Source organism: Somniosus microcephalus, chromosome 5, assembly GCF_052327205.1.
Source record: "Somniosus microcephalus isolate GS21.2 chromosome 5, FLI_Smic_1.0, whole genome shotgun sequence".
In the NCBI taxonomy this organism is placed as follows: domain Eukaryota; kingdom Metazoa; phylum Chordata; class Chondrichthyes; order Squaliformes; family Somniosidae; genus Somniosus; species Somniosus microcephalus.
Window position 1 is genome coordinate 314,268,405 of NC_140991.1, and position 144,179 is coordinate 314,412,583.

At 47.5% G+C, this 144,179-nt stretch overlaps 1 protein-coding gene across 1 annotated transcript; it reads left to right on the top strand.

The window, feature by feature from the left end:
- The first annotated feature begins 3,091 nt into the window (after nt 1-3,091).
- On the top strand, nt 3,092-119,690 carry LOC147117878 (glutamate decarboxylase 1-like). Its single transcript, XM_085989397.1, has 14 exons — nt 3,092-3,215; nt 11,493-11,735; nt 15,368-15,458; nt 19,971-20,083; nt 28,047-28,162; nt 35,768-35,847; nt 44,994-45,048; nt 90,652-90,768; nt 95,013-95,077; nt 95,194-95,272; nt 101,497-101,646; nt 110,626-110,733; nt 114,001-114,090; nt 119,255-119,690. The coding sequence occupies exons 1-14, from the start codon at nt 3,092-3,094 to the stop codon at nt 119,426-119,428; spliced, it is 1,605 nt and encodes a 534-aa protein (XP_085845523.1). The 3' UTR covers nt 119,429-119,690.
- The last annotated feature ends 24,489 nt before the right edge of the window (nt 119,691-144,179 follow it).

Below are 144,179 nucleotides of genomic sequence, written 5' to 3' on the forward strand. Positions count from 1 at the left end.
AGCTTAGGGCCCAGGCAACAGAAGGTACAGCCACCAAAGGTTGAGCGAATATAATCAGGGATTCTCAAGAGGCCAGAATTAGAGGAACGCAGATATCTCGGGGAGTTGTGGGGCTGGAGGAGATTACAGAAATAGGGAGGGGCGAGGCCATGGAGGGATTTGAAAACAAAGATGAGAATTTTGAAATTGGTGGAGAGGCATTGGAGAAGGATGAAGTGGTCAACCATGTCAAAGGCTGCAGACATGTCAAGAAGAACGAGGAGTGATAGTTTACCTTTGTCACAGTCACAAAGGATGTCATTTGTGACTTTAATGAGAACCGTTTCAGTCCTGTGGCAGGGACGGAAACCTGATTGGAGGGATTCAAACATGGAATTGTGGGAAAGATGGGCACGGATTTGGGAGGCGACAACATATTCAAGGACTTTGGAGAGCAAAGGGAGGTTGGAGGGGGGGCGGTAGTTTGCAAGGACGGAGGGATCAAGGGTTGTTTTTTTGAGGAGAGGGGTGATGATGGCAGATTTGAGGGAGAGGGGGACAGTACCTGAGAGAGAGAACCGTTAACAATGTCAGCTAACATGGGAGCCAGAAAAGGATGTTGGGTGGTCAGCAGTTTGGTGGGAATAGGGTCGAGGGAGCTGGAAGTGGGTCTCATGGACAAGATAAACGTGGAGAGGTCATGAGGGGGGATTGGAGAGAAACTGGAGAAAGCTGCGAGTTCAGGGCTAGGGCAGGGGGCAACCTTAGAGCAAGATTCGCCTGGTGGGTAGGGGAAGGAAGGGAAGTGGCAGAGGCAGCTGAACGGATGACCTCAATCTTAGAGACAAAGATGTCCATGAGCTCCTCACACTTGTTGTCAGATTTGAGGGTGGAGAAGACAGGGGAGAGGGGTTTAAGAAGACAGTTGTCAGTAGAGAATATAAGCCGGGGTTTATCTTTTCATTCCAGAATGATTCTGGAGTAATGAACAATTTTGGCAGACGAGAGCAGGACCTGATAATGCTTTATGTGGTCCAGCCAGATCTGACGGTGAATGGCTAAACCGGTTGTCTGCCATATCCATTCAAGTCTGCGTCCCTTGAACTTAAGGGAGTGAAGGTGAGGGCCATACCAGGGGGAATGGCCATGGTGAGAGAGAGTAATTGTTTTAATAGGGACTAGTGCATCAAAAGTGGTGGTGAGGGTATGGTTGAGCAGATCGGTTGCTGCAGAAATGTCATGGTGAATGGAGGGCCAAAAGCTGGACAGTTGGGATTTCGTAAGTGTAGTTGTAAGAGAGTTGGGAGAGAGTTTTTTCCAGGGATGGACACAGAAGGAAAGAAGGAAGTAGGATTGATTGTGGGGGGCGGGGTGCGTTGGAAGAGGGATGTGGGTGGAGACCAATACGAGGAAGTGGTCAGAGATGGCCTTGTCTGCGATTGACACAATGGGAGTTTCGAGGTCATGAGAGATGGCAAGGTCGAGGGGGTGGCCGTGACTATGGGTTGGGGAGTTTACATGGAGGGAGATGTTAAGGGAGGACAGGAGGCTAGTGAACTCAGAGGAGAGCGAGCATGATCAATTGAGATGGAGGTTAAAATCACCGAGGATGAGAAGTCGCTCGCTGCAGAAGCTGAGGGAGGAAAGCAGTGAAGATATCTGAGTAATCAAATTTTTATGGCGCTTGGGTGGGCGGTAGGGAACGAGAATTTTAAATGAGAGGTGAGAGGGGTGGAATAAGGTGAGATGCCCAAAGGAAGAGAAACTGACGGAGGTATAGGGGGTCAGACCAAGGTGTGATTTGATGATGAGAGCCACACCACCCACCACGGCGTCTGAGCGGGGCAAGTGGTGGAAGGTATAGCCAGGCGGGGAGGCTTCATTTAAGGGTAAGGTGTTATCACCCCTCAACCAAGTTTCCGCCAGGGCCTTGATGTCGATGCAATCATCCACGATAAACTCACGGATGGCAAGGGCATTCTGGGGGGAGATGCGGAGAGGGTCGGTGATGGCTGGCCCACTGCCAGCATCCACAGGGTCAGCGCTGGGGCGGATGAGTTGGACGGGGAGGAGATTGGCGAGATTAGCCACCAGAGGGTGTGCTGGGTGGGAAGGTCGGCGAGAGAGTAGGATGGGAGAGTTGGGGTTGCTGCTTGTGAGGAGGTAGTGATGAGTGCCTCGATGGGCCCTTCGTAGGGTGCCAAGAGAGGCACAGAGAGAAGCTGTGGGCTTAGATAAGAAGGAGTCAAGCCTGGAACAGCGGCAGGAGAGTAGGAAGGTCGAAAAGTAATGAAGGATTGGGGTAGGGATTTGGGAGGACAGAGTATCCAAGATAGGAGAGATGAAAGGAGGCATGATGACAGAAGAGAGCAGTCGGGGAGGGATAGAGAGAAAAGGGGAAGACAAAAGCAGAAATAGAAGGGAATGGCTGCTGTGGCTCAGTGGGCAGCACCCTCGCCTCTGAGTCAGAAGGTTGGTGGGTTCAAGTCTCACTCCAGAGACTTGAGCACAAAAATCTAGGCTGACACTCCAGTGCAATGCTGAGGGAGCGCCGCACTGTCGGTAGGTGCCGTCTTTCGGATGAGGCAATAAACCGAGGCCCCGTCTGCCCATTTGGGTATGGACGTAAAAGATCCCGTGGCACTACTTCGACGAAGAACAAGGGAGTTCTACCCCGGTGTCCCCTCAACCGACATCGCTTAAAAAACATTATCTGGTCATTATCTCATTGCTGTTTGTGGGAGCTTGCTGTGTGCAAATTGGCTGCCGTGTTTCCCACATTACAACAGTGACCACACTTCAAAAAGTACTTCATTGGCTGGAAAGTGCTTTGGGATGTCCTGAGGTTGTGAAAAGTGCTATAGAAATGAGAGTCTTTCTTTCTGCCAATACTGCTTGACGTAACATCCTTGTTCTTACAAAAGCCTCCAACTCACAACAGCAAATATGTTGATGTGCACGCTCGCTTACGGGTAATCGACAAACATTAATGGCTGCATTGACGGTAATTGCAACGCTGATTTTAAATCTGAAAGTGAAGTGCCGAGCTCCAATCACAATTTGTAATGTTGCAGGTCCCCTGGACAGAACAGCCGCAGGTGGAGGTGACAGCATGAATCCAAGCTGTCTGAAGATGTGCCCGTCCCCCAGTGACCACAGTGTGGGCCAGAATAGGGGCGACAGAGACCCCGTCACAAAACGGGATGCGGAAGATTTTTCCACCATTTTCGCGCAAGGTACAATTTTTTATATGTTTTACTGTGACAAGTTTCTGGCATAATAGCAGAAAATGTTGGAAACAAAGCAATGTGGAAGATTGAGGGGTGAACTAAAGGTCATAAGAACATAAAAAATAGGAGCAGGAATAGGCCACTCGGCCCCCTCGAGCCTGCTCCGCCATTCAATAAGATCATGGCTGATCTTGGGCTCAAAGCCACTTCCCTACTCGCTCCCCATAGCCCTTCACTCCCTTATCTTGCAAAAATCTGTCTATCTCCACCTTAAATGTATTTAATGACCCAGCCTCCACGGCTCTCTGGGGCAGAGAATTCCACAGATTTACGACCCTCTGAGAGAAGAAATTCCTCCTCATCTCAGTTCTAAAAGGGCGACCCTTTATTCTGAAACTATGCCCCCTAGTTCTAGATTTCCCCACGAGGGGAAACATCCTCTCAGCATCTGCCTTGTCGAGCCCCCTCAGTATCTTATATGTTTCAATAAGATCACCTCTCATTCTCCTAAATTCCAATGAGCATAGGCCCAACCTGCTCAACCTTTCCTCATAAGTCAACCCCCCCATCTCTGGAACTAACCTAGTGAATCGTCTCTGAACTGCCTCCAATGCAAGTATATCCTTCCTTAAATAAGGAGACCAAAACTGTACGCAGTACTCAAGGTGTGGTCTCACCAATACCCTGTACAGTTGTAGCAGGACTTCCCTGCTTTTATACTCGAACCCCCTTGCAATAAAGGCCAATAAAGGGTGATTTGATCGAAGGTTTCAAGAAATTAAGGGGAACTGATAGGGTAGATAGAGAGAAACTATTTCTGCTGGTTGGGGATTCTAGGATTAGGGGACATAGCCTAATTGAGTAGATTGGGCCTATGCTCCAACAAGCGAGAGTCTAACCAGCGCCCCTTGACATTCAACGGCATTACCATTGCTGAACTGCCAAAATTGCTCACTTTTCCAGAATCATTCTGGAATGCAAAGATAAATCCTGGCTCCTATTCTCTACTGCTAACTGTCTTCTTAAACCCCTCTCCCCTGTCTCCTCCACCCTCACCTCCGATAACAAGTGTGAGGAGCTCATGGACTTTTGTCTCTAAGATTGAGGCCATCCGTTCAGCTGCCTCTGCCACTTCCCTTCTTTCCCCTAGCCCACCGGGCCAAACTTCCTCTAAGGTTCCCCCCTGTCCTAGCCCTGAATTCACATCTGTGTCCAGTTTCTCTCCGATCTCCCCTAATGACCTCTCTGCGCTCATCTTGTCCATGAGACCCACTTCCTGCTCCCTCGACCCTATTCCCACAAAACTGCTGACCACCCAACTTCCTTTTCTGGCTCCCAAGCTAGCTGATATTGTTAACAGTTCTCTCTCCTCAGGTACTGTCCCCCTCTCCCTCAAATCTGCCATCATCACCCCTCTCCTCAAAAAACCAACCCTTGACCCCTCCGTCCTTGCAAACTACTGCCCTGTCTCCAACCTCCCTTTCCTCTCCAAAGTCCTTGAACGTGTTGTCACCTCCCAAATCCGTGCCCATCTTTCCCGCAATTCCATGTTTGAATCCCTCCAATCAGGTTTCTGGCCTTGCCACAGTACCAAAACGGCTCTCATCAAAGTCACAAATGATACCCTTTGTGACAGTGACAAAGGTAAACTATCCCTCCTTGTCCTTCTTGACTTGTCTGCAGCCTGTGACACGGTTGACCACTCCATCCTTCTCCAACGCCTCTCCACCGTCGTCCAGCTGGGTGGGACTGCACTCGCCTGGTTCCATTCTTATCTATCTAATCGTAACCAGAGAATCACCTGCAATGGCTTCTCTTCCTGCTCCCGCATCGTTATCTCTAAATGTACACTCTCGGGAGCCGCAAGCCTACATTTCGTTGTACTGCACTTGTGCACTAACAATGACAATAAAAGTTGATTTGATTTGATTTGATTTGATTTGATTTGATTTTGATTTTGAAGGATCTATCCTTGGCCCCCTCCTATATCTCATCTACATGTTGCCCCTTGGCGACATCATCTGAAAACACAGCGTCAGTTTCCACATGTACGCTGATGACACCCAGCTCTACCTCACCACCACTTCTCTCGACCCCTCCACGGTCTCTAAATTGTCAGACTGCTTGTCCGACATCCAGTTCTGGATGAGCAGAAATTTTCTTGCCGTTGTCTCCATCCCTCTCCCTAACATCTGTCTGAGGCTGCACCGCACTGTTGGCAACCTTAGTGTCATATTTGACCCTGAAATGAGCTTCCGACCACATGTCCGCAGCATAACAAAGACCGCCTAATTTCACCTCCGTAATATCGCCCATCTCCACCCCGCCTCAGCTCATCTGCTGCTGAAACCCTCATCCATGCCTTTGTTACCTCTAGACTTGACTATTCCAACGCACTCCTGGCCGGCCTCCCACATTCCATCCTACGTAAACTTGAGGTCATCCAAAACTCGGCTGCCCGTGTCCTAACTCGCACCGAGTCCCGTTCGACCATCTCCCCTGTGCTCCTTCATTGGCTCCCGGTTAAGCAATGTCTCGATTTCAAAATTCTCATCCTTTTTTTCAAATCCCTCCATGGCCTCGCCCCTCCCTATCTCTGTAATCTCCTCCAGCCCCACAACCCCCTGAGATATCTGCGCTCCTCTAATTCTGCCCTCTTGAGCATCTCCGATTATAATCACTCAACCATTGGTGGCCGTGCCTTCTGTTGCCTGGGCCCTAAGCTCTGGAATTCCCTCCCTAAACCTCTCCGCCTCTCTACCTCTCTTTCCTCCTTTAAGACTCTCCTTAAAACCTACCTCTTTGACCAAGCTTTTGGTCACCTGCCCTAATATCTCCTTATATGGCTCAGTGTCAAAAATGTTTTGTCTTAAAATACTCCCGTGCAGCGCCTTGAGACGTTTTACTACATTAAAGGCGCTATATAAATACAAGTTGTTGTTGATGGTGGTGGATTCAACAACAACAACAACATCCTGGAGGTCACCATTGACCAGAAACTTAACTGGACCAGCCACATAAATACTGTGGCCACAAGTGCAGGTCAGAGGCTGAGTATTCTGCAGCGAGTGTCTCACCTCCTGACTCCCCAAAGTGTGTACCATCTACAAGATGCACTGCAGCAACTCGCCAAGGCTTCTTCGGCAGCACCTCCCAAACCCGCGACCTCTACCACCGAGAAGGACAAGGGCAGCAGGCGCATGGGAACACCATCACCTCCAAGTTCCTCTCCAAGCCACACACCATCCTAACTTGGAAATATATCTCAGTTCCTTCATCGTCGCTGGGTTAAAATCCTGGAACTCCCTCCCTAACAGCGCTTGTGGGAGCACCTTCACCACACGGACTGCAGCGGTTCAACAAGGCGGCTCACCACCACCTCCTCGAGGGCAATTAGGGAATGGGCAATAAATACTGGCCTTGCTAGCAACGCCCACATCCCAGGAACAAATTTTTAAAAACTCCCTGGCATTTAGAAGAATGAGAGGTGATCTCATTGAAAGAGATTCTGAGGGGGATTGACAGGGTAGATGCTGAGAGGCTGTTTCCCTATGGCCGGAGAGTCTAGAACTAGGGGGTGTAGCTTTAGAATAAGGGGTCGGCCATTTAAGGCTGAGATGAGGAGGAATTTCTTCACTCAGAGGGTGGTGAATCTTTGGAATTCTCTGCCCCAGAGGGCTGTGGATGCTCAGTCGTTGAGTATATTCAAGGCTGTGATCGATGGATTTTTGGACTCTAGGGTAATCAAGGGATATGGGGATCGGGCGGGAAAGTGGAGCTGAGGTCGAAGATCAGCCGTGATCTTATTGAATGGCGGAGCAGGCTCGAGGGGCTGAATGGCCGACTCCTGCTCCTAATTCTTATGTTCTTAAAAATTAGGGCCAGACCTTTCAGGAGTGAATTCAGGAAACACTTCTACATGCAAAGGGTGGTAAAAGTTTGGAATTCTCTTCTGCAAACGGCAATTGAAGCTGGATCAATTGTTAATTTTCAATCTGAGATTAATAGATTTTTGTTAACCAAAGTTATTAAGGGATATGGGGCAAAGGCGGGTATATGGAGTTAGGTCGCAGATCAGCCATGATCTCATTGAATGACGGAACAGGCTTGAGGGATGTGGGTGTCATGCTTCCTACCCCTAATTTGAGTTCAAATGGTTGAGTTCACTCCTCTCTAACTTAGTAGAGCAGTGGTTGGCACTTTACCAGAAGGAGCAATGGGAGTGGGAAACGGTGATTGAATTGATAGGCAAAAAATCATCAAAGACAGAGGTGTATAGAATAATAGAATAGTACAGCACAGAGGGAGGCCATTCGGCCCATCGAGTCTGCACTGGCTCTTTCGAAGAGCAATCCAGTCAGTCTTGCTCCCCCGCTCTTTCCCCATATCCCTACAATTTTTTCTCCTTCAAGTATTTATCCAATTCCCTTTTGAAGGCTGCTATCGAATCTGTATCCACCGCCCTATCAGGCAGCGCATTCCAAATCTTAACCACTTGTTGCATAGATACAGTTAAGCAAATCGGCAGCAGCAGAGATATCAAGTCAGGTGGAGGGCCAAAGGCAGGGGAGTCGGGAGGTAGCGAGTGCACTTGTGAGGTTGCTGGGGGATATGTGAGATTAATGGGACAGTAGGAGGATGTAAGTGGAAGGGGAAGACAAGACAATGGTCAACAATAGCTTTATTGTGATCGCGACCTCGGATATAGAGCAGTTATGGGAGCTGGTGAGGTCAGGGGAATGGCAAGGAGTATAGGTGGAAGAATTTATTTGATGGGGAAACAGGAACAGGAGAACAGAAGAAATTCCTCCTCATCTCTGTTTTAAATGGGCGACCCCTTATTCTGAAGCTATGCCCCCTAGTTCTAGGTTCCCCCACGAGAGTAAACATCCTCTCAGCATCTACCCTGTCCAGCCCCCTCAGAGTCTTGTATGTTTCAATTAGATCACCTCTCATTCTTCTAAACTCCAATTAGTATAGGCCCAACCTGCTCAACCTTTCCTCATAAGACAACCCCTTCAACTCAGGGATCAACCTCGTGAACCTGTGAAGGAATAAGCCATATTCAGAAAAATACACCATTCTATGAAATAATTCTAGCCTTATTAAGACATGACAAACTGGGTTCGGGAATCTGGAAGCCTCAACAATCTAAAGCTGTAAACAGCATACAGGATATTGGGATAAGAGAAGTTGTTGACACTGAATCAATAACCTTATTGAAACAGGAGGTTGGAGGCTCCTGAAGTCTGAAGCTTTGGAAAGAACACAATGGTACACCCTGTTAAGGTGTTCTAAATTACACTTCAGAAAGAAACACATAAAATTAAGAAACATATGCCTTCATAAAAATGACATCAAATGAAACACAAGAGACATGATTCTGTGTTGCAACCAGCTGAGGTAACTAAGAATTGCATAGATCACCCTGGCTGAGGTGTTTCAATTTACACATCATAAAAAGACACAAACAGAAGACCTTGGTAAGAATACATCAAACAGATGCACCTGCTGTTACAACCATTTTTTATGATAAGCTTCAAACACCTAGGTTAGAGACACGATTCTTAATGCTACCAGTTGATCTGACTGTAAGAATTGCAGAAGTCAGCAGAAAAATGACTAGAGATAATTAGCTTACATCAGCAGAAAACTTCAAAGGAAATACCACTGAGAAAGGATATAAATATTGAACTTTCAAATGGGATCATAGACTCGCTTGAAGGGGCAAAACGATTCTTGGCTTCAGAACTAGTTCTGTAAGTCTCCAACTCTTTGTATCTCAGGGATCAAGGTACTGTATTTGATTTTGGTGGATATCCTGAATACACTTTAAGAACTGTAAAACTGTAGAGAAGTTAAGATTGGAGAATAAGGATCTCTGATAATAAGATTGTAAAAGCTTTCTCTTTTTGGAACTGTTAATGTTGCGATTGAAACACCTACTGTAATTATATGTCGGTTCTTTAATAAATCTATATATTTTTAGAATTGTCTCACATAATACATCTATATCAAACTCGCGAACTTAATCTCTGTACGCTCTTTGATGAGGAGTTGCAGAATTCTGGGGGAGTTTTCCGGACCCTCATGATATCCGGAACATTACAGTCTAGCTAAACTTATTAAAAGTGCTATCTGGAGGACGGTAACATCTTCAGGTTGTTCCTTTCCTTTAGAGAGAGATAGTCTGGACCTTTAGACCCAATTAAGCATCTTTAGGATTCGGTTACCTCAAACTTTAGTTGAAAGTGAACTTCTGGGGAATATGCTTGATCCGGGGTAGCCCTAAAGGGGCTAGGACCAGTAATTATCCCTTCAAACCTTCTCTGAACTGCCTCCAATGCAAGTATATACCTCCTTAAATAAGGAGACCAAAACTGTACGCAGTACTCCAGGTGTGGCCTCACCAACGCCCTGTACAGTTGTAGCAGGACTTCCCTCCTTTTATACTCCATCCCCCTTGCAATAAAGGCCCACATTCCATTTGCCTTCCTCATTCATTGCTGTACCTGCATGCTAATTTTCTGTGTCTCATGTGCGAGGGCACCCAGATCCCTCTGTGCCGCAGCATTCTGTAGTCTCTCTCCATTTAAATAATATGGAAGGCATGGGGGCTGGCAAAGGATGAGGTGTTGGGAGAAGCTGCGAGAAGATGATGTGAAGTGGCCCAGGTGCGACTTGCCGAGATTGTCAGCAGACTATAACCGATGTAATTCCAGCTCATTAAAATGGCAGCCATCAGAACATGATCATGTGCATCATCTAAGAGGGTCTTGTTCTAGTCGGGAGACTCAAAGTAGAAGGTCATCGCGGGACAACCACTGAGTCACTCTTTCCCCACCCGCCGCTCGCAAATGTTGGCGGGGGAATGGGGCCCGGGTCCTGAGAGGATTTCCCTTCTATCTGCTACACCTGTCCCCCGCTTCCCGGGACTCACCATGGAGAAAGTGGCAGTCGGACACGGGCTGTAGCAGTAACGGTCTTGCGGTCTCCCCAAGGTGGGATAGGACCTTGCAAGCTGCCTTTCTCCAGTTTGTCCCCAGACTCTTACCTGCAGAAGATCCCTAGTATTTTGCCCGAAGTCTTCAGTAGGACTGCAATTCTGATTTTCGAGGCAATCCTGTTCCTTTCTGAGGTCCGTCCGCCAGCTCTTCTGGTGCTGCCGTGGTGTCCCCGCTGCACCATCATTGCAACTCCCCTCTTCAGGCTCCCTTTCAATGGCAGGACTCCCACCAGGTGTCCACTGTACCTAAAGGATAAACCACAACCTAGTGAAATGGGACGGGTTGTGGGAATTAGCGGGAAAGGGGAAGAAGTCCCACCCCAAAGAGGAGAATCCCAGTCATCGCCAAATCGATAATTTGTGCTAAGTATTTTTTTAATTCGTTTTTATGGGATGTGGGCATCGCTGGCAAGGCCAGCATTTATCGCCCATCCCTAGTTGCCCTCGAGAAGGTGGTGGTGAGCCACCTTCTTGAACCGCTGCAGTCCGTGTGGGGAAGGTGCTCCCACAGTGCTGTTAGGGAGGGTGTTCCAGGATTTTGACCCAGCGACGATGAAGGAACGGTAGATATATTTCCAAGTCAGGATGGTGTGTGACTTGGAGGGGAACTTGGAGGTGGTGATGTTCCCATGCGCCTGCTGCCCTTGTCCTTCTAGGTGGAAGAGGTTGCGGGTTTGGGAGGTGCTGCCAAAGAAGCCTTGGCCATTGTAGATGGTACACACTGCAGCCACGGTACGCCGGCGGTGGAGGGAGTGAATGTTGAAGGTGGTGGATAGGGTGCCAATCACGCGGGCTGCTTTGTCCTGGATGGTGTTGAGCTCCTTGAGTGTTGTTGGAGCTGCACTCATCCAGGCAAGTGGAGAGTATTCCGTCACACTCCTTACTTGTGCCTTGTGGATGGTAGAAAGGCTTTGGGGAGTCAGGGGGTGAGACACTTGCTGCAGAATACCCAGCCTCTGACCTGCTCTTGTTGCCACAGTATTTATGTGGCTGGTCCAGTTAAGTTTCTGGTCAATGGTGACCCCCAGGATGTTGATGGTGGGGGATTCGGCGATGGTAATGCCGTGGAATGTCAAGGGGCGGTGCCGTTCCTCCCAGCTAATCTCTCCAGAGATGACATTTTTCATTTTCAACTTGAGGAAGTTAAATAAAAAATAACTAAATTACATTTTCTTGTAATGAGGGAAAGCAAATTCTACAGTTACCAGCCTCATGGAATTCTTTATCGCCTGTTGTGTTAAAAAATAAATCATTATTTCTGTGATATTTGCTGATAGATTTGCTACCAGCTAAGAATGGTGAAGACCACACCATGCAGTTTTTGATGGACGTTGTTGAAGTTCTGCTGAATTACGTCAGAAAAACTTTCGACAGGACGTCTAAGGTTCTGGATTTCAACCACCGCCACCAGTTTCTCGAAGGAGTGGAGGGCTTCAACCTGGAATTATCTGAGCAGCCAGAATCTCTTGAACAGCTTCTGGTTGACTGCAGGGATACATTGAAATATGGAGTTAAAACAGGTAAACGTAACTTATACGATAGCAAAATACTGCGGATGCTGGAAATCTGAAACAACACCAGAAAACGCTGGAAACACTCAGCAGGTCAGGCAACATCCGTGGAGCGAGAAACAGAGTTAATGGCCCACTAATTCCTCTCCCAACGCGTGAGTACGGACGGGGTACTCACGAGTGTGCCCGGAGGAATTGCTGGTTTTCAGCATGCACAGCGCATGCGGGGAAAACCGGCATTTCCTCTCCTCTGACCCAAGGGGTTAAGAGGCTGAACGCGTGCGACTACACAGGCAGTGCGTGCGACTTGGGATTTCCTTTATTTTTGGAGTGTTGCGCGTGTGTAAAGGCCTCCGTTTTTTACGCATTGAAAAACCACACGTAAGTACTTAGTTTTACAGGTAAGTGGTCTATTAATACAATTTATTTAAAAAATTTCCACAGGTTTATTATTTTAAAGAATTTACAGTAAGGTAAGTTTAGTTTTAGCCCCGATTTTTTATATAATAATTTTTTTCAAATTTTAAAAATATTGTTTAAAATAGTTTTTTACAGTTATTTATGGTTCATTTAAGTAGTGCAATGTTTTTTTGAATTTTCTTTCAAGTTTAAGTAGTGTTTTGGGGCCAGGAGTTTTCATGAGTTTGACAGCTCTCACTATCAAACTCATGAATGAACTTTTGCAACCTCCCATTGGTTGCCCTGTGCTCACGTGATCCCAGCCGGCTCATCGCACTAAGTACGCCGCTGGGTCACGCACGCACAGCGCGGCGGGACCTCAAGCGGGCCAGTGAGAGGAAATGCAATGCGGGCCAGGATTGAAATGTCAGCGCGCCGGGTAAATGCACATCGGGGGCTTGCATGCGCGGCAAGCTCCCGATCCTAATTTCAGGGCCATTGTTTCAGGTCGATGACCCTTTGTCAGAACGAAGGGTCTTCGACCTGAAACGTTAACTCTGTTTCTCTCTCCACGGATGCTGCCTGGCCAGCTGAGTTTTTCCAGCGTTTTCTGTTGTTGTGAACATAACTTATGTTCCTGGTGTTAGCCTTCAACTAGTCTGAGAAAGGTTTCTGCTGGACATCAACGAATCCTGTTTGCAATGACAACCATAGTGGCAAAAAATGATTTTCTAATTTAAAAACGAAGTCCATCATAATGGCTTTATTGAGTTAGCACTGATGCTGTGGCCTTTCACAGCTTTTACACAGCATTTACAACACAGAAACAACAACAGGAAACGCTGGAAAAACTCAGCAGGCCAGGCAGCATCCGTGGAGAGAGAAACAGAGTTAACGTTTCAGGTCTGGGACCCTTCGTCAGAACTGGAAAAAAAGCAGGAAACGGGATAGATTTTAAAGCAACTGGGGGCTGGGGAAAGGGGGTGAGGGGGGGCCATGGCCTCTGGCGCAGAAAGACCAAGTCACAACTTACACAAGCCAACATAAAGACCAGAGTAAGTTACTATCCATCAGTCAGGAGGCCGTGTGCACACGTTTTTTAAAATTTAATGCAAATTGTGGCACTATAGAAACATAGAAACATAGAAAATAGGAGCAGGAGTAGGCCATTTGGCCCCAAGGGGCCTCGCACAACAAGATTGCTAATTATTCCTTTCTCATTACATATTACCCAGTCTAAGATGGCCTGATCTCTAGTTTATTACCGGTAGGCTACTCGACGTGGCATAATGTGCACCATGATGACTGAGGTCGATGCAATGTTTAAATTCAGTTCACTCACAGGGCCAATGTCATATGTGCCACGTTAATACTACCCACAACACCTGACGTAAGAAAACTCACTAAACACTTGGTTGAGTATAAAACAAGGCTTTAATCAACTGTTTCACAACCATGAGTTTCTAATTACATCACTAGCTCCTGGTTACAGAAAGGTCCTGAGCAAGCTGGGCCCACGCCCGAGTATTTATACTTTCCTTGGACGGCGCCACCAGCTGGCCGCCTAGTGTTATCACATGAGTCAGAATGGTAAGATTCATGATAACCCCACTTTAACCAGGTGGCAGAAACATGCTGCGTCCCCACAACTGAGCAGGCAGATTATAAATTCAACAACTGCTTCTACGTTATGAAATAAGGCACGGATGCTTCGTACTTACAATAAAGCCCAGATCAGCGCCTTTTAAACACTTAACCGCATTGTATAAGTTGCCCTTTTTCAACTGAGCACCAAGGAGGTGAAGCTGGGTGGGGACAATGAACAAGGATACAAGATAGCTTAGTCTTGACAAAGGGTTCACCCGAAACGTTGACTTTATTTTCTCTCCACGGATGTTGCCTGGCCTGCTGAGTTTTTCCAGCATTTTCAGTTGTTATTTCGGATTTCCAGCATCTGCAGTATTTTGCTATCGTACAAGATAGCAACAATGGCAGTGTTAAGAAAGAAAGACTTGCATTTCTATAGCGCCTCCACCAGACGTCCCAAAGTACTTTACAGCCAATGAAGTACTTTTTTGAAGTGTGGTCACTGTTGTAATGTAGGAAACGCGGCAGCCAATTTGCACACAGCAAGCTCCCACAAACAGCAATGTGATATTGACCAGATAACCTGCTTTTTGCGATATAGATTGAGGGATAAATATTGGCCCCGACACCAGGGAGAACTCCCCTGCTCTTCTTCGATATAGCACCACGGGACCTTTTACGTCCACCCGAGAGAGCAGACGGGGTCTCGGTTTAACGTTTCATCTGAAAGGCGGCCCCTCCGACAGGGCAGCGCTCCCTCAGTACAGCACTGGGAGTGTCAGCCCAAATTTCAGTGCTCAAGTCTCTGGAGTGAGATTTGAACCCACAACCTTCTGACTCAGAGGCGAGGGTGCCGCCCACTGAGCCACGGCTGTCATAGTGGCCCTGAACTTGCGGTCGTAGGTGTACCTCCGGAGTACGCCTCTGACACGCAAAACATTTCCGAACTTACCTCCAGGCTGCCAGGCTGGGGAGAGTTCGGGTCCTGGGCCTCCAGGCATTCACTTGCGTCAAGGCCCGGCAGATCCCAGGGGCGCAGGCGGTTCGGAAGCATCCCTGGGATCACATGGGCCCCGGTCCTCCAATCAAAAAGGAAGATTCCATTTCAGAACGGAATCCCCTAATGACATGCAATGAAATCCCCAAATAATTAAACAATTTACACAATTCCAATAAACATAAATGTTCTGATTTTCAAATTTAAAGTCCCGTCATTACACCAAATACAATTTAAAAAAATAAGTTTTTTGAAAAATATCCTTAAACATTTTAATCTAGGCCAATATTTGCATAAACTACTTTTAAGTGTTTGCGCATCAATTTTTATGTAAGATTTATAATATCCCTTACGCTGATGAAAGCGGGCCCCGTGCCTGCTTTTACCAGCCGTAATAGTTTTGCGGGCAATTGCTGGTCAGTTGTCGGGTAAATAGCCGAACTCCGCGCCAGCGATACTGATTTTACTTTCGGTTCGGTAGATCTGTCAAGGCAAACCTTGACCGATCGCAAGTTCCGGGTTTTCGCGCATGAGGAGGGCATGCGGGGTCACGGAAGTTGCGGGACCTTTCAGAAGGGTTAGGACGGTTGAAGACACTGCAATTTCTGCCCCAATATTACAGTAAGGTTCATGACTTATCCATACTTCCCTTCTACAGGTCACCCCCGCTTTTTCAATCAGCTCTCCAGCGGTCTGGACGTTATTGGGTTAGCGGGCGAATGGCTGACTGCCACTGCCAACACCAACATGTAAGTGCTGCTTTATGCAAAATCACGTTGGGAAAAAAAAGGCGAGAAAAAAACCTTGTTAATAAAAACAGAAAACGCTGGAAACACTCGGCAGGTCAGGCAGCGTCTGTGGAGAGAGAGTTAACGTTTCAGGTCGCGGGTTTGGGAGGTGCTGCCGAAGAAGCCTTGGCGAGTTGCTGCAGTGCATCTTGTAGATGGTACACACTGCAGCCACGGTGCGCTGGTGGTGGAGGGAGTGAGGCCTAGAAATTCACTATGGCCCCGCCAGCTGGCTAGCGCCCAGAAGTTAGCGCTGGGCGGGAAGCCTATAGCGATCGTCAGATATTCATTGTTAGCGCCCCAATTCGGAACCGGGCGCTATACCAGGGTGTGCCCGCCTCCGCTTGGGGCGCTGACACTGAATATCAGCGCTCTTGGCGCCGCTGCGCCACACGCTGCGGAGCGGCAGGCTGCGGTACTGCAGGCCTTCCTCCCTCTCTTAAGGGGGAGGTGCCTGCAATGGCTGGAGCCCCGATCGCGAGTGCCGGCAAAAGAGCCCGGCACAACGGAGAAGTGCCGGGCTCCCGCAAACCAGCCGGCAATGCCGCGGGGGGGGGGATGGAGGAGGCCGGGGAAGGAGGTGCGGGCAGGTGGCCGCCGAAAAAGCAGCCGGCCGCACCTTCCCCTTTAAAGCGCCCCACTAAGGATTCAGCACGGCCCCGTTTTCTGGTCGCTGTTTGCGGCCGCTTCGGAGGAGGCGGCCGCAACTAAATATGGGGATTGGGCCGGTTTCGGGGCGGAACCGGGGCACTGCGCACACCGATGACGTCATTGGTGCCGGCGCAGCGCTAACGGCTACCGCCGCCAATACCGCTGCGCTGAATATCTGCGCAAACTCATTTTTGGTGCAAAATCACTCTTTAGGCGTTAACTGGGCGCAAAGCTGGCAGCGCCTTAATGAATTTCTAGGCCTGAATGTTTAAGGTGGCGGATGGGGTGCCATCTTAACTTAACATAAACTTGCATTTATGTAGCATCTTTAACATAGTAAAACGTCCCAAGGCGCTTCACAGGAGCGATTATCAAGCAAAATTTGACACCGAAGAACATATTCGGAAAGGTGACTCGAAGCTTGATTAGAGATAGGATTTATGGAGCGTCTGCAAGGAAGACAGGTGTCCACATGTGCCCAATAAGGTGAGCTAATGCATTATCCCTCTTCCCTATCCCAACTACCATGGTTTCTAATCTGTTCCACTGTTGCAGTCTTACTCTGTCCTGTCTTCAGGAGACAGTTCAAATAAAATGCATTAAAAAAAAAATTCTGTCTAATATTGTGATGTGCACGTGTGCTCAGGGTGCCGTATCTTTGTCTCTGGTGAAATGTGCAAGATCACACACACAGAATCACCACAGTGCAGATAGAGGCCATTTCGGCCCATCGAGCCTGCACCGACACATATCCCACCCTATCCCCGTAACCCCACGTATTTAATCCCCTAACACTAAGGGTCAATTTATCATAGCCAAATCAACCTAACCCGCACATCTTTGGACTGTGGGAGGAAACCGGAGCACCCGGAGGAAACCCACGCAGACACAGGGAGAATGTGCAAACTCCACACAGACAGTCGCCCGAGGCCAGATTTGAACCCGGGTCCCTGGCGCTGTGAGGCAACAGTGCTAACCACTATGCCACCGTGCCACTGTGCAACAGTGCTAACCACTATGCCACCGTGCAATAAATGGCGATTCAGGAGCTGCACCTCAAGGAGGTTACCGGTGTCACCTCACCGCATTCAAATCTGAACACTGGGTGTTGGTTCCATTCCAATTACAATGTGGAAGGAAAACCAGGGCCAAAAAAGATTCCAGGAGAGACATTCTGTGACAGGCATTGAACAGCTTACCCCACAGTCAGGCGCTCCCAGGGAGTGCTGGCCAGGAAACTTTGGGCCTGCAGTCCTTGCTTTTCCGTCCATTCAAACTAATGGATGCAAAATCAGTCACTGTGAGCCGATTGCTTCCTGGCCGGCCCTGCCTTTGAGTGTTGCTCCACACCTGGAATGCCCAGCCACAGAGCTGTGGAGCACGAGCAGCTTGGTTATCCCTTACTGTGCAAAAAGCTACACATTTTGTACTCCGCCCTGTCCTGAAATAGCTCTTTCAACTTTCCTACTGTGTATGATCTCCTCCACTCATCCTCCATCGTAGTTTGTGATTTTCATCTGAGTTTTTTTCACACTCCAATGGCCCAATAACAGTTTCATAGAATCATAGACATTTACGGCACAGAAGGAGGCCATTTGGCCCATCGTGTCTGTGCCGGATGAAAAAGAGCTCTCCAGCCTAATCCCACTTTCCAGCACTTGGTCCCCAGCCCTGTAGGTTACGGCACTTCCAAGTGCATATCCAAGTACTTTTTAAATGCGATGAGGGTTTCTGCCTCTACCACCCTTTCAGGCAGTGAGTTCCAGACCCCCACCACCCTCTGGGTGCAAAAGCTCTCCTCTAATCCTTCTACCAATTACTTTAAATCCATGTCCCCCTAGTTATTGACCTCGCTGCTAAGGGAAATAGACAGACTAGATGCAAGAAGGATGTTCCCAATGGCGGGGGAGTCCAGAACCAGGGGTCACAGTCTCAGGATAAGGGGTAAGCCATTTAGGACTGAGATGAGGTGGAATTTCTTCACCCAGAGAGTGGTGAACCTGTGGAATTCTCTACCACAGAAGGCAGTTGAGGCCAATTCATTAAATATATTCAAGAAGGAGTTGGATATATTTCTTAAGGCTAAAGGGATCAAGGGATATGGGGAGAAAGCAGGGACCAGGTACTGAATTTGGATGATCAGCCATGATCTCATTGAATGGCAGAGCAGGCTCGAGGGGCTGAATGGCCTACTCCTGCTCCTACCTTCTATGTTTCTATGTATGTTTCTATCCACTCTATCCTGGCCCCTCATAATTTTGTATGCCTCAATTAAATCTCCCCTCAGCCTCCTCTGTTCCAAAGAAAACAAGCCCAGCCGACCCAATCTTTCCTCATAGCTAAAATTCTCCAGTCCTGGCAACATCCTGGTAAATCTCCTCTGCACCCTCTCCAGTGCGATCACATCTTTCCTGTAATGTGGAAATCATGCCCTCAGAATTGAAGTTTCTGTAAGCCGTGATGATCCAGTAGGGGCCAGATGAACTGAGCTTGTGGGCCGCTTTGCCCAGTGGACCATGTGTTGGACACTCCCACACTAAACCAGTTTCACACAAACCAAAACTAATCAAAGTTGTTTACACCTAAATGGCTTGAAGCAGCAAATGCGATGCGGAGCAATTAATACTTTACAAAACATTAATGGAGAATTTTGGCATGACGTTAGTGTAAACCCTTTTACAGTACTACTTTTTTCTAAGATTGCATCACAATCTTGGGTACTTTAGAATACTAATAAGAAGGTAAACACACAGCCTCTAGAATCTTAACTGCTTTAGTATTTCAGTGCCTGACTGTGACAAATGTTGACAAACTCCTGCCGGGTCCCCGATAAACTAAAATGAACAACACATTCAAATCCACATCAACAGATTACAGTGAGCAGCTATCTTCGATTAATAGAGAGAAGGGTCCGCCTTGTATCCACATTAACACAGCTTTTTAGCATATTTACAAACCTAACCAACAACAACAACTTGTATTTATACAGCGCCTTTAACTTAGTTAAATGTCCCAAGGCGCTTCACAGGAGCGTTATCCTGGATGGTGTCGAGCTTCTTGAGTGTTGTTGGAGCTGCACTCATCCAAGCAAGTGGAGATTATTCCATCACACTCCTTACTTGTGCCTTGTAAATGGTGGAAAGGCTTTGGGGAGTCAGAAGGTGAGACACTCGCTGCAAAATAACCAGCTTCTGACCTGCTCTTGTTGCCAGTATTTATGTGGCTGGTCCAGTTAAGTTTCTGGTCAATGGTGACCCCCAGGATATTGATGGTGGGGGATTCGGCGATGGTAATGCCGTTGGATGTCAAGGGGCGGTGGTTAGACTCTCGCTTATTGGAGATAGTCATTGCCTGGATCTTGTGTGGCGCAAATGTTACTTGCCAGTTATCAACCCAAGCCTGAATGTTGTCGAGGTCTTGCTGCATGCGGGCATGGACTGCTTCATTATCTGAGGAGTTGTGAATGGCACTGGACACTGTGCAGTCATTGGCGAACAACCCCACTTCTGACCTTATGATGGAGGGAAGGTCATTGATGAAGCAGCTGAAGATGGTTGGGCCTAGGACACTGCCCTGAGGAACTCCTGCAGCGATGTCCTGGGGCTGAGATGATTGACCTCCAATAACCACAAACATCTTCCTTTGTGCTAGGTATGACTCCAGCCAGTGGAGAGTTTTGCCCCTGATTCCCATTGACTTCAAGTCCTCTTGGTCATCCGATTAACTTTGCCTGTTGAATACCCTGAGCGTTAATGTAGTTGAGTTTAAAAGCAATTTATTGCCCCGTAGTCTCATTAGTGACTTTCTTTTACTTTGAAATAGGTTCACATATGAAATCGCTCCAGTGTACATCATCATGGAGGAAATCCTTTTGAAGAAAATGTCTACAATGGTTGGATGGTCACATAATGAATCAGATGGCATCTTTTTACCTGGTAGGTTTGCCAAAAGCATGGCAATGCCTACAGTTATTAGGGGGACTTTTCCAGCAGGATTTCACAGTCCCAACAGCCCCACTGCCTGCATTGACTTACAGTCTCTGTCTGAAAACAGAGTGCACCTATCTAGCCGTGGCTCAGTGGGCAGGACCCTCGCCTCTGAATCAAGTAAGGCTGTGGGTTCAAGTCCCACTCCAGGAGACGCAAGCACTAAAATATAGGCTGGCACTCTTGTGTAGTAGAGGCCCTTCAGTCCAACTGGTCTGATAGCAAAATACTGCAGATGTTGGAAATCCGAAATAACAACAGAAAATGCTGGAAAAACTCAGCAGGTCAGGCAACATCCGTGGAGAGAAATTTGAGTTGATGTTTCGGGTCGAACCCTTCTTCAAAACTGGAAAGAAAAGAAAATAGATCGAAGGCAGGGCTGCGATCGGACAAAAGAAGTGAAAGAAACAAAATAGCTAGATGAGATGGTAATAGGCTGAGATTAGGTGTGAAGTGTACTGGCAGGGCAAGAGATAGCTGCCAGGTGTGAGAGAGAAACAAAAGGAAAGGAGGGGGGGGAAGGAGTGGAAAAATTACAAGAAAAAATGTGTAATAGGGGCCGAGGTTATGATCTGAAATTGTTGAACTCGATATTGAGTCCGGAAGGCTGCAGAGTGCCTAATCGGAAGATGAGGTGCTGTTCCTCGAGTTTACGTTGAGCTTCCGTGGAACAATACAAGAGGCCAAGGACGGTGAGGTCCGAGTGGGAATGGAGCGGTGAATTAAAATGACAGGCGACCGGAAGCTCGGGGTCACCCTTACGGACTGAACGGAGGTGTTCCGCAAAGCGGTCACCCAATCTGCGTTTGGTCTCCCCAATGTAGAGGAGACCGCATCGTGAGCAGCGAATACAGTATACTAGATTGCGAGAAGTACAAGTAAATCGCTGTTTCACCTGGAAGGGGTGTTTGGGGCCCTGGACAGTGGGAAGGGGGGAGGTATAGGGGCAGGTGTTACATCTCCTCCGCTTGCACGGGAAGGTGCCAGGCGAAGGGGAAGGGCTGTTTGGGGTGATAGAGGAGTGGACTAGGGTGTCTCGGAGGGAGCGGTCCCTATGGAATGCTGAAAGGGGAGGGGAAGATACGTTTGGTGGTGGGATCACTTTGGAGGTAGCAGAAATGCCGGAGGATGATCCGTTGAATGTGGAGGCTGGTGGGGTGAAAGGTGAGGACAAGGGGAACCCTATCGTGGTTCCAGGAGGGAGGGGCAGGGGTGAGGGCAGAAGTGCGGGAGATGGAACTGACACGGCCGAGGGCAGTGTCAACCACGGTAGAGGGGAATCCTCGGTTGCGGAAAAAGGAAGACATGTCTGAAGCACTGGTGTGGAAGGTGTCATCGTCGGGGCAGATACGGCGGAGACGGAGAAACTGGGAGAATGGAATAGAGTCCTTACAGGAAGCGGGGTGGGAGGAAGTGTAGTCCAGGTAGCTGTGGGAGTCAGTGGGCTTGTAGTGAATATTGGTCGATAACCTATCCCCAGAGATGGAGACGGAGAAGTCGAGGAAGGGAAGGGAAGAGTCAGAGGTGGACCATGTGAAGGTGAGGGAAGGGTGGAAATTGGAGGCAAAGTGAATGAAATTGTCAAGTTCGGGACGAGAGCAGGAAACGGCACCGATACAGTCATCAATGTATCGGAAAAAGAGGTGAGGGAGGGGACCCGAGTAGGACTGGAACAAAGATTGTTCCACATAGCCCACGAAAAGGCAGGCATAGCTAGGACCCATGCGGGTACCCATGGCAACACCTTTGATTTGGAGGAAATGAGTGGAGTTAAAGGAGAAGTAGTTCAATGTGAGAACAAGTTCAGCCAGGCGGAGGAGGGTAGTGGTGGATGGGGACTGGTCGGGCCTCTGTTCAAGGAAGAAGCGGAGCGCCCTCAGGCCATCCTGGTGGGGGATGGAGGTGTAGAGGGATTGTACGTCTATGGTGAAAAGGAAGCGGTTGGGGCCAGGAAACTGGAAACTGTTAAAGTGGCGGAGGGCGTCCGAAGAGTCGCGGATGTAGGTGGGAAGAGACTGGACAAGGGGAGAAAAGATAGAGTCAAGATAGGAAGAGATAAGTCCTGCCCTGGTAGACCCATCGTTTCAGCCTGTCCTTGCCCCACGGAACTTATCTCCATTCTCCCAGTTTCTCCGTCTCCGCCGTATCTGCTCCAACGATGCCACCTTCCACACCAGTGCTTCAGACATGTCTTCCTTTTTCCGCAACCGAGGATTCCCCTCTACCGTGGTTGACACTGCCCTCGACCGTGTCAGTTCCATCTCCCGCACTTCTGCCCTCACCCCTGCCCCTCCCTCCCGGAACTACGATAGGGTTCCCCTTGTCCTCACCTTTCACCCCACCAGCCTCCACATTCAACGGATCATCCTCCGGCATTTCCGCTACCTCCAAAGTGATCCCACCACCAAACGTATCTTCCCCTCCCCTCCCCTTTCAGCATTCCGTAGGGACCGCTCCCTCCGAGACACCCTAGTCCACTCCTCTATCACCCCAAACAGCCCTTCCCCTTCGCCCGGCACCTTCCCGTGCAAGCGGAGGAGATGTAACACCTGCCCCTATACCTCCCCCCTTCCCACTGCCCAGGGCCCCAAACACCCCTTCCAGGTGAAACAGCGATTTACTTGTACTTCTCGCAATCTAGTATACTGTATTCGCTGCTCACGATGCGGTCTCCTCTACATTGGGGAGACCAAACGCAGATTGGGTGACCACTTTGCGGAACACCTCCGTTCAGTCCGTAAGGGTGACCCCGAGCTTCCGGTCGCCTGTCATTTTAATTCACCGCTCCATTCCCACTCGGACCTCACCGTCCTTGGCCTCTTGTATTGTTCCACGGAAGCTCAATGTAAACTCGAGGAACAGCACCTCATCTTCCGATTAGGCACTCTGCAGCCTTCCAGACTCAATATCGAGTTCAACAATTTCAGATCATAACCTCGGCCCCTATTTCATTTTTTCTTGTAATTTTTCCACTCCTTTCCCCCCCCCTTTCCTTTTGTTTCTCTCTCACACCTGGCAGCTATCTCTTGCCCTGCCAATACACTTCACACCTAATCTCAGCCTATTACCATCTCGTCTAGCTCTTTTGTTTCTTTCACTTCTTTTGTTCGATCGTAGCCCTGCCTTCGATCTATTTTCTTGTCTTTCCAGTTTTGAAGAAGGGTTCGACCCGAAACGTCAACTCAAATTTCTCTCCACGGATGTTGCCTGACCTGCTGAGTTTTTCCAGCATTTTCTGTTGTTATTTCAGTCCAACTGGTCTGTGTTTATGCACCACATGAGCCTCCTCCACTTTGTCATCTCACCCTATCAGTGTAACCTTCGAAGGATCCTCAAGTGATCCTCACAATGTTGGCAGGTTAAACTCAGCAGAAACATCTGTATCAACCAAATACCCAGGGTTCAAAAGTAAGTAGAACATTAGGAAGAGAAAAATGAATAAAAAATTCATTTTAAATATTACATCCTTAAAGCCCATTGTAAAGTCACAGTATGAAAGACAGGGGAATCTCGTGCTACGTCCATATGCAATAACGTGTTAAAAGAATAGATATTTCTATCAATTTTGATAAGTGTCAGCTGTGGCTCAGAGGGTAGCACCCTCGCTCAGAGTCAGAAGGCTGTGGGTTCATAGTCCCACTCCAGATGCTCGAGCACAAAAATCTAGGCTGACACTCCAGTACTGAGGGAGTGCTGCACTGTCGGAGGTGCCGTCTTTCGGATGAGACGGTGAACCGAGGTCCCATCTGCTCTCTCGGGTGGACGTAAAAGATCCCGTGGCCACTATTTCAAAGAAGAGCAGGGGAGTTCTCCCCGGTGTTCTAGCCAACCCCATACAAAGTTGGCAGAGTATAGCGAGACTGCATGTGCTGACTCAACCACAACAAGACTAGAGCACATTTAACTACTTTCCAATAACTCTTTGGGCAGATGAAGTGTGAATGGAATTATCTAGTTTGGTATTTTAGAGTCAATCCCATTGCTTGGTGGGCAAGTAGTGTTATATTGTCATAACACATTTAATCAAGAACAGAACCAGACTAAAAACCTCAAATATTCCTTTCCTGGCTCTAACAAATTCAGGGCTATGTTAAAAACCTTCTCAGGTACAGTGGTGTGAGTCGCTTCCTTAAGCAGTTTGAGTGCCTACTTTGTACAGGAGTTGACTTCTCCTGCCCCTATCCACATGTGGAATAGAGAGACCCAGGAGTGTAATAATGAGACCTATATGTAAATGTTTTCCTTCATAGAATCATAACGGCACAGAAGGAGGCCATTCGGCCCATCGAGTCCGTGCCGGCTCTTTGTAGAGCGATCCAGTCAGTCCCATTCCCCCGCTCTATCCCCGTAGCCCTGCAAGTTTATTTCCCTCAAGTGCCTATCCAGTCTCCCCTTGAAAACATTGAGTGTCTCCACTTCCACCACTTCCATCGGCAGCGAGTTCCAGGTCCTCGCCATTCACTGCATAAAAAAGTTTTTCCTCATGTTCCCCCTGTATCTCGTCCTTGTACCATCAACTAGTGGGAACAGCCTTTCCCTGTCTAGCCTATCCAAAAACCTATTCAATTTTTTAAAAATTCATTCACGGGATATGGGCGTCGCTGGCAAGACCAGCATTTATTGCCCATCCCTAATTGCCTTTGAGAAGGTGGTGGTGAGCCTCCTTCTTGAACTGCTGCAGTCCGTGTGGTGAAAGCTTTCCTAGCGGGTTTGATACAACTGAGTGGCTTGCTCGGCCATTTCAGAGGGCAGGTAAGGGTCAACCACATTTTCCAAAGTAATAATATTGGTTTGAGGCAGCATTTGGTTCTAATCGTAAGCTGTTTTATTCCACAGTAGATGAAACACACACACAGAACAATGAGATTGATAAAGGTTTCCTTAACAAAAAACAGAGGACCTTCTGTTCACATACCATTCGAAAAATAAAGAACACTCTGCTAGGTCATCCAGCTCCACTGAAAAGCACAGTCTCACTCTACCCTGTTCAGGACAGACAGACTAGATGCAGGAAGGATGTTCCCGATGGTGGGGGAGTCCAGAACCAGGGGTCACAATCTAAGGATAAGGGGTAAGCCATTTAGGACAGAGATGAGGAGGAATTTCTTCACCCAGAGAGTGGTGAACCTGTGGAATTCTCTACCACAGAAGGCAGTAGAGGCCAATTCATTAAATATATTCAAGAAGGAGTTGGATATATTTCTTAAGGCTAAAGGGATCAAGGGATATGGAGAGAAAGCAGGAACAGGGTACTGAATTTGGATGATCAGCCATGATCTCATTGAATGGCGGAGCATCTCGAGGGGCCGAATGGCCTACTCCTGCTCCTATCGTCTATGTCTCTATGTTTCCATGACAGGGTTTTGATTAACTAGGGCTGTAGAGAGGGCTTTAAACTAAATAGTGGGAGGAAGGATCCAGGTGAGTGGGAATTTAAAAAGTCAAGATAGATGAGTTGACTGCACAAATGGGTATGATCCGATCGCCATTACAGAGGCGTGGTTGCAAGGTGACCAGGGCTGGGAACTGAATATTCCAGGGTATCTGACAATTCGGAAGGACAGACAGAAAGGAAAGGGAGGTGGGGTGGCTTTGTTGGTAAAGGATTGGACCAGTGCCATGGTGAGAATTGATATTGGATCAGAAGATCAAGATGTAGAATCAGTTTGGGTGTAAATAAAAAATAATAAAGGGAAAATGTCTCTGGTGGGCGTAGTCTACAGGCTCCCGAACAATAGCAATACTGTTGGACAGAGTATAAATCAACAAATAATGGAGGCCTGTAAAAAAGGTACAGTAATAATCATGGGTGATTTTAATCTCCATATTGATTGGACAAATCAAATTGGCCATGGTAGTCTTGAAGAGGAGTTCATAGAGTGCATCCGGGATGGTTTCCTAGAACAGTTTGTAATGGAACCAACCAGGGAGCAGGCTATCTTGGATCTGGTACTGTGTAATGAGACAAAATTAATAAATGATCTCATAGTAAAGGATCTTCTCGGTAAGAGTGATCATAACATGGTTGAATTTCAAATTCAGTTGAAAGGTGAGAAAGTTGTATCTCAAACCAGTGTCCTGATCTTAAACAAAGGCAATTACAAAGGCATGAGGGCAGAACTGGCTAAAGTGGACTGGAAAAATAAATGAAAGGGTAAGACGGTTGAAATGCAGTGGCGGACATTTAAGGAGATATTTCATAACTCTCAACAAAAATATATTCCAGTGAGAAAGAAAGACTTTAAGAGAAGGGAGCACCATCCGTGGCTAACTAAGGAAGTAAAGGATGGTATCAAATTGAAAACAAAGGCATACAATGTTGCCAAGATTGGTGGGAGTCCAGAGGATTGGAAAATTTTTAAAAACCTGACTAAAAAGGATGACTAAAAAAATAATAAAGAGAGAGAAGATGAATTATGAGAGAAAACTGGCAAGAAACATTAAAACAGGTAATAAGAGCTTCTACAGGTATATAAAAAGGAAGAGAGTAGCTAAAGTAAACGTTGGTCCCTTAGAGGATGAGACTGGGGAATTAATAATGGGGAACGGCAAAATGGCAGAGACTCTGAACAAATATTTTGTATCTGTCTTCACTGTAGAAGACACTAACAACATCCCAAAAATGGATAATCAAGGGGCCACAGGGAGGGGGGAAGTAAAGACAATGGCCTAGAAATTCGCTATCGCCGCGCCAGGTCTTTAGCGGCTGAAAGTTAGTGCTCGCCCGGATTCCCGTAGCGCCCGCCTGAAATTCAGTTGCAGCACCCCAAGACGGAGGCGGGCACTATTGCAGGGTTTGGCCGCCTCGCTTGGGGCGCTGAAAGTCAATTTCAGGCGTCCAGCTGCCGCTGCGCCACCCGATGCGGTGCGGCAGGCTGGGGAACTGCAGGCCTCCTCCTTCTCTTAAGGAGGAGCTGCCTGCAGCCGTGAGACCGCCGCTGGATTCCCCCGGCAAATGAGCCCGGCACCACGGGGAAGTGCCGGGCTCACGGGGGGTCAGAGACCAATGCCGCGGGGGGGGTGGTGTGGGAGTCCGGGGAGGAAGGAGCGGCCAAGCGGCCGCCGGGAAAGCGGCCGGCCGCACCTCCACCTTTACGCCCCGGCCTCTCGGAGCTGCAAGGCCCCGTTTTACAAACGCTCTTTGCGCCCGCTACGGGTGAGGCGGCGGCAACTGAATTTGGGCGTTGGGCCGGCATCGCGTTGGAACCGGGGCGCTGCGCACACCGATGACATCATCGGTGCCGGCGCAGCGCTACCAGCTAACACCACCATTTGCGCTGCACTGAATTCCAGGCTACCAACAGCGCCGGCGCTAAAGACCTCTTTAGGCGCTAAGTGGGCGCTAACACCACTGAATTTCTAGGCCAATGACTATCACTAGGGAAATAGTACTTGGTAAAATAATGGGAATAAAAGATGACAAGTCCCCATGACCAGATTGCCTGCATCCCAGGGTCTTAAAAGAAGTGGCTGCAGAGATAATGGATGCATTGGTTGCAATATACCAAAATTCCTTGAACTCTGGAGAGATCCCAGCGGATTCGAAAACCGCAAATGTAACACTCCTATTTAAGATAGACTTTTGGACTCGGGGGAATCAAGGGATATGGGGAACAGGCGGGAAAGTGGAGTTGAGGTTGAAGATCAGCCATGATCTTATTGAATGGCGGGGCAGGCTCAAGGGTCCGTATGGCCGACTCCTGCTCCTAATTCTCATATTCTCTGGAGTAAGGAAAGTACCTTTACTTTTGCAAACAGAAAATAGTATGTTCAGAATTTATTTTCATACTGACATGAGAAAGATCGTTGACTTGATCCGCAGAGGAAATCCTGTGTTGTATTCCTGGCAATGATGTCATCAACAACAAAGTAGATGATAGACTGTAAACACGCTTTAGTCTCTGTTTTCTAGGGGGGGCCATGTCGAACTTGTACAGTATTCTGATTGCCCGTTACAAGCGCTTTCCTGATGTGAAGGCTCGAGGTGTAGCCAGCCTTCCCAGACTGGTCCTCTTTACTTCAGAACTCGTAAGTATTTTTGGACTGTAAAATAAAACCTTGAACTGGAATTTTTTATGGAAAGGGGCCTCACTCATACAGGTAAATAGGGGTCAAGTGATGGCACTTGGACCATAATGCACGTTGGTCTCTGCTCACCTGCCGACACTAATTTGTGTATAAAATTATGAGAGGCCTGAATGGAGTGGATAGGAAGGGGATAAAAGGTTATCGGGGGTTAGGCGGGAATGTGGAGTTGAGGTCGAAGGTCAGCCATGATCTTACTGAATGGCGAAGCAGGCTCGAGGGGCCGAGTGGCTGACTCCTGCTCCTAATTCCTATGTTTGTATGTACGTATGACCTATTTCCCTCAGCTGAGGGGTCAATAGCCGGGGGGGCACAGATTTAAAGTAATGGGTAGAAGGATTAGAGGGGAGTTGAGGAGAACTTTTTTCACCCAGAGGATGGTGGAGTCTGGAATTCACTGCCTGAAAGGGTGGTCAAGGCGGAGAAGTTCATTGCATTTAAAAAGTACTTGGATATGCACTTGAAGAGCCGTAAGCTACAGGGCTACGGACCAGGAGCTGGAAAGTGGGATTTGGCTGGAGAGCTCTTTTTCGGCCAGCACGGACACAATGGGCCAAATGGCCTCCTTCTGTGCCGTAAATTTCTACGGCCAGCTCCTGCTCCCACCCACTAACCATGGGTGGTAACGAGTCAGGGTGTGGCCATTTCCAACAATGCTGAAAGGGATCCTCGGCTGCAGTCGGTTAAAGTTGGAGGCAGCTTTTTGGAGACATCTTTTCTGGCAGTCACTTGTGGATTTTGCACCTTAATGGATTGGAACGTCAATGTGCTTGCTGCTCTAAGTTGGGCATTCCTGCTGGCTGCTGCTTCGCAGTAAGGTTGCTTTCAGTTTCTGATGGGAAATGCACCTCCGCTTTAAACTGTTCTGAAGGCCCTTGACAAACAGCTGAACCACCTGCCTGCAAATCCGAGAGTTGCATATTGGGGGTGGGTTTGATAATCGGAACGAGCATTTGGGAATTCTTCGGATGAGCTTCTCAACAATAAAGAATTTCTGCCTGTTAAAGTTTAAACAGACATCATGGGCCAACATTTGTGATCGGAGGCTTCCTGCGGGCGGACGCCTCCGGCCTGCAAAAATGTCTACGAAAGTACCTGGTGGTCCGGGAGGTACGGAGAGTCGCGCTCCTGGGCCTCTCTGGGCCCACGCGGGCAGAGCCCCCACGTATCCCAGGGGCGCAGACGGATCGCAGGCGCCCCCGACATCACGTGGGCTGGCCCAACCAATAAAAGAAGGGAATCCCCCATTCATACTTATTGGAGTTCCGTACGTATGTAACTGTCATAAGTATGAATGGGGATCACTTCAAAAATACACCAGCACATGAAATAATTTTTTTTTAAATTACGTATTTAAAATTCATTAAAATGCCATTTAATTAAATATTTTAAACAAAAATGTAATTTATTAAGGGGGAAAAATTTGGTTGCTTTGCACCTCCTGTTAGTGCTCTAAGAGGGTCACAAAGCAAATAGCGCCCGGGCGCGGCGATGTTTGCGCCGCTCACGAAATTGACCAGACATTTTGCGGCGGCGCTAAACACTACCGCCCCGATTTCCTGCGCCCACAGATCGTGACGTCAGTCAAGTGCGCAACGCCCCGGTAGCGCCCCGGACTGGATTTTGAGTGGTGCCCCATGCCTTACCGCCTGCCGCTAGCAACGGTAAGTTGAGGGGAGCGTTTTGCAGTCAGGAAGGGACTGGGGGGAGCGCTATTTAAAGGCGGCCGCTTCCTGCCTTTTTTTGTCGGCGACATTTTTGCACCACGCATTCTGAGAGAGAGAGAGAGAGAGACTTCTGGAGAGATTCAACGCTGTGTGAAGGAGTTTTGGGTACTGAGCAGCATTTTGCAGGTTCATTTTGATTTGACCTTCCTTGTATCGATTTAGAAGAGACTATGGGGGCTGCACTCTGAGCTCTTTCCCTGGGCCTCTCCATTGTTCTTTCTAGCAGAATTGATCTACAGATCTCTCCAGGTCGAGATTCAAGGCTGCAATGAGCAGGGTGTGGATGGAGGGCAAGATCGACCCTCCCCTTTAAGAACTGGCCGGCGCCAGTGTGTCTGTGTTCCATTGCTGACTGACATCACATGAGCTTCGCCAGCGCTCTGAGGTAGCGCCTCGCTCCTCGACCTTTGCACCTTAAGACAGGTGTGTAGTGCCTGATAGGGGGCCCTCCAGGGGCGATAGAAGCCAAGTTTGCAGTCGGAGGCGATAATTAGCGCCAGGCGCTAAACTTTGCGCACGGCCGATAATTGCGCCCCAAACGGGGCGGTACTGAATTTCTCCCCCCAAATATTTTTACGGGGCTAAAAATAAACCTACCATTTTGAAGAGTATTTTTAATTTATAAATGAGTGATAAAAATTTCATTTTTCTATTTTTTAAAACTCTTATGCTAGAGGAAGCAGGCCTTACTCCTGCTTTTACCAGGCATAAGAATTTCCCGGGCATTCAGCGGGCGGAAGTTGGACAAATAGCACAACTCTCCACCCGCAGAGGCCCGTCTCCTGGGGATGCGGAGGATCTGTCGAGAGAATTCTGGACAGATTGCAAGTTCCAGGTTTCAGTGCATGCGCTTCGCTTGCCTAAACCCGGAACTTACGCGGCCCCTACGGGCGCGTACGCACGTCGTATGCACCCGTGGTGGTTGCAAAATACGGCCCGATATTTATTACAATTTCAACACAAATCCAACACCAATTACCTTGGAAACCCATGTTCTGTATATTAATCTCTCCTGCCTTCCACCCTATCACAGACCTTCCCTTTCGTCCTCTCCCCTCCCCTCCCCCCACTTTCCCTGCCTCTGTATTTGCTTAAAAACCTGTTACATCTCTAACTATTTTTCCAGTTCTGACGAACGGCCATCGACCTGAAACATTTACTTTGTTTCTCTCTCCACAGATGCTGCCTGATCTGCTGAGTGTTTCCTGTACTTTCTGTTTTTATTTCAGATTTCCAGCATCTGCAGTATTTTACTTTTGTATTGTGTATATTATGGAAGGTTTTTCAAAGCCAGGAGATAGAAACGTTCCATTCTGTATCTTCATTCGGCTTTAGTAAGGCCAGAACTCCTATAGCAGGTGCCACATTGAGTAAGTGAGGTATTTTTAAAAATTCGTTCCTGGGATGTGGGCGTCGCTGGCAAGGCCGGCATTTATTGCCCATCCCTAGTTGCCCTTGAGAAGGTGGTGGTGAGCCGCTTTCTTGAACCGCTGCACTCCGTGTGGTGAAGGTGGTCCCACAGTGCTGTTAGGGAGGGAGTTCCAGGATTTTGGCCCAGCGACGATGAAGGAACGGCTGATATATTTCCAAGTCAGGATGGTGTGTGACTTGGAGGGGAACTTGGAGGTGGTGGTGTTCCCATGCGCCTGCTGCCCTTGTCCATCTAGGTGGAAGAGGTCGCAGGTTTGGGAGATGCTGTCGAAGAAGCCTTGGCAAGTTGCTGCAGTGCATCTTGTAGATGGTACACACTGCAGCCATGGTGCGCCGGTGGTGGAGGGAGTGATTGTTTAAGGAGATGGAGGGAGCGAATGTTTAGGGTGGAGGAGGGAGTGAGTGTTTCAGGTGGGGGAGGGAGTGAATGTTTAAGGTGGAGGAGGGAGTGAATGTTTAAGGTGGGGGAGGGAGTGAGTGTTTAAGGGTGGAGGGAGTGAGTGTTTAAGGTGGAGGAGGGAGTGAATGTTTAAGGTGGTGGAGGGGGTGAGTGTTTAAGGTGGTGGAGGGAGTGAGTGTTTAAGGTGGAGGGAGTGAGTGTTTAAGGTGGTGGAGGGAGTGAGTGTTTAAGGTGGTGGAGGGGGTGAGTGTTTAAGGTGACGGAGGGAGTGAGTGTTTAAGGCGGTGGAGGGAGTGAGTGTTTAAGGTGGGGGAGGGAGTGAATGTTTCAGGTGGTGGAGGGAGTGAGTGTTTAAGGTGGTGGAGGGAGTGAGTGTTTAAGGTGGAGGAGGGAGTGAGTGTTTAAGGTGGTGGAGGGAGTGAGTGTTTAAGGTGGAGGAGGGAGTGAGTGTTTAAGGTGGAGGAGGGAGTGAATGTTTAAGGTGGTGGAGGAAGTGAGTGTTTAAGGTGGAGGAGGGAGTGAGTGTTTAAGGTGGTGGAGGGAGTGAGTGTTTAAGGTGGTGGAGGGAGTGAGTGTTTAAGGTGTTGGAGGGAGTGAATGTTTAAGGTGGTGGAGGGAGTGAGTGTTTAAGGTGGTGGAGGGAGTGAGTGTTTAAGGTGGTGGAGGGAGTGAGTGTTTAAGGTGGTGGAGGGAGTGAGTGTTTAAGGTGGTGGAGGGAGTGAATGTTTAAGGTGGTGGAGGGAGTGAGTGTTTAAGGTGGTGGAGGGAGTGAGTGTTTAAGGTGGTGGAGGGAGTGAATGTTTAAGGTGGGGGAGGGAGTGAGTGTTTAAGGTGGTGGAGGGAGTGAATGTTTAAGGTGGTGGAGGGAGTGAGTGTTTAAGGTGGTGGAGGGAGTGAATGTTTAAGGTGGTGGAGGGAGTGAGTGTTTAAGGTGGTGGAGGGAGTGAGTGTTTAAGGTGGTGGAGGGAGTGAATGTTTAAGGTGGGGGAGGGAGTGAGTGTTTAAGGTGGTGGAGGGAGTGAATGTTTAAGGTGGTGGAGGGAGTGAGTGTTTAAGGTGGTAGAGGGAGTGAATGTTTAAGGTGGTGGAGGAAGTGAGTGTTTAAGGTGGAGGAGGGAGTGAGTGTTTAAGGTGGTGGAGGGAGTGAGTGTTTAAGGTGGTGGAGGGAGTGAGTGTTTAAGGTGTTGGAGGGAGTGAATGTTTAAGGTGGTGGAGGGAGTGAGTGTTTAAGGTGGAGGAGGGAGTGAATGTTTAATGTGGAGGAGGGAGTGAGTGTTTAAGGTGGTGGAGGGAGTGAGTGTTTAAGGTGGGGGAGGGAGTGAGTGTTTAAGGTGGGGGAGGGAGTGAGTGTTTAAGGTGGGGGAGGGAGTGAGTGTTTCAGGTGACGGAGGGAGTGAATGTTTAAGGTGGAGGAGGGAGTGAGTGTTTAAGGTGGTGGAGGGAGTGAATGTTTAAGGTGATGGAGGGAGTGAATGTTTAAGGTGGAGGAGGGAGTGAGTGTTTAAGGTGGAGGAGGGAGTGAATGTTTAATGTGGAGGAGGGAGTGAATGTTTAATGTGGAGGAGGGAGTGAATGTTTAATGTGGAGGAGGGAGTGTGTGTTTAAGGTGGTGGAGGGAGTGAGTGTTTAAGATGGGGGAGGGAGTGAGTGTTTAAGGTGGTGGAGGGAGTGAGTGTTTAAGGTGGTGGAGGGAGTGAATGTTTAAGGTGGGGGAGGGAGTGAGTGTTTAAGGTGGTGGAGGGAGTGAGTGTTTAAGGTGGTGGAGGGAGTGAATGTTTAAGGTGGTGGAGGGAGTGAATGTTTAAGGTGGTGGAGGGAGTGAATGTTTAAGGTGGGGGAGGGAGTGAGTGTTTAAGGTGGTGGAGGGAGTGAATGTTTAAGGTGGTGGAGGGAGGGAATGTTTAAGGTGGTGGAGGGAGTGAATGTTTAAGGTGGGGGAGGGAGTGAGTGTTTAAGGTGGTGGAGGGAGTGAGTGTTTAAGGTGGTGGAGGGAGTGAATGTTTAAGGTGGGGGAGGGAGTGAGTGTTTAAGGTGGTGGAGGGAGTGAGTGTTTAAGGTGGTGGAGGGAGTGAATGTTTAAGGTGGTGGAGGGAGTGAGTGTTTAAGGTGGGGGAGGGAGTGAATGTTTAAGGTGGAGGAGGGAGTGAGTGTTTAAGGTGGGGGAGGGAGTGAGTGTTTAAGGTGGTGGAGGGAGTGAATGTTTAAGGTGGTGGAGGGAGTGAGTGTTTAAGGTGGTGGAGGGAGTGAATGTTTAAGGTGGGAGAGGGAGTGAATGTTTAAGGTGGTGGAGGGAGTGAGTGTTTAAGGTGGTGGAGGGAGTGAATGTTTAAGGTGGGGGAGGGAGTGAATGTTTAATTTGGAGGAGGGAGTGAATGTTTAAGGTGGTGGAGGGAGTGAGTGTTTAAGGTGGTGGAGGGAGTGAATGTTTAATTTGGAGGAGGGAGTGAATGTTTAAGGTGGTGGAGGGAGTGAGTGTTTAATGTGGTGGAGGGAGGGAATGTTTAAGGTGGAGGAGGGAGTGAATGTTTAAGGTGGTGGAGGGGGTGAATGTTTAAGGTGGTGGAGGGAGTGAGTGTTTAAGGTGGGGGAGGGAGTGAATGTTTAATTTGGAGCAGGGAGTGAATGTTTAAGGTGGTGGAGGGAGTGAGTGTTTAAGGTGGTGGAGGGAGTGAATGTTTAAGGTGGTGGAGGTAGGGAATGTTTAAGGTGGTGGAGGGAGTGAGTGTTTAATGTGGAGGAGGGAGTGAATGTTTAATGTGGAGGAGGGAGTGAATGTTTAAGGTGGTGGAGGGAGTGAGTGTTTAATGTGGAGGAGGGAGTGAGTGTTTAATGTGGAGGAGGGAGTGAATGTTTAAGGTGGTGGAGGGAGTGAGTGTTTAATGTGGAGGAGGGAGTGAATGTTTAATGTGGAGGAGGGAGTGAATGTTTAAGGTGGTGGAGGGAGTGAATGTTTCAGGTGGTGGAGGGAGTGAGTGTTTAAGGTGGTGGAGGGAGTGAGTGTTTAAGGTGGTGGAGGGAGTGAATGTTTCAGGTGGTGGAGGGAGTGAGTGTTTAAGGTGGTGGAGGGAGTGAGTGTTTAAGGTGGTGGAGGGAGTGAGTGTTTAAGGTGGTGGAGGGAGTGAGTGTTTAAGGTGGTGGAGGGAGTGAGTGTTTAAGGTGGTGGAGGGAGTGAATGTTTAAGGTGGTGGAGGGAGTGAATGTTTAAGGTGGTGGAGGGAGTGAGTGTTTAAGGTGGTGGAGGGGGTGAGTGTTTAAGGTGGTGGAGGGAGTGAGTGTTTAAGGTGGTGGAGGGAGTGAGTGTTTCAGGTGACGGAGGGAGTGAGTGTTTAAGGTGGTGGAGGGAGTGAATGTTTAAGGTGGTGGAGGGAGGGAATGTTTAAGGTGGTGGAGGGAGTGAGTGTTTAAGGTGGTGGAGGGAGTGAATGTTTAAGGTGGTGGAGGGAGTGAGTGTTTAAGGTGGTGGAGGGAGTGAGTGTTTAAGGTGGGGGAGGGAGTGAATGTTTAAGGTGGTGGAGGGAGGGAATGTTTAAGGTGGGGGAGGGAGTGAGTGTTTAAGGTGGTGGAGGGGGTGAGTGTTTAAGGTGGTGGAGGGAGTGAGTGTTTAAGGTGGGGGAGGGGGTGAGTGTTTAAGGTGGTGGAGGGAGTGAATGTTTAAGGTGGTGGAGGGAGTGAGTGTTTAAGGCGGTGGAGGGAGTGAGTGTTTAAGGTGGTGGAGGGGGTGAATGTAGATGCACACCAATGGACAGACTTGCATCAACTACTTCCAGCAGTGTTTCATGAGAACCTGATTCTTTCCCGAGCCTACATTGCAAAGGTCAAAAGAAGATGGTGATGGTTCAAGCAGACATTTTGACTTTTATGACTGAAATGAGACATCCCACTGTTATTTGAAATGTCAAGTTAGTTGAATGTGTTACACTGCTATGGTTAACACTGGTTACGGATGATTGTTTCTCCAAATGAAATAATAATTTTTCTGATTTTCCTTAGAGCCATTATTCAATCACGAAGGCCGCAGGAGTCCTTGGGTTTGGTACAGACAATGTGATTCTGGTAAAATGTAATGAGAGGTAAGAACCATTGGCCAGTAGTACTAACTCGGCCTAAAATTATAAAATATTCGATAAGAAAGACTTGCATTTATATAGCGCCTTTCATGACTGTAATGATCAATAACATGTCATTCTATAGTGGACACTAGGTGGAGCCATAGAGCTGTATATAGCTGTATGTATAAGACTACACTACCCAGCTATATATAGATTAAGACTACATTACCCATTAGGCTAGGCTACCCAGAAGGCAACAGTCAAGATGGCAGCCTGCACACAGGAGCACACATGCTGCATCTCTACAGATAATGTACCTAGAGAACATGTACTGAATAAATGACTAGCTAGAAGCTAGCTGTGTTCATAATAAGAATGTCTATTTATTAATGAACATAACATGGTACCAGGGTGGTGAAGATCTGCTGAAAATTGTGAAAAGCGACATGGAGAATTTGAAGCCACCAGAGCGTTTGAATCTCGAGGGAAATGTCGACTACAATTGGCAGATTTTTAAACAACAATTCGAACTCTACATTGCAGCCATCGGATTCGGTATGAAGCCAGATGCAAGGAAGATAGCATTGCTGCTTACAGTTGCAGGCCCACAGGCGATAGAGGTATTTAATACAATTGTATTTAATCCAGTGGAGAACAGAGAAAAATTAGAAGATGTGCTAAAAAAATTTGATGCACATTGCTCTCCCAAAAAGAATTAGACGTATGAAAGATACATCTTCCATTCTCGGACACAGCAACAAAATGAGACTTTTGATAGCTTTATAACTGATCTGAAACTGAAAGCACAGACATGTAATTTCTCTGAGCTCAAAGCATCCATGATTCGTGACCAGATTGTGTTTGGTATTCATGATAAAAAAAGTCAGGGAACGTCTGTTGAGAGAAACCGAACTAAATTTGGAAAATGTGGTGAAAATATGCCAAGCCAGCGAGCTAGCTCGAAAGCACGCGAAGACTTTCAGTGAAATCAATAATGATGCGATTGTAATGAGTGATAATGCTGCTGTCGGTGCTGTGTCCTACAAGGGGAAGAAACGTGGGCAGAACAGAAATGAAAAGCAATCGGAGGATGACATTTTTAATTGTAAACGCTGTGGTTACAAACACCAGTTAAGACAATGCCCAGCGTTTGGAAAAATGTGCACAAAGTGTAATGGAAAGAATCACTTTGCCAAACAATGCTTTTCAAAAGTACAAACTAAGAAAGGGCAACGAGTTAATGTAATTGAGGACACTGATTTAAGTGAGACATTTTTTGTCGGAATGGTGTCATGTGACGATATCAAAAAAGATACAGAAAATGTGCAGCCCTCAGAAATGGACAATGCTGAACATAAAGTCAATGCAGTAAAAGTGGACAAATGGATGATCCCACTGCAGGTAAATGGAGCATTAGTTACCTTGAAACTAGACACTGGGGCAAAAGCAAACTTAATCAGTATGAGTGACATTAACAATATGAAAGAAAAGCCCAAAATACAGAAAAAGTCAGTACTACTGAAGGACTATAATGGACAGAAAATAGATAGCTTAGGTGTATGCAGACTTAAAGTGACAGTCAAAGACAAAGTGCATCATCTCATGTTTTCTGTTGTGGCTGAAAGACTTGATTCGATACTAGGTGACAAAGCTTGTGAAGACTTAGAACTGGTCAAGAGAGTCTACCGTATAAACTGTGCCATAAGCAGACCAGATGACTCAGGTGATGAAGCAGAGAGCCCATCAAGGATGAAAAGGCCAAAGGGTATCCATGTCTTCAAAAAGCCTAGTTTCTCCAAGAAGAAAGAAAAATACTTTAAGGTCAAAGAGAAGCCAAAGGAAGAAAAGCACAAAGAGAAAAAACACAAGGAGAAAAAGTCCAAAGATATAACCGCAGCAGATGTTGTTAAGCAGTGGAAAGAGAAAAAGAAAAAGAAGAAGCCTGCACCAGAGCAGGAAGCAGTTCCGGTGGATACTCCTTCTTTCCTCGGGCCAATCTTTGGTGTTCCATTAGCCGAGGCTGCTGAGAGGACTATGCTGTATGATGGGATCCAGCTGCCAGCAGTTTTTCGAGAGTGCATTGACTACATTGAGAGTTATGGCATGAAGAGTGAAGGAAACACTGAAACCCTCTCCAAGCAAAGATCGCAAGGAGACCTCGATCTATACAAGAGCAGATTGATGACAATGCCGCAACTGCATCTTGTCATTCACCGCCAGAACAATCTCATGAAGACACATCAGACTTACCCGTGTTGAGAAGATCCACACATGAAGTAAAAAAGCCTGATAGACTTAATCTTTGAGTACAATGTAAAGCTTTGAAAATGTGTTGACTGTTTTGAAAATGTTTATGTTTATAGAGCACTAACAAAAGTGTTACTGATATTATCTTTATTGTTTTCTTGAAAGTTGATGGATATTGATTTTGTTAAACCTCAAAGAAAGGGGGATGTAATGACCAATAACATGTCATTCTATAGTGGACACCAGGTGGAGCCGTAGAGCAGTATATAGCTGTATGTATAAGACTACACTACCCAGCTATATATATATTAAGACTACATTACCCATGAGGCTAGGCTACCCAGAAGGCAACAGTCAAGATGGCAGCCTGCACACAGGAGCACACATGCTGCATCTCTACAGATACTGTACCTAGAGAACGTGTACTGAATAAATGACTAGCTAGAAGCTAGCTGTGTTCATAATAAGAATGTCTATTTATTAATGAACATAACAATGACCAGCGGATGTCCCAAAGTGCTTCGCAATGTAGGAAAAGCGGCAGCCAATCTGTGCACAGCAAGCTCCCACAAACAGAAATGCGATAATGACCAGATAATCTGTTTATTAATGATGTTGATTGAGGGATTAATATTGGCCCCAGGACACTGGGGGTGAACTCCCCCCTGCTCTGCTTCAAAATAGTGCTGTGGGATCTGTAATGATCAATAACATGTCATTCTAGAATAGTACACTAGGTGGAGCTATAGAGCTGTAGAGCTGTATACTGCTGTGTGTTTAGTTGAATGTGTTTAAGACTACACTACCCATGATGCACTAGGCTACCCAGAAAGCAGTAGTCAAGATGGCTGCCTCTACAGCATGCTGTACAAGTCCACATGGCATGAATAAATGTCTAGCTCTAAGCTAGCTGTTCATAATAAGAATGTCTAGTTATTAATGAACATAACATGGTACCAGGATTGGTGAAGATCTGCTGAAAATTGTGAAAAGCGACATGGAGAATTTGAAGCCACTGGAGTTTTTGAATCTCACGGGAAATGTCGACTACAATTGGCGGACTTTCAAACAACAATTCGAACTCTACATTGCTGCCATCGGGTTCGGTACGAAGCCAGACGCAAGGAAAGTAGTGTTGCTGCTCACGGTTGCAGGCCCACAGGCAATAGAGGTATTTAATACATTTGTATTTAATCCAGAGGAGAACAGAAACAAATTAGACGATGTGCTAAAGAAATTTGATACATATTGTTCTCCCAAAAAGAATGAGACCTATGAAAGATATGTGTTCTGTTCAAGGACACAGTGGCAAAATGAGACTTTTGATAGCTTTGTGACCGATCTGAAACTGAAAGCACAGACATGTAATTTCTCTGAACTGAAAGCATCCATGATTCGTGCCCAGATTGTGTTTGGTATTCAGGATAAAAATGTCAGGGAACATCTGTTGAGAGAAACCAAACTGACATTGGAAAATGCTGTGAAAATATGCCAAGCCAGTGAGCTAGCTCGACAGCACGCGAAGACTTTCAGTGAAATCAATAATGATGCAATTGCAGTAAGTGCTGCTGTCGGTGCTGTGTCCTACAAAGGGAAGAAACATGGGCAGAACAGAAATGAAAAGCAATCGGAGGATGAAAATTTTAATTGTAAACGCTGTGGTTACAAACACCAGTTAAGACAATGCCCAGCATTTGGAAAAATGTGCACAAAATGTCATGGAAAGAATCACTTTGCCAAACAATGCTTATCAAAAGTAAAAACAAAGAAAGGGCAACAAGTCCAATTCAATGTGATTGAGGACACTGATTTAAGTGAGACATTTTTTGTCGGAATGGTGTCATGTGCCAATATCAAAAAGGATACAGAAAATGTGCAGCCCTCAGGAGTAAACAATGCTGAACATAAAGTTAATGCGGTAAAAGAGGACAAATGGATGATCCCACTGCAGGTAAATAGAGCATTAGTTACATTGAAACTGGACACTGGGGCAAAAGTAAACTTAATCAGTATGAGTGACATTAACAATATGAAAGAAAAGCCCAAAATACAGAAAAAGTCAGTACTACTGAAGAGCTATAATGGACAGAAAATGGATAGCTTAGGTGTATGCAGACTTAAAGTGACAGTCAAAGACAAAGTGCATCATCTCATGTTTTCTGTTGTGGCTGAAGGACTTGATTCACTACTAGGTGACAAAGCTTGTGAGGACTTAGAACTGGTCAAGAGAGTATACCGTATAAACTGTGCCATAAACAGACCAGATGACTCAGTGGATTCTGCAGTAAATCATTTCCAGGATGTGTTCAAAGGATTTGGAGTTCTACCATTCACTTACAAGATCCAGCTAAAGCAGGATGCTCAGCCAGTGGTACATGCTCCACGAAGAGTTCCAGCACCCCTGCGTGACCGGCTCAAGAATGAACTGGACAGAATGACCACACTAGGAGTCATCAGGAAAGTCGAAGAGCCAACAGACTGGGTTAACTCCATGGTATGTGTAAAGAAAAAGAGCAATGATCTAAGAATATGCATGGATCCAAAGGACTTAAATGTAAACATAAAACGTGAACACTACCAGATTCCCAAGCGAGAAGAAATCACCAGTGAAATGTCAGGTGCCAGATACTTTACAAAACGGTGGCATAGTGGTTAGCACTGTTGCCTCACAGCGCCAGGGACCCGGGTTCGAATCCGGCCTTGGGCGACTGTCTGTGTGGAGTTTGCACATTCTCCCCGTGTTTGCGTGGGTTTCCTCCGGGTGCTCCGGTTTCCTCCCACAGTCCAAAGATGTGCAGGTTAGGTTGATTGGCTATGATAAATTGACCCTTAGTGTTAGGGGGATTAAATATGTGGGGTTACGGGGATAGGGTGGGATATGTGTTGGTGTAGGGGTTAGGGGAATCGGGTGGGATATGTGTCGGTGCAAGCTCGATGGGCCGAAATGGCCTCTATCTGCACTGTGAGGTTTCTGCGATTCTGTGATTTCTGTGAAAGCTTGATGCCTCACAAGGATTTTGGCAACTAAAACTGGATGAAGAGAGCACCAAATACTGTACCTTCAACATACCATTTGACAGGTATTGTTTCCTCAGAATGCCTTTCGGGATAATATCTGCATCTGAAATCTTTCATAGAGCGATGGAACACATAATTGAAGGTCTGGAAGGAGTCCGGGTCTATGTTGATGACATCATCATCTGGGGCTCCACACTGAAAGAACACAATGAGAGACTGGCTAAAGTGCTACAGAGCATACGCCGGAATGGACTGAAGCTCAACAAAGCCAAGTGTCAGTTTGGCGTCCAGGAAGTCACTTTCCTAGGAGATAATCTATCTGGTAAAGGAATAGAGCCAGATATGGAAAAAGTAAACGCCATACTCAAAATGCCCCGACCCACTGACAAAAAAGGAGTACTACGCATCATGGGGATGATAAACTTCATTGGAAAGTTCATTCCTAACTTGTCAGCCAAGACAACCTGTCTGCGAGACCTGCTACATAAAACAAATGAGTTTGTATGGACAGAAAGACATGAACAAGAGTGGATGAACCTCAAAACAGTGCTGACAACCACACCTGTACTCACTTTCTTTGACCCGACAAAGAGAATTAAAGTGTCAACGGATGCATCAAAAGATGGCCTAGGCGCGGTCTTGCTACAAGCAGAGGGTGAAGATTGGAAGCCTGTTGCCTATGCCTCCAGGTCTATGACTGTTTCTGAGTGTCGATACGCCCAGATTGAAAAGGAATGTCTAGGCTTGGTAGTTGGACTAGAAAAGTTTCATGGCTACATATATGGACTTCCCACCTTCACAGTTGAGACAGACCACAGCCCACTGGTTGCCATCATTAAAAAAAATCTGAATGAGATGTCTCCAAGGATTCAACGACTCATGATGAAGCTGCAAAGATATGACTTTGAAATGATCTACACACCAGGCAAACACATAGTGTTAGCAGATGCACTATCCCGAGCACCCACAATGAGTCAAGTGAGCTCTACTGAAGAAGACGTGGATGTTCATGTGAGTATGGTCACTGCTGCGCTGCCCGTGTCAGACACAAAATCAAAGCAAATAGCAGAAGAAACAGTAAAAGATACAGTGTTACAAACAGTAATAGAGAACATTCATCATGGTTGGCCAAAAGGTTCCTGTCCAAAATACTTTCACATAAGGTCAGAATTGAGTGTCGCAAGTGGACTATTACTAAAACAGAACAAAATAGTCATTCTACAGGCTCTACGTCAAGACATGCTCAAAAGGATTCATGAGGGACACCTTGGAATTGAAAAATGCAAAAGGAGAGCAAGAGACACTGTTTATTGGCCTGGCATAAATAAGGACATTGAGAACATGATAGGCAAATGTGAGACATGTCAGAAACACCAAAACAAACAAACAAAGGAACCAATGATAGTAGCTGACATACCAACAGCACCATGGCAAAAGGTTGGTATGGACCTCTTTCATTTGAATGGTAAAGAATATCTAATAGTGATTGACTACTATTCTAACTATCCTGAGATGGCGCTGCTCTCAAGCACCACATCAAGCAGTGTCATAATGCATGTGAAATCCATCTTCGCCAGACATGGAATTCCCAGGATTGCCTTTAGCGACAATGGTCCGTGCTTCAACTGTAAGGAGTGGCAACAGTTTGCAACACATTATGACTTTCAGCACATCACATCCAGTCCTTTGTATGCTCAGTCAAATGGTAAGGCAGAGAAAGGTGTTCAAGTTCTCAAGCAGCTACTGAAGAAAGTGACAGAAAGCAAGTCTGATCCTTATCTCGCCCTGCTGAGCTACCGAACCTCACCTTTAGACTGTGGTTCTTCACCTGCTGAACTACTAATGGGTCACAAGTTGCGCACCACGCTACCCTGCTGTGCAAAAGAACAGCAAAGTAAGGAACTGAGACAGAGACTTCAACTGTTAAAGCTGAAACAGAAATCATACTATGACAAGTCATCCAAAACTCTAAAACCATTGACAAGGGATGATGTTGTCAGGATTGAGGATCCAGATGCATGGAACAGGAAAGCTACAGTTCTTGAGGAAGTATACACTGTTAGAACTGAGGAAGGACAGATTCTCCGGAGGAACCGCCGTTCCCTCCTAAAAACACAAGAAACTATCCAAGAGCAGATTGATGACAATGCCGCAACTGAATCTTGTCATTCACCACTAGAACAATCTCACGAAAACACATCAGACTTACCTGTGTTAAGAAGATCCACACATGAAGTAAAAAAGCCTGATAGGCTTAATCTTTGAGTATAAAGTAAAGCTTTGAAAATGTTTATGTTTATAGAGCACTAACAAAAGTGTTACTGATATCATCTTTATCGTTTTTCTTAAAAGTTGATTGATGTTGATTTTGTTTAACCTCAAAGAAAGGGGGATGTAATGATCAATAACATGTCATTCTAGAATAGTACACTAGGTGGAGCTATAGAGCTGTAGAGCTGTATACTGCTGTGTGTTTAGCTGAATGTGTTTAAGACTACACTACCCACGATGCACTAGGCTACCCAGAAAGCAGTAGTCAAGATGGCTGCCTCTACAGGATGCTGTACAAGTCCACATGGCATGAATAAATGTCTAGCTCTAAGCTAGCTGTTCATAATAAGAATGTCTAGTTATTAATGAACATAACAGGATCCTCAGTACTGCCCTGGGAGTGCCAGCCTAGATTTTTTGTGCTCAAGTCTCTGGAGTGGGGACTGTTGATCCCCCAACCTTCTGACTCAAAGACGAGGGTGTAAACCAACTGAGCAACGGGTGACACTAAGGTATCCAATTCATATATGCTACGCACAGCCTAGATCTGTAATAAACCATTTTCTCATGTCTGAGACTACAACATAAGGCTCAGTCCTAAGGGAGAGTTGGAGTATTAGCATTTGTTTGGCTGCAGTGATTTGCAATCCTAATTATAATCTTATTGGGTTTCCTTCTCGTCGAATAGGCAGACTAAGGACACAAGTGTTGTCTCCAGTTCACCAGTCAACCTTATCCAGATTTCACCCCCCCACCCCCCGACTTCGCTATTCCAAAGTTCTTCACCATGGCTGTCTTCAGGAACCATCTCCAGGAATATCCGAACCCCTTTGGATGAAGAAGAGTTTAGTCTAATATTTTTGCACAGAGATTATTTATTGATTTCCCCTCCCCACCCCCCCCACCAATTTATTTTATTTTGTCAGTCTCCCCTGCTGATCTTTCTCTAGAGGCCTAAAGATAAGTACTCCATGCATTTTTTGTTTGGTAATACCCCTGTGAAGCACCTTGGGCCATTTTACCCATCACCCCCCGTGCTCGCTGACCTACATTGGCTCCTGGTTAAACAGCGCCTCGATTTCAACGGAAAAAAATTCTCCTCTTGTTTTCAGATCCCTTCAAGGCCTCGCCCCTCCCTATCTCTGTAATCTCTTCTAGCCCCACAACCCTCCGAGGTATCTGCATTCCTCTAATTCTGGCCGCTTGAGCGTCCCCGATTTCCATCGCTCCACCATTGGCGGTCGTGACTTCAGCTGCCTGGGCCCTAAGCTCTGGAATTCCCTCCCTAAACCTCTCCACCTCACTACTTCTTGTTCCTCCTTTAAGTCACTCCTTAAAACCTACCTCTTTGACCAAGCTTTTGGTCAACTGCCCTAATGTCTCCTTATGTGGCTCGGTGTCAAATTTTGTTTTGTAACGTTCCTGTGAAGCGCCTTGGGATGTTTTATTATGTTAAAGGCGCTGTATAAATACAAGTTGTTGTTGTTAGTCCTCAGATGAGATCAGGGAATAACTGAATATTCCAGTGTCACCATGCAAGGGAAATCTCGATAATCTTATTGCGCAGTGTAAATACGAACGAGCTTAAGCTTCTCAATTAGATCTTTATATTTCTCTAATTGTGTTCCCAGAGGGAAGATCATTTCAGCTGAGTTAGAAGCAAAAATTATTGAAGCTAAAGAAAAGGTTTGTGACTTTTATGAACGTGAATCAGTATCCAATACTTATTTATGCTGTTAATGTTTCCTTCGCTAATGAAAGTATAAGAAACCGAATTTGGAACCAAGATCGTTTTTATGTTTAGTTAATGCAAATACTATGGGGTGGATCTTCTTTTTTGTGAATGAAGGGTTAATTGGCCTGTTTTTAACGACATTAATGGGCCCAAATCAAAATGGCAGGTGTGTTCAATTTGAGTTTGTGCAATTAGGTAGTGGGAGTAAAAAAACAAACCAAGGCTCCTTATACTTTTCAAATAGACTCTCTGTAATCCAACCATTCCTTGCCTGCAATGGTTCAGATTAAAATATAGAAAACGGCAGTTCACCCGCAAGTCCAAAAGAGATTGGGCTGGATTTTGATACTGGAGGCGTGTAGGAGGGGGGACTACAACTTTCGGGGTTGTAGTCCCGCCTCCATCGAGTTGTGGCCAACCCACGTGATTTTCACTTGATTGACCTTGTTGAGTCCGCCCAGCGGGCTCAGCATGCCAATTAAGGGCCATGCGGCAACAGGTGACATCACAGATTGACATTTCATCTGTCAAGAGCTTTTGACAGATGAAATATCAGCGTTTCACAGCTCTTTGAAACTGTCAAACACTGACAATCTGTACACTAAGTTAATTCCTTCCTCTCAGGTTGATTTAGAGATCTCTCCAGAACAGAAAGCTGAATGCTGCAACTTTTGACAGCTCGCGGCCATTCTGCTTTCTGTGCCGGTGAGATGAGGGACTCCCGAGACCTGAAGGAAGGAAGGCTGTAAAGGTAAGTAAAGGTTAGTAAAACTTCTTTAAACGCTTTACACAGACCAAACACACCTACCTCTGCACTCATGCACACATCACTCACCTGAACACTGGACATCTCAAACCCTCCAAGCCCTTCAGCCCGACGGTCTGCCTTGCTAAATTGGCGTGGTTTGGAGCCGTCGGGAATCCCTCACTTCAGGAATAAAAATAGGGATTAGGCTAAAAACTGCCTGTTAACTACCTGTTAACAGGCAGTTAATTGACACTAATCCCCTTCCTGCCTCGGGGAGGCAGGTTCCAGTGCGGGTCGGGTATCCGCCTCCTTTGAAACTGGCATGGAGGCGGGTTGGGGGCGGGATGGGTTTGTGCCCCCCGATTTCGTGATTTTAACCCCCTTACATGTCTCCAATCCCGCCTCCACGGCCCAATGAAAATCCTGCCCATTGTGTTCTCCCAGTTTAGGGAGATGCTGTTCCCCAGGAAACAGGATACGCTCCATTCCTTAATTACACAGAAAACTAAATGGACTAAATGCCGCACATGACACAAAGTAACTTAATTTTGATAACTGGCAGTAGAAGAGGAAATGGAGCAGCACAGAGAGATGGTCGGTTGATAGACAGAAAAACCAAAATGTTAGCGTAAATAGCTGTCGCTGAATTTGGAGAGGGGTTGGAAGTGGTGCACCCCAGGGGTCAGTGTTGGGTCCACTTTTTATTCTTATTTTTATTAATCATTCACGGGATGTGGGCGTCGCCGGCAAGGCCAGCATTTATTGCCCATCCCTAGTTGCCCTCGAGAAGGTGGTGGTGAGCCGCCTTCTTGACTATAACTGAGTGTCTTGCTAGGCCATTCCAGGGGGCAGTTAAGAGTCAACCACATTGCTATGGGTCTGGAGTCACATATCGGCCAGACCGGGTAAGGGCAGCAGATTTCCTTCCTTAAAAGGATATTAGTGAACCAGATGGGTTTTTACAACAATCCGATAGTTTCATGGTCACCATTACTGACACTAGCTTTTTATTCCAGATTTATTTAATTAACTGAATTTAAATTCCCCAGCTGCCATGGTGGGATTTGAACTCATGGGGGGCGATTTTGCCAGCCTTGGGGAAACGGGTATGGAGGCGGGACTGCCGGGAAAATGGCAGAATCTGGGAGCGGGTACCCATCCTGCCCCCAACCCACCTCCATGCCATCTTCCCAGGAGGCGGGTACCCGACCCACGCTGGGAGCCGCCTCCCCGAGGCAGGAAGGGGATTAGTGCCAATTAACTGCCTGTTAACGTGTAGTGAACAGGCAGTTTTTTGGACAATCCCTATTTTACCACCTAAAGTGTGGGCTTCCCAATGGTCAGCAAGGTGGCCCATGGGTCTGCGGGGATCAGAGGGGCCGAGATGTCCGGTGTGCAGGTGAGTGATGGGTGCATGTGTGCAGAGGTAAGTGTATGAGGTGAGTGTTGAGTGTTTTAAAAGCTTTACTTACCTTTGCTTCTTCCTCCAGGCTTCATCCCTTCAGGTCTCAGGAGTCCCTCAGCTCATCGGCAGAGAAAGCAGAATGGCCGCTGAACTGTCACAAGCTGCAACCTTCTGCTTTCTGCTCAGGAACACTTTCTAATTGAGTCTTGAGTAAAGACTCAACTTAGAAGACAGATTGTCAGCGTTTGACAGCTTCACAGACCCGTCAAACGATGACATTTCATCTGTCAAAAGCTCTTGACAGATGAAACATCACTCTCTGAGGTCACCTGTAACCTTAATTGGCCTGCTACGCCCGTGGGCGGGCTTAACAAGGTCAATCAAGGGAAAATACTGTGGGTTGGCCACAAGTCGATGGAGGCGGGACTAAAACCCGACAAGTGGGAGTCCCACCTCCAAAAGCTTCCCATGGAGAAAATCCAGCCCCATGTCTCTGGATCATTAGTCTAAGCCTCTGGGTTACAAGTCCATCCAGTAACATAACCACTATGACTGACACACTTCGATCTCTTTCCTCAGAGCTGTCAGACCCTTGAGGCCTACTCAGTGCACCCAGCATCTCCACCCATGCTAAAACATCCCAATATCCCTTCGCTAGTACCACCAACAATGACCTGCATTGATACAATCTCTTTGTCATAGAGAAATGCCACAGCTACCACAGGTACCGTACCCCCGCAATGTGTATACAGATGCTTTGCATGGTAGAAGACAATCTGGAAATTTGCTGATAACACTACAGTAGGAGTTTGGTCAGCAGTAAGGAGGACTGTAAAATACTTCAGGAAGACATGAAAGAAAATCAGAAAATGCTGGAAACACTCAGCAGGTCAGGCAGCATCTGCAGAGAGAGAAACAGAGTTAATGTTTCAGGTCGATGACCCTTCGTCAGAACTGGAAAAAGTTAGAGATGGAACAGATTTTTAAGCAAGTGCAGGGGCAAGAACAAAAGGGAAGGTCTGTGATGGGGTGGAAGGCAGGAGAGATTAAAAGACAAAAGGGATGATGGTGCGAGGCAAAAGGAGATGGTAAGGGGACAAGTAAAGAAACAAAAGATGACTTGTTTCCCCATTACCACATCCCAGTAACAAATAAAAAAAAGTCCCTCAGAGTGCAAGTGCAGCAGATAAAGCCATAAAAAGATGAACAGCATTTTATAAATAAAAGTATAGAGTACAGAGCAAGGAAGTAATGTTAAATGTCTACAAAACTTTGCTTAACTAAAGTTAAAGTATTGGGTGTAGTTTTTTGCATCACACTATAGAAAGATCTTAAAGCCATGAAGAGATTCCAATGTAGATCCACTGGACTAATACCAAGGATGATAAACTTTAATTATGAGGACATACTTGAGATACTAGAACTATTTACACTAGGGCAACAGAGATTGCAAGCAAATACAATAGAGATTTTGGAATTATGAAGGCTAAGAAAGGATTTTTTCCTCTGGTTGTGGAGTCAGTGATAAGTTGTCAATGAGAGAACAAAGAGAGAGGTTAGGAGCATTTTCTCACATGGTGGTTGGAGCATGGAATGTTTTGCTACAGGGAATGGTTGCAGTAGAGATTATTACATAATTTTAAGAGCAAATTGAATAAATATTTGAAGCACTCAAAGATACAGGACTATGTACCTGCCCACGACAAGGCCTTGGACAACATGGACCACTTTCCATACCTTGGGAGCCGACTGTCAACAAGGGCAGACGTTGACGACGAAGTCCAACACCGCCTTCAGTGTGCCAGTGCAGCCTTCGGTCGCCTGAGGAAGAGAGTGTTTGAAGACCAGGACCTCAAACCCGGCACTAAGCTCATGGTCTACAGGGCAGCAGTGATACCCGCCCTGCTGTATGCCTCAGAGACACGGACCATGTACAGCAGGCACCTCAAAGCACTGGAGAGGTACCACCAATGCTGCCTCCGCAAGATCCTGCAAGTCCATTGGCAGGATAGGCGCACCAATGTCGGTGTTCTTGCTCAGGCCAACATCCCCAGTATCGAAGCTTTGACCACACTCGATCAGCTCCGATGGACGGGTCACATTGTCCGCATGCCCGATACGAGACTCCCAAAACAAGCGCTCTACTCGGAGCACCAGCACGGCAAGAGAGCCCCAGGTGGGCAGAGGAAACGCTTCAAGGACACCCTCAAAGCCTCATTGAAAAAGTGTAACATCCCCACCGACACCTGGGAATCCCTGGCCCAAGACCGCACAAAGTGGAGGAGAAGCACCTGGGAAGGCGCTGAACACCTTAAGTCTCTTCGCCGGGAGCAAGCGGAAGCCAAGCGCAGGCAGCGCAAGGCGCGCACGTCAACCGAAGCACCCCACCCCCCCGCCCCTTCAACCACCGTCTGCCCCACCTGTGACAGAGACGGTAGGTCACGCATTGGACTCATCAGTCACCTGCGCACTCATTTTTAATGTGGAAGCAAGTCATCCTCGGTTCCGAGGGACTGTCTAAGAAGATGGGGAGAGATCGGGGCAGGTGAATTCATTTCAGATTGTTCCAGCAAACAGTCAGTACAGATACGATGTGACGATTCTCCTCCTTCTCTATGGCAAAATTCTGTGGTGTATGATATTGGGGCCTAGAAATTCAGTATCGCCACGTTTGGGGCGCTACAGCCGGGCGTTCGCCAAATTTAGCGCCCGGCGCAAACTAGCGCCACCTTCGCCAAAATTGAGTTGCATCGCCCCAAGAGGTTGCTGCTGCGCTAAAGCAGGCGGTGCACGCCTATCATAAGATGCTAAGCTGGCGAGCCGAGGCGCTAACACCGAGGGCGGGCGCAGCACAGGTGCGGCGAGTTGTTGATTGAAGGCAGACACGCTGGCGCCAGTCAGCTCTTAAAGGGGGAGGGTGGACTTGTTTGGCTGCGACGCCCTGCACACTGCAGCCCTGAAGCAAGGCCTGACCATTGCTGGATCATCATTTCTACGCCCAGAACCATGCAGAAGGCTAGGGAGCGAGCGGAGCGCTTCAGCGAGGGTGCCCTGAGGCTACTGGTTGGCGCAGTAGAGCGCAGGCGACCTGTCCTCTTCCCTGACAGTGGGAGGAGGCCGCTTCCCAGCGAATACCGAAAAGCCTGGAGGGAGGTGGCAAACAGAGTGACCTCCAACAGCATGGTTGCCAGGACTCCACTTCAATGCAGGAAAAAGTTCAACGACCTCACTCGGGTTGTGAGGGCGAGTACCCTTTCCACTATCCTGTTCATCCCTGCATGTGCACCTCAGTTTCTGGCCAAAGGGACCTGAAAGCCCCAATGCCCAGCCCTCATCCAAGAGCTATGGGGACTCTCATGACAACAACTTGCACATTCACCACTTGACACACTGTCAGGGCTATTCCACCATGGGAGGCAGTGCAGGCAAGATCAGGGCTTGACACTGTCAGGGCTATTCCACCATGGGAGGCAGTGCAGGCAAGATCAGGGCTTGACACTGTCAGGGCTATTCTACCATGGGAGGCAGTGCAGGCAGGATCAGGGCTTGACACTGTCAGGGCTATTCCACCATGGGAGGCACTGCAGGCAAGATGAGTGCTTGACACTGTCAGGGCTATTCCACCATGGGAGGCAGTGCAGGCAAGATCAGGGCTTGACACTGTCAGGGCTATTCCACTATGGGAGGCAGTGCAGGCAAGATGAGGGCTTGACACTGTCAGGGCTATTCCACCATGAGAGGCAGTGCAGGCTTGACACTGTACTTAGAGGCCGTCCTTTCTCTTGCAGGGCAAGCTGGCCCACAATCGCAGGCAGCAGTGATGGACCGGGGGAGGCCTTCCTGACCTCAAAGAGCTCAGCGACCTGGAGCAGCGTGTGGAGCGCATTATGGCAGGCCGGCTGATTGGCCCCATCGCCAGTGGAGATGCCGACCCTGTTCTGGACAGCAATGGTAAGGTCATCACCTTTTTGACCTCTCTCTTTCCACTTGTGCCTCACACCAGCATCCTTTGCCACTATCGAGCCAATGCAGTGCATAGCAGCACTCATGCCTCCCTCGCTGCCGCCCTGTCCTCACTCTAAAGCAACTCTTGTGCCTCCCTGCTTTCAGATGCTGATTCGCCAGGTGAGGAGGTGGGCCCTCAAGCTGCCACTGTCAGTGATTCAGAATTCGAGGAGGAGGAAGAGGAAGCTGGCCCATCAGTGCCACCCTCAGCCGAGGCAGCCCATGGCCATGATGGGGACACATCTTCCCTGGAGGGGAGCAGGGGGGAAGGGTCTGAGGAGAGTGAAGCTCCGGGGCCCAGCGGGCTGCAGCAACGCGGGAGGGGTGGGGAAGCTTGGCGGCTTTCTCCCCGGAGGGCGAGTGCGGCCTCCAGTCCTGCTATGGTGAGCGCAGAGGAGGTGCGGCTCCTTGCTGAAATGGGCGCCCAGGCTGAGCGCAGGCACACTGAGCTCATGGCTGCAGTGGCAAGGATGCCTGACTCCATAGAGTCACTGGCAAGGAGTGTTCAGTAATTCGGGGCAGCACAGGCCAGGAGTCTGCAAGAAGTCAGTGCAGCGCAGGCAAGGAGTCTGCAGGACTTCGCGGCATACACAGGCTAGGAGTCAGCAGGACTTCGCTGCATCACAGGCGGCTTCCAGCCAAGTGCTCAGTCGTGCCGTGCATTCACTGGCTGGTCTGATGCAGACACAGATCAGAGCCACATGGGCACTAACTGCTGCCACCCTCGCGGGATCGGCCAGGCACGCCGGGGCCCTCGCCGCGCCGCAGCAGCCCAGCAGTCTGTGCTTCAGCAGATTGCTGCAAATGCTGCAGTGCTGGCCCATGCGAGTGCCAGTGTATCAGCCAACCAGGGAGTGCCTGTGCTCTGTCAGGTTGGCAGCATTCCTGCAGCCAACACTGTCACTCCTCCACTGCAGCTGCCGCCACTCGTAGGACAGACTGCTGCCACCCAAGCAGAGTTGGAGCAGTCAGCAGCCGAGCCCTCCAGGCCCAGAGCTGGTCCAGGCTGTCCCCCAAGGGCATCTGGCGTCTCACCATCTGACCCTCAGCAGCCTTCCCCTAGCCTTGCTGCAGCCACTGGGGTCCCATTGAGGAGGAGCTGCAGGGTGGGAAGGGGCCATTCGCGGAAGCGAGGCGGATCATCCTCACAGGGTATAGTAATCTGGGATGTAATGCTTAAGTTATCCACCAGATGGAGACAAATAGTAAGGGATCACAATTACCAGTGTTTTAAGGTAATGTCCTGGCACACCACTTATTAAGGTAGTGGCATTGCATTCTGGGTATGACTCAGAGGTTGATTCTCCATCTTGGTGCTCGTGCAATAAGAAATAGAAGTGCTTTGCTTGCAGCCTGTAAGAGATGTTTCTCTCCTAATCCGTGTAATTAAAAAGTTAAGTTTTGGTTCGTGAAGTCTGGCTTATAGCAGTTATTGGACCTTTTATCACATTTGGCGATGAGGCTGAACAGATCTCAACTTGAAGAAGGAGAAATAAAAGAAAAGCACTAAATCAAGAAATCATGGCGGCTATGGTAGGACAGATATCTGCTTTTGATATTCAGACACAGCTATGGAAAGAATACTGTGAGTTGCTGGAGCATTTCTTTGTGGAAAATGATATAGTTGATGTCGGAAAAAGGAGAGCTATTTTGCTCACTTCCGTGGGAAGCCAGACGTATAGTTTAATGAGAAACTTATGCAGCCCTGAAAAGCCTGGAGACGTACCATTTGCTAACTTAGTGGACTTGCTAAAGGAACATTTCAATCCCAGACCGAGTGAGATTGTACAGCGTTTCAAGTTTAATTCACGGAACAGACAACCGGGAGAGACTGTGTTGGATTATGTAGCGGTGTTGAGAAAACTGGCACACGATTGCAATTACGGGAACAGTTTGAAAGACATGCTGAGAGATAGGCTGGTTTGCGGGATAATGGATGCTCAAATACAGCGGAGATTATTGTCCGAGACGGGCTTACGTATGAAAAAGCGTTGAAACTTGCTCAATTAATAGAGACAGCTAACCGTGATGTAAAAGATATACAAGGTTCAGACTGGGCTACTACGAGGCAAGTTGGAGGTCCGCTGGTGCACAAGTTAAATATGAGTCGGAAACCACAACGTGAGCATGTAAAGGCATGTTATAGATGCAATGGAGATCACCTGGCGAGGGAATGCATGTCTGTGGGAAAAGTGCCACAAGTGTGGGAAAAAAGGACATATAAAACGTGCATGCCGAGCAAAAGCTACCCTGGAGGTATACAAACCTATAGGGGGAGGAAAGCAAAACCTAGTAAGAGAAGTGAAAAAACAGGGAGCACATCACATCAGGGGAAAAGCTGAGAAAGAAGATGACGTGGTCATATTGCATAGTATGGTAGAGGACATTCCACAAGAGGATCCTATCACTTTGCAACTGATAGTAAATGACTCTAAGGTGAACTTTGAGGTGGATACCGGATGTGGTGTTACCATAATGAACAGGGAGGAGTACTCAAAATTGTGGAACCGTGCAAAAGTTCCAGAGTTAAAGTCTTGCTCTATGCAGCTTAAAACATATACCGATGAATGAGTGGCGACATTGGGTACAGCTACTGTAACTGTGAAACACAGGGACACCGTGGAACAGCTACCGGTAGTTGTAGTATCGGGTTCTGGACCAAACATGTTAGGTCGGGGCTGAATACGTGAACTTAAATTAGATTGGGGAGCAATAAATCAACTAGAGGGAGGCAAACAATTGTCTTTGCAAGACGTGTTGATTGAACATGAGAACGTGTTCAAGGGAGAACTTGGAACATTTAATGGCCCCCCAGCTAAGATTTATGTCGACAAGGAGGCACTGCCAAGGTTTTTTAAACAACGACCTGTGCCTTATGCCATGAAACCAAAGGTAGAGGCTGAGCTTGACCGTCTTTTGAAAGAGAACATTCTGGAACCTGTAAAATGTTCAGAATGGGCAGCTCCCATTGTACCTGTTTTAAAACCAGACAATTCGGTAAGAATTTGTGGAGATTATAAATTGACAGTAAATAGGGTGTCTAAACTTGAACAGTATCCTATTCCTAAAACTGAGGATCTTTTTGCAAACCTGGCTGGAGGGAAGAAATTCACGAAGCTGGATATGAGTCATGCATACTTGCAGATTACACTAGATGAGGAATCCAAGAAGTATGTAACCATAAATACACACAAGGGTTTGTTTACCTATAACCGTTTGCCATTCGGTGTCTCATCTAGTCCAGCTATCTTCCAGAGGACTATCGAGGGTGTACTGCAAGGGATTCCACATGTTTCAATCTATCTGGATGATATTCTGGCAACGGGAAGAACTGACCAGGAGCATCTGAGCACTCTGAGAGAGGTACTACAAAGATTGGATAAGGCTGGGTTACGACTCAAGAGGAGTAAGTGCACTTTCCTGGGGAATGAGGCCGTGTTCCTGGGACATAGAGTGGATGCCACAGGGCTCCATCCAATCAAGGAGAAGGTACAAGATCTGCAGGAGGCCCCAGCACCAACACATGTGACTGAGTTAAAAGCTTACCTGGGACTGCTAAACTATTATAACAGGTTTTTACCAAACTTGTCAACAGTATTAGCACCTCTTCACAAACTTCTGCGCAAGGAGACACAGTGGCAGTGGGAAGAGGAACAGAGGATTTCATTTGAACAGTCCAAGAAACTGATGCTGTCCTCGGATGTGCTGGTTCACTACAATGCAGAGAAAAACATCATTCTCTCTTGTGACGCTTCACCTTATGGGGTGGGGGCAGTTCTTTCACACAGCTTGGAAGATGGAACAGAAAGACCGATAGGGTTTATGTCTCGAACTCTGACCCCAGCGGAAAAAACTATTCCCAGTTAGATAAAGAGGGATTAGCAGTAATGTTTGGGTTACAGAGGTTTCACAAGTACATCTATGGCAGGAAATTTACCATATGCACCGATCATAAACCTCTTCTGTCTCTTTTTAATGAGATGAAAGCAGTACCACAGATGGTGTCACCCAGGATCCAGAGGTGGGCAGTGACGTTAAGGGCGTATGAGTATGTCATCGTTTACAAGGCGGGCAAGTACCATGGGAACGCAGATGCCTTGAGCCGTCTTCCACTGCCAGGTACACCTATCCGTGCAGCTCCAGAGGACAGAGTTTTGATGTTGGAGGACACGGATATGGCAATTGTGACCGCAGAACAAGTAAGGACATGGACAGGTAAAGATCCAGTACTGTCTAGAGTCCGAGAATATGTAATGAGGGGTTGGCCACAACATCCGGAAGGGACTGATTTCACACCTTACAGTGTCAGGAAGACAGAGCTGAGTGTGCAGGATGGTTGTGTGTTGTGGGGAGCTCGAGTGATTATTCCACAGCCAGCACGACAGTCTATCCTAGTGCAACTACATCAGTGTCATCCTGGAGTTTCGTGTATGAAAGCCTTGGCAAGGAGTTACTTGTGGTGGCCAAAGCTAGATGAGGAGATAGAAAATCTTGTCAAGACATGCAGCACTTGTCAAGTACACAGGAAGGCACCAGCAGCGGCTCCACTCCACCCCTGGGAGTGGCCGGATAAACCATGGAGAAGATTACATGTAGATTATGCGGGTCCATTTACGGGAAAGGTGTTCCTCATAATCATTGATGCACATTCCAAATGGATGGATATGTATCCTGTAAATTCTGCTTCATCTACTGTTACTATAGACTGCCTGCATAGGAGTTTTAGTAATCAATGGATACCGGAGATCGTAGTAAGTGACAATGCCACGTGTTTTGTTAGTACAGAAACAAAAGAGTTCATGAGAAACAATGGCATAGTGCACGTGACTTCAGCTCCATATCATCCGTCTTCAAATGGACTTGCGGAGAGAGCCGTACAAACATTTAAGGAGATGATGAAAAAAGTGTGGAAGGAAGTTTGGCAGCAAAGGTGTCACGAGTTCTGTTCAGTTACAGAATAACACCTCAATCTACCACAGGACTCTCTCCTGCTGAGTTGTTGTTAGGACGTCGACTACGCTCCACTCTTGACCTGGTTCACCCAGACCTAAAAGGGAAGGTGGAAAACCGACAAATCAAACAAAAGGAGAACCATGACAGAAGGACAAAGAGCTGCAGTTTTGGAGAAGGTGATGCGGTCCTTACCAGGAATTTCAGTTATGGTCCAAAATGGATTCCTGGCATCATAGACTCAATGACCGGTCCAGTTTCATATACGGTCATGGTGGGAACTGGTCAGGTAGTATGCAGACATGTGGATCAGATACTGACCAGACACACGGAAATCGAACTGGAGGTTCCAGAGGAAATGTTGGAGGACAAGTTAGTCCCCAGTTATCCAAATGCATTGGTGGTACCAACACCACGAACAGAGCCAGTTATACCTGGACCCCTTCATCAAGAGGAAACCATCATAGCAGAGTCAGATACTCTGAGTACTGCTCAGGAGCAGCAGGTGGCTCTACCACAATCAAGCAGGGACTTGACTGTAAGGCGTTCGACAAGGACTCACAAGCCGCCAGAGAGATTGATCACGATCTGCTAGATTCGTTCAGTATGGACTATCGTTAAAGGAGTTTCCTTATGGACTTTTTAAGAATGTTGTTAAGAAATTATTGTAAACATAAGAGGGGGGGATATAGTAATCTGGGACGTAATGCTTAAGTTATCCACCAGATGGAGACAAATAGTAAGGGATCACAATTACCAGTGTTTTAAGGTAATGTCCTGGCACACCACTTATTAAGGTAGTGGCATTGCATTCTGGGTATGACTCAGAGGTTGATTCTCCATCTTGGTGCTCGTGCAATAAGAAATAGAAGTGCTTTGCTTGCAGCCTGTAAGAGATGTTTCTCTCCTAACCCGTGTAATTAAAAAGTTAAGTTTTGGTTTCTGAAGTCTGGCTTATAGCAGTTATTGGACCTTACCACTCGGATATCACACAGGGGAAAAAGTAGAAGGAGTGGCCAAATGTCGTGTTTATATATGAAGGCTGAGAATGCTTTTTTTATATATGAAGGCCAAGACTGTTGTGTTTGTTTTTTATATGAAGGCCGAGGATCATGGTCATTTTTGTTTAACTGTTTTTTTCATTTTCTGAGGGTTGTGATAGCCAGTTATGTCTCTGACTGTTTTTTGGGGGGTTTATCTGAATTAGTTTGTCATGCGGGAAGGGCACATAGTTTGCACAGTAAAAAAATTTCTTTAATCACATTGTCCATGTTTGCACTTTGAACTATTTGTTGCCTTGACTGGCTGAGGGCTTGCGGAGCAGCTCCATTCATCTCCTTTCATTGGCACAAGCCATTCCCTGAGAGGGGGCCTAGAACCGCCGACGGATGGCCCTTGCACTTTGTGCCTCCCTCCCGTCTTTGTGATCCTCCTCCTCCTCCTCCTCCTCTGGTGGTCCTCCAATGTCTGCTGGCAGTGGCTGAGTCCTGTGGATAGCCAGGTTGTGCAGCATGCAGCACACTACAACGAAATGGGAGACTCGCTCAGGCGAGTACTGTAGGGCTCCTCTGGAACGGTCCAGACAGCGGAACCATTGCTTGAGCACACCGATTGTGTGCTCAATGATGTTCCTGGTAGCTTGATGGCTGTCATTATATCGCTCTTCAGCAGGGGTGCTGGGTGCATGCAGCGGGGTCATCAGCCAGGTGCACAAAGGATAGCCTTTGTCCCCAAGAAGCCATCCTCGTGAGTGAGCCTGGGCTTCGAAAATGTCTGCCACAGAAGTCTGGCGCAGGATGAAGGCATCATGGCTGCTGCCTGGAAAGCGGGCATTGACAGCTAGTATGAGCTGCCTGTGGTCACACAGCAACTGGACGTTGAGCGAATGGTAGCCCTTCCAGTTGCGGTAATCCTCGGCATTCTCTAGAGGTGCCCGCAAAGCCACATGCGTGCAGTCAATGGCGCCCTGGACCATGGGGAAGCCCGCTATTCCTCCAAATCCCATTGCACGCTCTTGCTGCTTGTCCAGGGTCATGGGGAAGAAGATGTACTGACATCTCCTTCTGAAAAGGGTATTGGTCACCTGGCAGATGCAGCAATGTACCGCAAACTGGGAGCTGTTGGCAATGTCCCCAGTAGCGGATTGGAAGGAGCCGGTGGCATAGAAGTTGAGAGCCACCGTCACCTTCACTGCCACCGAAAGAGACGTCCTGCTCCTCAGCTGTGGCTGCAGATCTCTGCGAAGCAGGTGGCAGATCTCAGTGACCACCTCCCTTCTGAATCGCAGCCTCCGAACACACTGCTCCTCAGACATGTTCAGATATGAGAACTGCTGGCGGTATACCCTGGGTGGGTAAGGCCTCCTGTGCTGATGCCTGTTGGCCCTTCTCTGTCTGGCCATGACTGGCACTCTCTCACGGCGTCTCTGAGTCCTTTGAATGCAATGTAGTAAGCCAACGTTTCCACCCAATGCAGCCCCCATTATATGTGGCGACTCAAGGCTATGGCACTGAAAGTTAAATCCAAGTGCAAAGCTCTGGCCTGAAGCCAGAAGTACCTGTGCGAGCGCTGAGTCAAAGCAGAAAGCTCTCTCCCTTTGTCTCTCTCCAAATATCCGTCTCTCACACAGAAGGATTGCCACAAAATGGCTGCCACTTATAATGCAGGAGGAGTCCCCTTTAAATAGCGCCCCCCGCGCCCCGCAGCGACTGGGAACCGTTCCCCTCTACCAGCCGCTGGGGGCGCCAGGCGCACAGAAGGGCGGCGCCACTGAAGTTCCGGTTCAGGGCGCACCAAGGGCGTTGCACCATGAAATGACATCAGGATCTGCGCGCGCAGCTGAACGGGTGCTGCGGTTTTGCGCCGCCGCTAAATCTTGAGTGAAGTTCGCGAGAGGCGCTGATCGCGCCGTGCCCGGGCGCTAGCTGCTTAGCGCCCCACTTCTCCTCCTCCTAAGGCGTTAGCGGCTGGCACTAACAACTGAATTTCTAGGCCTGGGTTCCTTTGAGCTGATACAAAAGAGGGACTCTTGGGAGAGGGGTGCAGGAAAAGATGTAACTGGTGGTGAGATCATGTTGTTGGTGATGGAAATGGAGGCAGATGATTGGGTTGATGGGACCCCTGACTCATTTCCAATGTTTCTGCTCACTCCCCTTACCTTTTCACTCACCCATGACGGGGGTCCCTCTTCTACCTTGCCTTCCAGCTCACCAGCCTCCTCCTTCACCAAATCAACTTCTCCATTTTCACCACCTACAACATGATCCCACCAGCAAGCACCTTTCCCTTCCCGCCCTTCTCTGATTCCTGGAGAGATCGGATGTCCTTGACCACTTCAACTTCCAGGTGCCCCTTTCTCTGGCACTTTCCCAAACAACAACAGCGGATGCATCACGTGTTCATTCGCCCCTTCCCGCACCATTGTCCAGCACTCCAAAGACTCCTTCCAAAGGATGCAGTCATTTATATGTACTTCCTGCAATCTAGTATACAGGAAACTCTCGATTTACCGGCACCTAAATAACCGGAAATCTCTGTAAACCGGCAAAATTCAGGAGTAGGTTCAGGTAAGTTTTACTTCATATTAGTGGCCGTTCCTGGATCTGTGGCTGTATAACCGGGGTTCCTGCACCTGTTGCTAAGCAACAGGGACGCCTGGATCTTGTGGCCGGGGCTCCTGCACCTGTTGCTAAGCAACAGGGACGCCTGGATCTTGTGGCCGGTTTCTGCACCTGTTACTAAGCAACAGGGACACCTGGATCTTGTGGCCGGGTTTCCTGCACCTGTTGCTAAGCAACAGGGGAGCCTGGATTTGTTGCTGTGTACGGAGCTCTCATGCCTTTTACTATACCTCTCTGTAATCTGGACTTTTAGATAAACCGGCACCACGCCGGTCCCGTCGGTGCCGGATAAAAAAGAGTTTCCGGTACTATATTCAAACTTACCAAGTGGTCTTTTTAATGGGAGACTAAATGCAAACGAGGTGACAGCTTTGCTGACCATTTCTGTTTTGTCCGCAAGCATGATTCTGACTGCCTTGTGGCTCATTACTTAACATTCCCTTTCATTCTGGCACTGACGTTTATGCCTTTAGGCTTTCAGTGTTGTTGAAACCAAGCTCAACACAAGCCTAAGGAACAGAAGGCGATCTTTCTCCCAGGCAACAACAACTTGTATTTATACAGCGCCTTTAACATAGTAAAACGTCCCAAGGCGCTGCACAGGAGTGTCATAAGACAAACAAAAAAATAAATTTGACACTGAGCCACGTAAGGAGAAATTAGGGCAGGTGACCAAAGGCTTGGTCAAAGGGGTAGGTTTTAAGGAGCGTCTTAAAGGAGGAAAGAGAGGTAGCGAGGGGGAGAGGTTTAGGGAGAGAATTCCAGAGCTCAGGGCCCAGGCAGCTGACGGCACGGCCACCAATGGTTGAGCAATTAAAATCAGAGGATGCTCAAGAGAGCTGAATTAGAGGCATTATATAGCCTTCTGATCTGAGCATTCATCTAAATAACTTCAGACTTGGCTCTATCCCCCAATTCCCATGCAGCTGCGAGCGGTGAAAGGTATGAGGTGGGACTGTCAGCTTCAGGGTGGGATGGAGTTAAGTTGAGGCTCCGAGTGCAGACTTTTGTCAGAACATAGTTCTGCTTTGTGTGGCAGGCTCTGTGACCAGTGTTTTGGTCCGTGGTTTCTCTGTTGGGATTGGCGGAATTAACGTGTGTTTCCAGCACTTTCTCTTTAAATTTCATCTTTAAACTTTGGTGTCAGCCCGTGGCTCAGTGGGCGGCACTCTCGCCTCGGAGTCAGAAGGTTGTAGGTTCAAAGTCCCACTCCAGAGACTTGAGCACAAAAATCTGGGCTGACACTCCCAGTGCAGTGCTGAGGGAGTGCTGCACTGTCAGAGGTGCCGTCTTTCGGATGAGACGTTAAACCTGAGGCCCCGTCTGCTCTCTCAGGTGGACGTAAAAGATCCCATGGCACTATTTCGAAGAAGAGCCGGGGAGTTCTCCCCGGTGTCCTGGGGCCAATATTTATCCCTCAACCAACATCACTGAAACAGATTGTCTGGTCATTATCACATTGCTGTTTGTGGGAGCTTGCTGTGCGCAAATTGGCTGCCGTGTTTCCCACACTACAACAGTGACTACACTTCAAAAAAGTACTTCATTGGCTGTAAAAAGCTTTGGGCCATCCTGAGGTTGTGAAAGGCGCTATAGAAATGCAAGTTTGCATCTGTCGGATTTTTTATCTGCAATTTGGCCCACTTTATCACCATTAAAAATTTAGGGCTTTAATTTTTCTGGCTTGTAAAGGATTTTATTGTAATCTATGTTATGATATTGCTATAACATTCAATTCATCTTTTAAGAGGTTAACTCACAAGGGCAGCTGACTTGCATTCTATGCTGTTGCTATAGCAATTGGAAATGTTAGTAGTGGAACCATTAAAATTCATTGAGTGCAGTCCCTAGCACTTCATGGCATGAGATAGAATGGCTTCCAGCCCTGAGACTGTTGATATATGAATGCTCCCATAGATTTTAAACAATGGGAAATCCCGAGGGATCAGTCAGATAAAATACTTGTATCATTCAGAAAAAACATCTCCAACCAGCAACAGAAATACTTTTATTTGTTTTCACTCATCAGTGGAAGAACTGTTGTGGGTTATGTATCGATTTGTATTGTGGGTTCAATGATGACACATTCATGAAAGAGAATGACTTTTTAACTGAAGTATGTTCAACTCAGTTAACAGCATTACAGGAGACACCATCTTAGAGATCCATCTAAAGTGAAACCAAAACTAAACTGCTTGTCTCTCACATGCCCTCTGCTGGTCAGGCATAAATAATCAATCAGGCAAATATGCTGGTAAGGCATCATAATCAAACAGGCAAATACCATCACTATTTGCTGATATCATTACATCTCCCTTTCTTAAAACAAAAGTATTTTACTTTTATCTAACAACATGTTTTCTTTGTATTACTCTGCATTTTAACTGTAACAATTAATGAACTTACATTATCATTATCATTATCAAGGTTTTTTAACCTTGTTTTTTGTGTTCACATGAAATATGTAAATACACTAGAACTTGAAGAAAGAATAAGATAACATTACTTCCTTCTATAACAAGAGTCCTTAAACTTGCTCAATGAGTCTCTCAGGAGGCTTCACGTGTCTTGAGGATTTTCTGATTGATTGTCCTTGAATCTGAGTTGTTGCCTCAGATGATGATTTCTCAGCTGTGTGATCAGGTTGTTCAACAGTATCAGTCTTTTGACTTGCTGTGTGATCAGGTTGTTCAACAGTATCAGTCTTTTGACTTGCTGTGGCTGGTCCCATGAGAAGATCTCGACGATTTCTTCGCAGAACAGCACCCTCATCTGTCTGAATGGTGTATGATCTTGGTTGAACTTCACTCAGGACAGTTCCCTTCTGAGTCCATATGTTTGTTTTGTCTTTGAACCTTACTTGGTCACCAGTGTGGAGTTCAGGTAGGTTTTGTGTTCCTCTGTCATAGTAGTACTTTTGCTTTTCTTTCTGTTGTTCTTTGAACTTCCTCACTTTCTCCCCCTCTTTTGTTTTCAGGAGGTTCTCCGGGATGGGTAGGTTTGACCTTAACAGACGTCCCATAAGGAGTTGGGCTGGTGACTTACCACACTCAAGCGGCGTTGTGCGGTATACAAGCATGCTCTGGTAGAAGTCAGTTCCACTGTCTTTTGCCTTGTACATCAGTCTTTTCACTGTCTGGACCGATTTTTCCACTAGTCCATTGGACTGTGGAAAGTGAGGACTTGACGTTGTGTGGACAAAGTCCCACTCTTTGGCAAAGTGTCGGAAACTTGCATTGTAAAACTGGGGTCCGTTGTCTGTGAAGACCTCGCTTGCCACGCCATGTCTGGAGAATATGGCTTTCATACATGTTATCACAGCATCTGCAGTGGTGGTGTACAGTCTACAAACCTCTGGATACAGGGAGTAATAGTCTGTGACTACAAGATAGTCCTTCCCTTGACATACGAATAGGTCAGCGCCTACCTTCTGGTAAGGTCTGTCTGGCGCTGGGTGTGGCCTTAGTGGTTCTACCGGATTGCTTGCTCGATATTTCAGGCATATTGTGCAGTTTGACACCTCATTTGTCACATCTTGGTTGATTCGTGGCCAGTACATCACCTCTCGTGCTCTTTTCTTACACTTTTCGATTCCCAGATGTCCTCCATGGATCCTTTTTAGCATCTCTTTTCTCAGACTCTTTGGGATAACTATTTTACTTCCTTTGTAGATGATGTCTTCGACCACTGATAGTTCCGCCCTGCAGTTCCAGTATTCTGCCATGTCAGGTGAGCAGTCTTGCTTCATGTTGGGCCATCCATCCAAGATGCTTTTCCTCAGTCATCTCAGTGTTTCATCTTTGTTTGTCTCAGTCTTTATGAGCTCCATTTTTGCATCTGCTATGGGCAGTGCACTTGTGATCATGTCCACGTAGGCGTTCACGTCTTCATCCCTTTTGGTGTTTGCGGGCTCACTTGGATCAACAGCTCTGGACAATGTGTCTGCTGTATACATCAGCTTACCCGGTGTGTACGCAACATTCAGTGTATAGCGTTGCAGCCTGATCATCATTCTTTGTATTCTAAGCGGACATCCATTTAGTGGCTTTTGGAACAATGCAATCAAGGGCTTATGGTCAGTCTCTACACTGATTGCTTGTCCTGACACAAACTGGTGAAATCTTTCACAGGCGTATGTGATGCTGAGCAGCTCCTTTTCTATTTGAGCATATCGCGTCTCCGCGTCTGTCATTGAGCACGATGCATATGCAATAGGTTGCCAGTAGTCATATTTTTGCAGAAGAACGGCACCGAGCCCACTCTGTGATGCATCTGATGATATCTTGATGGGTCTCGCTGGGTCATAAAACTTCAGAACTGGTTCCTCTGTGAGCAGTTTCTTTAGATCGCTCCATGACTTCTCATGCTCATGATTCCATTCCCATTCTATGTTCTTTTCAGTTAGTCTTCTCAGTGGCGCCATCTTTTCTGAGAGGTTGGATATGAATTTACCCATGTAGTTGATCATTCCTGTCACGGGGTGGGGGTCACAGGGCCGTGTAGATAAATGGGGCCGTGTTGTCCGGGCAAGGCTGGTTCTGGACCCAAGTGCAGATAAACGAGGCGAGGAGCAGGTATGCAGACTTAAATAACATTACTTTACTAGATTCACACATTACTAGATTCACACAAGGAAAAACAGTAACAAACATAAGAGAGCGAGACAAGCTACCAAACGACTAGTCAAGGTAGGAACTCAGGACAAGCTTCCATGAGGCAACCCACTTGTCCAGACTGAGCTCGAGACAAGCTATCACCTAGGCAACAGGCTTGCTGAGATAAGACTCAAGACAAGCTACCACAGGGGTAATCGACTTATCAATACAGAGCTACCACAGGGCAACACGCTTGTCCTAACTGAGCACCTTATCAAGACAGAGCTCAAAAGGAAGAACCACAGACTTAGATACAAGCAACAACCATGGCAACCAGCTTGTCAAGGCAAGCTGCCACAGAGCAAAAGGCTAGTCAAAACTGAGCACCTAGTCAAGACAGAGAACCTTGTCAAGACTAACTCCCTTGTCAGGACTGAGCACAGAGGGAAGAAACCACAGAACTTAAATACCAACAAAACCAGGTGAAACCAATGAACAGATAAAAGGCAGTTAACTAATAAACACAAGAGACTAGAAACAATTAACAAAGGGAAACCAACAAGTGAAGGTGCCATCTAGAGGTTACTGAAGGAACTGACTGGCACCCTCACAATTCCATTAAACCTCTGCATGTCCTTTTTGCATTGTGGCTTTGGCATATTCTCAATGGCGGACACCTTTCTGGGATCTGGTCTGATGCCCTCACTGCTAAGGATATCTCCCACGAATGTCAGTTCTGTCACCCCGAGCTGGCATTTCTCTCTATTCAGCTTCAGGTTTGTTTTCCTTGTTGCTTCCAGCACTTTTTTCAGTCTCTCGTCATGCTCAGTTCTTGTGGTTCCCCATACTATGATGTCATCCATTGATGTATCAACTCCCTCCAGGTGCTCATAGATCATATGGATAGTTTTGTGATACACTTCAGGAGCTGAGGCAATGCCAAATGGTAAACTTAGGAATCTGTATCTGCCAAATGGACTGTTGAACGTGCACAGTCTTGAACTTGCCTCGTCCAGTTTCATCTGCCAAAATCCTGATGATGCATCTAACTTGCTGAAATACCTTGCATTTGCAAACTGTGACATGATTTCCTCACGTGTAGGAAGCTTGAAGTGCTCTCTCTTTATTGCTCTGTTTAGATCTCTTGGATCCAGGCAAATTCTGAGCTTTCCATTCTTTTTGTCCACAACGACGAGGGAACTCACCCACTCAGTTGGCTCATCTATCTTCTGAATCACATTCAGGCTTTCCATCCTGTCCAACTCTGCCTTCAGTTGCTTTTGAAGAGCAAATGGAACTTTTCTGCATGGATGTATGACCGTTGGCATACTTTTATCTACTCTGATCGTGTGTTCTCCTGGAAGGCAGCCTAGACCCTTAAATAGGTCGTTGTACTCTTTCATGAGTTCATCATAGACTATCTCTCCTTCGCTTTCCACAACAAGGACTCTCTTTACCAGGTTGTCTCTCACAGGCTTTTAAACCTAGTATGGCCTGCACATCCTTTGGCACCACGATTAATGCTAACGTGTGCTCTCTGTCCTTGTGTGTCACTTTGACAATGCATCTTCCTTTCACTGGTATATCAGTACCTGAGTATCCTGTCACTTTCACTTTTATTACATGTATCTTTGGTCTGGGTCTAATTTTCTTAAAATCAGTCTCTGATATCACATTAACTTGTGCTCCAGTATCCAATTTAAATGGAATGTGTATGTCATTCACTTTTAGTGTCAACATCCAGTCTCTTTTTTCTTTTTTGTTTTCAGACACAACATCCACATAGAACTCCTCTATGTTGCTTTCATCTACTGCATGGACCTTGCTTTGTTGCGCTTGGTTCTTACAGCAACGGGCATAATGGTTGTTTTTGTTGCAACTATTGCATGTTTTACCATATGCTGGACACTTTTTTGGTGGATGCTGTGTACCGCATCGACTACATGACTTTCGATTGCCCGTTTCATTTTTGTTCGCTGGCCACGCCTCTTTTTTCACATTGGCGCTCTTTTTGTTAAACGGTTTGTGTCCATTCTTTCTCACTGCATCCACGTTGCAGCTACTGTCACTGAACAGCTCCTTTGCCTGCGACTTCACAGTCTCTGTAGCCCTACACAGTGCTATGGCTTTTCCCAGGTCTAGATTTTGCTCTCTTAGCAGTCTTTCCCTTAGACCATTATCTGGAATACCACACACCAGTCTGTCTTTTATCAGCGAGCCTGTCAGTCCCCCAAATTCACATGTTTTGCTTCGGTTTCTCAGTTCAGTCACATACTGATCAATAGTCTCTCCCGTTTTCTGTACACATGTGAAAAATCTGTGCCTCTCAAACGTCACGTTACGTTTAGGTATGCAGTAGGCCTCAAACTGTTCCATTATTTTATCTAGCTTCATTTTGTCTCCATCAGCAGCGAATGTAAAGTTATTATACACCTCCAGCGCTTCATCACCCACGACATGCAAGAACACTGACGCTTTCATTTTATCACTTTTCTCGTCAGCTCCGATTGCTGATAAATACAACTCCAAACGTTGTTTGAACCTCCTCCAATTTTCAGCCACATTACCTGTCAACTGAAGCTTCGCCGGTGGGTGTAATCCTTCCATTTTTCACTTCGTTAGCTATTCTCCAATGGTAAGTAACGATGTTCTCTTTTGGCTTGCTAATATGTGGAGAGCTGATTTAACTTCAGATTTTTCCTCTTCATCTCTTTCAATCACTTCTGACACCATGTATCGATTTGTATTGTGGGTTCAATGACGACACATTCATGAAAGAGAATGACTTTTTATCTAAAGTATGTTCAACTCAGTTAACAGCATTACAGGAGACACCATCTTAGAGATCCATCTAAAGCGAAACTAAAACTAAACTGCTTGTCTCTCACATGCCCTCTGCTGGTCAGGCATAAATAATCAATCAGGCAAATATGCTGGTAAGGCATCATAATCAAACAGGCAAATACCATCACTATTTGCTAATATCATTACAGGTTAGTCTTGCGCTCTCTCTCATTCTCGTTTCTCTCTTCCTCATGTTCTCTCTCTGTCTCTCTCTCTCTGTCTCCCTTTCTCTCTTGTTCTCTCTTTCTCTCTCTCTTGTGTTCTCTCTCACTCATGTTCTCTTTCTCTCTCCCGTACTCCCTCTCTCCCTCGTGTTCTCTCTCTCAGTTGTTCTCTCTCGTGTTCTCTCTCTCTCCTTTTCACACGTTCTCTTTCTCTCTCTCATGTTCTCTCTCTCATGTTCTCTCTCTCTCATGTTCTCTCTCTCGTGTTCTCCCTCTCTCATTTTCACTCTCTCTCGTGTTCTCTCTCTCTCTTACGTATTCTCTCTCTCGTGTTCTCTCTCTCTCTTTCTCTCTCTCTCTCTCGTGTTCTCTCTCTCGTGTTCTCTCTCTCTTGTGTTCTCTCTCTCTCTCATGTTCTCTCTCTCGTGTTCTCCCTCTCTCCCGTACTCTCTCTCTCCCTCGTGTTCTCTCTCTCAGTTGTTCTCTCTCTCGTGTTCTCTCACTCTCCTTTTCACACGTTCTCTTTCTCTCTCTCATGTTCTCTCTCTCTCGTGTTCTCTCTCACTCATGTTCTCTCTCACTCATGTTCTCTCTCTCTCATGTTCTCTCTCTCGTGTTCTCCCTCTCTCGTGTTCTCTCTCTCGTGTTCTCTCTCTCTCTCACGTATTCTCTCTCTCGTGTTCTCTCTCTTTCTCTCTCTCTCTCTCGTGTTCTCTCTCTCGTGTTCCCTCTCTCTCTTGTGTTCTCTCTCTCTCACATGTTCTCTCTCTCTCGTGTTCTCTCTCTCTCTCATGTATTCTCTCGTGCTCTCTCTCTCTCTCTCTCTCTCTTGTGTTCTCTCTCTTGTGTTCGCTCTCTCTCTCTCCTGTTCTCTCTCTCTCTCATGTTCTCTCCTTCTCTCACTAGTGTTCTCTCTCTCTCTCTTGTGTTCTCCCTTTCCCTCTCATAGAAACATAGAAGATAGGAGCAGGAGTAGGCCATTCGGCCCCTATAGCCTGTTCCGCCATTTAATGAGATCATGGCTGATCATCCAAACTCAGTACCCTGTCGCTGCCTTCTCCCCATATCCCTTGATCCTTTTAGCCTTAAGAAATATATTTAACTCCTTCTTGAATATATTTAATGAATTGGCCTCAACTGCCTTCTGTGGTAGAGAATTCCACAGGTTCACCACTCTCTGGGTGAAGAAATTCCTCCTCATCTCAGTCCTAAATAGATTACCCCTTATCCTTAGACTGTGACCCCTGGTTCTGGACTCCCCCGTCATCGGGAACATCCTTCCCGCATCTAGTCTGTCTAGTCCTGTTAGAATTTTATAAGTTTCAATAAGATCCCCTCTGATTCTTCTAAACTCTAGCGAATATAAGCCTAATCGACCCAATCTCTCCTCGTATGTCATTCCTGCCATCCCAGGTATCAGTCTGGTGAATCTTCGCTGCACTCCCTCCATGGCAAGAACATCCTTCCTCTGATAAGGCAACCAAAACTGCACACAATACTCAAGGTGTGGTCTCACCAAGGCCCTGTACAACTGCAGCAAGACATCCTTGCTCCTGTACTCGAATCCTCTCGCTATGAAGGCCAACATACCATTTGCCTTCTTAACCGCCTGTTGCACCTGCATGCTTACCTTCAGCGACTGGTGCACAAGGACACCCAGGTCTCGTTGCACTTCCCCTTTTCCCAATCTATTGCCGTTCAGATAATAATCTGTCTTCCTGCTTTGCCACCGAAGTGGATAACCTCGCATTTATCCACACTATTCTGCATCTGCCACGCATCTGCCCAATCACCCAACCTGTCCAAATCATACTGGAGTTTCTCTGCATCCCCCTCACAACACACACGCCCACCCAGCTTTGTGTCATCTGCAAACTTGGAGATATTACATCTAGTTCCCTCGTCTAGATCATTTATATATATTGTGAATAGCTGGGGTCCTAGCACCGATCCCTGCGGTACCCTACTAGTCACTGCCTGCCACTCAGAAAAAGACCCGTTTATTCCAACTCTTTGCTTCCTGTCTGCCAGCCAGTTCTCTATCCAAGACAGTACCTTACCCCCAATCCCATGGGGGAAAAATTTAGTTGTTTGCACCGCCTTAAGAGGGCGATAATGCGGAGCAAAGCAACTAGTGCCTGGGCACGGCGATGTTTGCGCCATTCACGAAATTAACTAGACATTTTGCGGCGGCGCTAAACACGACCGCCACGATCTCCTGCGCCGGCAGATTGTGACGTCAGTCGAGTGCGCAACGCCCCGGTAGCGCCCCGGACCGGATATTGAGTGGCGCCCCCTGCCTTACTGCCTGCCGCTAGCAACGACAGGTTGAGGGGAGCATTATGCTGTCAGAAAGGGACTGGGGGAGCGCTATTTAAAGGCGACCGCTTCCTGCCTTTTTTTGTTGGTGACATTTTTACACCACGTATTCTGAGAGAGAGAGAGAGAGACTTCTGGAGAGACTCAACGCTGTGTGAAGGAGTTTTGAGTACTGAGCAGCATTTTGCAGGTTCATTTTGATTTGCCCTTCCTTGCTTCGCCAGCGCTCTGAGGTAGCGCCTCGCTGCTCGGCCTTTGCGCCTTAAGACAGGCGTGAAGCACCTGATTTAGCGTTCCAATCACCTCCAGGGGCGATAAAAGCCAAGTTTGCCGTTGGAGGTGATAATTAGCGCCAGACGCCAAACTTTGCGCACGGCCGATAATGGCGCCCCAAACGGGGCGATACTGAATTTTTCCCCCCATGTGCTTTAACTTTGCACGCTAATCTCTTATGCGGTACCTTATCGAAAGCCTTCTGAAAGTCCAAATACACCACATGCACTGGTTCTCCCTTATCTATTCTACCAGTTACATCCTCAAAAAATTCCAGTAGATTAGTCAAGCACTGTTACATAGTTATGTTGGGACTACATTGTACAAGTGTACTAACACTCAAATCAAGTGTAGCAGCACTACAATGCTGGGAAAGTAGTGCGCAGGCGCTGCACAGGACTTGAAAATATCACCCCGCACCATGCGGCAAGCAGCCATTACAACACAAATAAAACAGTAGTTATAAATACAAACTACCGAGTCCAGAGTTTTCTTTTCAAAGCACTACGAGCGCTAGAAGACATAACATGGTGGCAGCGGTATAAGTGAGTAAAACTTATGCAAATAAAAATGATATCAGATTGAAGAAAGAAATTTAAAAGTAAACTCTGCAGCGTTGTAACTGCGAATCGTACGGGCAGCTAAAATGGCAGCGTCCAATGCACTGACCACGAATATGCTCCCCATCATGAACTGGGAAGCCGACGATATCGTGGAAGCTTTCCGGAAATTTAAGCAAAAATGCGAGCTTACATTTAAAAGTTTCCTGAAAGGCTCCTCCGACGAGGAAAAAGTCAGCTACATTCTACTGTGGGCGGGAGAAAAAGGCTTAGATCTCTATAACAGCTGGAGTTTATCCGAAGAGGATAAAACGAACCCTACGGAGATTTATGAAAAGTTCAGTAACCATCTCGAGCCTAAATCAAACCACCGCATACACAGGTATAAATTCCAAAGCTTAAGACAGGAACCTGGTGAAACGGCTGACAATTTCCTGACGAGATTAAAAAATGAAGCCAGCAAATGCAAGTTTATGGAACTAGAAGAAAGGCTGGTAGACCAATTAATATGGGGATCAGCACATACAGAAGTGCAAAAAGAACTAACAGGAAAAGAAAAGCTCGGAATATCAGAAGCCATAGATACAGCGAGGGCTCACGAAGCCACAAAACAACAGATGAAAACGCTGAATACTCATACGGCTGACGTGCGGACAACTCCCGAACCAGATCACAGAGTAGATGCAGTGCGCGAAAAACACAGCACACAAAAACAAGTATATGACAGCGGGAAGAATACGTGTAGAAACTGCGGAAGACAACACGACTACACAGACAGAAGAAAATGCCCAGTGTATGGAACAAGCTGCAACACGTGTGGTAAAGCAAACCACTGGCAAAAGATGTGCAGAGCTAAAAGAGAGGGGCTACACACCAAAAGCAGAGGTGGGCAGCAGGACCAACAAAAGAAAAACAAAATCCATACCATGGGTGAGCAAGATGACGAAGACTGCGGGTACGACAAAGCTCTGAACATTGAAACCATAAAGGTTCTCTTACCTGAAACGTCCAGAGCGGAAAGCACCCCAAAGAAAGAATGGCACACTATCATCCAGATTAAAAAGAGGATCGAAGGACAGCCCACAGCCATCAATCTAAAAGTAAAGTTGGACACAGGAGCTCAGAGCAACATCCTTCCACTGAGGCTATACCAGAGGATCTTCCCCGAAAATTTGGGCGAAGATAGATTCCTGAAAAGAGGATGTTTAAAAGCAAACAACGTCACGCTGACAGCGTATGGGGGGAGCGAGATCAGACAACTTGGAACAACCTTTATAAAAGGAACACACAAAAGCAGAAACATCAACTGCATGTTCTATGTGACCGACTCTGAGGGACCGGCGATCCTGGGATTAAACAGCTGCGAGAAGCTGGGGTTAATCTCGGTAAACCACGAACTAACAAAAACATCACTGAAAGTCGACAGCAACACCCCACTGGAGAATCGCCCACAAATCATGGACACGAAACATTTGATGGACATGTATCCAGAGTGTTTTGATGACACTGTAGGATGCTTCGGGGATTTCAAGTACCATATAACAATAGATCCAGAGGTAAAACCCGTCATCCACGCTCCAAGAAAAATACCCATCGAGCTAAAAGAAAAATTATACACCGAACTAAAAGAAATGGAAGAGAAAGAAATAATTGCAAAGGTCACTGAACCCACAGACTGGGTAAACTCGATTGTGGTACGGGAAAAGCCGAACAGGCGGCTCAGAATCTGTCTGGACCCCAAAGACTTAAACCAGGCAATAAAGCGGGACCACTACCCCACACCAACATTAGAAGAAATCACACCAGCACTGGCAGGAGCCAAAGTCTTCTCCAAACTGGATGCCAGAAACGGCTACTGGAACGTAAAACTGGACGAAGAATCAACTAACCTGACGACTTTTAATACACCATTGGGGCGTTATAACTTCCTGCGGCTGCCATTCGGGTTGAAAGTCAGCCAAGACATCTTCCAACAAAAGATTGATGAAACATACAAAGGCTGTGAAGGAGCCATTGGAATCGCTGATGACATCCAAGTTTACGGATCAAATGAAAGAGACCACGACGTGCACTTGCACGAGGCCATGGAGCGCACCAGAACGGCTGGCATCAAGCTGAATGCCGAGAAGTGCATCGTTAAAAGTACGAAATGCAAATTTTTTGGCATGATCTACACACCGGTGGGTGTTAAGCCTAATCCCGAAAAGGTCGAGGCGATAGCAGAGATGAAACCTCCAAGCGACAAGAAGGAGCTGAGAAGCTACCTCGGTTTGGTCCAGTATATGAGCTCTTTCATCCCGAACATTTCAGACTACACAGCGAACCTAAGAGAATTACTAAAAGAAGACACCGAATACCAATGGTCAGAATCCCATGAGAGGAACTTCAAACACCTAAAGGAATTATTATGTAAAGAAACCAGCCTGTCTTATTACGATAGAAAAAAACCTGTTACCCTACAAGTAGATGCCTCTACCAGGGGGCTAGGGGCAGCCCTCGTGCAGGAAGGAAAACCAATAGCTTTCGCATCGAAGGCATTGACATCAGCAGAGACAAGATACGCAAACATCGAAAAAGAGCTATTGGCAGTAGTATACGGATGCGAAAAGTTCCACACCTACTTATACGGAAGAAAATTCAAGGTAGAGAGTGACCATCGTCCACTCGAACATATTTACAAGAAAAACCTAAGCAAGGCCCCAGCAAGACTGCAAAGGTTACTGTTAAGACTCCAAAGTTACGACTTCGACTTAAAATACCGGCCAGGGAAAGAAATGGCACTGGCAGATGCATTGTCTTGATTGTCACCACACGAAAAACACGAGATGAAGGGCCTGACAGTAAAAATACACCACCTCGTAAATGTTACTCCCACAAAGCTTAGCCAAATTCAAGAGGAGACTGGTAAAGAAGAGGAGTTGCTACTACTCATGCAACAGATAATACAGGGGTGGCCGGAGAAGATCCAGCAGGTCCAAAACCAAATCCGACAGTACTGGACAATCAGAGACGAGATCTCGGTGGAGGACGGTGTTCTCCTTGCTGGCTCAAGAATCATAATACCAAAAACGATGCAAACGGAACTTCTCTGCTCAATACACCAAGGCCATATGGGGATGGAGAAATGTAAACTAAGAGCCAGATCAGCTGTATACTGGATAGGCATGTACAAAAGCATAGAACAAATGGTCTCCACATGCTGCATATGCCAGAAATACTGAAACACACAGCAGAAGGAGGAGATGATTCAAATGGAAGTACCCCCGAGACCATGGCACACGGTCGGAACAGATCTGTTACTGTGCAACCAGGAGTGGTACATCATAGTAGCAGACTACTACTCAAAATTTCCTTTTGTCAGAAAGATAAATGACATGAGAGCCACAACAATCACAAAAATTGCGAAAAACTTATTCGCAGAACAGGGCATCCCAGAGAAGGTCATCTGCGACAATGGGACACAATTCACCTCCAGCGAATTCAGAGCACTGACTGGAAAATACGGATTTAAAATAATTACCTCATCCCCACATTACCCAAGGGGACACGGATTTATTGAAAGACAGATCCAAACAGTCAAAAGAGCTCTCATTAAAAGCAAGGAGATGGGAGAAGACCAAGACCTCGCCCTTTTGGCAATCAGATCGACACCTTTGAGAGCAGACTCGAAATCACCAGCAGAACTACTAAACGGTAGAAAATACAAAACAACTCTACCAGCAAAGATATATCCTCCCCAGGACCAAGAGGACGTTCGGCAGAAGCTGATGGAAACACAAGCTACGGGGAGCACACACTATAACAAGCATGCAAAACCACTACCGGAGCTGCTAAATGGGCAATCAGTGCATATACAAGATCCGTTGTTGAGAACATGGAGTCCAGCCAAGGTTATTGGAAAAGCTGATACTCCAAGATCTTACTTGGTAGAGACAGAACCTGGAAACCAATACAGGTGAAATAGGATCCATATCAGACCCTCACCTGAAGCTGTCAAACAGCGGACAACATTAACAGCAGTTAGGGTACCAGACACGGAAAACAATATAACGCCAGAAACAAACACCCCAAATACAACAACTGCAAACATGCACTCTCCACAGCCAAACACGACAGCACTGGCAACAAGAAAAGAACACACCAAAATACCGCAGAAAGGAATAGTTACAGCCAAGTCCACAAGATGGAGGAGTAACATACAACCACCTGAGCGGTATCGTGAATAATTATAAAGACAATTATAATTCGCACAGAACAGTAAAACAACATGGACAAATATCTGTAGATAAATTGAGCAAAGAAAGCTCACGTTCTGTATTTTGTTAACGTTATTCAACTGGAAACATTGTAAAATAGAAAATTGATGTAATTAGTTTTGTTGGGAAAGAGGGATGTTACATAGTTATGTTGGGACTACATTGTACAAGTGTACTAACACTCAAATCAAGTGTAGCAGCACTACGATGCTGGGAAAGTAGTGTGCAGGCGCTGCACAGGGCTTGGAAATATCACCCCGCACCATGCGGCAAGCAGCCATTACAACACAAATAAAACAGTAGTTATAAATACAAACTACCGAGTCCAGAGTCGTCTTTTACAAAGCACTACGAGCGCTAGAAGACATAACAAGCACGATTTACCTTTTGTAAATCCATGTTGACTTTGTCTGATCCTGTCACTGTTTTCCAAGTGTTCTGCTATTACATCTTTTATAATCTCTCACATATTCTCTCTCTCTCTCGTGTTCTCTCTCTCTCTCGTGTTCTCTCTCTCTCTCGTGTTCTCTCTCTCTCCCTCTCTCATGTTCTCTCTCTCTCGTGTTCTCTCTCTCTCTCGTGTTCTCTCTCTCTCTCGTGTTCTCTCTCTCTCCCTCTCTCGTGTTCTCTCTCTCTCACTCTCTCTCGTGTTCTCTCCCTCTCTCTCTCTCCCTCTCTCTCACGAATTCTCCCTCTCTCTTGTGTTCTCTCTTTCTCACTCTATCTCGTGTTCTCTCTCTCTCTCTCTCTTGCCCTCTCTCCCTCATGTTCTCTCTCTCTCGTGTTCTCTCTCTCTCTCATGTTCTCTCTCTCACGTGTTCTCTTTCTCTCACGTGTTATCTCTCTCTCTCACCCTCTCGTGTTCTCTCTCTCTTTTTCACATTCTCTTTCTCTCTCTCTCTCTCATGTTCTCTCTCTCTCGTGTTCTCTCTCTCTCTCTCTCGTGTTCTCTCTCTCTCTTGTGTTCTTTCGTTCTCTCTCTCGTGTTGTCTCTCTCTCGCTCTCTCCCTCGTGTTCTCTCTCTCTCGCTCGTGTTCTCTCTCTCTTGTGTTCTCTCTCTCTCACCCTCTCGTGTTCTCTCTTTTTCACACATTCTCTTTCTCTCTCTCTCTCTCTCATGTTCTCTCTCTCATGTTCTCTCTCCCTCTCTCTCTCACGTATTCTCTCTCTCATGTTCTCCCTCTCTCTCGTGTTCTCTCTCTCTCGTGTTCTCTCTCTTTTTCACACATTCTCTTTCTCTCTCTCTCTCTCGTGTTCTCTCTCTCTCTCATGTTCTCTCTCTCCCTCTCATATTCTCTCTCTCTCCCTCTCTCTCACATATTCTCTCTCTCGTGTTCTCTCTCTCTCGTGTTCTCTCTCGCTCTTTTTCACACATTCGCTTTCTCTTACGCATTCTCTCTCTCTCTCTCTCTCGTGTTCCCTCTCACTCTCGTGTTCTCTCATCCCTTCTCTCTTGTGTTATCTCTCTCTCTGTCTCGTTCTCTCTCTCGTGTTGTCGCTCTCTCTCTTGTGTTCTCTCTCTCTCTCGTGTTCTCTCTCTCTCATGTTCTCTCTCTCTCTCCCTCTTGTGTTCTCTCTTTCTCTCTCTCGTGTTCTCTCCCTCCCTCTCTCCCTCTCATGTTCTCTCTCTCTCTCTCTGTCTTGTTCTCTCTCTCTCGCTTTCTTTCTCTCAAGTTCTCTGCCACTCGTTCTCTCTGTCTTGTACGCATTCTCTCTCTCTCTCTCGTGTGCTTTCTCTCTCATTCTCTCATGTTCTCTCTTTCTCTCTCTCTCTCTCTCATGTTCTCTCCCACTCATTCTCTCTCTCTCGCATGTGTTCTCTCTCTCTCTCTCATGTGCATTCTCTCTCACTCACTCCCTCTCTCTCATGTTCTCTTTCATTCTCTCCCTCTCTCTCATGTTCTCTCTCCATCTCGTGCTCTCTCTCTCTCACGTATTCTCTCTCTCTCGTGTTCTCTCTCTCATGTTCTCTCTCTTGTGTTTTCTCTCTCTCTCTCTCCCGTGTTCTCGCTCTCTCATGTTCTCTCTTTCTCTTTCATGTCCTCTCTCTCGTGCTCTCTCTCTTTCTCTAGCTCTGTCTTTCTTACTCTCTCTCTCTCTCTCTCTTGGTGTGGAGATGCCGGAGTTGGACTGGGGTGGACAAATGTAAGAAATCACACAACACCAGGTTATAGTCCAACAGCTTTATTTGAAATCCGAAAGCTTGTGATTTCAAATAAAGCTGTTGGACTATAACCTGGTGTTGTGTGATTTCTTACATCTCTCTCTCTTGTTCATTCTCTCTCTCTCTCTCTCATTCATTCTCTCTCTCTCGCTCTCTCTTTCTTTCTCATTCTCTGGCCAGACAACGACTCCTTGTGATAGATGCATACTCTATCACAAAGAAGATAGAGCCAGTCAGCTCTAGGACAACTAACTTGAAAACTGATTTTCACTAAGGATGGAGATAGACATGCATTTTTGTCATTCTTCCTATAATGAGGAATAATGGGGAATTCATGGGCAATGTTGTGAAAATATTGTTCTATTGATTTCTGTATTTTATGTGAAATAAACCAGTCTGTTGGTTTACAATCATACCTCATCTCGGTGGAATGTTTTTCAATCTGTCTTCAGTAGTGTCAGGACAATGCATTTGATGACAGGTGAGATATTACAGTACATAGTATACAGAACAAAAGATAATGGCAGTAAAGGTGCACTCCAGACAGTAGGGGGTGTAAGGTCCATTTATGAGCGTCCCGAATAATACAAAACCCACCAAATTATGGAACTGGTTATTTCCCAAGCAGTTTCACTGTCAGAACAATTTGTACTTTCTTTCAATCTCATTTGAAAAGAAAATTATTGAAATTTTGACAATATTGTAACTGCTTTATAATTCACACAGACACAACAAAGCATAGAAGGTTATCAATTTATTTTTCTGATAGCACCATTGCTACTAAGTTCAGTCTTTGAAGAGTGACTGACGTGACTAATGCAGCACGGTTCCTGTAAACTAACCGCGGAACACCTCCGTTCAGTCCGTAAGGGTGGCCCCGAGCTTCCGGTCGCCTGTCATTTCAATTCAGCGCCCCATTCCCACTCGGACCTCACCGTCCGCGGCCTCTTGCATTGCTCCACGGAAGCTCAGCGTAAGCTCGAGGAACAGCACTTCATCTTCCGATTAGGCACTTTACAGACTTCCGGACTCAATATTGAGTTCAACAATTTCACCTCGGCCCCTATCATATTTTAATATATTTTTTATCCACACCTTTGGTTTGTGCCTTTTCCTTTTTTTCTCTCCCACATGGCAGCTGTCTCTCACTCTGCCAGCGCATTTCACACTTCATCTAGAACCATCTTTTGTCTCTTTACCTGTGATGTTACCATCTCGTCTCGTCTTGAATATCTCTTAATGTCTCTTCACTTCCCTTTTGTTCTTTAATCCCCTCCCCCATTTCCCAGCCCCCAAACTGGCCTTTTAATCTGTTTCATTTCCTGCCCTTTTTTTCTCAGTTCTGAAGAAGGGTTTTGTGATAAATCCAGAAAGTGGAACAAGGAACTCAAAGAGGCTAGATGTTAGAATTAACATGCGTACTTTATTAACAACAGGGAAACACATTTACAGACAGCCTGCATCAGCATCCTGGCATTCCACGTTGTGCTGACCTATGCAGGAAGCAAACCTCTGACCTTAACAGGAAGCAAACCTCTGACCTTAGCAGCAGCATTGGCTACAGCACCACCTGGTGGATAACCTTAATCATAACATCCCAGATTACTATATCCCTCCCCCCTTAAGATTTCAGTATGAATTTCTTAACAAACAACCATTCCTGAGGGTTACATAAGGGGTCTCCATTCATCATGTTCCATACTTGACGAATCTAACAGTTCAGTATCAATCTCTCTGGTGGCTTGCGAGGCCTTTGTGAATGTCTAACAGTAAAGTCCCTGATTGTTTGTGGTGAAGCCACCAGCTGCTCCTGAGCAGTGCTCAGAGTATCTGACTCCGCAACGATGGTTTCCTCTTGACGAATAGGTTCCTGTGGAATTGTCTCTGTCCCTGGTGGTGGCACCACAGATGCACTTGGATAACTGGGGGCAACCCTGTCTTCAGTCATTGCATCTGGAACCTTCATTTCAATTTCCCCTTGTCTGGGAAGTATCTGATCTACATGTCTGCATACTACCCTACCATCTCCCAACATGACCTTGTATGATACTGGACCTGTCATTGAGTCGATGAAGCCAGGAATCCACTTTGGTCCATAACTGAAATTCCTGGTAAGGACTGCATCTCCTTCTCCAAAACTTCGGCTCTTTGTTCTTTTGTCATGGTTCTCGTTTTGTTTGTTTTATCTGTTTTCCATTTTCCTTTTTAGGTCTGGGTGGACAAGGTCAAGAGTGGAGCGTAGTCTGCGACCTAATAACATCTCAGCAGGAGAGAGTCCTGTGGTGGATTGAGGTGTTATTCTGTAGCTGAACAGAACCCGTGACACTTTGGCTGCTAAACTCCCTTCTGCACTTTTTTTCATCACCTCCTTAAATGTTTGTACGGCTCTCTCCGCAAGTCCATTCGAGGACGGATGATATGGAGCCGAGGTCACCTGCACTATGCCATTTTTTCTCAAGAACTCTTTTGTCTCTGTACTCACAAAACAAGTGGCATTGTCACTCACCACGATCTCCGGTAGCCCTTGGTTACTGAAGCTCCGACGCAGGCAGTCTATAGCAGTAGTGGCGGAAGCAGAATTTACAGGATAAACATCCATCCATTTGGAATGTGCATCAATGATTATGAGGAACATCTTCCCCATGAATGGACCTGCATAATCTAAGTGCAATCTTCTCCATGGTTTATCCGGCCACTCCCAGGGGTGGAGAGGAGCCGCTGCTGGTGCCTTCTGGCGTTCCTGACAAGTGCTGCATGTCTTGACTAGATTTTCTATCTCCTCATCTAGCTTTGGCCACCACAAGTAACTCCTAGCCAAGGCTTTCATACGCGAGACCCCAGGATGACACTGATGTAGTTGCTCTAGGATAGACTGTCGTGCTGGCTGTGGAATAATCACTCGTGCTCCCCACAACACGCAACCATCCTGCACACTCAGCTCTGTTTTCCTGACACTGTAGGGTGTGAAGTCAGCCCCTTCCGGATGCTGTGGCCATCCCCTCACCACATATTCTCGAACTCTAGACAGTACTGGATCTTTACCTGTCCATGTTCTTACTTGCTCTGCAGTCACAAGTGCCGTGTCAGTGTCCTCCAACATCACAACTCTGTCCTCTGGAGCTGCACGGATAGGTGTGCCTGGCAGTGGAAGACGGCTCAAGGCATCTGCGTTCCCATGATACGTGCCCGCCTTCACAGAATCACAGAATCACAGAATCACCACAGTGCAGATAGAGGCCATTTCGGCCCATCGAGCCTGCACCGACACATATCCCACCCAATCCCCGTAACCCCTACACCAACACATATCCCACCCTATCCCCGTAACCCCACGTATTTAATCCTCCTAACACTAAGGGTCAATTTTTTTTTTTATCATAGCCAATCAACCTAACCCGCACATCTTTGGACTGTGGGAGGAAACCGCAGCACCCGGAGGAAACCCACGCAAACACGGGGAGAATGTGCAAACTCCACACAGACAGTCACCCGAGGCCGGATTCGAACCCGGGTCTCTGGCGCTGTGAGGCAACAGTGCTAACCACTATGCCACCGTGCTGCCCTTGTAGACGATGACATACTCATATGCCCTCAACGTCACTGCCCACCTCTAGATCTGGGGTGACACCATCTGTGGAACTGCTTTCATTTCATTGAAAAGAGAGAGAAGAGGTTTATGATCGGTGCATATGGTGAACTTCCTGCCATATATGTACTTGTGGAACATCTGTAACCCAAACATTACTGCTAACCCCTCTTTGTCTAACTGGGAATAGTTTTTTTCCGCTGGTGTTAGAGTTTGGGACATAAACCCTATTGGTCTTTCAGTTCCATCTTCCATGTGGTGTGAAAGAACTGCCCCCACCCCGTAAGGTGAAGCGCCACAAGAGAGAATTATATCTTTCTCTGCATTGTAGTGAACCAGCACATCCGACGACAGCATCAGTTTCTTGGAATTTTCAAATGAAACCCCCTGCTCCTCTCTCCACTGCCACTGTGTCTCCTTGCGCAGTAGTTTGTGAAGAGGTGCTAACACAGTTGACAAGTTTGGTAAAAACCTGTTATAATAGTTCAGCAGTCCCAGGTAAGCTTTTAACTCAGCCACATTTGTAGGAGCAGGGGCATCCTGCAGTGCTTGTACCTTCTCCTTGAGTGGATGGAGTCCGGTGGCGTCCACTCTGTGTCCCAGGAACACTGCCTCATTCCCCAGGAAAGTGCACTTACTCCTCTTGAGCCGGAACCCTGCCCTCTCCAATCTCTGTAGTACCTCTCTCAGAGTGCTCAGATGCTCCTGGTCGGTTCTTCCCATCACCAGAATGTCATCCAGATAGATGGAAACATGTGGAATCCCTTGCAGTACACCTTCAATTGTCCTCTGGAAGATAGCTGTACTAGATGAGACACCAAACGGTAAGCGGTTATATGTAAACAAGCCCTTGTGTGTATTTATGGTGACATATTTCTTTGATTCGTCATCCAGTGTAATCTGCAAGTATGCATGACTCATATCCAACTTTGTGAATTTCTTTCCTCCAGCCAGGTTTGCAAAGAGATCCTCTGTTTTGGGAATCGGATACTGCTCTAGTTTGGACACCCGATTGACTGTCAATTTATAGTCTCCACAGAGTCTTACCGAATTGTCTGGTTTTAAAACAGGTACTATGGGAGCTGCCCATTCCGAACATTTCACTGGCTCCAGTATGTTCTCTCTCAATAGATGGTCAAGCTCACCCTCTACCTTTGGCTTCATGGCATAAGGCACAGGTTGTTGTTTAAAAAACCTTAGCGGTGCCTCCTTGTCTACATAAATCTTAGCTGGGGGGCCATTAAATGTGCCAAGTTCCTCCTTGAACACATTCTCATGTTCACTCAACACTTCTTGCAAAGTCAACTGTTTGCCCGCATCTATTTGATGTTCTGCTCCCCAGTCTAATTTAAGTTCTTTTATCCAGCCCCGACCTAACAGGTTTGGTCCAGTACCCGATACTATAACTACAGGTAGCTGTTCCACTGTGTCCCTGTGTTGCACAGTTACCTTAGCTGTACCTAATGTCGCTACTCATTCACCTGTATATGTTTTAAGATGCAGGGAGCAAGGCTTTAACTCTGGAACTTTTGCACGGTTCCACAATTTTGAGTACTCTGCCTTGTTCATTATGGTCATGCCGCACCCTGTATCCACTTCAAAGTTCACCTTAGAGTCATTTACTGTCAGTTGCAATGTGATAGGAGCCACTTTTGGAATGTTCTCTAACATGCTATACCTTATGAACATGTCCTCTTCTTCCTCAGCTTCCCCGCTGATGTGGTGTGCTCCATGTTTTTTCACTTCTCTCCCTTGGTTTTGCTGTCCTCCTCCTTTTGGTTTGGATTCCTCCACAGGTGATTTTGCCCTGCAAGCTCGTTTTAAGTGTCCTTGTTTCCCACACTTGTAGCACTTTTCCTCCAGAAACCTGCATTCACTCGCCAGCTGATCGCCCTTGCATCTATAACATGCCTTCACATGCTCACGTTGTGGTTTCTGACGCATGTTCAACTTGTGCACAACAACCTGACCTGCAACTTGCGTAGCATTAGCCCTGTCTGAACCCTGTATTTCTTTTACATCTTGGTTCGCTGTCTCTATGGCTTGAGCAAGTTCCAATGCTTTTTCATAAATAAGCCCAGTCTCGGATAATAATCTGCGCTGCATTCGGTCATCCATTATTCCGCAAACTAGCCTATCTCTCAGCATTTCCTTCAGGTTGTTCCCATAATTGCAATCTTGTGCTAATTTACGCAACACCGCTACATAGTCCATTACACTCTCTTCCTCTTTCCTGTTCCTTGAATTAAACTTGAACCACTGTACAATCTCACTAGGCTTAGGGTTAAAATGTTCTTTTAGCACAGCCACTAATTCAACAAATGATTTTTCTCCAGGCTTTTCAGGACTGAGCAGGTTCTTCATCAAACTGTAGGTTTGGCTTCCCACTGAACTAAGCAGAATGGCTTTCCTTTTTCCGGCATCATTTATTTCATTTGCTTCGAAAAAATAACCCAACACTTCACAATATTCTTCCCAGGTTTGTGCTTGAATATCAAAAGCAGAAACCGTTCTTACCGTGGCAGCCATGCTCTCTTCCAGCTGGTAGCTAACCGTAGCTCGTAATTTTGTTGTTTAAACGTCCCGGCAGACTTTTCTTCTTTATGCAGGGTCCTTTAGTTGCCTCATCGCCAAATGTGATAAATCCAGAAAGTGGAACAAGGAACTCAAAGAGGCTAGATGTTAGAATTAACATGAGTACTTTATTAACAACTGGGAAACACATTTACAGACAGCCTGCATCAGCATCCTGGCATTCCACCTTGTGCTGACCTATGCAGGAAGCAAACCTCTGACCTTAACAGGAAGCAAACCTCTGACCTTAGCAGCAGCATTGGCTACAGCACCACCTGGTGGATAACCTTAATCATAACATCCCAGATTACTATAGGTTTCGACCTGAAATGTTGACTCTGTTTCTCTCTCCACAGATGTTGCCTGGCCTGCTGAGTTTTTCCAGCGTCTTCTGTTGTTACTTCGCTGTGTGCATTGTCCAATTCAACATTAAAGTACAGCTAAAAGCAGGCAGCAACAGAGGCAACAGAAAACGCTGGAAAAACTCAGCAGGCAACATCCATGGAGAGAGAAACAGAGTCAATGTTTCGGGGCGAAACCCTTCGTCAGAACTGAGAATAAAGGCAGGAAATGAAACAAAAGGCAGTTTGAGGGCTGGGAAATGGGGGAGGGGATGAAAGAAGAGACATTAAGAATATTCAAGGCGAGACAAGATGGTAATAGAACAGGTAAAGAAACAGACAATGGCTCTAGATGAAGTGTGAAATGCGCTGGCCGAGTGAGAGACAGCTGCCGTGTGGGAGAGAGAGAGAAAAAAGGGAAAGTCACAAACCAAAAGTGTGGATAAAAAATATAAAAATATAATAGGGGCCGAGGTTATGAGCTGAAGTTGTTGAACTCAACAAAGACAGTTTGCTTACACTAAAATACAAAGAAAAACTTGTATTTATACTTTATATAGCAGTTTATCACGTCTCTTAGAAGTACGTCAAAGCAGTTCACATACAATTACAGGAAACGTTCTGGTATCCGGCACTGACAGGACCGAGCTGGTGCCGGTCGATCAACACTGCCGGAGAAACGAGCGCTAATGTTAAAACATACGGAGCTTCTGAGCTCCGTCTGAAGCAACAAACCCTGTTGCTTAGCAACAGCTTCAAAACAGTCAGCGCAGCTTGCAAGCGTCTCTGTAGCTAAGCAACAGCTTCAGCTAGACGCTTGCAGAGCCACGACTGGAGAAAAAAAACAACGAAAAGCAAAAAAACTTATCTGAACCGACTCCTGAATTTTGCCGGTGGATAGAGCATTCCGGACATTTAACCTCCGTTTAAACGAAAGTTTCCTGTAATTACTTGGAGGTGTTGTTAACTTCTTCTTAGACAGTCCCTCGGAACCGAGGATGACTTGCTTCCACATTAAAAATGAGTTCTCAGGTGACTGATGAGTCCAATGCGGGACCTACAGTCTCTGTCACAGGTGGGGCAGATGGTGGTTGAAGGGGCGGGTGGGTGGGGTGCTTGGGTTGACGTGCGCTCCTTGCGCTGCCTGCGCTTGGCTTCCGCTTGCTCCCGGCGAAGAGACTCTGTGTTCGGCGCCTTCCCGGATGCTTCTCCTCCACTTTGTGCAGTCTTGGGCCAGGGATTCCCAGGTGTCAGTGGGGATGTTGCACTTTTTCAAGGAGGCTTTGAGGGTGTCCTTGAAGCGTTTCATCTGCCTCCCAGGGCTCTCTTGTCGTGCCGGAGCTCCGAGTAGAGCGTTTGTGTTGGGAGTCTCGTATCGGGCATGCGGATGATGTGACCCGTCCATCGGAGCTGATCGAGCGTGGTCAAAGCTTCGATGCTGGGGATGTTGGCTTGAGCGAGAACACTGACGTTGGTGCGCCTATCCTGCCAATGGATTTGCAGGATCTTGTGGAGGCAGCATTGGTGGTACCTCTCCAGTGCTTTGAGGTGCCTGCTGTACATGGTCCATGTCTCTGAAGCATACAGGAGGGCATACAAGATTAGCCAGTCAATGACCACGCCACAACTGGCCATTTTTGTATGAGCTTAAGAAAGAAAAGAAAGAAAGACTTGCATTTCTATAGCGTCTTTCACAACCACCGGACGTCCCATAGCGCTTTACAGCCAATGAGGTACTTTTTGAAGTGTAGTCACTGTTGTATTGTAGGAAACGCGGCAGCCAATTTGCGCACAGCAAGCTCCCACAAACAGCAATGTGATAATGACCAGATAATCTGTTTTAGTGATGGATAAATATTGGCCAGAACCCCAGGGATAACTCCCCCTGCTCTTCTTCGAAATAGTGGCCATGGGATCTTTAACATCCACCTGAGAGAGCAGACGGGGCCTCGGTTTAACGTCTCATCTGAAAGACGGCACCTCCGACAGTGCAGCACTCCCTCAGCACTGCACTGGGAGTGTCAGCCCAGATTTTGGTGCTCACGTCTCTGGAGCGGGGACTTGAAGAAGCGGCCAGCAGCGGCCCTCGGGTTAGGTCTCGGGAGTGGGGTCTGGAGCAGTATTGGGGCGGGGGGGTGAAGGAGCGATCGGGATACAGTGGAATCGGGCGAGCTCTCCTGGCTCCACAGCAACGTTTTCTAAAATGTAAAAAAGACCTGCCTATTTGTTGGGGGCTGCTGCTGCACTCTGCGATATCCAATCTCCGCAAGGGGGCCCTAAAACAGGCGTTAGGCCCCGCATTTACATATGTAAAGAATCGAACGCCTGCTTGAAGTGGCCTCCAGAGCAGTCTTGTAAACGGCCCAATCCAATTCAGGGATGGATGTTTCTCGGGTGCCCTTGGGGCACAGGACAGAACGTTGGTCCCCAAAAGTGGGGCTTGTGCCCGTTTTACGCTTGTAACATGTTTGCAACGAGGTCCAATTACAACCCTATTCATAGGAACATCGGAACAGGAGGAGGCCATTCAGCCCCTCGAGCCTGTTACACAGGAACAGGAGGAGGCCATTCAGCCCCTCGAGCCTGTTACACAGGAACAGGAGGAGGCCATTCAGCCCCTCGAGCCTGTTACACAGGAACAGGAGGAGGCCATTCAGCCCCTCGAGCCTGTTACACAGGAACAGGAGGAGGCCATTCAGCCCCTCGAGCCTGGTACACAGGAACAGGAGGAGGCCATTCAGCCCCTCGAGCCTGGTACACAGGACCAGGAGGAGACCATTCAGCCCCTCGAGCCTGGTACACAGGAACAGGAGGAGGCCATTCAGCCCCTCGAGCCTGGTACACGGGAACAGGAGGAGGCCATTCAGCCCCTCGAGCCTGGTACACAAGAACAGGAGGGGGCCATTCAGCCCCTCGAGCCTGGTACACAGAAACAGGAGGAGGCCATTCCGCCGCTTGAGCCTGGCACACAGGAACAGGAGGAGGCCATTCAGCCCCTCGGGCCTGGTACACAGGAAAAGGAGGAGGCCATTCAGCCCCTCGAGCCTGGTACACAGGAACAGGAGGAGGCCATTCAGCCCCTCGAGCCTGGTACACGGGAACAGGAGGAGGCCATTCAGCCCCTCGAGCCTGGTACACAAGAACAGGAGGGGGCCATTCAGCCCCTCGAGCCTGGTACACAGAAACAGGAGGAGGCCATTCCGCTGCTTGAGCCTGGCACACAGGAACAGGAGGAGACCATTCAGCCCCTCGAGCCTGCTCTGCCATTCAATGAGATCACGGCTGATCTGAGACCTAACTCCATTTACCCGCCTTTGCCCCGTATCCCTTAATAACTTTGGTTAACAAAAATCTATCAATCTTAGATTTAAAATTAACAATTGACCCAGCATCAATTGCCGTTTGCGGAAGAGGGTTCCAAACTTCTGCCACCCTTTTTGTGGAGAAGTGTTTCCTAACTTCACTCCTGAAAGGTCTGGCTCTAATTTTTAGATGATGCCCTCTAGCCCTAGACTCCCCAACCAGCGGAAATCTCTCCTTCTTCTCTTAGGCAGTCCCTCGGAACCGAGGATGACTTGCTTCCACGTTAAAAATGAGTTCTCAGGTGACTGATGAGTCCAATGCGGGACCTACAGTCTCTGTCACAGGTGGGGCAGACGGTGGTTGAAGGGGCGGGTGGGGGGGTGCTTGGGTTGACGTGCGCTCCTTGCGCTTGCCTTCCCGGATGCTTCTCCTCCACTTTGTGTGGTCCTGGGCCAGGGATTCCCAGGTGTCGGTGGGGATGTTACACTTTTTCATAGTTTCTCTCTATCCACCCTACCAGTTACCCTTAATATCTTGAAAACTTCGATCAGGCCACTCCTTAACCTTCTAAATTCCAGGGAATACAACCTGAGTTTGTGTAATCTCTCCTCGTAATTAAACCCTTGGGGGGAGAAATTCAGTTGTTAGCGCTACCCGTTAGCGCCTTAAGAGGGCGATAAGTGGGGCGCGAGGCGGCTAGCGAAATTGAGCGGACATTTAGCGGCGGCGCAAAACCGCAACGCCCGCTCAGCTGCGCGCGCAGATCCTGACGTCATTTCATGGTGCAACGCCCTTGGGGCGCCCCGAACCGGAACTTCAGTGGCGCCCCCCTCCTTTCCGTCTGGCGCTTCCAGCGACTGGTTGACTGGAACGGTTCCCAGTCGCTGTGGGGCTGGGGGGTGCTATTTAAAGGGGGCTCTTCCTGGCTTATTTGTGGTAGCCATTTTTGGACCACTCCTTCTGTGTGAGAGAGAGAGAGATTTGCAGAGAGACAAAGGGAGAGAGCTTTCTGCATTGAGTCAGCGCTCGCACAGGTACTTCTGGCTTCGGCCCAGAACTTTGTAGTTGGTTTGATTTTTCACTGGCATAACCTTGAGTGGCCACATACTATGGGGGCTGCAATGGGTGGAAACGTTGGGTTTCTCCGTTGCATTGAGAGGGCTCAGAGAAGCCGAGAGAGAGTGCCAATCATGGCCAGATGGAGGAGGGCCAACAGCCGTTGGCACAGGAGGCCTTACCCTCCCAGGGTATTCCGCCAACAGTTCCCATACCTCAACATGTCTGAGGAGCAGTGTTTGCGGAGGCTTCGATTCAGCAGGGAGGTGGTCACTGAGCTCTGCCACCTGCTTCAGCCAGACCTGCAGCCTCGACTGAGGAGCAGGACATCTCTGTCGGTGGCAGTGAAGGTGACAGTGGCTCTCAACTTCTATGCCACCGGCTCCTTCCAATCCGCTACTGGGGACATTGCCAGCATGCGGAGCAATCTACTGAAGCACAGACTGCTGGCCTGCTGCGGCGCGGCGAGGGCCCCGGCGATTCGTTCCCGATCCAGCGAGGGTGGCAGCAGTCAGTGCTCGTGTGACCTCAATCTGCGTCTGCATCAGACCAGCCACTGACTGCATTGCACCACTAAGCACTTGCATGGAAGCCGCCTGTGCTGCCTGTGCTGCACCGAAGTCCTGCAGACTCCTTGCCAGTGCTGCACCGAAGTCCTGCAGACTCCTTGCCAGTGCTGCACCGAAGTCCTGTAGACTCCTTGCCTGTGCTGCACCGAAGTCCTGCAGACTCCTTGCCAGTGCTGCACCGAAGTCCTGTAGACTCCTTGCCAGTGACTCAATGGATTCGGGCATCCTTGCCACTGCAGCCATGAGCTCAGTGTGCCTCTGCTCAGCCTGGGCGCCCACTTCAGCGAGGAGCTGCACCTCTTCTGCGCTCACTGTAGCAGGACTGGAGGCCAGACTCTCCCTCTGTGGAGAAGGCCGCCGTGCTTCCCTACCCCCCGCCCCCCCGCGTTGCTGCAGCCCGCTGGGCCCCTGAGCTTCACCCTCCTCAGACCCTTCCCCCCTGCTCCCCTCCAGGGAAGACGTGTCCCCATTACGGCCATGGGCTGGGCTGCCTCGGCTGAGGGTGGCACTGATGGTCTGGCTTCCTCTTCCTCCTCGCCTTCAGAATCCCTCACAGTGGCAGCTTGAGGGCCCGCCTCCTCACCTGGCGAATCAGCATCTGAAAGCAGGGGGTTACAAGAGTTGCTTTAGCGTGAGGACAGGGCGGCAGCGAGGGAGGCATGAGTGCTGCAATGCACTGTATTGGTTCGAGAGTGGCAAAGGATGCTGGTGTGAGGCACAAGTGGAAGGAGAGAGGTCAAAAAGGTGATGACCTTACCATTGCTGTCCAGAACGGGGTCGGCATCTCCAGTGGCGACGGGGCCAATCATCCGGCCTGCCAAAATGCGCTGGACTCGCTGCTCCAGATCGCTGAGGTCTTGAAGGTGAGGCTGGCCTCCCCCGGTCCGTTGCTGCTGCCTCCTGTTATGGGCCAGCTTGCCCTGCAAGAGAAAGGATGGGCTCTGAGTACAGTGTGAAGCCCTGATCTTGGCTGCACTGCCTCCCATGGTGGAATAGCCCTTATAGTGTGAAGCCCTGATCTTGGCTGCAATGCCTCCCATGGTGGAATAGCCCTTACAGTGTGAAGCCCTGATCTTGGCTGCACTGCCTCCCATGGTCGAATAGCCCTTACAATGTGTAAAGTGCTGATTGTGCATGTGAGTTTCATGAAAGGTCCATAGATGTTGGATGAGGGCTGGGCATTGGGGCTTTCAGGACCTTTTGGCCATAAAATGAGGTGCACATGCAGGGATGAAGAGGATACTGAAAAGGTTACTCACCCTGACGACCCGAGTGAGGTCGTTGAACTTCTTCCTGCATTGCACAGGGGTCCTAGGCACCATGCTGCTGGAGGTCACTCTGTGAACCACCTCCCTCCAAGCTTTTCGATATTCGTTGGGCAGCGGCCTCCTGCCACTGTTCGGAAACAGGATAGATCGCCTGCGCTCCACTGTGCCAACCAGAACCTGCAAGGCCCCCTCACTGAACCGCTGTGCTCGCTCCCTGGCCCTCTCCATGGTCCTAGGCGTTAGAATGTGGCAGCAGGTCTGTCCAGGCCGAGAATCAGGGCTCCGATGCGCAGGGTTTGGCTGCAAGTCAAGATCGAACCTCCCCTTTAAGAGCTGACTGGCACCAGCGTGTCTGCGTGCAATCGCTAACTGGCCGCACCTGCGCTGCACCCGCCCTCGGTGGTAGCGCCTCGCTTCTCCGGCTTAGCGCCTTAAGACAGTAGTGCAGCGCCTGTTTTAGCGCTCCAAGCACCTCCTGGGGCGAAGCAGGTCAATTTAGCAGAAGGTGGCGATAATTTGCGCCGGGCGCTAAATTTCGCGCCCGCTCGAGTATAACGCCCCAAACGTGGCGATATTGAATTTCTCCCCCTTGGAGTCTGGGTATCATTCTGGTAAACCTACGTTGCACTCCCTCCAAGGTCAATATACCCTTCCTAAGGTGTGGTGCCCAGAACTGCTCCCAGTGCTCCGGGTGTGGTCTAACCAGGGTTTGTACAGCTGCAGCATAACTTCTACCCCCTTGTACTCTAGTCCTCGAGATATAAAGGCCATTTGTCCAATCACTCTGATCAATTTATGTGTGACAACTTGAAACTAAACTAAAATGAAAACCTGACTAAATCCGCATTTAAAAAATATTCTTTCAATAGCACGGTAGCAGCCTTTTTGTTTAAAAAAGGCTCTATGTAACATGTACACAAAAAACAAGGAGTTAATAATGGTTTTGTCTCACAGGGCTTTGTTCCTTTGTATGTCAATGGTACAGCTGGGACCACTGTCTATGGAGCCTTTGATCCTCTCAATGACATTGCAGACATATGTGAAAAGCACGGCCTTTGGATGCATGTTGACGTAAGTACCATTCAAATCCAACAGGAGTAAAGGGGCCAGTTTGAAGATTTAATAGGGAGAAAGGAACAGGGAAATGCACTTGTGTTGGAAAGCTGAGAGAAAGCAGTGACTCAAGCTGAGCTAAGGTTTCACAAGGGTTGGTTTGGCAATATTCCGTACTTCCCCGCAAACAGCCATTTCTCACGTGTGAATGTGATGGAGCAATTCTTGACAATAGTGATTGGCACGATGGAGCCTAATTCTATCCTCCTGCATTGGATCTGCTGGGGTTGTTTTCTTTGGAACAAAGGAGGCCGAGGGGAGATTAAATTGAGGAGTATAAAATTATGAGGGGCCTGGATAGAGTGGATAGGAAGGACCTATTTTCCTTAAAGAGGTCAATACCCAGGGGGCAGAGATTTAAAGTGATTGGTAGAAGGATTAGAGGGGAGTTGAGGAGAACTTTTTTCACCCAGAGGGTGGTGGGGGTCTGGAACTCACTGCCTGAAAGGGTGGTAGAGGCAGAAACCCTCATCACATTTAAAAAGTACTTGGCTATGCACTTGAAGTGCCGGAACCTACAGGGCTACGGACCAAGAGCTGGAAAGCGCCATGACATCGCCCATCTCCGCCCTTGCCTCACCTCATCCACTGCTGAAACCCTCATCCATGCCTTTGTTACCTCTAGATTTGACTATTCCAACGCACTCCTGGCTGGCCTCCCACATTCCACCCTACGTAAACTTGAGGTCATCCAAAACTCGGCTGCCCGTGTCCTAACTCGCACCAAGTCCCGTTCACCCATCACCCCCTGTGCTCACTGACCTACATTAGCTCCTGGTTAAGCAGCGCCTCGATTTAAAAATTCTCATCCTTGTTTTCAAATCCCTCCATGGCCTCGCCCCTCCCTATCTCTGTGATCACCTTCAGCCCCACAACCTTCCGAGATACCTGCACTCCTCCAATTCTGCCCCCTTGAGCATCCCTGATTTTAATCGCTCCACCATTAGCAGCCGTGCCTTCAGCTGCCTGGGCCCTAAGCTCTGGAATTCCCTCCCTAAACCTCTCCGCCTCTCTTTCCTCCTTTAAGATGCTCCTTAAAACCTACCTCTTTGCCCAAGCTTTTGGTCACCTGCCCTAATCTCTCCTTATGTGGCTCGGTGTCAAATTTTTTGTCTTATAACGCTCCTGTGAAGCGCCTTGGGATGTTTTACGATGTTAAAGGCGCTATATAAATACAAGTTGTTGTTGTTGTTGAAAGTGGGATTAGGCTGGAGCACTCTTTTTCAGCGGGCGCAGACACGATGGGCTGAAGGGCCTCCCTCTGTGCCGTAAATGTCTATGGTTCTATGTACATGTTACAACAGAGGTCGCTGATTGTGACCAGGCAAAGGAATCTTGATTGATTAACCCCCCCACCTGCCTTCCACCTCCCTCAATCCCTGACCCAGTCATACTGTGCCCAATTGCAGCAATCCGACTGCCATTCTTCAGCTAACGCAACACAGACCAAGGATTCAACTGGCATCTTCCTGGGCTGTCTGGGTCAGTAGTTACCCACTGCATCAATAGGCTAGGGTTCATTTGGATTATGTTTAAATATAAAGCATTGCAAGTGACAAGACAAATGCTGAAAACAAACTGTGGCACTGATTCAAAAGTTGGACAGCCAGTGCAATACAGGTGGACCGTCCAAAATCCGGAGTTCCTGAATCCGTAAAATGTTCCGAAATCCGGGCACCCTGTCAAACCGCAACCTGGGCCCAGGCATTTCTGGACTCGGAACGTATTTCTGATGTCCGAAGTCCGGAAACGCCCGAGCCCAGGTTGCGATATTTCCACACTTCAGACATCAGAAACACGTTCCGAAGTCCGGAAAAACAAAAAAACCGGCTTGGCCTCGGTCCTGAGGTTGCCGGATTCGGGACGCTCAACCTGTACTAGAATATTTCGTTCGCCACTAGGAGACATGGTTTCACTTTTCGTTTTTTTTTGTATTCATTCATGGGATGTGGGCGTCGCTGGCGAGGCCGGCATTTATTGCCCATCCCTAGTCGGCCCTCGAGAAGGTGGTGGTGAGCCGCCTTCTTGAACCACTGCAGTCCATGTGGTGAAGGTGCTCCCACAGTGCTGTTAGGGAGGGAGTTCCAGGATTTTGACCCAGCGACGATGAAGGAACGGCCGATATATTTCCAAGTCAGGATGGTGTGTGAGTTGGAGGGGTCCTTGGAGGTGATGGTGTTCCCATGCGCCCGCATGTTTCCAGCTATATATCATTTTAGCTTTGAGTATTTTTTTTAATTCATTCATGGGACGTGGGCATCGCCGGCAAAACCAGCATTTATTGCCCACCCCTAATTGCCCTCGAGAAGGTGGTGGTGAACCACCTTCTTGACAACTGAGTGTCTTCCTGGGCCATTTCAGAGGGCAGTTAAGAGTCAACCACATTGCTGTGGGTCTGGAGTCAAATATAGGCCAGACCGGGTAAGGGCGGCAGATTTCCTTTCCTAAAGGACATTAGTGAACCAGATGGGTTTTTATGACAGTCCGGTAGTTTCATGGTCACCATTACTGATCCTAGCTTTTTATTCCAGATTTATTTAATTAACTGCGTTTAAATTCCTCAGCTGCTGTGGTGGGATTGTGAACTCGTGTCTCCAGATCATTAGTCCACGGTGCTGATATGGCTGGTCCAGGTCATTTATGTAGCTTAAAATCAATAACCGCTTTAGATATATCAATGTCCCTGGGGAGAAACTCAGTGTCATTTCAGCTCTCCTTCTTCTTCTTCTTAGGCAGTCCCTCGGAACCGAGGATGACTTGCTTCCACATTAAAAATGAGTTCTCAGGTGACTGATGAGTCCAATGCGGGACCTACAGTCTCTGTCACAGGTGGGGCAGACGGTGGTTGAAGGGGTGGGTGGGTGGGGTGCTTGGGTTGACGTGCGCTCCTTGCGCTGCCTGCGCTTGGCTTCCGCTTGCTCCCGACGAAGAGACTCGAGGTGTTCGGCGCCTTCCTGGATGCTTCTCCTCCACTTTCTGCGGTCTTGGGCCAGGGATTCGCAGGTGTCGGTGGGGATGTTACACTTTTTCAAGGAGAATTTGAGGGTGTCCTTGAAGCGTTTCCTCTGCCCACCTGGGGCTCTCTTGCCCTGCCGGAGCTCCGAGTAGAGCGCTTGTTTTGGGAGTTTCGTATCGGGCATGCAGATGATGTGACCCGCCCATTGGAGCTGATCGAGCGTGGTCAAAGCTTCGATGCTGGGGATGTTGGCCTGAGCGAGAACATTGACATTGGTGCGCCTATCCTGCCAATGAATTTGCAGGATGTTGCAGAGGCAACGTTGGTGGTACCTCTCTAGTGCTTTGAGGTGCCTGCTGTACATGGTCCATGTCTCTGAGGTATGTCTCGGAGGGCAGGTATCACTGCTGCCCTGTAGACCATGAGCTTAGTGCCGGGTTTGAGGTCCTGGTCTTCAAACACTCTCTTCCTCAGGCAACCGAAGGCTGCACTGGCACACTGAAGGCGGTGTTGGACTTTGTCGTCAACATCTGCCCTTGTTGACAGTAGGCTCCCGAGGTATGGAAAGTGGTCCACGTTGTCCAAGGCCTTGTTGCGGATTTTGATAATCGGGGGGCAGCACTGTGTGGCAGGGGCAGGTTGGTAGAGGACCTTTGTCTTATGGATGTTTAGTGTAAGGCCCATGCTCTCGTACTCTTCGGTGATGGTGTTGATGATGGTTTGGAGTTCGACCTCCGAGTGAGCGCAGCCGCAAGCGTCGTCTGCACACTGTAATTCGACGACAGAGGATGGGACGACCCTGGATCTGGACTGGATGCGACGGAGGTTGAACAGTTTACCGCTTATTCTGTAAATTAGCTCCACTCCAGCGGGGAGCTTACCGAGGGTGAGATGGAGCATTGCAGCCAGGAAGATCGAGAAGAGCGTTGGTGCGATGACACAGCTTTGCTTGACCCCAGTTCGTACGTGAATTGGGTCTGTGGTGAAACTGTTGGTTTCATTGTCATCATTACTGATACGAGCTTTTTATTCCAGATTTATTTAATTAACTGAGTTTAAATTTCCCAGCTGCTGTGGTGGGATTTAAACCCGTTTCTCCAGATCATTAGCCCACGGTGCTGATATGGCTGGTCCAGTTCATTTATGGAGCTTAAAAATCAATAACCACTTTAGATATAACAATGTCCCTGGTGAGAAACTCAGTGTCATTTCATATTAAAGTAATCTTTGTAATTTATTTTAACAGGCGGCTTGGGGTGGTGGACTGTTAATGTCACAGAAAAATCGTTATAAGTTAAGTGGCATTGAAAGGTAAATTTCTGCTCTTTGTGTAGCACGCCCTGTGAAAATCATTATTATGAATATAAAATAGATGTGAGAAGTTGTTTTTTTTTTGCATGTCACTGTAAGTCTCTTCTCCATACTAGAGCCCACTCTATAACCTGGAATCCACACAAGATGATGGGTGTCCCCCTGCAGTGTTCTGCCATTCTGATCCACGAAAAGGTACTTCAGAGCATTGTTACTAAAATCAGCAATTGGGTGGGGGGGTGGTGTAATGATCAATAACATGCCATTCTATAGTGGACACTAGGTGGAGCCGTAGAGCTGTGTAGAGCTGTATATAGCTGTATGTATAAGACTACACTACCCAGCTGTATGTATATAAGACTACATAACCCATGAGGCACTAGGCTACCCACAAGGCAGCAGTCAAGATGGATGCCTCTACACATACTGTACCTAGTCCACATGTGCTCAATAAAAGTGTCTAGCAAAAGCTAGCTGTGTTCATAATAAGAATGTCTATTTATTAATGAACATAAGATGGTACCAGGATGGTGAAGATCTGCTGAAAATTGTGAAAAACGACATGGAGAATTTGAAGCCACCAGAGCATTTGAAACTCACAGGAAAGATCGACTACAATTGGCAGACTGTTAAACAACAATTCGAACTCTACATTGCAGCCATCGGATTCGGTACGAAGCCACACGCAAGGAAGATAGCGTTGCTGCTTACGGTTGCAGGCCCACAGGTGATAGAGGTATTTAATACATTTGCATTTAATCCAGAGGAGAACAGAGAAAAATTAGAAGATGTGCTAAAAAAATTTGATGCACATTGCTCTCCCAAAAAGAATGAGGCCTATGAAAGATACATGTTCTGTTCAAGGACACAGCAGCAAAATGAGACTTTTGATAGTTTTATAACTGATCTGAAACTGAAAGCACAGACATGTAATTTCTCTGAGCTGAAATCATCCATGATTCGTGGCCAGATTGTGTTTGGTATTCATGATAGAAAAGTCAGGGAACGTCTGTTGAGAGAAACCGAACTAAATTTGGAAAATGCAGTGAAAATATGCCAAGCCAGCGAGCTAGCTCGAAAGCACGCGAAGACTTTCAGTGAAATCAATAATGATGCGATTGTAATGAGTGATAATGCTGCTGTCGGTGCTGTGTCCTACAAGGGGAAGAAACGTGGGCAGAACAGAAATGAAAAGCAATCAGAGGATGAAATTTTTAATTGTAAACGCTGTGGTTACAAACACCAGTTAAGACAATGCCCAGCGTTTGGAAAAATGTGCACAAAGTGTAATGGAAAGAATCACTTTGCCAAACAATGCTTTTCAAAAGTAAAAACTAAGAAAGGGCAACGAGTTAATGTAATTGAGGACACTGATTTAAGTGAGACATTTTTTGTAGGAATGGTGTCATGTGACAATGTCAAAAATGATACAGAAAATGTGCAGCCCTCAGAAATGGACAATGCTGAACATAAAGTTAATGCAGTAAAAGAGGACAAATGGATGATCCCACTGTAGGTAAATGGAGCATTAGTTACCTTGAAACTAGACACTGGGGCAAAAGCAAACTTAATCAGTATGAGTGACATTAACAATATGAAAGAAAAGCCCAAAATACAGAAAACGTCAGTACTACTGAAGGACTATAATGGACAGAAAATAGATAGCTTAGGTGTATGCAGACTTAAAGTGACAGTCAAAGATAAAGTGCATCATCTCTTGTTTTCTGTTGTGGCTGAAAGACTTGAGTCACTACTGGGTGACAAAGCTTGTGAGGACTTAGAACTGGTCAAGAGAGTCTACCGTATAAACTGTGCCATAAGCAGACCAGATGACTCGGTGGATTCTGTAGTGAATAATTTCCAGGATGTGTTCAAAGGATTTGGAGTTCTACCATTCACTTACAAGATCCAGCTAAAGGAGGATGCTCAGCCAGTGGTACATGCTCCACGAAGAGTTCCAGCACCTCTGCGTGACCGGCTCAAGAATGAACTGGACAGAATGACCACACTAGGAGTCATCAGGAAAGTCGAAGAGCCAACAGACTGGGTTAACTCCATGGTATGTGTAAAGAAAAAGAACAATGATCTAAGAATATGCATGGATCCAAAGGACTTAAATGCAAATATAAAACGTGAACACTACCAGATTCCCAAGCGAGAAGAAATCACCAGTGAAATGTCAGGTGCCAGATACTTTACAAAGCTCGATGCCTCACAAGGATTTTGGCAACTAAAACTGGATGAAGAGAGCACCAAATACTGTACCTTCAACACACCATTTGGCAGGTATTGTTTCCTCAGAATGCCTTTCGGGATAATATCTGCATCTGAAATCTTTCATAGAGCGATGGAACACATAATTGAAGGTCTGGAAGGAGTTCGGGTCTATGTTGATGACATCATCATCTGGGGCTCCACATTGAAAGAACACAATGAGAGACTGACTAAAGTGCTACAGAGCATACGCCGGAATGGACTGAAGCTCAACAAAGCCAAGTGTCAGTTTGGCGTCCAGGAAGTCACTTTCCTAGGAGATAATCTATCTGGTAAAGGAATAGAGCCAGATATGGAAAAAGTAAACGCCATACTCAAAATGGCCCGACCCACTGATAAAAAAGGAGTGCTACGCATCATGGGGATGATAAACTTCATTGGAAAGTTCATTCCTAACTTGTCAGCCAAGACAGCCTGTCTGCGAGACCTGCTACATAAAACAAATGAGTTTGCATGGACAGAAAGACATGAACAAGAGTGGATAAACCTCAAAACAGTGCTGACAACCACACCTGTACTCACCTTCTTTGACCCAACAAAAATAATCAAAGTGTCAACGGATGCATCAAAAGATGGCCTAGGTGCGGTCTTGCTACATAAGCAGAGGGTGAAGATTGGAAGCCTGTTGCCTATGCCTCCAGGTCTATGACTGATACTGAGTGTCGATACGCCAAAGTTGAAAAGGAATGTCTAGGCTTGGTAGTTGGACTAGAAAAGTTTCATGGCTACATATATGGACTTCCCACCTTCACAGTTGAGACAGACCACAGCCCTCTGGTTGCCATCATAAAAAAAAAATCTGAATGAGATGTCTCCAAGGATTCAACGACTCATGATGAAGCTGCAAAGATATGACTTTGAACTGATCTACACACCAGGCAAATACATAGTGTTAGCAGATGCACTATTCCGAGCACCCACAATGAGTCATGTGAGCTCTACTGAAGAAGATGTGGATGTTCATGTGAGTATGGTCACTGCTGCGCTGCCCGTGTCAGACACAAAATCAAAGCAAATAGTAATAGAGAACATTCATCATGGTTGGCCAAAAGGTTCCTGTCCAAAATATTTTCACATAAGGTCAGAATTGAGTGTCGCAAGTGGACTATTACTTAAACAGAACAGAATAGTCATTCCACAGGCTCTACGTCAAGACATGCTCAAAAGGATTCATGAGGGACACCTCGGAATTGAAAAATGCAAAAGGAGAGCAAGAGACACTGTTTATTGGCCTGGCATAAATAAGGACATTGAGAACATGATAGGCAAATGTGAGACATGTCAGAAACACCAAAACAAACAGATTCTCAGGAGGAACCGCCGTTCCCTCCTAAAAACACAAGAGACTATTCAAGAGCAGATTGATGAAGATGCCGCAACTGCATCTTGCCATTCACCGCCAGAACAATCTCATGAAGACACATCAGACTTACCCGAGTTGAGAAGATCCACACGTGAAGTAAAAAAGCCTGATAGACTTAATCTTTGAGTATAATGTAAAGCTTTGAAAATGTGTTGACTGTTTTGAAAATGTTTATGTTTATAGAGCACTAACAAAAGTGTTACTGATATTATCTTTATTGTTTTCTTGAAAGTTGATTGATATTGATTTTGTTAAACCTCAAAGAAAGGGGGATGTAATGATCAATAACATGTCATTCTATAGTGGACACTAGGTGGAGCCGTAGAGCTGTGTAGAGCTGTATATAGCTGTATGTATAAGACTACACTACCCAGCTGTATGTATATAAGGCTACATTACCCATGAGGCACTAGGCTACCCACAAGGCAGCAGTCAAGATGGATGCCTCTACAGATACTGTACCTAGTCCACATGTGCTCAATAAAAGTGTCTAGCAAAAGCTAGCTGTGTTCATAATAAGAATGTCTATTTATTAATGAACATAAGAGGGGGGAAATAAAATTAAGGTTTGTGAATCTTTGGAATTCTCTAGCTCCAGAGGACTGTGGATGCTGAGTCGTTGAGGATATTCACGAGAGAGATCGATAGATTTTTGGACTCTGGGGGAATCAAGGGATATAGGAATAGTGCGGGAAGATGGAGTTGAGGTCGAAGATCAGCCATGATTATTATCTGAAGGCAGATTGGCCCAGAAATTTGGGTCGGGGGCTTCCCGCGGGTGTAAGCCCCTGATCTGCACTTACCTAGCGCGCCGGCCGTTGTGCTGTGGGCCCCCGTGGAATTCCAATCCGGGGCCTGATCCAGCTGCCGACACGCAGTGCTTGCGTGTCCCAGGGGCGCAGTTAGTTCGATGCGTCCCCTGGGATCACGTGGGCCATGGGGAGCCAATCGGAGCAGGGAATGCTCCATTCATAAGTCTGACAGGAAGTGCTGTCAAGACTTATAAATACTATGGCCCCAAAATGGAACTAAATCTTCAAATAAATTATTAAAAAACATCACAATTTTTAAATAAACTATAAATTACATGAAATAACTATTTCAAACAATAATTTAAATTTTTGAAAAAAATAATTTGATTTTCTAACAGGGCTAAAAATAAACTTACATTGCTTTAAAGTATTTAAAAATAATAAACCTGTGGAAAAAATGTTTTAATTTTAATTAATTCACCACTTACCTTGTAAAAAGCAGGCCTTATGCACGCTTTTTACATTTCTAAATTCTGCAGGCTTACGTTCCCGGGAAAACCTGTAAAAAAGACTGAAGTTCGATGCGCACGCGCAGCCTCTCCTGCGCACGTGTTCGACCTCTGAACCCCTTCATTCAGAGGAATGGAAGTGCCGGTTTCCCGCGCTTGCGCAGTGCATGCAGGAAACTGGCACTTCCATTGGGCCTACGGGTGAGTACCCCGTGCGTACTCACCCGTGGAGACCCGAATTTCTGGGCCAATATTATTTGAATGGCAATAGATTGGGAGAAGGGGAAGTGCAACGAGACCTGGGTGTCCTTGTGCACCAGTCGCTGAAGGTAAGCATGCAGGTGCAGCAGGCAGTTAAGAAGGCAAATGGTATGTTGGCCTTCGTAGCAAGAGGATTCGAGTACAGGAACAAGGATGTCTTGCTGCAGTTGTACAGGGCCTTGGTGAGACCACACCTTGAGTATTGTGTGCAGTTTTGGTCACCTTATCTGAGGAAGGATGTTCTTGCCATGGAGGGAGTGCAGCGAAGGTTCACCAGGCTGATACCTGGGATGGCAGGAATGATGTATGAGGAGAGATTGTGTCGGTTGGGCTTATACTCGCAGGAGTTTAGAAGAATGAGAAGGGATCTCATTGAAACTTATAAAATTCTAACAGGACTAGACAGACTAGATGCAGGAAGGATGTTCCCGATGGTCCGGGAGTCCAGAACCAGGGGTCACAGTATAAGGATAAGGGGTAAGCCATTTAGGACAGAGATGAGGAGGAATTTCTTCACCCAGAGAGTGGTGAACCTGTGGAATTCTCTACCACAGAAGGCAGTTGAGGCCAATTCATTAAATATATTCAAGAAGGAGTTGGATATATTTCTTAAGGCTAAAGGGATCAAGATATGGGGAGAAGGCAGGGACAGGGTACTGAATTTGGATGATCAGCCATGATCACATTGAATGGCGGAGCAGGCTCGAGGGGCCGAATGGCCAACTCCCACTCCTATCTTCTATGTTTCTATGTTTCTATGATCTTATTGAATGGCGGAGCAGGTGCGAGGGGCCGAATGGCCGCCCCCCGCTCGTGATTCTTGTGTTCTTATGTACCTCTTGTGGGAGCCATTGTCAGCTGACTCAGTGGTTTTAATACGGTGTGTGAGCGTTCCCAGAGATTCCCCTTTGCATCAAAGAGTTTCCTTGATACCCAGATAATGACCCAGAAAAGAGTGTGAGAGATAAGGAGGCGTGTGTTTTGACACTGAAGGAGCACTCTTATTCCCCCCTCTCTCTCTCTCTCTCTGAGGACTACAATTATTGCTCCTAAATTGCCCCACGTGTAGGTCCTGGGAGGAAACCGTGGGGCAGGATAACAGTGGAGATACATGGACCAGCGAAACCTAAGCTGCCAACATTAAAGGTTAATAACTGTAAGGCAAAATGGAGGAGCTAGCAAGTAATAGCCGAGTGTTAAACAGAATGTTCGGTATTTAACTGAGCCTTGTATTTTATCAACTGTTATGATCTTCGGCAGGGTTTACTCCTGGACTGCAATAAAATGTGTGCACAGTACCTGTTTCAGAATGACAAGCCATACGATGTATCCTATGATACAGGAGATAAAACCATTCAGTGTGGTCGCCATGTGGATGTCTTCAAATTCTGGTTGATGTGGAAAGCAAAGGTAATGAAGATTGTCAGGAAGCGAAGAACATTACTTCGGAAATTATACTGTTGGGTGCTAATATTTGACCACTTAATCTAAAATTCGCAGTGAATGACATAGAATCTACAGCACAGAGCCAGGCCATTCGGCCCAACCGGTCAATGCTGGCGCTTATCCTGCACGCGAGATTCCTCCCTCTCCAAATTACCCCTTGAGCTCATCCAAAACTCTGCTGCCCGTGTCCTAACTCGCACCAAGTCCCGTTCACCCATCACCCCCTGTGCTCGCTGAGCTACATTGGCTCCCAGTCCAGCAACGCCTCGATTTCAAAATTCTCATCCTTGTCTTCAAATCTCTCCATGGCCTCGCCCCTCCCTATCTCTGTAATCCCCTTCAGCCCCACAACACCCACCACCCCCCCTGCCCCGAGATACCTGCACTCCTCTAATTCTGCCCTCTTGAGGATCCCTGATTTTAATCGCTCCACCATTGGCGGCCGTGCCTTCTGTTGCCTGGGCCCTAAGCTCTGGAATTCCCTCCCTAAACCTCTCCGCCTCTCTACCTCTCTCCTCCGCTAAGACCTGCCTTAAAACCTACCTCTTTGACCAAGCTTTTGGTCACCTGCCCTAATTTCTTCTTATGCGGCTTGGTGTCAAATTTTTTTGTCTTATAGTACGCCTGTGAAGCACCTTGGGACGTTTTACTACATTAAAGGTGCTACATAAATACAAGTTGTTGTTCTTCTTCTTCTTCTTCCTATCCTTCACCTTGTAACCCTCTATTCCCTTTCACCTCATCTATGCATCAACCCTCCCCTTAAATGCTTCACAGCTCTCTGCTTTGACAATACCATGTGGCAGCAAGTCACACATTCTCACCACTCTCTGTGTAACTGAATTCTTCTGAGATGCTTTGTTTGATCTGTTAGTGACGATCTGATATTTATGCTTCCTTGTTCTGGATTCACCACAAGTGGAAACGGTTTCTCCGCATCCACCCGAACGAACCCCCTCATCGTTATAAAGACCTTCTCCAGGTTTCCTCTCGCTCATCTTTTTCCAGAGAAAAGGGCCCCAGCCTTTTTCACTCTCTCCTGATTGTTGCGTCCTCTCAATTCTGATATCATCCTTGCAAATCTTTTCCTGCACTTTTTCCAGTGCTTCTATATCCTTTTTGTAATATGGAGACCAGAATTACACACAGTACTCCAAGGGTGGCCTAACCAAGGCTCTGTAAAAATGTAGCATCACCTCCCTGCTTCTGTATTCTATTCCGCTAGAAATCAACTTTGTTTGTACACTTTATGGTCTTTATCAACTTGTGTTGCTACTTTTAGCGATTTATGTATCTATATTCCGTGACCTCTTTGCTCCTTTACCCCATTTCTTGCCTTAAGAACATAAGAACATAAGAAATAGGAGCAGGAGTCGGCCATTCGGCCCTTCGAGCCTGCTCCGCCATCCAATGAGATCATGGCTGATCTTCGACCTCAACTCCATTCACCGGCCCTATCGCCATATCCCTTGATGCCCTTACTAGTCAGAAATCTATCGACTTCTGTGTTGAATATACTCTGGGGTAGAGAATTCCAAAGATTCACCACCCTCAGTGTGAAGAAATTTCTCCTCATCTCAGTCCTGAATGGCCCACCCTTTATCTTGAGGCTGTGGCCCCTGGTTCTAGACTCCCCAGCCAAGGGAAACATTCTCCCAGCATCCACCCTATCAAGCCCTGTAATAATTTTGTATGCTTCAATGAGACCCCCTCTCATTCTTCTGAATTCAAGAAAATACAGGCCTAGTTTACTCAATCTCTTCTCATACGACAGTCCCGCCATCCCGGGAATCAAACTCATGAACCTTCGTTGCACTCCCTCTATGGCTAGACTTGCGGCGGGAGATTGTCCGAACTCTCGTGGGATTTCAGGGCCTTGGTGTTTATTTACGAATGTTGTATATTGAGCATTAATGCAATGACCTTTGACTGACTAAACCCTTTATGAATCATTACTTCAAAGCTACAGCTTTCTGCCATGGTTATAATCTTGTTCATGCTTCCTTCAGAGCGACTTTTGTTTGTTTGTTTCTGTACACGCAGAATTTAGTTGTTAAATGATGAAGGGGGTGAAATTGGCTATCGGCCCGGTTGGGGCGCTAACTTTTGAAATTTTGAAAATTTAGCAGCAGGCGCTAAGGATTCTGAACTTCTACTAAATTGGGTGTTAGCCCCAGGAAGGAAGTGGGGCGCTAAATCAAGCGCTAATGACCTTATTAGGGTTTTACAGGGGCTCTACCAGCAGGGCACTAATGAATTTCAGGTGCAATGCAATCGGGAATGATCCTTCACACTGGTTCCTTCCAGCTCTTAAAGGGGAGGTTGCATCATTGTGCAGATGCTCATTTTCAGCATTGCTGGCTTTGAGGTGACCTGTGAGCAACTGAATCCCTTGAAGGCTATGGCTGTTCCCACTCCCAGGGAGAGAGCTCGTTGTTTCACAGAGGTGGCATTGGTCGCGGGAGTGGAGCGAAGGAGGGCAATGCTGTTCCCGGCCATTGGAAGGAGGCCATTGCCCCAGGTCTTCAGGGCAATGTGGAGTGAAGTGGCCCGGGAGGTCTCGGCCAGTAGTGTGGGCGAACGCAGCCTGACACAGTGCCGCAAAAAATTCAACCACCTCACTCGGGTGGTCAAGGTGAGTACACGCTTCAACAGGTCCTACATACCAGCATCTGAACCTCAGTCTGTGCACACACCGCAAATCACCACACCCCCGCCACTCACCCACCAAACATCTGCACCCACTCAAACTCACATCCACATCTCACGCCTTGCCTACAATCACAGCTATTCAACTACGGCAGGCACATCTCCCAAACACATAGCTGGGCTCTGACTCACACACATTCGTTTCTCTTGCAGGCCAAGATGGCCCACAACAGGAGGGAGCAGCAGGGAACAGGTGGGAGTGATGAGCAGCTCCAGCAGCTTACGGACCTGGAGGAGCGAGTGCTGCGACTCAATGGGCAGCAGGTGGTGGGTGCCGTGGCCCTCGGCGACATCGACCCCTTGGAGGCAACAACGGTATGTTCATCCCCTCTCCTTCTCTCATCCCACTTCCCCCTCACACCACAAACCTTTCTCGCTTTCCAGCTCCTGATACTGTCTGCATTCCTTGCTCCCTTCCTGCCCCCTCTGCCCTCACATTAACACGAGTCTTGTGCCTTTATTCTTTCAGGTAATCAACAGCCAGATGACCAGCCTGTCCCTCAGCCTCCCACTGAGAGTGAGGAAGGAGAAGAGGAGGAGGGGGAGCAAAGCACCGCGTCACTACATCTCTCACCCGCAGGCACCGCCTCAGATACTGGCACTACGCGATCTTCAGAGGCACGTTTAGTAGAGGGTGTAAGATGTGCAGAAATCGCCCCTCGCCCCGTCAAACAGTTTCCAAAGATCAGACCCGTCGAACAGACAACACAAAACCCAGTTCTGGGGTGTGGTACAGAATCACAAAGTGATGGAGTGAGGCGCGAGCTCAGCAACCGGAACGAGGACTCAAAGTCACTGGAAACCAAGTCTGATGAGGCGGTCACGGACCGACCTTGCAGAACGCCGATTGAGAGGCTGCCTCCTCCCTCGCTGCTGTTCATCCTCCTGTTCCTCCTGCTCCTCTTCTTCCTCCCCCTCGTCCTCCTCCTCCTCCTCCTCCTGAGTTGGTGCGGCTATGCCTGGTGGCAATGGCTGCGCAGGCATTGACAGTCAGGATTCGCTGTGTGTGGTCGCACACTAACTGCACATTAAGTGAGTGGTAGCCTTTGCGGTTACAAAAATACCTCAGGATTGTTATGAGGTGCCAGCAAAGCGTCGTGGGTGCAGTCAATGGCGCCCTGCACCATGGGGAAGCCTGCTATCCTGGCAAAGCCACATGCTCGCTTGCGCTGCTTCTCTCTGGTCATGGGGAAGGAAATGTAATCCCTTCTCCTTCTGTACCTGGCGGATGGAGCAATGGACGGCAAACTGGGAGATGTTGGGGATGTCGCCTGTCGCACACTGCAATGATCTGCTGCCGTAGAAATTGAGGGCGACGGTGACCTTGACTGCCACTGAGAGAGCCGTGGTGGTCCTGATCTGAGGCTCGAGGTCTGGCTGCAGGAGGTGGCAGAGCTCTGTGACCACCTCCTTGCTGAAGCGCAGCCTTCTAACACACTGGTCCTCCGTGAAATTCATGCAGGACAACTGCTGCCTCCTGTTGAGAGCCCTGTTGGCCCTCCTACCGCTGGCCACATTTTGCACCCTTTCTCTGAGCCCCAGTTGCCTCCGACATTGATGCTGGAGGGTGAGGTCCTGTGCCAGCACAGCCCCCATGAACAGATCCAAACATTGCCCTTTCAAATCTCCCCTCAATGAAACTGAAGAATCTTTATGTGCCGGAACACTCGTTAAAATGCAAAACGCTCAAATCAGTCAGAAGGCCTCTTTGTCGATGTGAAACTAACAACGCGGCATTGTTGGCCGGCGAAAACAACACCGGGTGTGGACGCCTTTAAGTAGCGCCGCCTCCTCCAGGGGACACCCAACCGAAATCTGCCTCCTCTACCCGTCGCTGTTAACGGCAAGCGCACAAGCAGGGGGCGAGAGGGAATTTTTCATCCGGGACGCTGCGCACGGCAATGGCGTCACGATCCCTGGGCCGTAGGAGATCGGGGCGAAGCGCCGAATTTAGCGGGAAGTGTTGATATTGCCGCGCCCGGTCGCAAACACAGTTGAGCCCCGTTAACGCCCCCCGGAGGTGCTAGCGGGAGGCACAAAGGAGCCCAACTTCTAGCCCGAAGAGATCAAAAGAATGAGTTGCATAGTTTTTACTATTTGAAACCAGACGGGCCACCTGGCATCAACCTCGGCACCAGCTTCGGACATGATAACGGCACACCCAGCTCAGTCGACCCGGCAAAGTCCTCCTCGCCAACATCTGGGGACTTGTGCCACAATTGGGTAGAGCTGTCCCACAGACTAGTCAAGGAACAGCCTGACATAGTCATACTCACAGAATCATACCTTTCCTCCATCACCATGCCCGTGTATGCCCTGTCCCACCAGCAGGACAGACCCACCAGAGGTGGCGGCACTGTGGTATACAGTCGGGAGGGAGTGGCCCCGTGTTGCAGCTTCCCCAGGTTGGCACCGCACCACATTGACTCCGGACCCAATGTAGTCTCATGGCTTCAGGTCAAGCATGGGCAAGGAAACCTCCTGCTGATTATCACCTACCGCCCTCCCTCAGCTGATGAATCAGTACTCCTCCATGTTGAACACCACTTGGAAGAAGCACTGAGAGTAGCAAGGGCACAGAATGTACTCTGGGTGGGAGACTTCAATGTCCATCACCAAGAATGACTCGGTAGCGCCACTACTGACCGAGCTGGCCGAGTCCTGAAGGACACAGCTGCCAGACTAGGACTGTGGCAGTTGATGCGAGAACCAACACGAGGGAAAAACCTAATTGACCTCGTCCTCACCAATCTACCTGTCGCAGATGCATCTGTCCATGACAGCATTGGTAGCAGTAACCACCACACAGTCCTTGTGGAGACGAAATCCCGTCTTCACACTGAGGACACCCTCCATCGTGTTGTGTAGCACCACCACTGTACTAAATGAGATAGATTCAGAACAGATCTAGCAGCTCAAAACTGGGCCTCCATGAGGCGCTATGGGCCATCAGCAACAGCAGAATTGTATTCCACCACAATCTGTAACCTCATGGCCCGGCATATTCCTCACTCTACCATTATCATCAAGCCAGGGGACCAACCCTGGTTCAATGCGGAGTGTAGAAGATCATGCCAGGAGCAGCACTAGGCGTACCTAAAAATGCAGTGCCAACCTGGGGAAGCTGCAACACAGGACTACATGCATGCTAAGCAGCAGAAGCAGCATGCTATAGACAGAGCTAAGCGATCCCACAACTAACGGATCAGATCAAAGCTCTGCAGTCCTGCCACATCCAGTCATGAATGGTGGTGGACAATTAAACATCTAACAGGAGGAGGAGGCTCCATGAATATCCCCATCCTCAATGATGGTGGAGCCCAGCACGTGAGTGCACAAGACAACCATCTTCAGCCAGAAGTGCCGAGTGGACGATCCATATCAGCCTCCTCCTGAGGTCCCCACCATCACAGAAGCCAGTCTTCAGCTAATTCGATTCACTCCATATGATAGCAAGAAATGGCTGAGCGCACTGGATACAGCAAAGGCTGTGGGCCCTGAAAACATCCCGGCTGTCATGCTGAAGACTTGAGCTCCAGAACTAGCCGCGCCTCTAGCCAAGCTATTCCAGTACAGCTACAACACTGGTATCTACCCGACAATGTGGGAAACTGCCCAGGTATGTCCTGTCCACAAAAAGCAGGACAAATCCGACCCGGCCAATTACCACCCCATCAGTCTACTCTCAATCAGCAGCAAAATGATGGAAGGTGTCATCGACAGTGCTATCAAGCGGCACTTACTCACCAATCGCCTGCTCACCAATGCTCAGTTTGGGTTCCACCAAGATCACTCAGCTCCCGACCTCATTACAGCCTTGGTCCAAACATGGACAAAGGAGCTGAATTCCAGAGCTAAGGTGAGAGTGATTGTCCTTGACATCAAATCAGCATTTGACCGAGTGTGGCATCAAGGAGCCTTAGTAAAATTTAAGTCAATGGGAATCGGGGGGAAAACGCTCCACTGGCTGGAGTCATACCTAGCACAAAGGAAGATGGTTGTAGTTGTTGGAGGTCAATTATCTCAGCCCCAGGACATCACTGCAGGAGTTCCTCAGGGCAGTGTCCTAGGCCAAACCATCTTCAGCTGCTTCATCAACAAACCTCCCTCCATCATAAGGTCAGATATGGGGATGTTCACTGATGATTGCACAGTGTTCAGTTCCATTCACAACTCCTCAGATAATGAAGCAGACCATGCCCGAATGCAACAAGACCTGGACAACATTCATGCTTGGGCTGATAAGTGGCAAGTAACATTCGCGCCACACAAGTGCCAGGCAATGATTATCTCCAACAAGCGAGAGTCTAACCGCCCCTTGACACTCAACAGCATTACCATCACCGAATCCCCCACCATCAACATCCTGGGGGTCACCATTGACCAGAAACTTAACTGGACCAGCCACATAAATACTGGCAACAAGAGCAGGTCAGAGGCTGGGTATTCTGTGGTGAGTGTCTCACCTCTTGATTCCCCAAAGCCTTTCCACCATCTACAAGGCACAAGTCAGGAGTGTAATGGAATAATCCTCACATAATGCCTGTTGCACCTAAGCCATGCTGCTGGCTGCATATTTGGATAATTCCAATGCATTGTACCACCGAATGACGAGTGTCTCACCTCCTGACTACCCAAAGCCTTTCCACCATTTACAAGGCACAAGTCAGGAGTGTGATGGAATAATCTCCACTTGCCTGGATGAGTGCAGCTCCAACAACACTCCATCCAGGACAAAGCAGCCCGTTTGATTGGCAACCCATCCACCACCTTAAACATTCACTCCCTCTACCACCTGCGTACCGTGGCTGCAGTGTGTACCATCTACAAGATGCACTGCAGCAAATTGCCAAGGCTTCTTCGGCAGCACCTCCCAAACCCGTGACCTCTTCCACTTAGAAGGACAAGGGCAGCAGGCGCATGGGGAACACCACCACCTCCAAGTTCCCCTCCAAGTCACACACCATCCTGACTTGGAAATATATTGGCCGTTCCTTCATCGTCGCTGGGTCAAAATCCTGGAACTCCCTCCCTAACAGCACTGTGGGAGTACCTTCACCACACGGACTGCAGCGGTTCAAGAAGGCGGCTCACCACCACCTTCTCGAGGGCAATTAGGGATGGGCAATAAATGCTGGCCTTGCCAGTGATGCCCACGTCCGATGAATGAATAAATAAAATAAAATTTCCACATTTCAAAATGCACATCAAAGGTAGTAGTATGCTTTGTTGATCAGCGTCATTCATGGCTTGGAATATTTACATAGAATTACATAGAATGTACAGCACAGAAACCGGCCGTTCAGTCCAACTGGTCTGTGTCGGTGTTTATGCTCCACACAAGCCTCCTCCCAGCCCTCGTCATCTCAGCCCTGTCAGTGTAACCTTCTAAGGATTCTAAACTAATCAAGGATTCTCACAATGTTGGCAGATTAAACTCAGCAGAAACATCTGTATTCAACCAAATACCCAGGGTTCAAAAGTAATTTAAAAGTAAGTAGAAAATTAAGAAGAGAAAAACGAATGAAAAATTCATTTTAAACATTACAGCCCATTGTAAAGTAACAGTATGAAAGACAGGGAAATCTTGAGCCATGTCCATATACAATAACGTGTTAAAAGAACAGATATTTCTATCATTTTAGATAAGTGCCAGTCGTGGTTCAGTGGGTAGCACTCTTTCGCTTCAGAGTCAGAAGGTTATGGGCTCAAGTCCCACTCCAAAGACTTGAACACAAAATCTAGGCTGACTCTCCCAGTGCAGTACTGAGGGAGGGCTGCACTGTTTGAGGTGCCGTCTTTTGGATGAGGTGTTAAACCGAGGCCCCGTCTGTGCTCTCCCATGGGCACTACTTTGAAGAAGAGCAGGGGGAGTTCTCCCCGGTGTCCTGGGGCCAATACTTATCCCTCAATCAACATCACTGAAATACAGATAATCTGGTCATTACCACAGTGCTGTGTGTGGGAGCTTGCTGCGCGCACAATTTTGGCTCCTGCCTCTCCTACATTACAGCGACTACACTTCAAAAGGACTTCCTTGGCTGGAAAGCGCTTTGGGACGTCCTGAGGTTGTGATAAAAGCAAGCCTTTCTTTTTGTCTTTTTCTTTCTTTATAACAAGCTGTCAAAGAACTGCTCTTTGTACTTCTCCTTGGCGTCTGTTTCTGCTGTGGCTGCATAAGACATCACAGCACAGTGTGGTATACAATAGACTTTATTTTGTTATACTTTGCAGGGCACATCGGGGTTTGAGAGGCAAATCAACCAATGTCTTGAGCTTGCACAGTATCTCCACAGCAAACTCAAAGGAAGAGACGATTTTAAGCTGGTGTTTGATGATAAAGTAAGTTTCAAAACTGTACTTTTATAAAGTAAGTAGTGTATAGGAGCCTTGGAATAGTACATTCTCCACGGTGGTGACCTAGTTTTCAATCCAACTAAAATAGAGGGGATTAAAGGTTAAATTTTCCACTTTTGCCACTCCAATCAATAATAAGGATCCTACGCTGTGAGGACACACCGGAATATTGGGCATGGTGAACAATAGCATGTCCATTAGACAGTCTCCCTGATCTTCTATCCATTTAACGTGTTTAACAGAAAGTCAGGCAGGTCGCGAAAGGGATTGCAAAATCATAGATTCATAGAAATTTACGGCACAGAAAGAGGCCATTCGGCCCGTCGTGTCCGCACCGGCCGAAAAGGAGCTCTCCAGCCTGATCCCACTTTCCAGCTCTTGGTCCGTAGCCCTGTAGGTTACGGCACTTCAAGGGCATATCCAAGTACTTTTTAAATGTGATGAGGGTTTCTGCCTCGACCACCCTTTCAGGCAGTGAGTTCCAGACCCCCACCACCCTCTGGGTGAAAAAAGTTCTCCTCAACTCCCCTCTAATCCTTCGACCAATTACTTTAAATCTATGCCCCCCCCCCCTTAAGGCTTAACAACATAAGAACTAGGAGCAGGAGTAGGCCGTACGGCCCCTCGAGCCTGCTCCGCCATTCAATAAGATCGTGGCTGATCTTCGACCTCAACTCCACTTTCCCGCCCGATCCCCATATCCCTCGATTCCCCTAGAGTCCAAACATCTATCGATCTCAGCCTTGAATATACTCAACGATTCAACATCCACAGCCCTCTGGGGCAGAGAATTCCAAAGATTCACCACCCTCTGGGTGATGAAATTCCTCCTCATCTCAGTCTTAAATGGCCGACCCCTTATTCTGAGACTGTGCCCCCTGGTTCTAGACTCTCCTGCCAGGGGAAACAGCCTCTCAGCATCTACGGTCAGAGCATTGGCTTTAACCAGTACCACTGGGATGAGTGTGTGTGTGCGCAGTGACTGTCCCTTACATTTTCCATTGCGCTCTGTGGGGAATGTGCCTGGCTCCCACTCAGCTTTTTTCCCACAGCTGCCCACTTGAAGTTCTTGTGCACAGTTGTAGGTATGAATGCATGGTGTATTTTTTATATTCGTTCACGAGATTTGGGCATCGCTGGCAACGCCAGCATTTATTGCCCATCCCTAATTGCCCTTGAGAAGGTGGTGGTGAGCCGCCTTCTTGAACCGCTGCATTCCGTGTGGTGAGGGTACTCCCACAGTGCTGATTGGGAGGGAGTGAGGGAGTTCCAGGATTTTAACCCAGCGACGATGAAGGATCGGCGATATACTTCCAAGTTAGGATGGTGTGTGACTTGGAGGGGAACTTGGAGGTGGTGGTGTTCCCATGCGCCTGCTGCCCTTGTCCTTCTAGGTGGTAGAGGTCGTGGGTTTGGGAGGTGCTACAGAAGAAGCCTTGATGAGTTGCTGCAGTGCATCTTATAGATGGTACACACTGCAGCCACGGTGCGCTGGAGGTGGAGGGAGTGAATGTTTAAGGTGCTGGATGGGGTGCCAATCAAGCGGGCTGCTTTGTCCTGGATGGTGTTGAGCTCCTTGAGTGTTGTTGGAGCTGCACTCATCCAGGCAAGTGGAGAGTATTCCATCACACTCCTTACTTGTGCCTTGTAAATGGTGGAAAGGCTTTGGGGGGTCAGGAGGTGAGACACTCGTCATTCGGTGGTACAATGCATTGGAATTATCCAAATATGCAGCCAGCAGCATGGCTTAGGTGCAACAGGCATTATGTGAGGATTCAGCCAGAAGTTTCTCCAGTTTATGCTGCTGATTTGGCCTGTGGGTAACATTCTCGCCTTCTGAGTCAGAAGGTTGTGGGTTCAAGTCCCACTCCAGAGACTTGAGCACAAAAATCTAGGCTGACGCTCCAGTGCAGTGCTGAGGGAGCGCTGCACTGTCAGAGGTGCCGTCTTTCGGATGAGACGTTAAACCGAGGCCCTGTCTGCTCTCAGGTGGACATAAAAGATCCCATGGCCACTATCTGGTGTCCTGGCCAACATTTATTCCTCAATCAACATCTCTAAAACAGATTATCTGGTCATTATCACGTTGCTGTTTGTGGGATCTTACTGTGCGTAAATCAGCTGCTGCGTTTCCTATATTACAACAGTAACTGCCCACATTGGACTCATCAGTCACCTGTGAACCCATTTTTAATGCGGAAGCAAGTCATCCTCAGTTCTGCTTAAGAATTTGTTTTAGTGATAAATATTGGACCTAGGACACTGGGGGGAAAACTTCCCCGACTCTTTTTCAAAATAGTGCCACAGGATCTTTTACATCTCATCCGAAAGACAGCACTTCTGACAATGCCGCACTCCCTCAGCACTGCGCTAGAGTGTCAGCCTAGATTTTTGTGCTCAAGTCTCTGGAGTGGGGACTTGAACCCACAACCTTCTGATTCCAAAGCGAGGAGTGCTGCCCACTGAGCCACGGCTGATACAAGCTAGCGAGTCTGGAAGAATATATATCCCAGGTACAGTAGGAGAACACTGTATTGGGCCAGTGCAATCGGAACTTTGCCCTGAATCAAATAAACCCGTAAAAGCCGCTACCCCCAATGCAACGCTCACCCTCTACACCTGAGCCATTCAGATAGTTTGACAAAAGGCTGTCATCACTGATGAATCAATTTTATTACAAGGAACACAATGTGGTCGCTTTTCCATTCAGCATTATTATCAGATAAAAGCTTTCAAGGCAACATGGAAAAGAATACTGGGCGGGGTATGAAACAGACTGCCAATTGGCAATCGTCCATTTCGAACTTTGGCTGAAGACCAAGTTCTTCCCCCACAGAGGGGTGTGAATCTTTGGAATTCTCAGCCCCAGAGGGCTGTGGATGCTCAGTCGTTCAGTATATTCAAGGCTGAGATCGATAGATTTTTGGACTCTTGGGGAATCGAGGGATATGGGGATCAAGCAGGAAAGTGGAGTTGAGGTCGAAGGTCAGCCATGATCTGATTAAATGGCGCAGCAGGCTTGAGGGGCCATACGGCCTACTCCTGCTCCTAATTCTTATGTTCTAATGTCAAACTTGGTTACAGTCTTTTGAGATTTGGCTTGATACATTGTTGACGTAGAGTTTGGCAAAGCTTTACTCCTCATAATGGCAAGAAAAATAATTATAACATATTAATCAGTGGTATTTCCCTAACTACTTTTGAATAATAACATACGTTGTGTCTATTTTTTTTCTCACTGTTTCCATTCAGCCCGAGCACACCAATGTGTGTTTCTGGTACATTCCGCCAAGTCTCCGAGGAATGCCTGAAAATGCCGAGCGGGAGGCGAAGCTCCATCAGGTATGCGCCAATGTGGTGTTATTTACGAAAGTGTTGACTACTTGCCAATATGCAAGAGCAAGCTGCATACTCTGGCCTGCGCCTTTGGAATTCTCTTCCCCAGAGAGCTGTGGAGACTGGGTCATTGAATATATTTAAGGTGGAGATAGACAGATTTTTGAATGATAAGGGAGTCGAGGGTTATGGGGAGCGGGCAGGGAAGTGGAGTTGAGGTCGAAGATCAGATCAGCCATGATCTTATTGAATGGCGGAGCAGGCTCAAGGGGCCGAATGATCGACTCCTGCTCCTACGTCTTATGTTCTTATGTCTTATGTTCTTATGCTGTTCTCCATGGCCACGAGCCAATTTAATCATCCAGCGGGAGGTACATTTCAAACACAACCATGTCCCACTTTTCCTTGAACCTCTTACATGGAATAGCAGAGGGTCAGTGGAAACCCCAGAACAGTGGCGTAAACGGCATAATTTCTTGAAGGTTTCCACCCATTCTTCCTCTGACGTATGTAATAGAGCCACCTGGTGGACTACTGATGTATATAATAATAAAGCCATATGCAGTACAGTTCTTACCGGAAGCCATGTTGTGCTGTTGTATATATATGCTGTGTCTCAAGATATCACAATGTAATGCCGGGCAATCCTGAGATCCCCTTTTAAACTCGTAAGGCTAGAAATTCCACCTCGAGCCCCATTTGGGGGCGCTAGATCAGAAAAGCTGGAAAAGTTAGCAACAGGCACTAACCTCTTCCAGCCTCTCTGAAATTCCCATTTTTATGCTCCAAGAGGGGAGTGGAGCACTTAGTCAAGCGTTAATCAAGCGTTCCACTTCCTTCTTGGAGCGCGAGAGGAGGGGAAAGTTCATGACCCGGGGCGCATTGCTCAGCAGCTCCACGAGTGGCCGAGCGTGGCACTGCCGCCTGGCAGGGGCTCTTCCCTGAATTAAAGGGAAGGGCCCCACGCTGCGAACACTGCAGCAGAGGGGTGCCGCGCGATCAGCCCGGCACTCAAGCAGAGTGCCGGGCCGACCGATCGCAGCGCGGACCCCGGCGTACCAAGGCACAACGAAAAAAGTTTTTTTTAAAACCCGACAATTTATTCAAAGACCGGCCGGCCACCTCACCTTTAACCTCCGCCCTGCTCACGTCCCCTGCAGTGGTCGCTGCCATCGCCCGGCGCTGCTGCAGGGAACGAGGGGGAATTTTTGTGCCGGGGCGATGCACCCGGAGATGACAAGCGCAGAATGATATTTGTGTATTACACACTTCTTGTTGATAATTCTACTGTGATATTCAATTACTCTGTGCCCTGTCGACCAGTGGTTATACCGGTAAGTATACATTAAACACAAATACAACTGTGAAAAAATGATCACGAAAGCACTCCTCCCAGTAGCTAGCCTAGTATAATTTTCCAATACAATGAATGTTTTTGCAATGTTGCCGCATTGCATGTTTAAAAAGAGATGAAATGGGTCACTTAATAATTTTATGGGGCTGCGATACCCCTTTCAATGTTTTTTTTAATGAATGAACCTGCAGCTATGATAGGCTCTGCAGTGGGAACAATCCAAGATGCTGAATAAGGTTGTTAAAAATTGGATTATTTCCAAATCTCAAATAAATATTTTTAACTTGAGATTTTTGTTGTAAAAATGTATTTATTTTGGGATTGCGATATTTGCAATCTGGAACCGTTATAATATCCTGACTCCCCACCTCCCCGACACTTGCCCCCCCCCCCCCATCACAAGTCACGGCCGTGCTGCAATAGTAATGATGGGAACAGTCTGGCAGTTTGATCACTGGCCCATATTCAGTTATTGATGTCGACTAGAGTGGGAGGGGGAGGGCGAATTGGCCAAGGTTGCCCCTGCTGTTCACTTCCTCGGGAACTCTGCTAGAAATCCATGTCAAACGCGGGCCGGATGGATCAAATAGCCTACCAACATTCACTGTCCGTGGCTCTCGCCCAAAGAGTGCACGATGTAGCCTAGACCGACTATACATGCTTATTTAGATACTTTACATACTAAGTATCCCAGCGTGCTTTTCCAAGCAGTCCTTGGTTAGATCGGGCAGCTCTCAATCTCCAACAATAGCCAGACTGACAAGCTGAGAATAACAAGGCGAGGGAAGGAGTCCTTGGTTAGATTGGGCAGCTCTCAATCTCCAACAATAGTCAGACTGACAAGCTGCGAATAATAAGGCGAGGGAAGGAGTCCTTGGTTAGAACTGGCAGTTATCGAAGCCCTTGGTTAGATGTAGCAGCTCTCAATGTCCCACAATAGCCTGACTGACGGGTTGTGAATAACAAGATAAGGCAAGGTATAAAACATCACACAAATTTCCAAATGTTGAGGCAGAGGAGGGAGAGAGTCCTGGACTCAACGCTCCTCCCAACAGGATCGGGTAACACCGTTTCTGTTGTATTAATCGCTTTAACTTGTTGAAATTACTGGGCCATTCTTGAGCTTTAACTCTGTGACTGCTGTGTGTTCTTTTAAAGCTATTAGCAAAATATACTCGCTACATACCATCGCTCTCCCTCTGAATCTCTTACAAGATTGACAACTTTAAGACAGTCGTCACCAGCTGGGAAACTGCACCCCAACATCAAGCTGTACCTGCAGCTGAGGAAAGGTTGTGGAAAAAGTCAGGGAGAAAATATAGTCAGTTACCCCCAAAATGATTAATATTCTATGGTTTGGTAACGCATTTTTACATTTGCTGATTACTTTAAAGCTTCACTATTTCTAAATCTCAACATCTAATTTTCTTACAAAATAAAGCAGGTGTATTTTTAAAGCAATTAACTTATAGGTTTGACAACTCTTCCTGTCAAACTTATGAATGAAGCATTCCCTGCTACCATTGGCTGCCCGTGGCCCATGTGACCCCAGGGGACGCTTCGAACTAACTGCGCCCCTGGGATACGCAAGCACTGCGCGCCGGCAGTTGGAGGAGGCCCAGGATCGGAATCCCACGCGGGCCCACAGCTCAACGGCCGGCGCGCTAGGTAAGTGCAGGTCGGGGGCTTGCACCCGCGGGAAGCCCCCGACCCGAATTTCTGGGCCAATGTCTCTTAATCTCTCCTGCTTTCTATCCTATCACTGACCTTCCCTTTTGTTCTTTCATTCCCTCTCCCTTTTTCCAGCCCCTACTTGCTTTAAAATCTATCCCTTTTCCTGTTTTTTTTCCAGTTCTGACGAAGGGTCTTCGACCTGAAACGTTAACTCCGTTTCTCTCTCCGCGGGTGCTGCCCTGGCCCGCTGAGTTTTTCCAGCGTTTTCTGTTGTTATTTTGGTTTTAGACTTGCCCTTGCCCGGTCCATTCCTATGACCTTTAGCTCTGGAAGTTGCTGTCAGCTGGAGATCCAAACAGTGCGACGCCCTCTGCAGGGCACCTGGCACCTGTGAACCGGGCAAGCAAATGTGTGTCTCCTTAACCAATCAGATTGAAGTATTGTGAAATGAACAGCGCAGAGTCTGAACCAGGAAGTGTAAGTTCGAATGGGTGAATTCAAAGTCAAATCAGGTGAAGAAAGCAAAATAAAGAGAGGGAGAGAAAGATGGGAATAAGAGAGAGAGATAAAAGAGACAGAAAGTAAAAGTTAAAAAAATATATACTTTTTTAACTCTCCGACAATAATTAAAATCTGAAGGAATGAGACTCCACACTTGTAAAAAGTTAATTTTCAGGGCCAGAGAACATTACACACAGGAATATCTGTTCATATCGCCAACCAAAAGTATAGCCAAGGTCCAAAGCATTAACACACCAGCTGGAAATGATAAAACAACCTGTGAAAATAACCATGGTGTGGAGATGCCGGTGTTGGACTGGGGTGCACAAATGTAGGAAGTCACACAACACCAGACTTCACCTGACGAAGGAGCAGCGCTCCGAAAGCTTGTGATTTCAAATAAAACTGTTGGGCTATAACCTGGTGTTGTGTGACTTCCTACATTTATTAAAATAACAGTTATAAACAAACTTACAGTCTCCAAATACCTGGGATTTTTCCCATGGCAGTTTCTGATTTCTCAGGTTAGATTAGATGGAATAAATATTGAAGAAATGCAGAATAGGTGTTCTAGGTTCTGCCAGCGAGTAAAATCCCAGTGACAGTGTGCAATGAATGAGATAACGGGCCAGAATTTACAGTAGAACTAAACGAGGAGGCTAACGGCATTCACCGCTAGTTACGCACAAATTGCACAGCAACTTCCGGCGAGGGCACTCCCACAGTTAAACGCGGAAATCCGAAAGTTGCTGTCCAAGATCAGGGCCAGAAGAGGCCCAACAAGGGTTTTTTAACATTAACTTTTTTTTTGTTTTGTTTTAACTATCCTTTTTCGGAGCCTGAAGGAACAGGGCTACTCCTCCGAGACCCCGCCAGGAAAGCTTAGGCCTCTCCTGGCTGTGATCTCGCACACCCCCGCACCCCCGCTACCCATTGTGGGAATTTCCCGCGAGATAGCCCAGCAGCTCATCCCGCCACTTTCCTGGTGTTGGCAGGCAGCCTCCGAGGCTTGCGCTTTGAAAGAGGCCCAGAAGTTTAAAATACCCTGGGCCTCATCGTTGGAGCAGTGGAACTCCCAGCACTGTCCCCCCCACCCCCTCCCCCTCCCCCCACCCCCGCCGAAATCTGTCCCGCAGTTAAAATCGTGGCCCCGCGCTTTGCTCTTCCAGAACTGACTGATTCAGAGTTCCCATCACAAGGCAGCAATAATCTCCCTTTTCATAGAAATTTACGTCACAGAAGGAGGCCATTCGGCCCATCGTGTCCGTGCCGGCCGAAAAAGAGCTCTCCAGCCTAATCCCACTTTCCAGCTCTTGGTCCGTAGCCCTGTAAGTTACGGCACTTCAAGTGCATATCCAAGTAGTTTTTAAATGCGATGAGGGTTTCTGCCTCTACCACCCTTTCAGGCAGTGAGTTCCAGACCCCCACCACCCTCTGGGTGAAAAACATTCTCAACTCCCCTCTAATCCTTCTACCAATTACTTTAAATCTATGCCCCCTGGTTATTGACCTCTCTGCTAAGGGAAATAGGTCCTTCCAATCCACTCTATCCAGGCCCCTCATAATTTTATACACAATTTTATATACATAATTTTTATTTGACGTACTGAATCATTAACTTCCTTCCTTGTCGATATTCAGATAGCACCAAAGGTTAAAGCTCGGATGATGGAGGAAGGATCATCAATGGTTGGGTACCAGCCCCAGGGGGACAGGGTGAACTTCTTTCGAATGGTCTTCTCGAATCCAGCTACAAACCCATCTGACGTCGACTTCCTGATTGAGGAAATTGCGAGACTTGGGCAGGATTTATAAATTCTACGCATGCACAAAAATGATCACAGCCTTTAATAAGCTGGAATGTATATTGAAACTCTATTGATTACTTCTGGTGTTAATCATTTCACTTCTGAGGAAATTAATGTCCCCAGTCCACGATATTCAAATTAAATATTACAGGCATTAAATTTGGGTGTGGTTTAATGTTACACAACGGTGTTTTCGCTGAGTTATAGGAGAGGAAAGAAAGTCTTGCATTTCTACAGCGCCTTTCACGAACTCAGGACGTCCCAAAACACTTTACAGCCAATGAAGTACTTTTTGAAGTGTAGTCACTGTTGTAATGTAGGAAACGCAGCAGCCAATTTGCACAAAGCAAGCTCCCATAATCAGCAATGTGATAATGACCAGATAATCTGTTTTATAGTGACTTTGATTGAGGGATAAATATTGGCCCCAGGACACCGGGGATAACTCCCCTGTTCTTCCTTGAAATAGTGGCCGCGGGATCTTTTATGTCCACCTGAGAGAGCAGACGGGGCCTCGGTTTAACATCTCATCCGAAAGATGGCACCTCCGACAGTGCGGCACTCTCTCAGTACTGCACTGGAGAGTCAGCCTGGACTTTTGTGCTCAAATCTCTGAAGTGGGACTATGAACCCACGACCTTCTGCCTCAGGGGTGAGAGTGTTACCCACTGAACCACGGCTGACCCTTGACACCTGCTAAAATGTCCCACCGGACAATGTCTTGAACGGACATATCTGAATTTTTTTTCTCCCGGTTTAGATTAATTCCGATCGGAAAATCAGCTTCTGGCCTCATCTCTACATCAACTTCAAATCTCTTTGATTTAAGGTGATCGGCAAAAGAACCAGAGGCGACGGGAGGAAACACTTTTATACGCGACGAGTTGCTGTGATCTGGAATGCGCTGCCTGAAAGGGCGGTGGAAGCAGATTCAATAACAACTTTCAAAAGGGAATTGGATAAATACTGGAAGGGAAAAATTTACAGGGCTATGGGGAAAGAGCAGGGGGAGTGCGATTAATTGTATAGCTCCACCAAAGTGCCGGCACAGGCACGACGGGCCGAATGGCCTCCCCCTGTCCTGTGCTGTATCATTCTATGCGTGCAATATCTACATAAAGGAATAAACTTGATATAGCAGGAAGAGATAATCTCCACCCTCGATTTCCCTTTCATTGAGGGCGATTTTGAATCTGGGCGAGAGTATAAAGTGGGCGATCTTGAATCATTGACCCGTCATACATCTCTCCCGGTTTTCCTTTTCATTGAGGTCATGAAGTATCTTATCCCAGGTGAGGACTCTGACCATCTCTGCTTCAATGCTAGCTCGTAGCAGAAAATTCCACCTTCTCACTCCCCCTCCGCTTGAAGAGCAGTCTGTAACCTCTCCTATAATTCTTTATGTGATTATCTTGAGCCTGTGCCCTCTTGCTGCCATCCTGCCAACCAATCTATCTGTTATGTCTGACATTTGGTGATAGGTACTCGATTGCCTTGGCCTGAGCACATGGAGTTGATAGTGCTGTGCTTAACAGAGCCACAGCCTCATCATATGTTTGGATTGAGTCTGCTGTGCACAATGTCCCAAGGACACGCTGGCCCTCCGCTCCCAAGCAATGGGATAACAGTGCCTTTTTCCGAGCCGCACTCACAGTTTCTAGTCCAAGAGCAATGAGATAGGTTTCAAAGGGCTGTAACCAGCGAACCCATGGGATCGGGGGCTCACCGGGTAGTGCAAGGAAGGGAGGAGGTGGTGGAAGAGAGATTTCAGCCATCCTTGTCGCCAAATATTGCATTTGCAAAGATAATCCAGAGACCGTCAGTGAGTTCAGTTCATGCTGCTTTTAATATGGCTGCCACACACACACAATTCCAGGCACACGCAATCGAATACCTATACACAATACAACGATCACAGCACTATCAAACTCCATGTGCTCAGGCCAAGGCAATCGAGTACCTATCACCAAATGTCAGGCATAACACTATCGCGATTTGCCCTCTCGTAACCCTTCAGAGTCTCGAAGACCTCCATCAGGTCACCTCTTAACCTTCTCAGCTCCAGTAGAAAGAAGTCCTAACTTCTCGAATCTCTCTTCATAACTGTAACCTTTCAAAACCTGGTAACCAGTGAATTTGTGCTCACTTTTCCCACTGGTTTACTATCCTACTTGTAATGGGGCACCCAAAACTGCGCATAATAATCCACCGCAATGTTGTCCCTAATTATTTTTTTTCGTGCGTGGTCCCTTTAAGGGGCTGCGCGGCCCATTCAAATTTTCACGCAAGTGCGGTTTCTTCCATTTAAAGGCCGGCGAAGGACCTGCGCGGGACCTCCGGGCCGCCGCGGGGCCCTGCAGCTTAGCTGGAACCTTGCTCCACCTGCGGAGAAAGATCCTGCACAGGGTTTCTTTTTTTATTCATTGGTTCACGGGATGCGGGCCATTTATCCAGCGCCTTTAATGTAGTCAAACGTCGCAAGGCGCTTCACAGGAGCGTTATCAGACAAAATTTGGTACGAGCCGCGTAAGGCGATATTAGGGCAGGTGATCAAAAGCTTAGTCAAAGAGGTGGTTTTAAGGAGCATCTTAAAGGAGGAGAGAGAGGGAGAGAGGCGGAGAGGTTTAGGGAGGGAATTCCAGAGCTTAGGACCCAGGCAGCTGAAGGCACGGCCACCAATGGTGGAGCGATTATAATCAGAGATTACAAAGTATTCACAGCACAGAAACAGGCCATTCGGCCCAACTGGTCCATTTTCTATTCTTAAGGCTAAAGGGATCAAGGGCTATGGAGAGAAGGCAGGGACAGGGTACTGAGTTTGGATGATCAGCCATGATCTCATTAAATGGCGGAGCAGGCTCGAGGGGCCGAATGGCCTACTCCTGCTCCTATCTTCTATGTTTCTATGTTTCTATGGTCCATGCCGGTGTTTATGCTCCACACGAGCCTCCTCCCCGCCCTCTTCATCTCACCCTATCAACATATCCTTCTATTCCTTTCCCCCTCATGTGCTTATCTAGCTTTCCTTTAAATGCATCTATACTATTCACCTCAACCACTCCCTGTTGTAGCGAGTTCCACATTCTCACCACTCTCCGGGTAAAGAAGTTTCTTCTGAATTTCCTTATTGGATTATAATAAGTGATAAAAGTGATGAGACATTTTCTTTTCATTCTGCTTGAGATTAATAAATAAAAGCTTGTGGTTATATCATCGCACTATTTTATTCCCACTCTTAGTCTGCGTGCAGTGCTACCCAATACATATTTAATCAGAGTCACAGCAGCATGACTGTTCGCCATCATTTGACAAACCAGCGGCAGAAAAACTATTAAAATACCAATGAACGCTAATTAAATCCAGTTTTTCTGCTCCGATAGTGCGGCGGCGACTTTGACATTTTTCAATGGCAAACTCAATGACACATGCAACAAACGAGAGTCGTGTCGTGACAATTACCTGACGCTGGGTCTGTAGAGCCGCATTGGAAATAAACGTGGAATGGAAAAGATCAGAGGGCGGTGCCTCGTTAATCCAGCAACCTCAATAATCGAACATTCGGGATTAATGAGAGGTGACTACGAGAAAATAAAATCCTGACAGTGTATCAAATCTGTTGTGTTTTCTTTATATATATTTACATATAATAAGGACATTTAAAAAAATATTAATTTATCGTTTGCAAATATTGTACATGGTAGATTTCATATTCACATGCATTATGTATGGTAAAGATTAACAAGTGCTAAACGGTTATGAATATATGTGGTAGACGGTGGTAGTTACCAATGTTCACTTGGATTTTTTTTTGGATGCGCAGCCCCTTTAACAGGCTGTGTGGCCCGATAAAATTCCCGCGAATGTGCGGTTTTTCCTCTTGTGAAGCCGCCAAGCTGCCTTGCGCGGGACCTGCAGACTGCTGCGCGGCCGAATGGCTTAACAGGAACATTAGTGTTACTATTTACTCAGCTGCAATCTGTGCTGAGGTTGTCCCGACCACCCGACGCAACTTCAGTGGGAATCCTGGGAGAAAGGGCATAAACAACCAGTCACATCGTTCCTCTGGGATTTCCGCCACAGTTACAAGGCAAGGGAAACCCCGCTGCCCCTCCACCGCCCCCCCACACCGCCCTCCGCCCGCCCTACCTCCCCCGCCCCGGCAGACGTTTCGCCCCCACTGTGTTCTACCCACCGCGATCTCTCCCTCCCCCCCGCCCCCGCCGCCTGCCTCTCCACTCCCCGGCTGCACAGCCTTCATGCGCAGGCCTTCCCGCCCGACAGCCAGCCGGCCTCTTGACCTGACCAGCTGCCGGCCGGGAAACGGAGAACATAAAATTAAAATAAGCATCTCAGAACGCAAATGAAAGAAAGACTTGCATTTATATAGCGCCTTTCACTACCTCAGGACATCCCAAAGCACTTTAAAACCAATGAAGCACTTTTTGAAGTGTAGTTACTGTTGTAATGTGGGAAATGTGGCAGCCAATTTGCTCACAGCAAGCTCCTGCAAACAGCAATGTGATAATGACCAGATAATCTGTTTTAGTGACGTTGATTGAGGGATAAATATTTTCTAGGACATTGGGGCGAACTCCCCTGCTCTTCTTCAAAATTGTGCTATTGGATCATTTACGTCCACCTGAGAGAGCAGACGGGGCCTCGGTTTAACGTCTCATCCGAAAGACGACACCTCCGACAGTGCAGCACTCCCTCAGCACTGCACTGGGAGTGTCAGCCTAGATTTTTGTGCTCAAGTCTCTGGAGTGGGATTTGAACCCACGACCTTCTGACTCCGAGGCTGAGCCACAGCGGACGCCACTGAACTGTCCCTTTAGGAAAATCTGCACCTTCAGTTTCTCTTCTTTCCGTATTCGGTCTTAATATTGAATATAGTTTTAATCAGTTTCTGGACACCTGAAGCGCGTAAGGGATAAATGAGCTTGACGTTTAAACGATGCTTAATTTCAGACTCAGACTGGAATCGGATAACGAACTATATTGATTCCTCACAAACCACAATGAAACCTTCTTTCAATGGACTGTGCCTTTATTAAATTTCCTGAACAATAAAATCCTTCAGAAGTCTCAGTGCCACTACAAACAAACATTCAGACAGAACCTTTATCCTGACACGGGCAGTGAAACATGTGGGAACGCGCCTCAAAGGGCTGTTCGATTGTGACTCTGCTCACAATTGATAGTGTAAGGCTTCGCTGCCCCCTGGTGGTGCCCAGCAGGTCAGGCAGCATCTGTGGAGAGACAGAAAACTCTCTCTCTCTCTCACTCTCCGAAGATGCTGCCTGACCTGCAGAGCGTTTCCAGCAATTATAAGAACATAAGAACATAGAAACATAGAAGATAGGAGCAGGAGTAGGCCATTCGGCCCCTCGAGCCTGCTCCGCCATTTAATGAGATCATGGCTGATCATCCAAATTCAGTACCCTGTCCCTGCCTTCTCCCCATATCCCTTGATCCCTTTAGCCTTAAGAAATATATCTAACTCCTTCTTGAATATATTTAATGAATTAGCCTCAACTGCCTTCTGTGGTAGAGAATTCCACAGGTTCACCACTCTCTGGTTGAAGAAATTCCTCCTCATCTCTGTCCTAAATGGCTTACCCCTTATCCTTGGACTGTGACCCCTGGTTCTGGACTCCCCCGCCATCGGGAACATCCTTCCTGCATCTAGTCTGTCTAGTCCTGTTAGAATTTTATAAGTTTCAATGAGATCCCCTCTCATTCTTCTAAACTCCAGTGAATATAAGCCCAATCGACCCAATCTCTCCTCATGTTGGTACAAACGACGTAGATAGGACAAGGAAGACGGTTCTGTTAAAGGAGTATGAGCAGCTAGGGGTCAAATTAAAAAACAGAACCTCAAGGGTAATAATCTCTGGGTTATTACCTGAGCCACGAGCGAATTTGGCTAGGATAAATAAAATTAAAGAGTTAAATACGTGGCTTAAAGAGTTAAATACGTGGCTCAAAGACTGGTGTGGGAGAAATGGGTTTTGCTTCTTGGGACACTGGCACCAATACTGGAACAGGAGGGAGCTGTTCCGTTGGGACGGACTCCACTTGGCCAGTGCTGGGACTAGAGTCCTGGCGAATCATATAACTAGGGCTGTAGAGAGGGCTTTAAACTAATTAGTGGGGGGGAGGTTTCTAGAGAGCAAATAACAGAAATGACAACGGAGAAGGTCATAGACTTAGGTAGCAGTGGCGGAATTAAAAAACAGAGCGTGTCAGGAAGGGACAGAAGGTATGGAGTGAAAGGTAAAGTAGTAAAAGGGGAAAAAACAGGAACGAAGTGTCACAAAACATATTTGAAAGTTCTTTATCTGAATGCACGTAGCATTCGTAACAAAATGAATGAGTTAACGGCACAAATAACTACATATCGGTATGATCTTGTGGCCATTACAGAAACATGGCTGCAGGGTGACCATGACTGGGAATTAAACATACCAGGTTATTTAACAATCAGGAAGGACAGGCAGGAAGAGAGAGGAGGTGGGGTGGCTATGTTAATAAAGGAAGGAATCACTGTAATACAGAGAAATGATATTGGGTCAAAGGAGCAGGATAGTGAAACAGTTTGGGTAGAGATAAGGAATAAGGGGGAAAAAACACTAGTGGGCGTAGTCTATAGGCCTCCGAACAGTTGCAACTCTGTTGGACGGAGTATTAATCAGGAAATAGTTGAGGCTTGTAATAAGGGAACAGCTATAATTATGGGGGATTTTAACTATCATATTAACTGGACAAATCAAATTGGGCAGAGCAACCTTGAGGATGAGTTCATTGAGTGTATTAGGGATGGGTTTCTTGAGCAGTATGTAACTGAACCGACCAGGGGGCAAGCAACCTTAGATTTGGTCCTGTGTAACGAGACAGGATTAATTAAAAATGTCCTAGTAAAGGATCCCCTTGGAATGAGTGACCATAACATGGTTGAATTCCATATTCCAGTAGAGGGTGAGAAGGTTGGATCTCAAACAAGCGTGCTGAGCTTGAATAAAGGGGACTATGAAGGTATGAGAGCGGAATTGATTAGAGTGGACTGGGAAAATAGATTAAAGGGTAAGACGGTACGTGATCAGTGGTGTACATTTAAGGAGTTATTTTACAACTTCCAAAAAATATATATTCCACTGAGGAAAAAAGGGTGTAAAAGAAAAGATAGCCATCCGTGGCTAAGTAAAGTAATTAAGGATAGTATCCGACTAAAAACAAGGGCATATAAGGTAGCCAAATCTAGTGGGAGGATAGAAGATTGGGAAGTCTTTAAAAGACAGCAAAAAATAACTAAAAGATTGATTAAGAAAGGGAAGGTAGATTATGAAAGTAAATTAGCAAAAAAAATAAAAACGGATAGCAAAAGTTTCTATAGTTATATAAAAAGAAAAAGGGTGGCTAAAGTAAATGTTGGTCCCTTAGAGGATGAGACTGGGAAATTAATGGTGGGAAACATGGAGATGGCAAAAACGCTGAACAAATATTTTGTATCAGTCTTTACGGTAGAGGACACTAAGAATATCCCAACACTGGACAAACAGGGGGCTCTAGGGGGAGAGGAGCTAAATACGATTAAAATCACTAAGGAAGTGGTACTTGGTAAAATAATGGGACTTAAGCCGGATAAATCCCCTGGACCTGATGGCTTACATCCTAGGGTCTTGAGGGAAGTGGCGGTAGGGATTGTGGATGCATTGGTAATAATTTTCCAAAACTCCCTGGACTCAGCAAAGGTCCCGGCAGATTGGAAAACTGCTAATGTAACACCCTTATTTAAAAAGGGTAGTAGGCAGAAGGCTGGAAACTATAGACCTGTTAGCCTAACATCTGTGGTTGGTAAAATGTTAGAGTCTATTATTAAGGAGACAGTAACGGGACATTTGGATAAACATAATTTAATAGGACAAACTCAGCATGGTTTCATGAAGGGGAAGTCATGTTTGACAAATTTGCTTGAGTTCTTTGAGGAAGTAACATACAGGGTGGATAAAGGAGAACCAGTGGACGTAGTGTATTTAGACTTCCAAAAGGCATTTGACAAGGTGCCACACAAAAGATTATTGCTCAAGATAAAAAATCACGGGATTGGGGGTAATATTCTGGTGTGGGTGGAGAATTGGCTCTCTAACAGAAAGCAGAGAGTTGGGATAAATGGTTCGTTCTCAGACTGGCAATCAGTAACTAGTGGTGTTCCGCAGGGGTCAGTGCTGGGTCCCCAACTCTTTACAATCTATATTAACAATTTGGAGGAGGGGACCGAGTGTAACATATCAAAGTTTGCAGATGATACAAAGATGGGAGGGAAAGTAGTGAGTGAGGAGGACATAAAAAACCTGCAAAGTGACATAGACAGGCTAAGTAAGTGGGCAGAGATTTGGCAGATGGAATACAATACTGGAAAGTGTGAGGTTATGCACTTTGGCAGGAAAAATCATAGAGCAAGTTATTATCTTAATGGCAAGAAACTGGAAAGTACTGTAGTACAAAGGGATCTGGGGGTCCTGGTGCAGGAAACTCAAAAAGTTAGTATGCAGGTGCAGCAAGTGATCAAGAAAGCCAATGGAATGTTGGCTTTTATTGCTAGGGGGTAGAATATAAAAACAGGGAGGTATTGCTGCAGTTATACAAGGTATTGGTGAGACCGCGCCTGGAATACTGCATACAGTTTTGGTGTCCATACTTAAGAAAAGACATACTTGCTCTCGAGTCAGTACAAAGAAGGTTCACTCGGTTAATCCCGGGGATGAGGGGGTGGTCATGTGAGGAGAGGTTGAGTAGATTGGGACTCTACTCATTGGAGTTCAGAAGAATGAGAGGCGATCTTATTGAAACATATAAGATTGTGAAGGGGCTTGATCGGGTGGATGTGGTGAGGATGTTCCCAATGATGGGTGAAACTAGAACTAGGGGGCATAATCTTAAAATAAGGGGCTGCTCTTTCAAAACTGAGATGAGGAGAAACTTCTTCACTCAGAGGGTGGTAGGTTTGTGGAATTTGCTGCCCCAGAAAGCTGTGGAAGCTACATCATTAAATAAATTTAAAACAGAAATAGATAGTTTCCTAGAAGTAAAGGGAATTAAGTGTTATGGGGAGCGGGCAGGAAATTGGACATGAGCCTAGGTTCGGAATGGTCATGGCCCTGTGGGTAGTGGAGCGGGCCCAGGGGCCGTGTAGCCTGGTTCTGCTCCTACTGTGTTCTAATTCTGTGTTAGATTTCAGGAGATGGTTTTATTCCTGTTCCTGGCTGGGGTGGAGATCGCCTTTACAGAAGGTAAGTACTGTAGAAAATATAGGGACAGAGTGATCTCCTGGAAGAATTTCGATCGCCTAGATGGGTCGGAGAGGAATTTCCCAGAATTGTTCTCCCAAATTGGCCATTGGGTTTTTTATCTGGTTTTTCGTCTCTCCCGGGAGATCACATGGGTTCGGGTGGGATGGAGAGTGATAGAAGATTTGAGGTTAGGATCAGATCAGCCATGATCTTATTGAATGGTGGAGCAGGCTCGAGGCGCCGATTGGCCGACTCCTGCTCCTATTTCTTATGTTCTTATGTTCTTATGTTCATATGCCATTCCTGCCATCCCAGGTATCAGTCTGGTGAATCTTCGCTGCACTCCCTCCATGGCAAGAACATCCTTCCTCAGATAAGGCAACCAAAACTGCACACAATGCTCAAGGTGCGGTCTCACCAAGGCCCTGTACAACTGCAGCAAGACATCCTTGCTCCTGTACTCGAATCCTCTCGCTATGAAGGCCAAAATGCCATTTGCCTTCTTAACTGCCTGCTGCACCTGCATACTTACCTTCAGTGACTGGTGCACAAGGACATAAGAAATAGGAGCAGGAGTCGGCCACACGGCCCCTCGAGCCTGCTCCGCCATTCAATAAGATCATGACTGATCTTCGACCTCAACTCCACTTTCCATTCCCGATCCCCATATCCCTCGATTCCCCTAGAGTCCAAAAATCTATCGATTTCAGCCTTGAATTATACTCAATGATTCAGCATCCACAACCCTCTGGGGTAGAGAATTCCAAAGATTCACCACACTCCGAGTGAAGAAATTCCTCCTCATCTCAGTCTTAAATGGCCGACCCCTTTGTTATGTCTGACATTGGTGATCAGTACTTGATTGCCTTGGCCTGAGCACATGGAGTTTGATAGTGCTGTTATTGTTGTATTGTGTCTGACATTGGATATAGGTATTTGATTGCTTTTGCCTGTAGAGTGTGTTTGGATCAGCCTTTAAAAGCAACATTGTGGTGTATGTGCCTTTAAGAGCCCCTGTGTACTGTAATGCCGGTAGTGGCCACTCGGGCTATATAAGCCTGTATAGTGTCTTGTATCTGTTAGTTCACCTCCAGACTATGTCCAGTAAACACCTGTTAAATCAACTCCTGCATTCCGTGTCTCCATTAACACACGGATACAACAAACATGAACTGAGCTCTGCATACGGCCTCTGGATTATCTTTGCAAACGCAACATTTGGCGATGAGGATGGCTGAAATCTCTCTTCCACCACCTCCTCCCTTCCTTGCACTACCCGGTGAGCCCCCGATCCCATGGGTTCGCTGGTTACAGTCCTTTGAAACCTACCTCACCGCTCTCGGACTAGAAAATGTGAGTACAGCATGGAAAAAGGCACTGTTATCCCATTGCTTGGGAGCGGAGGGTCAGCGTGTTCTTGGGACATTAGGCACAGCAGACTCAATTCAAACATGTGATGTGGCTGTGGCTCTGTTAAGCACACGCTTCTCTGCCCCACAAAGTGCCCTCCTGCGGCGAGTCATTTTTAGACAGCGTCACCAACTTCCCGGCGAGTCTGTGCATCAATACGTGATGAATTTGAGGGGGTTAGCTAGCTCGTGCAAGTTCGGTGCACTACAAGATGAGATGGTGCGTGATCAACTAATACAGCACACCAACAACGTGAGAGTGTGTGAAAGACTGTTACTCGAGTCCGACGATCTGTCGTTGTCACAGGCAGTTAACATTGCCTTTCAAGTGGAGTCTGCAGCCGAATGTGCAGCTAAACTAGCACACACACCCAGTGACGGCGCCCTCGGCCCCGACAGCCCTGACACTGTAATGCTTGCGCGACAGCAGCAACGCGTGCTACCGCGGCAACAGTGTGGAAACTGTGGATCTCGTTCACTTGCTACCAGAGCGCAGAATTGCCCCGCGCGCGGCCAAGCCTGTCGCAATTGTGGAAAACAAAATCACTTTGCCAATGTCTGCCGCTCCGCCCTGGTTGCTACAAATGAACACTCTCAGTCCTCAAGCACTATAATTCACAACGTGAGCTCTGGGCCAGTAGTGGCTTTCAAGTCATGCACAATTAACCTGAATGATGTGTGCATCCCTCTGTTGTTGGATACCGGCGCCAGCGTCTCACTGCTGAATGCGGACACATTCAAACATTTTTTCAGCTCCCTGCCACTCTCTGCGCCCTCCACTGCCCTTTGCGGGTATGGTAATTCGAAAATTGGACTAGTGGACTCAGTCAACCTCACTGAATGCTATGGAACAAAAGCTTTGCCAGATTTTTGTTTTCATGTGGCACGCCAAGGAGCTAACCTGATGGGACTGGATCTTTTCACTGACCTGGGTTTTTCTCTCTTGGACACCGACGGGTCTGCGATTCTGCACGTCGCCTCACCGTGGTGCCAAACATGGCCAGCACTCTTCGAGGGTCTGGGCTGCCTGACTGCCTTCACCCACCAGCCCATGGTTGACTCCACTGTTACCCCTGTCATTCAGCCACTGCGCCGCATCCTGCTTGCGCTCCGTGACGGGGTCACAGCTGAACTAAAACATCGAACCAGTTGATGCCTCCCCATGGGTCTCCAACCTGGTGGTCGCAACGAAAAAGTCAGGTGGTCTACGCGTCTGTGTCGATCTTCGAGCAGTGAATAAGGCCATAATCCCTGACAAATAGCCACTGCCCATGTCAGAGGAACTCACAGCGCGGTTCTATGGTTCCATCCTGTTCTCGAAACTGGACCTTCGACAAGGCTATCTACAGGTTCCCCTCCACCCCAGCAGCAGGGACCTCACTGCTTTTGTGACACGTGCTGGCGTCTTTCGGTACACCAGGATGCCATTTGGACTGAGCTCTGCACCCAGCTGCTTCCAAAAGGTGATGTCCTCTGTGCTCGCGGACATTCCTGGGGTGGCCATCTACCTGGATGACATCGTCATGCATGGGCCCTCGACCTCCACTCACGACGAACGCCTTCACAGAGTTTTCACGGTTCTATCAAAACACAAGCTCACACTGAATGGCGAAAAGTGTGTCTTTGCTGTTTCAGAGATCGAATTTGTGGGGTTTCGGTTGTCGGCTGACGGTATATCCCCACTCCAGTCAAACGTGGATGCCATTCACAGCATCCCAGAACCCAGCTCTGCAGCACAGGTTGCCTCCTTCCTTGGCATGACTGGGTACTACCTGAAGTTTTTGCCCCAGTACTCAGCCACCACAGCCCCACTGCGCCAGCTCCTGCGAAAGGATGAGCCCTGGGTGTGGTCACAAGCCTGTACGGAAGCTGTTTGCCTCCTCAAATCGCAGCTCACGTCGCCTCCAGTGTTGGCTCACTTTGACGTCGCCAGCCCCACCCTCGTCACCTGCGACGTGTCCGCTGCAGCTGTGGGGGCAGTGTTATCGCAGATACAGAATGGAGTGGAGAAACCAATCGCCTTTGCCTCCCGAGCCCTTAGCCCCACTGAACAGAAGTACTCAGTCGGCGAGCGTGAGGTGCTGGCGTGCATCTGGGCATGTGAGCGGTGGCACCTGTACACGTATGGCCGTGCCTTCACCCTGCGAACCGATCACCAGGCTCTCACTGCCCTGCTGTCGACATCCGGCACAGGCCACAGACCACTGCGTCTACACCACTGGTCTGACCGCCTCCGCGAATACAATTTCAGTCTCCAGTTCACACCAGGACGTGACAATGTTGTTGCAGATCTGCTCTCCCGCACTGTCTCTGCCCCAGCCCCACTCGTCGGGTCTGAACATGTGCAACAGGATATCGTCCAGATGCTGCACACACCCCTCCAAACCACAGTCTCTCTCCAGGAGCTCAAAGAGGCCTCTGAGTAGGATCCGGCCCTCTCCCAGCTGTGCACCTTCATCAGAGATGGCTGGCCTCGCAAGGTGCCTGAGGAACTGTCTGCCTACTCCAGAGTTAAAGAGGAGCTCTCCTGCTGGAATGAATCCTGTGTTGCACGTGGGCTCTGCACTGTGGTCCCAAGTGCCCTTTGTGCGCGTGTTTTATCCATGGCGCACGAGGGCCACTTGGGCATAGTGAAGCTCAAACAACGATGCCGAGACCTAGTGTGGTGGCCGGGTATCGACGGGGAAATCGAGGCCCTGGTCAAGGACTGTGCAGCCTGCCTTGTAAGTGGCAAGACTGGCCACCAAGCTCCTCCACCCCTGCAACCCCTTGCCTGGCCCTCTCAGCCCTGGGAGCACCTGCAGCTGGACGTCTGTGGGGAGATCCATGGTGTCCCCCACCATCAACGGTTCCTAGTGGTGACCTAGGACCTGCACTCAAAATGGCCAGAGGTCACTGCCGTGGGCTCCGTCACCTCTCGGGTCATCATCGATATCCTTGAGTCTCTCTTCTCCCGCTGGGGGCATCCAAAGGCCATCACCACAGACAATGGCCCCCAAATGGTCTCTTCGGAACTCTCCTCTTATCTTGAGAGCAAGGGCATCCATCACATACGTACTACCACCCCGAGTCAAATGTGGGGGGTGGAGCGTTTTAACCAGACACTGAAAAATAGCCTCAGAGCACACCTATCCCAGGGGTGTGCATTTGACAAGGCCCTCCTCCACACACTGCTGCACTACAGAGCCTCCCAGCATTCCACTACAGGGGTCTCACCCGCATCCCTCATGCTAGGCTGTGAGCTCATGCTGCCCCTTGGCAGGCTCCGCCCCTCACTAGCTCAGAGCCCTGCTCCATGGGCTAAAGCCACAGTCACTAGACAGCAGGAGAAGATGAAACTCCGCTTCGCCCAGTCGAAGAGGGCCAAGGCGCCCAACATCTCAGTCTCCGATTGGGTCAGAGTCCACAGGCCTCACCGCAACAATAAGATGGCCTCATTCTGGTCCTCCCCTCTCCAAATCAGCCGCCAACTTGGACCAGCCACTTTCTGCCTCACTGACGGCTCTCGGTGGCATGCCAGCCGCCTTCGGAAGGTGCCAGCACCCTCTGATGCGGGATTATATGGACGTAATCCCCAAGCCTTACCCCCAGAGTGGCGGGATGCACATGTGGCTCAGCCAGCCAACCCTCAAGCAGATATTGTGCCACAGCCTGCTCCTCACCGGTCCCCACTTCGGCCTGCTCTTCACCAGTCCACACCTCGGCCTGTTCGTACACGTTCTTGCCCTGGCCACCTACAGGACTTTGTCACTACATTTCATGTTTGAAATTCTGTGAGGGGGAGGAAATGTTATGTCTGACATTGGTGATAGGTACTCGATTGCCTTGGCCTGAGCACATGGAGTTTGATAGTGCTGTTATCATTGTATTGTGTCTGACATTGGATATAGGTATTCGATTGCTTTTGCCTGTAGAGTGTGTTTGGATCAGCCTTTAAAAGCAACATGAACTGAGCTCTGCATACGGCCTCTGGATTATCTTTGCAAACGCAACACCCTTATCCTGAGACTATGCCCCCCAGTTCTAGACTCTCCAGCCAGGGGAAACAACCTCTCAGCATCTACCCTGTCAATCCCCCCTCAGAATCTTCTGTGTTTCAATGAGATCAATTTTCTGTTGTGATTTCGGATTTCCAGCACCCGGGGCATTTTGAGTTTGTTTTACGGAGAGGATGGTGATTATCCTGGTGTTAAAAACAACACATTTTAGGGAGTCATTATTCCATTGGGCCATCATCTTTAATGTGAATGCACATTCACTCAGAAAAGGGAATATTCTCGGAGCGGGCGGGAAAGTGGAGTTGAGGCCGATGATCGGATCAGCCGTGATCATACTGAATGGCAGAGCAGGCTCGAGGGGCCAAATGGCCTACTCCTGCTCCTATTTCTTATGTTCTTATGTAAAATGTCCATCTTTGCATTAAGTTGCATTTGAGCAGCACTTACAATTGTTCACTACAAAAGCAAGGTGGCCTTTACAGGGTACAGTTTAGCAAGACTTGCAAATTTCCAAATACTTATGTGGCGTGCTGTACTGGTGTGATTTATAAGGCCAGGCCTTAATCCATGCTGGAGAAGTAAAGTCAGTACGACAAACACATTAATTTTAATTGTTCCAAATACAGGAAACTTTGTGTTATCCGGAGGCTAAATGTTCGGCAAGCTCGAGCCACCGGCAGAAATCAGGAGCCGTTTTGTTAGTTTTTTTTTCTTCTCGTGGCCTTTTTTTTCAACAGTCAGGCTCTGCAAAGTCTCTCTGAAGCTGTTGCTAAGCTACAGAGACGCTTCCAAGGTACGGGCCGACTGTTTAGAAGCTGTTGCTAAGCAACAGGGTTTGTTGCCAGATACGGAGCTGAAAAGCTCCGTATGCTTCAACATTAACGCTGGTTTGTCCGGCAGTTTTGAGGGAATGGCGACAGCTCGGTCCCGTCGGTGCCGGATAGCACAAAGTTTCCTGTACATTGTAATATGTGTAATATACAGATGTATGGAAGGAATATCAATAAATCTCTTTTTGCAGGACAATGTGTTGGTCCATTGCTTTGAAGGCGCACTTTACTGGGAGATGAATTTGCAAGTCTTACATAGAGGAAAGAGTATTCCATAGGATATACAACACGTTAATTCAAGCTCAAAACATGTAGTTCTCAGAATATAAAGAAAGACTTGCATTTCTATAGCGCCTTTCATGACCTCAGGACGTCCCAAAGGGCTTTACAGCCAATGAAGTACTTTTTGGAGTGTTGTCACTGTTGTAATGTAGGAAATGCGGCAGCCAATTTGCGCACAGCAAGCTCCCACAAACTGCAATGTGATAATGACCAGATCGTCTGTTTTTGTAAGGTTGATTGCCAGAAAGCTCAGGGGGAAGACACTTGTACTCCTTTCATTGATTTTGTAAAGTTGTTGATATTGCCTCAGTGACCCCCTTGAAGAAGCTATGGAAGTGCATGGTCACATCTTGGATTTTATAGATATGTGAAGAGAAAAAGATTGGTGAAGTCAAGCGTAGGTCCCTTGCAGTCAGAATCAGGGGAATTTATAATGGGGAACAAAGAAATGGCAGACCAATTAAATACATACTTTGGTTCGGTCTTCACAAAGGAGGACACAAATAACCTCCCAGAGATGCCGGGGAACATAAGGTCTAGTGACAGGGAGGAACTGAAAGAAATCAGTATTTGTAGGGAAATGATGTTAGGGAAATTGATGGGATTGAGGGCTGATAAATCCCCAGGGCCTGATAATCTACATCCTAGGGTACTTAAGGAAGTGGCCCTAGAAATAGTAGATGCATTGCTGGTCATCTTCCAAAATTCGATAGACTCTGGAATAGTACCCATGGACTGGAGGGTAGCTAATGTTACCACACTGTTCAAAAAGGGCGGTAGAGAGAAAACGGGGAATTACAGACCGGTAAGCCTGACATCGGTAGTGGGGAAAATGCTAGAGTCCATTATAAAGGATGGAATAGCAGAGCACTTAGAAAAAAGTGACCGGATCGGATAAAGTCAAAATGGATTTACAAAAGGTAAATCGTGCTTGACTAATCTACTGGAATTTTTTGAGGATGTAACTGGTAAAATAGATAAGGGAGAACCAGTGGATGTGGTGTATTTGGATTTTCAAAAGGCTTTCAATAAGGTCCCGCATAAGAGATTAGCATGTAAAATTAAGGCACATGGGATTGGGAGCAAGGTATTGACTTGGATAGAGAACTGGTTGGCAGACAGAAAGCAAAGAGTTGGAATAAATGGCTCTTTTTCCGAGTGGCAGGCAGTGACTAGTGGGGTACCGCAGGGATCGGTCCTTAGACCCCAGCTATTCACAATATATATTAATGACCTGGACGAGGGAATTGATGTAATATCTCCAAGTTTGCAGATGACACAAAGCTGGGTGGGCGTGTGTGCTGTGAGGAGGATGCCGAGAAACTCCAGTATGATTCGGACAGGTTGGGTGTTTGGGCAGAAGCATGGCAGATGCAATATAAAGTGGATAAATGCGAGGTTATCCACTTTGGTGTCAAAAACAGGAAGGCAGAATATTATCTAAATGGCATTAGATTGGGAGAAGGGGAAGTGCAACGAGACCTGGGCGTCCTTGTGCACCAGTCGCTGAAAGTAAGCATGCAGGTGCAGCAGGCAGTTAAGAAGGCAAATGGTATGTTGGCCTTCGTAGCGAGAGGGTTTGAGTACAGGAACAAGGATGTCTTGCTGCAGTTGGACAGGGCCTTGGTGAGACCACATCTTGAGTATTGTGTGCAGTTTTGGTCGCCTTATCTGAGGAAGGATGTTCTTGCCATGGAAGGAGTGCAGCGAAGATTCACCAGGCTGATACCTGGGATGGCAGGAATGACGTACGAGGAGAGATTGGGTCGATTGGGCTTGTACTCGCTGGAGTTTAGAAGAATGAGAGGGGATCTCATCGAAACTTATAAAATTCTAACAGGACTAGACAGACTAGATGCTGGAAGGATGTTCCCGATGGTCGGGGAGTCCAGAACCAGGGGTCACAATCTAAGGACAAGGGGTAAGCCATTTAGGACAGAGATGAGGAGGAATTTCTTCACCCAGAGAGTGGTGAACCTGTGGAATTCTCTACCACAGAAGGCAGTTGAGGCCAATTCATTAAATATATTCAAGAAGGAGTTGGATATATTTCTTAAGGCAAAAGGGATCAAGGGATATGGAGAGAAGGCAGGGACAGGGTACTGAATTTGGATGATCAGCAATGATCTCATTGAATGGCGGAGCAGGCTCGAGGGGCCGAATGGCCTACTCCTGCTCCTATCTTCTATGTTTCTATGTTTTATCCTGGTCCATGCACTCCAGCTCTAAGGTCATTATAAGGGTAGACAAATGACTCGTAGAACCATCTCTCTTGGTCTCTCTGTGACATGATCAACCATTCCATTCCTCCTCCCTCACCTCTCCTCTATTGTCCAGCTCAGCGAGGCTACTCTCGCCTGGTTCCATTCTTATCCTACCCAACCACAGCCACGCCATCTCCAGCAATGGGTAGAGTCAAGGTCCCATTCAGCCCCTCTTCCTCAGCTCTCTGTGCAAAGGGGCAGATCGGCAAAGTATCATTTAAATAATTATAATAGCAAAATACTGCGGATGCTGGAAATCTGAAATAACAACAGAAAATGCTGGAAATACTCAGCAGGCCAGGCAGCATCTGTGGAGAGAGAAACAGAGTTAACGTTTCAGGTCTGGGACCCTTCATCAGAACTGGAAAAAGCTGGAAATGTAACAGATATTAAGCAGGTGCAGAGACCGGGGGGGGGGGGGGTGGTGTGGGGGGGTTTAGGAGGGGAGGAAGGAATTGAAAGAACATACTGTGCAAATGTTGCAAATGGGAATGGCAAAATCATACTGCATGAAAAATGGGGGCAGGGGTTATTGTCTGAAATTGTTGAACTCTACGTTGAGTCCGGCAGGCTGCAAAGTGCCGAATCGAAAGATGAGGTGCTGTTCCTCGAGCTTACGTTGAGCTTCATTGGAACAATGCAATAGCCCGAGGACAGAGAGATCAGAGTGGGAGTGAAGCAGTGAATTAAAGTGACAGGCGACCGTTCAGTCTGTAAGGGTGACCCTGAGCTTCCCGTCGCCTGTCACTTTAATTCTCCGCTTCACTCCCGCTCTGATCTCTCTGTCCTCGGGCTATTGCATTGTTCCAATGAAGCTCAACGTAAGCTCGAGGAACAGCACCTCATCTTTCGATTGGGCACTTTGCAGCCTTCCGGACTCAACATTGAGTTCAACTATTTCAGATAATAATCCCTGCCCCATTTTTCATGCAGTATGATTTTGCCATTCCCATTTGCAACATTTTCACAGGATGTTCTTTCAATTCCTTCCTCCCCTCCTAAACCCCCCCCCCCGTCTCTGCACCTGCTTAATATCTGTTACATCTCCAGCTTTTTCCAGTTCTGATGAAGGGTCCCAGACCTGAAACGTTAACTCTCTTTCTCTCTCCACGGATGCTGCCTGGCCTGCTGAGTATTTCCAGCATTTTCTGTTGTTGTTTAAATAATTACTTGTTTTCCAGAGGTCCTGGGCACTTCCCTGGCCTGGACCCTTGCAGTGTGACCTGCTTTGGTCCTCCTTGGAAACTGGCATGCTGCATTGTCTGGGTACGTCACCTGTGGCCCAGTGGGCAGTACTCTCAGTCTCTGTGAATCTGAAGGTTGTGGGTTCAAGTCCCACTCCTGAGACTTGAAGTTCAAAATTTCCTGCCCTTCATGCCTCCCAGGAAATAAAAGCCGTCACTTTTGGTCTCACATCCAATGTTCCCTCTCATTTTTTTTTTGCCTTGTGGGGCCCCTTTAACGAGTTGCACGCGCGCCTTTCAAAATTCCGCGCATGCGTGGTTTATCTATGTAAAAACCGACTCACCAGCAGAGTGGGATCTCCAGAGCATCGCGCGGCCACGCAGCTTAAAGGGAACGTGGCTCACAACCCCACCCCCTTCAGAAATAGAGTTTAACTTAAAGAGGCTTATGTCTTCTTCTTCTTCCTCTTAGGCAGTCCCTCGGAACCGAGGATGACTTGCTTTCACGTTATAAATGAGTTCTCAGGTGGCTAATGAGTCCAATGCGGGACCGACAGTCTCTGTCACAGGTGGGGCAGACGGTGGTTGAAGGGGCAGGTGGGTGGGGTTCTTGGGTTGACGTGCGTTCCTTGCGCTGCCTGCGCTTGACTTCCCGCTTGCTCCCGGCAAAGAGACTCGAGGTGTTCGGCACCTTCCCGGATGCTTCTCCTCCACTTTGTGCGGTCTTGGGCCAGGGATTCCCAGGTGTCGGTGGGGATGTTCTATTTTTTCAAGGAGGCTTTGAGGGTGTCCGCTAGTTTGCATTTCTTATAGTCAAGGTTTCAGTTTTAACAGAAAAATGGGCAGATTTGAGAAATGTAATCTCCGACCAGTCAAACCCTTGTCATAAAAAAGGAACTTAACGTAGCCAGTCACAGTAAAGCAATGGTTCTGGTCATAAACTTATATTTAGGACTGTTTTGAGTCACCGTTTCTTTCTGAGTTGTCAGCTTTTCTTGGGCTATTTTTGCTAGTTTGCTAGGATGTGCAAATATCTTTGCAGTCTTCTTAGTCGAGCTCATGGTCTACAGAGCAGCAGTGATACCCACCCTTCCTGTAAGCCTCAGAGACATGGACCCTGTACAGCAGGCACCTCAAAGCACTGGAGAGGTACCACCAACGCTGCCTCCGCAAGATCCTGCAAATCCATTGGCAGGATAGGCGCACCAACGTCAGTGTTCTCGCTCAGGCCAACATCCCCAGCATCGAAGCTTTGACCACGCTCGATCAGCTCCGATGGATGAGTCACATTGCCTGCATGCCTGATACGAGACTCCCAAAACAAGCGCTCTACTCGGAGCTCCGACATGGCAAGAGAGCCCCAGGTGGGCAGAGGAAATGCTTCAAGGACACCCTCAAAGCCTCCTTGAAAAAGTGCAACACCCCACCGACGCCTGGGAATCCCTGGCCCAAGACCGCACAAAGTGGAGGAGAAGCATCCGGGAAGGCGCCAAACACCTCGAGTCTCTTGGCCGGGAGCAAGCGGAAGCCAAGCGCAAACAGCGCAAGGAGCGCACGTCAACCCAAGCACCCCACCCACCTGCCCCTTCAACCACCGTCTGCCCCACCTGTAATAAGCTGCAAGCACAAGGCATTCCTGATCTGGAAACAGCAACACATCTTTGCAGTGCTGCACTGCATGCTAACGACTGGCTGTGACGGTTTATTTATTCAAGTATTGCTTTGCAGTGATAATTCTGGGCTAACTTAGGCATTACGAGAGAACCTGAGGCATTAAACTTAATCCCAGTCAAATTTCTCCCATTTACAAGTCCATTACTGTGCATAAGCAAGGGCCTAAAACCTGCTGACATTAAGGCAGAGATTTGGCAAACCCAATTTCTCGTACCCATAATGTTTCCAGGTATAAGTGCTAAATATCGCTGCGTGCTGCTCTTAAGTTGGATCAATAACATCAAATGGGCTCTGTCACTTTCGATCATTATTTATCTCCTTGCCTTGTGCATCCCCATAGGCAATTGAATCTCCGACTCTGTCGTGTTACTCAGTTAATGAAGTGAAGCTGCACAAACCTCCCCTTGGACAGCTCAAGAAATGTTTCAATTCCGGTGCTCTCGGACAATTGATTTCCCTAATGAGACTACCAATCAATGTCCCACTTGGATCCGATCTGGTTTCAGGCAGGTAAACCTGGGTTCCTGCATAGGGGAGGTTAACGCTATTCCTTCAGTGCCCACTCATTCTGGAGGGAGGGACCGCCAGAGAGGCAGACAGTCACAAACTCAGGTCTGCCATACATAACTCCTCAGATTCAGTGGCATCATTCACCGAACCCTTTGTGATCTGGGCTATTGTCTTTTTCACATGTATTTCTTCACTCTCCACTGAAGGCGGACTGAGTTCATGCTAGGCGAAGGGAGCCCTGATTTGAATTATTAAACTGCTGTATTCCACAGTAAGGTGAACATACAGAACCACAGTTACGATCAGATTCACTTACTTCAATTGGTAAGATTGATCTTCACTTGATGATATAAAAATAATAAAGTCACAACACTGCCCCACTTCAGCGGATCTTCTTACTTAACTTAATGTGTCAGCTGTGGCTCAGTGGGCAGCACCCTCGCATGTGAGTCAGGTTGTGGGTTCAAGTCCCACTCCAGAGACTTGGAACACAAAAATCTAGGCTGACACTCCGAGGGAGTGCTGCACTGACAGAAGTGCTGTCTTTCGGATGAGACGTTAAACCGAGGCCCCGTCTGCTCTCTCAGGTGGGCGTACAAGATCCCATGGGCACAATTTGGAAGAAGAGCAGGCGAGTTCTCCCCGGTGTCCTGGCCAGTATTTATCCCTCAATCAGCATCAGTAAAACAGATTATCTGGGTCGGAGAGGAATTTCCCAGATTTTTTCTCCCAAATTGGCCATTGGGTTTTTTATCTGGTTTTTCGCCTTTCCCGGGAGAGCACATGGGTTCGGGTGGGATGGAGAGTGATAGAAGATTTGAGGTTAGGATCAGATCAGCCATGATCTTATTGAATGGTGGAGCAGGCTCGAGGGGCCGATTGGCCGACTCCTGCTCCTATTTCTTATGTTCTTATGAGTCAAACCTTTTAAAAACAAAGGGTACTGAAAAAAGCTGGAAGATGTTTGTGGGAGCTTGCTGTGCACAAATTGGCTGCTGTGTTTCCTACATTAAAACAGTGACTACACTTCAAAAAGTACTTCATTGGCTGTACAGCACTTTGGGATGTCTGGTAGTCATGAAAGGTGCTATAGAAATTCTTTTGTTTCTTTTAATTTCCCTGAAAATTCCACTGGGATTCTTCCAATCACCTGCCATAAATTCAGACAAATAGTGTAAATGGCCGTTTTCATATGTTCATGCCATTTCTCTGGGGGTTCGGCCAAATATGGGAAGAAACCAGAAGAATTTCAGTGCGAATAGCTGCTCTGAATTTTTTCCTATAGTTCCGGCAGAACTTCTTCTCCCTGCAGATTCCTATCTTTTCAATCTTCTTGCAGTCCTTTGCTTCGCTTTTTTCAGTACCCTTTGTTTTTAAAAGGTTTGACTCATAAGAACATAAGAACATAAGAAATAGGAGCAGCAGTAGGCCAATCGGCCCCTCGAGCCTACTCCACCATTCAATAAGATCATGGCTGATCTGATCCTAAACTCAAATCTTCTATCACGCTCCATCCCACCTGAACCCATGTGATCTCCCGGGAGAGGCGAAAAACCAGATAAAAAACCCAATGGCCAATTTGGGAGAAAAAATCTGGGAAATTCCTCTCCGACCCATCTAGGCGATCGAAATTCTTCCAGGAGATCACTCTGTCCCTATATTTTCTACAGTACTTACCTTCTGTAAAGGCGATCTCCACCCCAGCCAGGAACAGGAATAAAACCATCTCCTGAAATCTAACACAGAATTAGAACACAAGAAGTAGGAGCAGAACCAGGCTACATGGCCCCTGGGCCCACTCCACTACCCACAGGGCCATGACCATTCCGAACCTAGACTCATGTCCAATTTCCTGCCCGCTCCCCGTAACCCTTAATTCCCTTTACTTCTAGGAAACTATCTATTTCTGTTTTAAATTTATTAACGATGTAGCTTCCACAGCTTTCTGGGGCAGCAAATTCCACAAACCTACCACCCTCTGAGTGAAGAAGTTTCTCCTCATCTCAGTTTTGAAAGATCATCTTCTAGTCAAACTGACCACCTTCCTCCCCACACCCCTTGAGCAAAAATTCCACCAGATACCTGGTCTGTAACCTAATCTACACCATGGCTGCAGTGTGTACCATCCACAAGATGCACTGCAGCAACTCGCCAAGGCTTCTTCGGCAGCACCTCCCAAACCCACGACCTCTACCACCTAGAAGGACAAGGGCAGCAGGCGCATGGGAACACCACCACCTCCAAGTTCCTCTCCAAGTCACACACCATCCTGACTTGGAAATATATCGGCGATCCTTCATCGTCGCTGGGTCAAAATCCTGGAACTCCCTCCCTAACAGCACTGTGGGAGCACCTTCACCACACGGACTGCAGCGGTTCAAGAAGGCGGCTCACCACCACCTTCTCGAGGGCAATTAGGGATGGGCAATAAATGCTGGGCCTTGTCGGCGATGCCCACATCCCTGGAATGAATTTATAAAAAAGGGTTCAAAGTTTGTGTAATAGGATCTTGCTACATACCAGAGAATCCAAAGTGGGGATATTTAACAGCCAGCGGGTTTCCGACAGATTCCCACCTGCCCACAACAGAACGAGGCCACAGCAATTTTGACTGCAGGGAGGCCTCGTGACCACACCGCTGGCTGACCTTCCCGCCCGGGCCACGTGGGAAGTGGACGGAGTACGACGGCTGAGCGGTGGAAATTCAGATGGCCCTTGGCCGCCCGCCAGCACCTGGGCTTCAGTCAGTACAGTCTAACCAGAAGATGCCTCCAGTCATTGCCATAGGGAAGGCAGGAGACCTACCGCTTTAACCTTTAAGGGGTAAAAATTGGGTCGCTTTGCGCCTCCCGTTAGCGCCCCCGGGTGCGTCCCCTAGTGCCCGGGCGCCGCTAACGCCTCCCGCGAAATTCAGCTTTGGTTGCGCCCCCTGACCTATCGCCGGACGATATCTCTGACGGGGTATTTTTTGCAGCCGTGGCGACGCAGGTTAAAGGGCAGGTGTCGGGCTGAAAGGTGCCACCGACCCAGCTCTCAGCCTCGCGGATGCACCGCAGTGATGCCAGCTGCTGCTCAAGCTCCGAAACCCGGAGCTCGAGCTCCTCCTGCTGACGACACTTCCTGCACATGTGGTTGTCCAGGACACAGGAAGAGTCCCGGAATCCCCACATGGCACAGGATGTGCATTCCACGGGAGTGAGCTGCCCTGCCATGCCTTTACTTAATAGATTATTAGCTAGAAACACTTACCAGCTACTCGCCAATCAACTCCTTCCCTGGCTGCGATGTCACTTTCGCTGATTTTTCAGTTGTTGTTT

Coding starts and splice junctions, on each gene's coding strand:
- LOC147117878 (XM_085989397.1), top strand. CDS start 3,092: ATGAATCCAAGCTGTCTGAAGATGTGCCCGTCCCCCAGTGACCACAGT. Junction 45,049..90,651: donor TTATTGAAGCTAAAGAAAAG/GTTTGTGACTTT, acceptor TTTGTCTCACAG/GGCTTTGTTCCTTTGTATGT. Junction 95,273..101,496: donor CCATTCTGATCCACGAAAAG/GTACTTCAGAGC, acceptor GATCTTCGGCAG/GGTTTACTCCTGGACTGCAA.